Raw genomic sequence first — 144179 nt, forward strand, 5'->3', positions numbered from 1 at the left:
TTCCCTCATGTGAGAAGTTCATTTCAAATACTTTCTCCTGCTGGCCTCAAGTGCAGCAAACACAAGTGTTCTTCTTCCAGATTGAAATCGAGTGTTTAGGACATGTAGTCACGCTTACGGCGACCACCCTTCGCAGTCTCACTGAACTACAATTCGAGACCTCCCAGCACCTAACAACGTAAGTGAACTTGAGGCTGTGCTTGGAAAACTCATTTATTATGTTGGTTCATACCCTATGCAGCACAGACTGCTGCTACAGTACACAGACTACGAGGATAAATATGCGATTTGTATGGTCTTAAGGGTCTCAAATTGATTTTCTGAGTCTGAAAGTACCTTTGAAGAGTGGTTGATGTTTATGTCTTTTGATCCCTCTAAACTAGTCGTGCTATCTTCGACGCTTTGTCATAAGGGACTGGTGCAGTTGGACCTACGGACAGACAGTCTGCTTTTGCAACCAAACTATTGGCCAAGGCTCAGTTCAGTTATTCTCAGCTACAGAAGGAGGCTCTTGCCATTATCTGCAGTATCTCTACGGAAGGAAGTTTTACTTTGTGACAGATCACAAGCAACTAATGCCGTTGTTCAGCCCTTACAAGCCAGTGCTACTACACACAGAGCACAGATTCAATGGTCATCTTCGATTTTGTCCATTTACCAATATGACATCATTTACAGACAGACAGCCAAACTTTCCACTGCAGCTAACAATGATTCAGCGTCCGTCAAATATGGTGACCCTTGATTCCATATTAAAGTTCAGGAACCTGAAAATCTAGAAGGATTCTGTATCTACACCATACTCCGCTGTCCATCTAAAAGCATTTGGAGGAGGGTACTCCTGGTACAGCTAACTGATCCCCACTTCAATGTTCAACTCACAAATTGCGTGTGGAAGGAATAATTGTCAGTAACCATCTGTATTAGCACTAATGTCTCGAGCTTTCTGGCCATGGTCGTTTACTGAGATGTATATGGAGGTAGTAATATGTTGACCACATCTTCCCAGAAAATGCTCACTCGAAAATTCCAACACTTAATTTCTCCATGATGCACAATGCCTCTCTCGTAATGTCTGCCACTGGTATTTGTTGAGCATCTCTGTAACACTATCGCGCCAACTAAACGAACCCCTCAAGAAACGCGCCGCTGTTCTTCTACCTCCTCTATGTTAACGAGGCACGCACAAATGGGACATTGCCACTCTACCCTTTGGCAGAGAACGCAGTGTGGTACCATATTAGGGTGACGGCATTATAATGTAATTTTAACAGCAGTAAAATGTGCTTTAACGACACACACATCACACGCATCTACGACTTTCAGTCCCCCATTACGGCATAAAATACCAAAATTAAGGGTTGAAAGCCTCAGTTGGAACACCACAGTACGGTATAAAGAGCTGTCAATTTTATAAAATGGGACTAAATTCCCTCATTGCCACAGCTCGATTACGCCATTGACACGAGTCGACCAGCAGAAATACTGGGACTTCTGAAGCACGTGCACGATTCTTTTCTATGCTGTTTAGTTTGGTGACAATCTTATGAGTTGAACCGAATCCACGTCGCTGCTGATTTTTTATCCTTTATTGGATTGCAACAGCGTAATATGCCGCTCTGCAACCTACAGAAGAGTTATAAATAAAATTAGGAGAAGTCATAAAAATTAAAACAGGTGATAAAACAGTGACTGATTAAAACTGAAACAACGTGAAAAATTGCGAAGAGAACATAAAAACAAAGGGTCGGTGATGCTGATTAAAACACACAGTAAATAGGTAGGCACAATTAAAACAACACAGCGACGTTCTGGTTTCTGTTCGCAACAGTTTAAAAACAAACCTAGCGACAGTATGGTGTATGTTTGCTACACTGGCAGGGGATTCACAACATGGAACACACACTTAAAACAGCATTATAGAGGAGACATGGTGACAGATGCGGGGGGGGGGGGGGACACCCGGACGTATGAGGGGAAAAAAGAGGGTGTGGAGAGGTGAGGAAAAAAAGGTGGGGATCCGATGGAGGGAGAGGACACAGGAAGAGGGGTGGAGGGGCAGGGTTGCTGCGAGAAGGTGTGGGGAAAGCAGTGGTGGGGAAACAAAAAGGACCCAAGTTGATAGAATGGAAGTCAATGACTGGGTAGGACGAGAAAAAACAGGGCGGAAGGGGGGTAGAGGGAGCCCAGAAAAAGGACAGGGAGGCAAGGAGAGGTTAAGATCATACTTGATAGGAGGAATAAATGGAGGGAGAGAAGGCATCATCCAGGAGGGAGAGTTGATGGAAGCCACCTCGGGAAAGGAAATGAAGGGTGTAGAGGTGGAGGGTAGGGTGCACAGAAGGGTAAAGGTGAGGCAGCGGGTGGGGGTTGGAGAGCAGAGGAGCAATCAGAAAATGAGGGGCATCAAGTCAGCGGGAGGTGTAGAGGATGTGGACATGTATGAGGAAAAGGAGCAGGTGAGGGAAAGGAATCAGGTCATAGAGGATCCGTGTGTGGGACGTGAGGCGTATACAGAAGGCGAGGAAGAGTGCACGGCGCTCGAGGATCTGGAGGGACTTAAAGAGTTGGGGGGAGGTGGCGGATATCCAGGCTAGACTGGCTTAACAGAGTATGGGGTCGCTGCTGTTCGATGTTACGCTGCATAATATTCGTCTCATGACTTCAGCTACGAGAGACCCTCGCGCCTTGCGCTCCACTGCAGTGGAATGCCACTGCTGCCTACATTTCTGCATCTGACGTGAAGAGCTGAGCGTCATCGACCACTATTCCACTGGGAGTCAAACCAGGGTGACCTGCTAGCTACCAGTCACACACACTGTCCGGGAGAGGTGCATTCGTGCTGCCCCTGGCGGTACCTGTAAACAGTTACCGGTATAGCAACGCACCACACTGGCAGCGCCCTGGATGTACTGACCACACCTGTGGACCTATGGATCGACATTCTGCACGACACTGCGCCCGCTGATGGAGTGATTTCTGACCTCCGGCATGTAACGTAGATGAAGAATTTTGATGAGTCTTAGGTTTTTTAGGAAATCAATGATGAAGTCTGTGCGTAGTGTCTATACTTGCAACTCTAGTTATGTTTCCTCTAAGCGGGCGTAGTTCTGGAACAAGGTTCATCGCTTCTAAGCTCGCGTAACTTGTAAAAATACCACTTGCATCCTTTATTCAATTTCAGTTTCGTCGTAGAGAACATCATTAAATAATGTATGTCAGTAAGCATCTGTATTGGCACTAATGTCTCGAATTTTCTCATCGTGGTCATTTCGTGAGATGTATTATTTAGTAATACCCTAGTCATTTTCGCCCTACTAATTTCATTAAGAGATAAATAGCTATAGAAAGCTCTCTTCGCCGGCCGGGGTGGTCGAGCGGTTCTAGGAGCTACTGTCTGGAACCGCGCGACCGCTACGGTCGCAGGTTCGAATCCTGCCTCGGGCATGGATGTGTGTGATATCCTTAGGTGAGTTAGGTTGAAGTATTTTTAAGTTCTAGGGGACTGATGACCACAGACGTTAAGTCTCGGAGTGCTCAGAGTCATTTGAACCATATGTGAGCTACTCAGATAACAGACAGCCCATACTTACATAGCGATATGTGCCCCAGTCTACGAGTCGGCACCGAATGCAAAATAGCTGAGGTGGCAGCCCGGCGTAACTGCCACCTATGTCGGTACAGGTCCAGGCGACACATCCAGGACGAGTCGCGAAACGGAATTCTTGTCTTCACCTAGCCCTCTACCTCTAGAAAAATTCAATCTGAATCGAAGAATCTCCAGCCACTGCCACAGTGATTTGCGAGAATTTCTGTTTCTGCTCCAGAATAGAGGGGAACACTGCACAAATTTACGGTCGCAGGTTCGAATCCTGCCTCGGGCATGGACGCGTGTGATGTCCTTAGGTTAGTTAGGTTGAATTAGTTCCAAGTTCTAGGGGACTGATGACCTCAGAAGTTAAGTCCCATAGTGCTCAGAGCCATTTGAACCAAAGCTCTCTTCTAATATGCATTTGGCCTGTTACAGAATAAATTACGGAATCGTTTTACTCGCCATCGATCGCTGTGCTAAAACAGTACTCTTGGTGGTATCTGTCGTAGAAGCAACCGAAACACAAATTCGTAGAGCACCACACACATTTGATGAAAGCTACTGCCTTGTAGGAACGCGGATTTTTCAGAAACGGTATCCGAAAATACAGTTCGCTTAAATTCAAGAATGTCCTTTTTTGAAGCAAGTTCGATGAGAACCACGCGTATTTAATCATTCCCCTGAAAACAGGTGCACTAAATTTATGCAGAACGGTAACTTAAGTCGGGTCGATTTCTGTGCTACTCTTCAGCAAGTGGGAAGCATTAATGAATTTTTTTCGTGAAACTTTTAACCTCTGTAGAAATCTACTTCACAGGATTGGAGAAATGGTATACATTTAAGTGGGATAATTTTTACGGTGAACGTGCATACTTTTCTTCCATCTACGAAGACCGTAAGGTATCAGTGTAGCGGCAGCCGCCGAGACTGGAGTACACGCAGCAGCAGCAGCAGCAGCAGCAGCAGCACTTGTCTGATAAACAATAAATTTTTGGACAACATTGATTAACTGAAACAGTAAATTAATTTAGTCCTTTTTTTTCACCTGCTTCTGCAAAGAAGTGAACTATACCTGCGTATTTTTGCCCGCATCTCGTGGTCGTGCGGTAGCGTTCTCGCTTCCCACGCCCGGGGTCCCGGGTTCGATTCCCGACGGGGTCAGAGATTTTCTCTGCCTCGTGATGGCTGGGTATTGTGTGATGTCTTTAGGTTAGTTAGGTTTAAGTAGTTCTAAGTTCTAGGGGACTGATGACCATAGATGTTAAGTCCCATAGTGCTCAGAGCCATTTGAACCATTTGAACCTGCGTATTTTACTATGTAGACCGGTGGTTAGAAAATTAATCGTAGTTTTTGTTTTTGCGTAAGTCTTGTGAATATTCTTGTACAGGGCGGCTTCCTAGTGTAAATTTTTCCCGTCGCCAGAAACTCCGTCACCCCACAAAGTTTTAATTTTGTGTTAGTAGACAGCATACAGTTTATAACAGTGCATTCTAGTTTGAACATTTATCTCGTGCAGTAACTTTTCGGTGAACAGGATTTCTAATAACTGGTATCTGTAAATAAATCGACTTCAGTGGAGAAATTTATTTCTGTTTAATAGCTTGTAGTCGCAGAGTACAGTGAGAAATCTCCACAGAAACTTTTAGTGTTTTGTATATTTTGTATACATTTCAAACTCAGTAGCGCCATTTGCGGCCTTATATCTATTTTATACTCAGTACAATATGGCTAGAGACTGTGCTTGTTGTGGGCGGATACAAAGCTGCTGTCCGTAAAGAGGTGGAAGCTGTGTTGGCTACCGTCGACAAGCTTCCAGCCAATGCTCAAAGTTGTGGGGATATCGGAGCGCAAGTGACGAGACCGGCGACACCTTTGGTGCTATCCTCTGGGGACTCGGGCGTCGCTGCGGCTTCTGGCCTCATTCTCGAGTGAGGTACGAGGTGTTACCCAGTGTTGATGACAACTCTGAGCCAGCACGGGATGCCTGTCTGTTGGGCCAGCAGTCGATTTTCCTTCCCAGTTCAGAAAAGTATAGAGAGTGAGTCTGCTTGTCATTGGGAGCTCCCAAGTTAGGCGGGTGACAGAGCCCCTCCGGCAGGTAGCCGGCAAGGCGGGAAAGAATTCCAATGTGCATTCGGTATGTTCGCCAGGGTCTCATCCGCAATGTGGAGGAGGCCCTGCCGGCGGCTAAAGAGAGCACTGGGTGCAACCGGCTGTATGTAGTGGCACACGTCGCCATGAATGACGCCTGCTGCTTGGGTTCCGAGGCCATCATCGGCTCCTTTCGGCGACTGGCTGATTTGGTGAAGGCACGAGGGGTGCAGGCTAAGATGTCTATTTACACCATCGTGTTACTCTGAGATGAAGAGATTGTCACAGGACAGATATTCGTGGCGGGCCGCATCAAATCATTCAAAAAAAAAAACAGGTTTAATCGCGGTCCTCTAGTATGCGGCAGAGTGTAAGATCTAAACCAGAGGCTCAGACGACTCTGCGACGGTATCGGACGCTAATTTCTTGACCTCGCTATCGGGTGCAGAATTGTGGGGTTAACTTTAATAGGTCAGGCTTGCACTACACACAGGGAGCGACTACTAGCGTAGTGAAGTACCTGTGCGGCGCACAGGGCACATTTTTAGGTTAGAAAACCCCTCCCTTGGGACAAAAGACTATTTGCATGTTAAATAAGGCACAGTGGCCTCAGAAAATCTTGGTCCTCGCAGATCAGAGACAGAAAAGGTTAATATGATTTTAGTCAACTGCAGGAGCTTCCAAGGAAAGGTCCCAGAACTAGTATCGCTTATTGAAGGTTATAATGCACAGATAACATTGGGAACAGAAAGTTGGTTGAAACGAGACTTCAGTGACAACGAAATCCTTAAGTTCAGATTGGAATGTTTATCGTAGGGATAGGTTAGTCGCCAATGGTGGCGGCCTGTTTATTGCAGTAAAGAATTTGTAAAATCTGGAGACGTTATCACGGATCCCGAATGTGAATTAATCTGGATGAAATTGAGTATCAAAGAATGCTCAAAAATGGTGATCAGTTGCTTTTATAGATCACGTGTGTCAGGATCTGTAGTTGTAGAGCGCTTCAGATAGAGGTTGCAGTATATCATTAGTAATTTTCCTGATCAAGCCGATGTAACAGGGGGTGGCTTCAAATTGCCAGGTATAAATTCGGGGTGTTATGCCATCAAAACTGTTGTCACAGACAGGGATTCGTTTGGCATTGTTCTCTATGTCTTGATCGAAAACTACCTTGAGCAGATAGTTAGAGAACCAACTCGTGAGGGTAACGTCTAAGACCCCTTGGCAACAAACAGACATGAACTTACCGAATCAGTTAACGTAGAAGAAGGTATCAGTGATCATAAGGCTGTGATAGTATCTATGACGATGGGTGCTACAGGGCATGTTAGGAAAAATAGGAAGATATATTTGCTCAGCAAGGGTGACAGGATACAAATTTCAGAATATCTGAGCAGTCAGCATCAAATACTTGGTGATGAGGATGAAGATGTGGAGGACAATTCAATTGTTCAATTGTGTGTGAAATATTATTGGACTGAACTGCTAAGGTCATCAGTCCCTAAGCTTACACACTACTTAACTTCAATTATCCTACGGACAAATACACACACCCATGCCCCAGGGAGGACTCGAACCTCTGTCACGTCTAGCCGCACAGTCCATGACTGCAACGCCCAAGACCGCTCGGCTAATCCCACTCGGCTGTGGAGAACAAATGTAAAAAATTTAAATGCGTCATTCAATATGCCCTAGACAAATATGTTCCGAGTAAGGTTGTGGCAAGACAGGAAGAATGAATTGATTGTTGGTGTTAATAACGATTATCCTCCTTTACCTCCTCTGCATTACTGCAGATGGCGTGTCACTGAGCGCATTTGTTCTGTGCATGCAGTACATGTATGGCGCCTAGTTGTTTCCACTGCACTGTGTGGAATACGAAGGTTCTGTTCATACCAATTCGTCAGTTTGATATTTCCTTTCTTAACCTGCCAGTTGTATTTGCTTTGCCTTTTATCTGCTTTCTCTTTAATTCTGCATAAAGCTAGGTCCCTTTTTTCAGTAATTGAGAGGTCATCTCTCGGTGGAAAACTACCTGCTGTTCAATAATACTAGGTACTTTCGCTCCTGTCAAACGTTCCTGAGGAGGTATTTCTGTGGTAGAGTGAGGCAACTCATTTATAACCCTCTCAAACTCTTCCACATAATCTACCCACGTGTAATGCTTCTTAGAACAGTAAGCCCTAAACAGCCTGTTTATTTCCCTCATCATCCGTTCACTCATATTTGATTGCGGATGGTATTTGGATATGTAACTAGGCTTTATGTCGAGATCACGCAACATGTTTTTCCAACACCCTGAGGTAAATTGTGAGCTGTTATCACAAATTATCCTACCTGGTTTTCCCACCTTTCCAATAGTGTTGGAAAAACACCTTATAAGTATTATTACATAATATAATAATGCTTGTACAAATTCCTTGATTGTAGTACATGGGTTACTGACCCCTGTTCACCATGATACTACGTCTCCTTGAAATCTGCTTGCCACAGCTTTTAGTTTTTGTTGTTCTGTTAGGTTTTCAGGAAGTATATCCTCGAACTGTTTAATAAAATCAACTGGATGTATGTTACCTCTACCAGAGAAAGGATGGTAAACAGTAGTGGGATTTGTTACGTCACTAACATGCACACACACTTTATCCTTCGTTTTATCTGTAAGTCGATTCACTACTTCCATAATTTCTTTCAATTCACCTTGAATCGCATCTGTGGTACCTTTACAATGAGCACCTATTTGTGAAACCTAACGACTAAGTGCTTGCTGCTCTTCCTTGATGTTTTCTAACTCACTTAACTGCTGGTAATGTTTATCACTACATTCTTTAGCAGCCATGATTTTTCTCCTTTATTACTTGACTAACATTACTATTTATTGTTGATATTACACAATCCTGAGCCTCCATTTCATCACTCAGCTGTTTAACTTTACTGTCAAACTTCTGATTTATTTCAAGCTTACATAATTCTAATTTCTTACCCCATTCCTTTGTTTCCCTACCTATTTTACTGGAACAAGCTTTAGTTTTAGCTTCAAGTTTTGATACCTTTTGTTCTAAAGCCTTGAAATTGCTATTGATTTGAGTTATTCCTGCATATGCTTTCTCTATGTTCTTTCCTAATTCCTCTTTAGTTTCTTTTTGTCCATTACCTATTCTCCTCTCCAATACTTCCTTGGTGCCTTTTAACTCTGATTGCAACTACTTTATTTTCAGTTTCTTTTTGTCCTGATACTATTTCCTCTTTTTGTTCTCTTAAAAGTAATTTTTTCTCTGCTATAAATGATTGTAACATTGACATTATAGATTGATTTTGGTCTTGCTCGACTCCTTCATCCTGACTATTACTCTCAGTTGGCAAGGTTTCAGCAGATTCAGTTCTGTGAATTAATCTACCTGACTCCACTGTGGGATCATTTTTGATGTCGATGTCAGATTCTGTGTCTCTGACATCGTCATCCAAATTTACCACGTCACTGTGGTCAGGAGCGACAGATCTATGTTCTCAGTTCAAACATTGAACATAGAATCAATATTTTCAGAAATATTATTAATCTCATTATTATCTGAACTTTGCAACTGATCTGCTAAATCATCTACAATGTTATTTATTTGCAAGTCTTGTGGCTGATCTGAAGGATCAATGCCTTCAATATTTACTTGATCTCTTTCCCTTCTTCTAACAAGATATCTCTTTTCCCTTTCGTCAGACATTTTAGACTGTATAAAAGTTATGTAGTCAAATATGTTTAAATGAATCAATTTTAGACTACACTTTAAGATTTTACGACTATTGAACTGTCCGAAAATAGATTAAATTGCTGTGCCAGAGTAACACTTACTCTTAGATGCTATTCTGTGTGCTGCCGTCGAGAAGTTCCTTCTCTGCTACCGCTGCTGAAGCTGGCGTGACCTACTGCTTTCCGGACTGCTGAAACAGGCAGTTCAGCAACGCATCTACAGCTGTGTCTCGGCGCTGCTGCTGGCTGCCAAGGCGAGTATCTGCCGCGGTGAGCTGCGCCCGCTCACACTGCTGCTGCAGCCTCCCCGCGTTGCGTTGCGTCGCCTCGTAGTACGACGAAAACTTCTCGATGAAATAATAACGTAATCCCATGGACCGCGCACACTTATTTGATTTTTTGAACTATTGCACGTCAACACACCCGGTTTCACTCTCAACTAACGTTATGTTCTCGTGAATAAAAAAAATTTGTCTGTGGCATCAGTAATCAAAGTTCAACTAATGTTCAAAAGAGAGTTCAAATACAGTTCAAAGACATTTGACACAGTTCCTACACAGTTCTGTCGTAATTTAGTAGCAGATTATTCACTTCCGATGTTATGAATATTTACTAAATTTTTTCACAGTTCACAGTTCTCGCTAATAATCGAGCCTCATATCTCCAAAGCACTCAAACATCGAAGATTTCCCCGCACGGGATGCCATGTACGGCAAGACAGAAAGAATGAATTGATTGTTGGTGTTAATAACGATCATCCTCCTTTACCTCCTCTGCATTACTGCAGATGACGTCTCACTGAAAGCATTTGTTCGGTGCATGTGGTACACGTGAGGCGCCCAGTTGTTTCCACTGCACTGTGTGGAATACGAAGGTTCTGTTATAGTTCACTAGCCTGCTGTCTTCAAGTTGATGTCCCCAGCGCAGAAAACAGCACGCAGGTCGTAGGTTCTGCATCTTGAGGCTGAAACTGACTTTTAGCGAGGTTCTGTTGTGAAATCACTTCTCTGGGATGCCACTCGCGTACTTTAATATAGCCACACGAAAAGACTACATTATCTTAATACACCTTCTGATACAGCAAAGAAATGATCAAACACAATGTTTACGGAAATGTATCTTTACACTACTTGTGGCACGTGTCTGTGCCTCATGACTACCGGACTGAATTTTTAATACTGAATACCGGCGCCCGCATCTCGTGGTTGTGCGGTAGCGTTCTCGCTTCCCACGCCCGGGTTCCCGGGTTAGATTCCCGGCGGGGTCAGGGATTTTCTCTGCCTCGTGATGGCTGGGTGTTGTGTGCTGACCTTAGGTTAGTTAGGTTTAAGTAGTTCTAAGTTCTAGGGGACTTATGACCACAGCAGTTGAGTCCCATAGTGCTCAGAGCCATTTGAACCATTTTTTGAATACCGGCGAACACATCCTGCCACAGACAACATGACTGTACCTAATCCAGAGTGACGAACAGGAACTTAAATAAAAATTGGAAAAACATCCTATGACTGACAACATGTCTGTTCTTCTCCACTGCCTAAACCAGAGTGACGAACATCTCGAAACACTTCGCGCTCCATACCAGAAAAGACACGACCCGAACGCTTCCGAAGTGCTTCGTCTGCAATTTCGTCCGTCTTTTGTTTTTGATTTAAATCGTTTTTAATAATTCTAAAATGACTGATTGATAGTCCGCCGTTGAGAGATATTTATATTAAAAAGTGAACTCATTCCAATGAGTAGTTTAACTAATAATAATAACTATACTTTAAAGTTTTGGCGCCCTTGCTCCGAACACAGCAGCCAATCACAGAACAGTTGCATTATGCAGGCGGTCATACTCACGGGAATGGTACCGAATCCAACATCTGCCACAGGTACTTCACACCACATTTCGTCATCTATATACTTCTTGCATCTCCACTGCTCTGGGAACAGGTTCTTGGAGCCTAATATGATGCCTGACTAAGTCAGAAATATTACAAGGTTTTAAGCGATGGGAAATATACATCAAGGTTTAATACTCGTGTTATAAAAGCACTATGTAAACAAAGAGCACTTATTCTCAGATTAAAGGAAATAAAAACCTAGCTGACAGACAAAACCTGAACGAAGCGAAAATGAGCGTGAGGGGAGCAATGAGAGAAGCGTTCAATGATTTTGAAAATAAGACGTAATCAACCGACCTGGGTAAAAACCCTAAGAGATTTGGGTAGTATATAAAATCAGTAAGTGGTTCAAAGTCATCTGTTATTTCTCTCAGCGGCCATACCGGCACCGAAACGGAAGATAACAGAGAGAAGGCCGAAATACTGAATTCGGTCTTCCGAAGTTGTTTCACCGCGGAAGTTCGTAACACTGTCCCTCCTTCCAATCGTCGTACGAATGTCGAATGGCAGATATAGTGTTAACCGATCGCGGACCTGAAAAGATGCTACAATGGCTTAATAGTGAAAAGGCGTCAGGACCAGATGAGATACGTATAAGTTTCTATAAAGGTTATGGGAAAAAAGTTGCTCCCCTTCTAGCAGTAATTTATCGTAGATCGCTTGAGCAACGAAAGGCTGTAAGACGGACCTACACAATTATAGACCTATACCGTTGACGTCAATCTATTGTAGAACTGTGGAACATGGTTTATGCTCAAGAATTATGACGTTTTTGGAAAATAAACGTTTCCTCTATAAAAATCAACATGGATTCCGCAAACAGAGATCCTGCGAAATTCAGCTCGCTCTGTTCCTCCATGAGATCCACAGCGCAGTGGACAACGGCGCTCACATTGATGCCGTGTTCCTTGATTTCAGTAAGGCATTTGACACCGACCCGCATTGCCTTTTAATGAAAAAAATACGAGGTTACGGTGTACCGGAGCAGACTTACGATTGGTTTCAAGGCTTCCTTCCATACAGAACTCTACACGTCGCTCGTAACGGAATTAAATCGACAGATGTAAAGGTAACATCCGGAGTACCACAGGGAATTGCGATAGGAACGTTGCTGTTTATAATAGATATAAATGATCTAGCAGAAAGCGTCGTATGCTCTTTGCGGCTATTCGCAGATGATGCATTTGTCTATGCCAAAGTAGCAACGCCAGAAGATAGTAAGATTTTGCAGAACGACTGCAGAGAATTGATGAATGGTTCAGGCTCTGGCATTTGATCCTGAACGTAAATAAATGTAAGATACTGCGCATACATAGGAAAAGAAATCCACTACTTTACAGCTACAATACTGATGACAAACAGCTGGAGATAGTGTCTGCCGTAAAATATCTAGGCGTAACTATCCAAAGCGACCTTACGTGGAATGCCCATATAAAACAGGTAGTGGTAAAATCAGACAAAAGACTTAGATTCATCGGAAGAATCTTAAGGTAATGTAACTCATCTACGAAAGATCTATCTGTGATCCCTATAAGGTAGAACTGATATGGGAGGTAGAGAAGATCCAACGAAGAGCGGATCGTTTAGCTGGTGAGATAGCGTTACGGAGATGCTAAACAAACTCCACTGGCAGACGTTACGAAAGAGGTGTTGTGCATCACGGAGAGATTTACTATTAATTTCGGGACAACACTTTTCACAAGGAATCGGAAAACATATTTCTTCCCCCCACATACATCTCGCGTGTTGACCACGAGGAGTAAATTCGATAAATTAGAGCCAATACAGAGGCTTATCGACAATGATTCTTCCCAAGTAGATGTAGATGAGTCTGCTCCCAATACGAATCAATAACGTACAGAAATTTTTCTTGTCCCACATCCCACGTCCTGTCCCAGTTATATTCCCCGGGATCAGATCAAGTGAATATGTTGGCCAATGTTTCGGATACTGATCAGTAAGTTTGGTGCCCAACGCACTACCTGGTTTTACTGGAATACACTAAAAATCACTGGAACGCGGGTCTGGTCATGTGTGTTGGACAATGTGCTTCAGGATACCATCACCGTCTGGGAAAACATCAAAAGTGGAGGGATGTAGGTCGTCTGCAGTAATAGTCACGTAGCCCATAGCCGGCATAGTGTTTTCGGTTATTACCACAGATCCATTGGAAGCCAAGGTGAATGTTCCTCCTACCGTAACCAGCGGGAAAATGCACCTACTGCAGCACAAAAAATACGAGTTCATGTTTACTTAAAAGATTTTGACTGAAAAGTGGAGACCTGTTGCCTCATTCTGCTTTCCTCAGCATCATTACAAATATTTCCAGAAATTTTGGCGTTCCACCATTTTCGCGATTTTTTTCACATGCAACTCCCTTCAAACTCCTGCAATCTCCCCTAACTGTAACTTATTGACACCCACCAGTCCATCACTGTATTTGCTTATAGCTATCCCCCCCCACCCCCCCCCCCCCCAGTTGCCCTGTCTCACTCACTCATCCACTCAGCCCAACTCACTGAGGTTATCCCTTTGTGTCTCTCTATAATTGTCTCCTGTGTCACAGCTACAGTCCCGCTCGTTCTGTCTTACTCCTACAGTCTCCTTTCACTGCCATTGTCTACTTCTTACTCTCTCTTATTCCTAATATCTCATTCTTTCCTTGCTTTTCAGTTTCCTTGTCACCGCCACTGTCTTCTTCTCTCTCAGTATAAAAAATTGCCAATATTTTACCACGCCAAAATTTTTTGATTAGTTTTTGAAGGTGCTGCGGCAGGTAGAATGGAGCAGCTGGTACCCCGTTTTTCAGCCAGAGTCTTTTAAATAAACAGGAACATATTGGCATTTTTGTGCTGTGGTTGGAGCATTTTCCGCCTGGTTCTTTTTTTCCCTGCTGCAGCAGCGCATGTGACTCATATTAAGAGAATTATATTTTTTTATAAATTTTAGATAGTTTTCTCACTTGAAACTGAAAGAACGCAAAACTTATTTTACACCTCAGACCGGATTTTACGTGTAAAATCTTTTGGATATGCTTCAGGACTACAACATGTGGTTACCAGATCATAACGGGGACACTTTATGGCATATTTCTCCGCACTATGTAAATTTTGTGAACTATATTTCTACCTCACAATGGGTTTTACTGGCGTTTTTCATACTCGTACGTAAAAGTAGGGTAACTGTAAATCAGAATCTCGGTAACGGATAAAGATATGAAGAAAAGTCTCAAGGTCATTCGGAATCGCGATCTTAGGAAAATATTGAAAAATGTTAGCCGTTTGTTGTGCGTAGCCGTCTTGGAATGCTCGGATGGGATTTGGCCCTCTGGTGACGGCGCAAATATATTGAAAAATACTTTTTGGGTTTTTTCACCCAGGGAGCCACCCCAGAACTAACGGTGCCTCTAAAAGTCCCAACACAGACCATATCAAAAGCAAAAAGGAACAACCAATTTGCTCCATTTGGCTAAAGAAGCCTCTCCTGTTGTTTAATGACACTAAGACGAGCCCACTGTTGGGTATACAAACTGTCCCTAACCCAAGAGTTATTCAACACAGTTGACCCTACATTTTTATCACCAGTAGACTCCACGGTATGATCACCGGAGGATCTCAATTTAATGAGCCCAATTTGAGAAAATATGGAACACCTTGTTGCCTACTGGTGGTTTCTACGTACCTTAACAACACCTGTGGAGATGGTCACACCAGTAACACCTGAACAGCCGATCAGCTTCGCCATTTCGGATATGTTCGTTCCTGAGCGCTATGTCACTGAGTCGTCTCTTTTACATTCGTTTAGTGCTGTCGCATGCATTCCGATAAGGCGACCACTGACCTGTGTCCTTAGGGCGGTGCTTGTTTGGAGCAGCTGTTCGCCTAGACGAAGGAACGTCTGGACACGGCCATCGACCTAATGTAACACGAAACGTAATTCATGCGAATAGACGATACATTACCACTGATACACAGTCCAATCTCCAGGGTCCCGTAGACCGTGAAATTCTAAGTGAGAATATTGTTGTGTCATGTTGGTCATCAATGTGTGCTGAACGATGAGCCCCGAAAAACTTGTGTCTGTTCCAGCCTTATATCCTGTCGTCAGTTCTGCCATAGATCACAGACTACCTCACTTTGTGGAGCGGGCATACTCTGTGATCGAACTTATACCTCCAACATCTTTTCATTATTCGTGGTTTCTACGCACCTCAATAAACGTCCACAGATGCTCACAACAGCGGCATGCACAGCCGACCAGCTTCGCCGTTTCGGAAATATTCGTTCCTGTGCACTGTGTCACTGAGCCGTCTCTGCTAGATTCGTTTCACATTAACTTGTATTTTGTGTTGTCACAGTCAGTCATTTGTGATTATTTTTGTACTTAGTGTTTGTCCCCATTCAGTGGCACAGAGCAACATTAATGGTTCGATTGTGTATTGTGTCTGGAGAATTAAGTGGATTAAGGACGGAAAAGACCCACCATGGCTTAATATCGAGATCTGGAAAATGCTGAGGACGTAGAAGCTGTTGCAATCTCGATTCAAGTGAAATGCGACAAGCAAAGTTTAGCACAGGTTCGTGTATCTGTGGAAAGATCTGTGCGGGAAGCATACAGCTACTACCACCGTCGTATCTTAGTAAAAGATCTAGCAGAGAAGCCGAGAAAATCTGTTGTAAAATCGCTAAATGTGTCTAAGGCTTACATCCAGTAGCTTGTTGAGCAGTCTGGTGTGGCAGTTGAAGATAGAAAAACGAAAGCCAAGTTTTATATTTCACGTTCAATAAATCGTTCACGCAGGAGAATCGTACTAACATACAATCGTTTAACCATGGAACAGACTCCCATATGGATAACATAGCAATAAGACTCCCTCGCGTAGAGAAACTACTTAAGGGGTTCATGGAATCCCAATTCAGTTTTTCAAAGAACATTCTACGGCATTGGCCCCTTACTAAGCTAGCGTTTACCGCTAATCCCTTGGCCAGCGCAAAGTCCTAAGCGACGGAGAAAAGCACAGGGGACTCATGTGTATAAGACGGGCAAAGAACTCATCCTCAAAATATCAGATTAATATTGCTGACATCAGTTTGCTGCGTAATCTTTGAACATATTCTCAGTTCGAATATAATAAATTTCATGGGGACCGAGAAGCTGATGCCCATGAATCAGTATCATTTTAGAAATCATCGCTTATGCGACACTCAGCTAGCTCTTTCCTCTCATAATATACGGAGAACTATGGATGAAGGGCAACAGGCTGACTACATATTTCTAGAGTTCCTGAATGAGCTTGACGCGGTGCCCCATTGCAGGCTCTTAAAGAAGGTACGAGCGTATGGAACAGGTTCACAGATATGTGAGTAGCTCAAAGACTTCGTAAGTTACATAACGGTACGTTGGCAATCAGACAAGGATGTCGTGAGGAGTGACCCAGGGAATTGTGATAGGACCACTATTATTCTCTATATACAAAAATGATTTGGCGGACAGGATGGGCAGGAATCTGCGGTTATTCGCTGATAATACCGTAGTGTACGGTAAGGTGTTGAAGTTGAGTGGTTGTAGCAGGATACAAGATGATGTAGACAAAATGTTTAGTTTGTATGGCGAATGGCAGATAGCTCTAAATGTGGAAAAATGCAAGTTAGTGCAAAAGATTAGGAAAAATAAACCTGAAACTTCGTGGCAGATTAAAACTGTGTGCCGGACCGAGTCTCGAAATCTGGACCTTTCTCTATCACGGGCAAGTTCTCTACCAATCACGACTCACGACCCGTCCTCACAGCTTTAATTCTGCCAGTACCTCGTCTCCTACCTTCCAAACTTAACAGAAGCCCTACTGCATACCTTGCAGAGCTAGCACTGCTGGAAGAAAGGATATTGCGGAGACACGGCTTAGCCACAGTCTGGGGGATGTTCCCAGGATGAAATTTTCACTCTGGAGTGTGCGCTGGTATGAAACTTCCTGGCAGATTAAAACTGTGTGCAGAGACCGAGACTCGAATTTCATTCTGTAAACATCCCCCAGGCTGTGGCTAAGCTACGTCCCGGCGATATCCTTTCTTTCAGGAGTGCTAGTTCTGCAAGGTATGCAGAAGACCTTGTGTGAAGTTTGGAAGGTAGGAGACGAGGTACTCGCAGAATTGAAGGTGCGAGGACGGGTTTTGAGTAGTGATTGGGTAGCTCAGTTGCTAGAGCACTTGCCCGTGATAGGCAAAGGTCCCGAGTTCGAGTCTTGGTCCGGCACACAGTTTTAATTTTCTAGGTAGTTTCATACCGGCGCACACTCCGCTGCAGAGTGAAGATTTCATTCTGGAAAAATAAACCTGTAACGTTTGGATACGGCATTAGTAATGTTCTGCTTGACAGGGTCACGTTGATTAAATATCTGGACGTAACGTTGCAAAGCGAGATGGAAAGGGACGAGCATCCAAGCGTTATGGCAGGAAAGGCGGATGGTTTACTTCGATTTATTGGGAGAATTCTAGGAAAGCGTGATTCATCTGTAAATGGGAACGCATAAAGGACGCTAGTGCGAACTATATTTGAATACTGTTCTAGTGTCTGGGATCCGTACCAGGTCGGAACAAAGGAAGACATCGATGCATTTCAGAGACGGGCTGCTAGATTTGTTACTGGTAGGCTGTAAAAGCACGGAAGTGTTACGGAGATGCTTCGGGAACTCAAATGGGTATCCATGCATGGAAGATGACATTCCTATCGAGTAAAGCTAATGAGAAAATTAGGAAAAGCGGCAGTTGAAGCTTACTGCAGAATGATTCTGTTGTCTCCGACACATATTGCGCATAAGGAACACGAAGATAAGATAAGAGAAGCCACATTGACAGTTGTCTTCCCCTCGTTATATTTGCAAGTGGAAGCGGAAATGACATAATTAGTAGTAATACGGGTACCTCCCGCCACGTACCGTAAGGTGGATTACGGAGTATCCACGTAGATGTAATTTTTTCCAGTAAGCACCGTATCTTATATTTATTATCTAAATTTCGTGCTTCCAAATTTCCTTTCTCTCTTTATCCTCTGTGTGAATGTGTGGTGAATGAATATGTTCAATTTGTCTCTTCTATGGTGGGAGCACAGCTCCTGGCCGTCTGCTGTAGTAGTAACAGTGTAGCCAATGTAACGTTCTCACTTAAGTGAAAGAGATTTTTATGCTTCCGGTAGTCATCTACAGTAATTAAGTTGGTGGCAGAAAGGACCCCTCTGTTTCTTCCAATTACCTGGGGGAAGTTCTTACAAGGAGAGCGTGCTGTCGTCACTAGGATCTGAACCTTGGTGACAGAAGTAGTTAGTCTTAAAAGCAACTTCTCACTGATGAATATGTAATGTGTGACGGCAAAAGCTATTCTGACTAATGTACGCGTTTGATTTGCTGGTTCAGTTTCAAGTTCTGCAGTCGAATTCTTCTACTTTTTAGAGTTTAGTCACGAGTATATTTTCTGTATTTAGTAATTTTTTAGATCCTTGCGTTGTGTAAACAGAACATGTGATGAATGAGTTACTCCAGAAGAGGTTTAAAATTCAACTATCTGACTTCTATTTTAATTGGAATTTATCTGTGAACTTTTCGAATATATTTGTTTTATTTCTTCTGCTTTTCATTTCGTCTCAATTTTAAAATTGTGTAGCTTTCTTCATAACAACTCGTGGTACTCTCAGTACGATCTTGAATAAGTTTTATTCTTAATTCCACGTGATGTTTTACTGCTCGTTGTGTCTATACGGTTTACATGTTTTGTGTTCTTGAAGTTTTCATGACTTGGTTGTTGAATATTTACGGCATACCTTAGTTTCACGTCAAAGATGATGTAGATGAATTTCATTATCTGAAAGTATCCCGTAGCGTTCGTATTCACAATAATTCAATCGTAGCTGCTGGGATGAGCCTCTGAGCCTTTGACTTATTGCTCTGGGTAAAATTCTTTTGTATATCTATTCTTGTGTGTGTGTGTGTGTGTGTGTGTGAATCATGTATATTTGTGTGAACTTCTGCCAAGTGCGCCTAGGATTTCCTTTTTTATTTATCATCGCAATGTACCTCATCACTCAATTTAGTAATATTGCAATCGGGTTAAGTAATTAAATAACATGAAACGACAAATTCCTCTGTGGATTTTTAATATGAGGTTTCATTTCAATAAAATGTGTTAAACTTCGGTGACTATTTCACAAACAAATGCCTCCCTTTGGAGATTATTTTAATACATTCGACCTGGATGCTCTGAAGCATAAAAGGAAAGCCTCATATTACTAGATTCTAGAGTGATTACCTTATTTTTTTGTTAAGCCTTAAGCTACAGCTTCCTCTGAATTATTTGATTTACCGTGTGTACCTGAACTGTTCCTATAGACTCGCTCCATATACTCGCTTGGGTCATTTACAAACACGTTAGTAATGCTCACCAATTCAGTGATTAATTCATTTTTAATTAAATTTTCCCAGATGGAATTAAAATGGATGACAACCCAGAAAAAGTTTTTGCTAGACGGAACTTATAGGTGGCTGCATAGTTCCACTTCGGCTAACTTCCCTATGCTTTAGTTTGCAAATAACTTGGCATTTAACCATTCACCCACTAACAATCATTTGTCACAGTTGCTTATTTCAGTGAATATCCCCATTTTCAGTCGTATAAATTTAGAATAATCTCCCATTCGTCTATACTCCTCTTATGTATTTTGCCTTCCTGTGTCACATGCCCGCAACGCCACTACACATGACGGATATTCGAAGTAGTCAGTGGCCATCAGTCAGTATTGATAGAAATCTATCAGTGTTATTATCTGGTATTTTAGTAAGTGTTACTGAGAGAGAAATGAAATCGGTAGGTGGACTATGGTGGGTGAGTTCAGTAAATGTCGTCACAGGGCGATTTCGGTCTCTTGTCGATGCAGGACTACATACGCTGCACTTGAGACTCTGCGGCTGGTATCCCCAAAAGGTGACACTTGGTTATTTTGAAGCTGGAGGGGCAGTGACATGTGTTGAACTAGGACATCCGGCTGCCGGCAATGAGTAGCTGACGGTCTTTATGCTCGGAAGCAGTGTAATATATCGGCCACGGGAGACACTCAGTTCGCAACTGAGATACAATAGCCACTTGACACCAAGGCCAGCAAACATCAGCGCTGAGGGACGCCACATGACATTCACCTAACGTGTATTGTGTGCCAGCTTAGGTATTGGACCAGCCGTGCTCGTAGGTCCTGAAGGTAAGACTGGAACGAAAGCAGACTTGCTGGCAGAGGACACGTCCATAGGACCGGGATGCAGACATCTAACAGCTGACAAATAACTTGAAAAGTGATAGGATGGCTTCTAGCAATAACTTTCTTCCCAGACGTCTGTGGCCTTTCGACGGCTCAAGCTGCTGATCAGTCATGCACATGACCACCCCCAGGAGAGACAAGTTCTGCAGAACTCTAGGAGAGAGATCGTCCTGGTGTGAGGGACTTCACTTCGAGACTGCAGAAGAAGCACTGTCTCGTGAAACTCCATAGCAAATGTATCAACTAGAGATAACTGTCTAGGCACTCTGATGAGAGCCTTGGTGAGAATAGTTTTCTGAGGGTCACTACGCTTTACGCAAGACGCTATACTCATCCGTATGAGTACATAACGGTTTGTTTTTTGGTATGTCTTTGTGACACATAAAATAACTTCTTGTGTGAAGAAGGATGTGAAGCAGGAATGGGCCTTATCACCACTGATTTTTAACACTTACTTCGAAGAAGCAATACAGGAAGTGAAAGTAATTTTCAAAAAGGAAGATAAGTGTTTAGCGAAGAACTATCTATGTTAACGTTCGCAGACGAAATAGATGTAAGGAAGTCTTAGGACAGGGTTAGCCCTAGTTGCAGTCGAAGCAGCAGGCTTTGGTCTGCATGTAGACTGCAACTAACACAATATCGTCACACAGCACAGCATTTTCCTCTCATGTGCGTATTAAATCACTGAATTCAAAATATGGGTAGTTGATAGCCCTTGAGCAACAGGTATGAACGTGTACATATCCACAGAGTCTGAAGTGCTGTAGATATAGCTGCTGATCACAGTAGGCGCACATCACGAATGTCTGTTTCAAGCAGGTATCCTAGTCTGTTTCTCAACAACAAAAATGTGTTCGGGTGGTGCTGCTAACCTCTCTGGTATAATCCATCTACAGTCCAGGAGTAAAGAAATCTGTGAAGACTACAGAACATACGTGATTAGGTAGCATACACATCAGCGACGAGACGGAATCCCTCGACGATGATTTAAACTGAGACATTGACGAAAAATTGATCTTAAATGAACTTCAATGCCGCTTCGAATAATTGAAAAAATGGAATACCAAGTGACTGAAGGTTACACGTGCATCTTGGAGCGATGGCCTAGAATGGACGCCTTGAGACCCTACAGCGTCGTTTATCATCATGTGTCCCGAGCGAAAGAACTGGAAGACGGCAACCCCATCTCTAAATGTGTAAAACAAGTCTTGAAAGAATTGTGTCAGGATTTGGTTAGCGATTAGGCAGGACTTTGATGATCCTTTAACCAGGTTTTGTGGGGTGTGAGCATGTGCTGCACTTTCCGCACCCATAACGCACGTGTCGATTCCTGTTAAATTTCCGGCAACTTCAGAAAATCATATCCATTTGCTGACTTCAGTGGTTGGTTGGTGTAAGAATGAGTGGATGCATGGTCATTCAACTTCACACGTCTATCCGACACTTGAGTTCGCAGTGAGTGAATTCTATTAGTACGCCACTTACATCGGTATTATAAATCTGCTTAAGTTCCGTGGTGTTCATTAATGCTATTACGTCATAACACCGAACATCGCACGAACGTCTTTCTACTCACGATTTTTTTCTAAGGTTTAAGTGGTGCCCCTGAGCCAAGATAGCGAACCTATTTTAACCTAGCAACCAACGCATGTGCAGGCCAAATGAATCCGGTGAGGGTCACGTGGCAGTCCTTTCCCAGACATCAAGCACGAATTTCCCTTTCGTCAACATTCTGGCCTAGAAAATTCCTCGTCAGCGTGAACTTACTAGCTTCATACTCTTCACGACCGCTAAGTATTATCATACTCTTTCCCGCATTCTCTACAACGTAACATAAGAATCGTAGGTGACGTACTGTCAAATCCGAAGTCATGCATACAACCTGAATTGCTTTTCGCCTGATCTGCATGCAGCCCACATGACTCAACTGTGTTGCAGGTCCTCTAATCTCTTAGCAGTATAGTCGTTTGACTACATAGAGTGGATACCAAAAGAGGTCACTACAAAAATCTGTTCTTTAAGGTAATCAGTTCAGATCTAAATAGCCTCCACGATCTTGCAAATACCAGGAATTGTGTCATTACAGAGGAGAGCCCTTAACGGCTGTAAACTCAATTTCATTCCAGCGAGTGACAGTTCAACATTGCTATCACACTGATTAGAATTTGTGTTAACTAACTCCGTCACATCAGTCATTCCAGCAATCGTCAGGCAAAATTAAGTATTTTTATGAACAAGATATTTTGAGACAATATCTCGACTCCTAAAAGTACTCTTACATTTCGAAATATTTTTGCTTTTTAACAAGTTTCCCAGACCCGAGAAACGTTGTTCCTGATGCGAGTAGTTTTGTAAGTAGGCTGTTTAGGTTTTTATGTTGGTAACGCCACGTAGCGCTCTATATGAAAATCATTGACTGTGCTGTGTGAAGTCTGTGGCTGGTCTGCATTGTTGCAGTATTGCTATTGTAGTGTTGGGCAGTTAGATGTTAACAGCGCGTAGCGTTGCGCAGTTGGAGGTGAGCCGCCAGCAGTGGTGGATGTGGGGAGAGAGATGGTGGAATTTTGAGAGCGGACGATCTGAACGTGTGTCCATCAGAAAGAGTAAATTTGTAATATTGGATATCATGGACTGATATATATATTATGACTTTTGAACACTATAAAGGTAAATACATTGTTTGTTCTCTATCAAAATCTTTCATTTTCTAACTATGCCTATCATTAGGTAGTGCCTTCAGTAATTTTAATCTTTTATTTAGCTGGCGGTAGTGGCGCTCGCTGTATTGCAGTAGTTCGAGTAACGAAGATTTTTGTGAGGTAAGTGACTTGTGAAACGTATAGGTTAATGTTAGTCAGGGCCATTCTTTTGTAATGATTATTGAAAGCCAGATTGCGTTGCACTAACAATATTGTGTGTCAGTTTAGTGTTGATCAGAACAGGTAAAGAGCGAAATGTCTGAGTACGTTCAGTTCTGCTCAGCTGTTTGAAAAGAAAATAACGTAGGGGTTTATCAGCACAGTAATTCATTAATTTTTCTAAGGGGACGTTTCAGTTTGTCAGAAACTGGATGTTGGAGTAACCAGTTCAAAGCAACAGAATTAACAGTAGCAAGCCTTCTAAGAACACCTCGAGTTTACAATCGTATCACTAGTAATTTATCTGTATTCACGATTGAGCAATCATCAGTCCACAAGTCTGAACTTTAAGTGACATGAAGAACGCCGTAGTTCTGGATCTGGGTTGAAGCGAGTACCTACAGCCATTTTAACCAAGCAAAACTTTCGTGCCTGACTGAGACGCGATCACTGCAACGTTGTCATTAGTGACTAGACATAAAGGTTCTTGAAATATTAAAGTTTTCCCCAGCATTAGTTAGTAAATCTCAACTTGAAAATTTTTGCTGCCCTGCCTGGAATCCTGTCAAGACCCTTACTCCCTGTTACGTAACAACAAAAAACGATTAATATAATTTCAAATATCAAAGCTTTCACGCGTTTAAAAAGAAATGGAACTATGTAAAATTTAGTCACCGGGACTGGGGCCCAGCACTTAGATTCTCATCTAAGTAAAATCGTTACCAGACATGAAGGAGATCTCTTCATGTGTATTTCAAATAATCGACAGAAGTGGAAATCGAACTCATACCTGTCAACTAAAAAGCTAGGATTAATCAACGAGACAACTGAAGCCCACTCTTGCTACAGTTCTGATCGTGTCGTAACGTATCATGCACTTAGATTATGAATTAGACACGATGAAAACAGTTCCCAATTCATGGTGATCTCATCTCAGTGGCATATGAAGGCGCTTTAAGCTATCAGAGCCTCGATTTGGAGTCATTTAGAAATTTTCACTGCTTCAAGAAATTTCTCCAATTGAGAAATATCGTTTCAAAATATTATGTTACCAGGTACTTTGATTATTACTACCATTATCGTTTTTAACTTTCTCTTTCTGCTACTACTACACGCCTGCTTGAAGGAAGCATTTAATGCGTCTTGGTCATTTTTAGAAGCAGTTTCCAAAAAACAGTAAAATATTTAGTTCCCTGCAATTGATTGCGACATTGTAGAGGTGGACTTTAACAAGTAGTTATTTAGTTCTTTCCATGTCTAGGGAAAATTTTTCAACATAATATCGGTTTTCTCCAGTACTTAGTAGATTACCAAATTAGCTGATGAAAGCGATACTTAATAATAGAAATTGCGTTGTGTTACTTCAAGTGCTCGCGCTTAACTATGACGCTCGTAAAATGCTAATACTGACCGTAAACACCACTTTCAGAGCCACAGGAACTTAATGTTTTCTGTTCAATGTCACGATTTTTCGCTCCAGTTGACTTGGTCGACGTCTCCTAATTCAAGAAGTTCAAGAAAGAAAATATTACATAAGATCAAGTGTTTTCGTTGCAATAAACTCCATTTACGTGGTCGAAGGTCTCATTTTCGCGGAGATACTGTGATTGTAGGATTCACTTCAACAATGTAGGTGAATACGAGTATTTCAGTGTTGCAAAACAGACATCCGATTCAGAGACCTTACACTTCATCTACACCTACACCTACATCTACGTGATTACTCTGTTATTCACAATAAAGTGCATGGCAGAAGGTTCAATGAACCACCTTCATGCTGTCTCTCTACTGTTCCACTCCCGAACGGCACTTGGAAAAACGAGCACTTAAATCTTTCCGTGCGAGCCCTTATTTCTCTTATTTTATCGTGATGATCATTTCTCCCTATGTAGGTGGGTGCCAACAGAATGTTTTCGCAATCGGAGGAGAAAACCGGTGATTGAAATTTTATGTGAAGATCCCATATTAGCGAAAAACGCCTTTGTTTTAATGATTGGCAATACAATTCACGTATCATGTCTGTGACACTATCTCCCCTATTTCACGATAATGCTGAACGAGCCGCCCTTCTTTGTACTTTTCTGATGTCATCCGTCAATCCCACTTGATGCGGATCCCACACCGCACAGCATTACTCTAGAATAGGGCGAACAAGCGTAGTGTAAGCAGTCTCTTTGGTAGACCTGTAGCACCTTCTAAGTGTTCTGGCAATGAATCGCAGTCTTTGGTTTGCTCTCCGCACAATATTATCTATGTGATCGTTTCAATTTGGGTTATCTGTAATTGTAATCCCTAAGTATTTAGTTGAATTTACAGCCCTCAGATTTGTGTGACTTATCGTGTAATCGAAGTTCAGCTAATTTCTTTTAGTACTCATGTGAATAACTTCGCACTTTTCTTTATTCGCACCATACAGATATCTTATCTAAATCATTTCGCAAGTCGTTTTGATCATCTGATCACTTTACAAGACGGTAAATGAAAGCATCATCTGCAAACTATCTAAGACGGCTACTCAGATTGTCTCGTATGTCGTTAATACGTAGATCAGGAGGAGTAGAGGGCCTTTAACACTTCCTTGGGGAACGCCGGATATTACTTCTGTTTTACTCGATGACTTTCCGTCTGTTACTACGAACTGTGACCTTTCTGACAGGATATCACGAATCCAGTCACACAACTGAGGCGATACTCCATAGGCAGGCAATTTGATTAGAAGACGCTTGTGAGAAACGGTGTCGAAAGCCTTCTGGAAATCTAAACGTAGTCGCCAACCAGAAGTTCTAAAGCTTTTGGAAGCCCAGTTTCAGTACTGATGCAGCGAGGACTCTTTACCACTGCTCCTTCTCACCGGATAATACGCAATTGACTTCTTGGGCTCTACAAATGTACGGCAACTGTAATGTCGTGTGCGACCAATGTCTACGAATTGCAGCATTAAATAGTGCCGGGCTTCCAGTTCTTTGTATTCCTGACCTAAACCGGCTCGGCACCATTTACGTCCCAGGTACTGCATCATCATACTGACACCAACAGTGTGTTCGTACTGCCAACTTCATTGTTCGTTTCACTTGATTTTGTAATCACTGAAATAAAAGTCAAATTACCTCGAAAGGAGAGAGCTTTCATTTCTTTCCTCCTTTACTTCTGGGGCATTAGATCTCTGGTAACTAAGCTTTTTCCCTTCTGACCAGAGAAACGCGAGAAAATGTGGCTAGTAATCGCTTCAGAAACCTCTATAATGATGTTAAGCACATTTCTTTTAAAACAGTCGTAAGTGAAGGAATTTAGTTTCATCTTAAAGCATCTTAAGCAGCAAGGTTCAAAAATTTACCGAATAAGAAAAGCTTATTGTCCAGGTAGGAAAAGGTTTGAAAACAAACTGTGCACAGTCTGGGACAGGTCGTTCTTTTCGTCTGATAACACTGCGTTATATTTCTCCCAAACGGTGTCACATTTTGTGCTCCTGTGGCTCTGGAAATCATTACTTGACACCGAGTTTAACATCTAAAGGGTATGGTACTGCTAAAAATGCAAAACGATTAACAACCGAAGGTTGATTTCATCCTCAAACTGAGATGCATTTATAACAGGGAAACCAGAGGAGACTGTTTGTCCTTGCATTTCTCCAGTGAGCGTCGGTAGCCACATACTACACATATTTGCTATACTACAGGTTCTATGAACGCTACCATTGATGTTATAACATCAGTGTTTACAACGAATAAAAATTTGTAGAATCGGCAGAATTCGAACCCGATAGTAAGAGATTACAAACTAAAAGCTTTACCTACTCAGCTATTCTCCCACTAGCACTACGCGCTGTTACAGACTTCTGTGGAGTAACGTGTGGGGTAGCACTGTTGACTGAAATACGATAGCCGGAGCAACATGACATGCATCACAATGTGAAACTAAATATTGATGTTTAGAGACACATAACATTTACACGATACTCTAAACAATACTCACAGGCATGTAATCAGGAATAAATTTGACTTCTGAGTCGAAGGAAGTGCTCTCCACCTTGTATCGCACTTAGTTTCCTCCTCCCTCGCCAGTAGGTCCTTAGCTGTGAAATGTCACAGCTGACGGAATTTGATAAACGTCGCATTCTTGCTCTTAAAGAAGATGGATACTACATCAACTCCCGTTCTTGTGTCCTACGACGCAGAAAATCTGCGATACATCTCTAGGTGAAGAAGATGGCGCAAGGAGGCTAGGTCAACTGTCGTTGTCGCCCTGGACGTCCACGGAATACCACGGGGGATAAAGACAAATGTATTCTCTAGTGCAATGATGAGTATCCTTTCAGGACTAGCACAGAAATTAGGAACATCCTCCAGTTAAGTGCGAGCAGGTCGACTATTCGTCGTCCTCTCAACGAGAAAGGAAGGTATGTGCAAAAACCAGCAGTTAATGAAATGTTGAAAGAGCAACGTAAGGCTGCCAGAATAAGCTTTACACTGATTTACTTAAGGAAACTGTTTCCTTTTTAACAAGATATAATTACGGTCGAGAAGGTTCTTTATGTTCCATCAATACTTCAGGCCATGTATATCGACCAAACGGAGCGAAATTCGACAGCAAGTATGTCCATTAGAAGTAAGGGTGAGGCCGAACGTCTGTCACATTTACGCAAGTGTCATAAAATTTCGACACACTGACATCAAAGTTACTCATATAGTAATTGCTCGTGCAGAAAGCGGCTTGAGAATTTTTGACGCATATAGTCTATCGACATGACGGAATGTATCGGATAATGCAGTTGAATTTTACACTTGCCATATATATCCTATAACGAAAATTTGATGCAATGAAAGAAACTGGTTTTTTTTTTCAGTCACAGTTGTGAAATGATTCAGTGATATCACACAGTAATCAAAAAGTATATTTCCATCGAAAATGTGTCTCTTCTGATGCAGATACAGAAAGAAATATATGAAAAATCGTACAGTTCTGCTGTTCAATATACTTTTCCCTCCAGATATACCGCAGTATATCAACCGCTCCTGTAACGTTTGTCTCGAATGATGCTTCCTAAATGGCTAAGCAACAAACAAATTACTGTTATTAATGGTCGGTTTGAGACGTTTCTGAGCCTTCGTTGTGAAGTAACGCAGTATTGCGAAAACAGACGCTTCTGCTCACTACCACAATCTATTAAATTTAGTTTGTGAGATAGCTTATCATGCAGAGCTTGTCTTATGATTCAGTCACTCAGTTTCATTCTGGATATTTGCAGATCGAATAAAGAAAACGAGAGAAAGACTTCCAAACGGCAGCGTTTTTCCAGAGAGATCCAAACCGACTTGTGTACCAACCAGTGCACTGCAAATCGAGTGCGTTACAGATGCACCAATATGATCTTGCTGTGGGTTATTTTTCTCATTACGTCCATGTTTCCTAGTGTAGATTACTGGGAACGTGACATTAGAGAGCAATCGCAGCCTAGGTGCCAAACGTCTAATCTGCGTTCAAACAATGAATTTTACTTCCTCAGTGTCACATCTTAAATCTAAGACATTCAGAAAATTTGATCGAGCTGACAAAAAAGTACAGTACTAGTCATAAAACCTGGTCTCAGGGATGAAGTCCGAGCACTGAAAGCGGCCGATATTCCCGATCACCCCTCAGCCATATGAAGGAATTGGCAACACTTTAGGATGCAGATGTGTATGTTAGATGGTCTGTCAGTCTTCCCTAGCTGTTATGAAGAAGTATCTGCTCGTGACTGAGTGGTAAGTTTTGTGCTCTGTAAACATAAAATCGTGCGTTCGAGTCCACTCCAAGCCCTAGTTTCTTGAATCAGAAATCTGTTTAAGTTACACGTGTGATGGAGCATCAAATTAAATTTGTTTCATTTTCTGATCCACCTGAAATAGCAAAAAGTTCCAGAAACATATCCGCCAAACAACTCGTGGATGTATCATGATCAGAAATGTTATCACTCGAGAGTTTCCTAGCTCCACAACCATACGTCTCCCGCCGCCAAGGTAGACGCCTCCAACCAAATGAACATGGTTTGGCTCTCGGAGTGTATTTACAACGGTCTTTTATTATTTGAAATTCTCTTATTATTTGGCTATTGGATGCCTGAAACTTACAAAATTTTGTTGCAGTGTAATAAAATGTAATCGCGATTGGAAAAAGGTCTAACATTTGCAACATGATGTTCACTTTGAGTTTAGTAGAGGGGTGAAGGCAGCAGAGACAAATCTGAACCTATATATTGTGTGTGGGACATATTCTTTCGGGCAAAACACGACAGAAAAAGATATTTACCTTCAAGAATGATCGTTCTGCTATGAATGATTCTGCACATTCAGGGAGCCACGATAACAAACATGTAATGAAGTACTACCATTTAAACTTTGTGAAACATTTGTATTCAATAGCCAATGTTGGGAAATCGGGAGCAGTAGTACTGAGTGCTCTTTTTTAAAATAATTTAAATCAAAGAGGTGACCATTAACGCAGTTTTGCTTGATCGTCGCCAGTTGGCGCATTAATAATTCCAATGCAATATTCCCACTGGTGACTGGTTATGATGTCTGTATGTCAACTTGTTACGAAGAATTAATGGATGTGCCCTAAAAATGTCATTTACTCGAGCAAAGGGGAGTGTGAATATAATATTTTGTCTCTGGTGAAAAAGGGGATAGTATAAAGCGGGTAGTATTTTATGGCGAAAAGTAAGACACCTGTTACGTGTAGAGTGAGGAGTTTGGTGTTGATGCTGTTCACCTATTGCTGATTAATTCCTTCAGAGGTAGAATTTACGTATGACCTATCTTCTTATGTAATGGCACTCTGAAGTTTTATTCTTTAGCGACTAAGTGTAAAGCCTCTGAATCGGACGTCAGTTTTGCAACCCTTAAATATTTTTCTACATTGCTGAAGTGGATACCACAGTGGAAATAATTCCGAAAAATGCGATTTGCACCAAGTAATATGAGCTTTCTTTACAATGGAAAACAGTTGATCTTCCGTAATAATTTATTCCTTGGAGTACTTGAAATAGGTTACGTCGAATAAGTCATCTGGAAAGACTGATCGTTACAGATAACATAAGAGATTAACATCCTCTGGCATCCAACAGGTGTTTACAGTCAGCTTTAGCATTTTACGAGCGTCGCTCTTAAGAGTAAGTAAATGAAGTAGGATAACGCAATTTGTGTTATGAAGCTCAGTCTTCATAAGTTAATTTAGTTTTAATGTATCTATGAATTATTGCTGATGTCCCATATTTCCTTGAACAGTATTCCATGGATGGGGGAAAACTAAATACCTACTTGTTACGTTCCACTTGCAGAGAACATCGCAACCATTTGCTACGAACTAAATATTTACCTGTTTTTGCAGAACTGCTCCTAAAAATTGCCAAGAGGCATTAAATGCTAACTTCAAGTAGGTGTATAGCAGCAGCACAACGAGGAAGTTAATAGCGATACTGGCAACAGTAACCGAAGTATTTTGTAATTTAATGCTCTGCAAAGTTTTTGAAAGAGTGAAAATTTCAAAATGGCTCCGAATCGAGGATGTGATAGCTAAAAAGCTTCTTTGCATCCCACTGACACGAGACCAGCAGAATTTCCGAGTCAGAAACCTGCCGATAATTAAGCAGATAATAGAGAAATGAAATTTCACTTAGTCTAAATTGTAAGCTAAGCGCAGTATATATTACCACACAGTCATGAATGCAACGAATGTGGTCTTCCTTGGTCCCGTCGATTGATCCTAGACACTCAGTTGCCAGGTGTAGGTTGGATTCGAATCTTGGTCCATCACAAAAATATTCATGGTTTCATTTCAAGTCCTAGCATATGTGCACCACACTGGTAGTGATAAATTATTTTCATTTTCAATGTCTTTTCATGTTCTGGCAGGAATAACGACATGTGCCGTTATTTCATGTGTCACTACTGGTGAGCAAACAATTTATGGATAGAAAACAACGGCGGCAGGTGCCGGACTCTATTCCCGGTCAGGCAAAAAGAAAAAAAGTTCTATTTTTCAAATTCAAACATATTGCTGTTGGTGAAACAATTCGATATCTAGCATCTGATTTTACTCAGTTAACGATTCGATTACTTTTTGATACTTCGTTTTAAATATTGATATTATATTATACGTTTTGTGGTTAGTTAACAGGGAGATAACGGTCTTAACAGGATTCCAGGCAGAGAATAAAAAATATCACGTTCAGTTTTACTAACTAACGTTGGGGAAAACTTAGATACTTCAAGACTCTTTATGTCTAGTCACAAATTACGAATGTTAGTGGGATCACGTTTCGATCATGTACGAGAGCTTTGCTTAGTTACAATGGCTGTAGATTCTCGGTTTCAATCCAGAACCAGAACAATGACGTTCGTCATGTCGTTTAAAGTTCAGACATGCGGACAAACAATTGCCCAATTATGAGTACAAAGAAATTACTGATGATACGATATTAAATTTGAGGTTTCCATAGAAGGCTTGCCACTTTTAAATGTGTCGCTTTCAACATTGCTTTCAAGCTGTTAGTTCAACATTCCGTTTATGACAAACTACTCGCATTAAGAACGTCGTTTCATAGGTGTGGGAAAATTTTTTAACGAGCAAAAATACTTCGAAATATTAGAGAACTTTAGGAGTCTAGCTACTATCTCAAAATATCTTTTTCCTAAGAATATTAATTATGCCTGAAGATTGCTGGAAAGTCTTATGTGACGTAGTTAGTTAAAACAAATCTTAGTGAGTGTGGTGGTGATTTGGTACGACTCTTACTGGAATAAAATTGAGTTTACAATGACACATTTTCTAGTATTTGTAAGATCCTGGAGCCGATTTACTTCTGCACTGATTATCTTAAAGGACAGTGTTCTCTAATGACCTCTTGCCGTATCTACCGTATTTTGTATTGTCAAACGACTGTACAGCAAAGATACTAGAGGACCTGCAAGGCAGCTACATCATGTGGGCTGCATGCAAATCAGGCGAAACAATTCAGGTCGTTCTGATACTTTTGGAAATGAACGTCCATTACGTGTCCTCATTGGTTCTATCAGATTGTGCATATTTAGAAAAACTTCTGGAACAGTATGATCCCCTTGCTAGAGAATATCGTCATTGTGATGCAGGTGAGATACGTCAAGTAGAGGCTGTGGATGTTGCGGAACATCAACTGTTTGTCAACGATGGTTTCTCTGTATCGTTCAATTTGCACAGAAGTGTTGCAGGTCTGTGTCGATGTTTGCAGGAGGAAGCAGCTCGAGCTCTGCTGATTTACATGTGTGTCATGACGACTGCTGTCAATCTGCGTGGAGGGTTGCTACTTAGCAAATCTCGTGTATGTGCTGTTGAGTAGCTTTTGATGTTTCAGAGGCACGGATAATACCAAGCTATATATATAAAAGGCAATGTCCTGACAATCACTCATCATGGCCCAACCGTAAACGCTAAGGATAGAAATTTGTAATGTGTAGAAGGTGTTGGTCTTATACTACAGACGTCGTTTAGGATGAGATTTTTGGTAATTCTACCCCTAAGGGGTAGCATCAAACATTTCATACCCGTATGCGGGTAACTGAGTGGCCTGAAACTGTTGGTTGAAAATAACGCTTTATTAAAGAAACAGTAAAGCATTTTTAAAGAAACAGCTATGAAATCTGATATTTGACTTCCCGATTACAAAATAAAGAAAACCGTGTGTCAGTGTTTATGGAAATTCAACCCCTATTTGGGTGAAATGGGGAATCAAAGTTCTTAAGGAAATATTTCACTATAAGGCATTTCTGATGCAAAATGTATGACAATTTGTATTTGGCATCTCTGTTAGAAATAAAAAGAAGAAGAAAACACACATTCCACTGTTTCAGGAAATCCGATCCCTAAGTGAGTGAAACTGGAGACGAAAATATCTTAGAAAATGTTTCGTTAGACTAAAAAAAATTTAAAGCTAGACACATTAAAATTTGTATTTGACCTCTAGGTTGGATATAAACATATATGTGATGAACTTTCCTATGGAAATATCTCCACAAAACCGCATATTCATGATTAACAAAAACCTTGGATCCTAACTACCAAAATAGCTATTTGGTCTGAAGTAAATTAGGAAAAGACCATGGTTCTACGGCCTTACTTAGCATGAAAAGGTTAGAAGGTGTTACAATTTGTGAACACCATAAAAATTGGATTAAAGGAAAACAAAAAGAATCAGCGTGAGTGAAGCGTTGGGCACTAAGCTAGTAATAACAGTAAAAATTAGCGTTGGGCACTAAGCTAGTAATAACAGTAAAAATTAAAACAGAAGAAGGAGAAACCACTGAAAACGTGTAACTGCTAGTGAAATGACACTGTATACCACACTAATGTTCTGCCTTCATACTGGGTACTCTGTCAAAAGTTGTACTTGCAGGGGCTGTAATGTTTGATGCTGCAACTTCTGTAGGAGCCATAGGAGTGCAAAATCTATTGAGATGTATTTAAAACTTAAGGAATACGTAAATACTTGTGATCAAAGATGTGCCCTAACCTCAAGGCAGTTTTTATACAAGTTGTAAGAACACAAAAAGTTTCCATTGACTGTGGTACTTAAAGTTAAAATTTCCTGCGGGCTGAGTGGAGCGTTTCAGCAGAAGTAGAATCCTACTGCATGTTAAGACGTGCTGCTTTTGCTTTGTCGATTGCCTGTAAATTTCAAACTGTGGTCTTCCAATTATATACATGATGTACGGTAATTAATAGCAAAAACTGACTCCGATGAAAGTATACAACAACGGAAGCAAAAAAACTGCAGTATTCATGGTTCCGCCAACTGCCCGTTGACGAGATAATTGCGTTATTTGTGATTACGACCCGTTACTGACTTCATCGTAAAATATTGTCCTATAATCGAATTCAAATTTCGCCTATGGTTAGTGGTTGGGGAGTGGGGTGTACATTTGATGCGCGCCGGTTCATCTGAGTGGAACCTGTACATTTACCTCCAAGATTACATTACCCCAGTCGTTTGGATTCCTCTGTCAGGAATCACCATCTGAGAAGTCAATGTATAATACCGTTATGGAATAGGTTGAAGAACTTTAATAACGAATTGTACAGTATCGTTGACATTAACAATACATTTATCGTACACTATTGATGCTCCTGAGACATGCTGAGTCTCAACTACTGAGCTGTGGCGCCACTGAGTCACTACAATATTCTGTCTGGCACCACTGGCTCAGGTGAAGTATCGACTATCCCTCTTGCGGCCCCATTGCCAATATCTGTGGGTTGTGTCCTTAGTAGGTCTTTGCTTACCGATTTTTATATATATATATATATATATATATATATATATATATATATATATATATATATATATATATATTCCTGGAAATGGAAAAAAGAACACATTGACACCGGTGTGTCAGACCCACCATACTTGCTCCGGACACTGCGAGAGGGCTGTACAAGCAATGATCACACGCACGGCACAGCGGACACACCAGGAACCGCGGTGTTGGCCGTCGAATGGCGCTAGCTGCGCAGCATTTGTGCACCGCCGCCGTCAGTGTCAGCCAGTTTGCCGTGGCATACGGAGCTCCATCGCAGTCTTTAACACTGGTAGCATGCCGCGACAGCGTGGACGTGAACCGTATGTGCAGTTGACGGACTTTGAGCGAGGGCGTATAGTGGGCATGCGGGAGGCCGGGTGGACGTACCGCCGAATTGCTCAACACGTGGGGCGTGAGGTCTCCACAGTACATCGATGTTGTCGCCAGTGGTCGGCGGAAGGTGCACGTGCCCGTCGACCTGGGACCGGACCGCAGCGACGCACGGGGATCCTACGCAGTGCCGTAGGGGACCGCACCGCCACTTCCCAGCAAATTAGGGACACTGTTGCTCCTGGGGTATCGGTGAGGACCATTCGCAACCGTCTCCATGAAGCTGGGCTACGGTCCCGCACACCGTTAGGCCGTCTTCCGCTCACGCCCCAACATCGTGCAGCCCGCCTCCAGTGGTATCGCGACAGGCGTGAATGGAGGGACGAATGGAGAGGTGTCGTCTTCAGCGATGAGAGTCGCTTCTGCCTTGGTGCCAATGATGGTCGTATGCGTGTTTGGCGCCGTGCAGGTGAGCGCCACAATCAGGACTGCATACGACCGAGGCACACAGGGCCAACACCCGGCATCATGGTGTGGGGAGCGATCTCCTACACTGGCCGTACACCACTAGTGATCGTCGAGGGGACACTGAATAGTGCACGGTACATCCAAACCGTCATCGAACCCATCGTTCTACCATTCCTAGACCGGCAAGGGAACTTGCTGTTCCAACAGGACAATGCACGTCCGCATGTATCCCGTGCCACCCAACGTGCTCTAGAAGGTGCAAGTCAACTACCCTGGCCAGCAAGATCTCCGGATCTGTCCCCCATTGAGCATGTTTGGGACTGGATGAAGCGTCGTCTCACGCGGTCTGCACGTCCAGCACGAACGCTGGACCAACTGAGGCGCCAGGTGGAAATGGCATGGCAAGCCGTTCCACAGGACTACATCCAGCATCTCTACGATCGTCTCCATGGGAGAATAGCAGCCTGCATTGCTGCGAAAGGTGGATATACACTGTACTAGTGCCGACATTGTGCATGCTCTGTTGCCTGTGTCTATGTGCCTGTGGTTCTGTCAGTGTGTTCATGTGATGTATCTGACCCCAGGAATGTGTCAATAAAGTTTCCCCTTCCTGGGACAATGAATTCACGGTGTTCTTATTTCAATTTCCAGGAATATATATATATATATATATATATATATATATATATATATATATATATATATATATATATATATACGGGGTTCGCTTGCCTGAGAGGGAGGCACGAAGTTTACGGATTGGCGGTAGTGTCGTGGCTAGAGGGGCTGACGAGGTCCAAGCGGCCGAAGCCACGAGCTGCGCAAGGAGGGCCTGCGCAGTGCGAAGATACCGGAGCACTTCACCAGGGTCCGCGTCGACTACAAGCAGCAGACCGACATCCCGTCGGTTGGCTGGCAACATTTATGTCGAACGACCGCTCGTGGCCTGTCTGCCCTGTTCTACCTGGCTTTCATCGGCATCACACAGTATCCGCTGCGAGGCACCGTGGATCCATGGAACTGCTTGCTGATAATCCTCGTGGTGATTTGTTACATTGCCTGCCTGCCCTCACTATTATTTTCTGGTTTGTATTCGATCATTAATGTTGTAATTAATCAGCTCTTGGTCGTAAATACAACCGGTACAATTGTACTAAAGCACAGGTTGCCGTTAAGCAAAAGAGGGACCTTGTGGCTAGATTAAACTGTTAACCGGTTCAGTTATTTGATTATAATTACGTTTCTCAGTCATTAGTTATAATCTGAACAACCTGTTGTACTAAGCTGTTCGTTTCAGTGTTCGAAACACCGGGTTATTAATGGTGTTTTAACAAGTAATGTTGTAAGACGTTCCTTCAGAGCGGTCGTCTTAATAACTGACAATCAGTTTAACTTTGAAAATATTAACAGCCAACTGTCACCAGGGCTTTCAAATGGTTCAATTTTCTGTAAGCACTATGGGACTTAACATCTGAGGTCATCAGTCCCCTAGACTTAGAACTACTTAAACCTAACTAACCTAAGGACATCAGACACATCCATGCCCAACGCAGGATTCGAACCTGCGACCGTAGCAGCAGCGCGGTTCCGGGCTGAAGGGCCTGAAACCGCTCGGCCACAGCGGCCTGCACCAGAGCTTTAGTGAAAATAAAATTATCAGGAGGGACGGGCTGGGATCCAGTTGCACCTTCGTTGCCGATTGAAATTAAGAGGTTGGTTGCTTTGAAGTAAGCCTTATCATTGTCATATTGTTAGCTAATTTTTTTAACCTTTAAGCACAGGTGCGCATCTTGACCCTAATCTTTCGTCACACAGTTTTCAAATTAAAATTTAAGTCAGTCGTTTTGAGTAATTGAGTCACTCTTGTCATGAGTGAGGCTTACATCGTATCGTGTGTTGCAGAAGGGCATTTAATAAGATTCAATGTGTCCAGCTCGGTAGTAAACACTGCTGTTTCACCCGATAACTGGAGGACTGCAGGTCCTGCCATCTTCTAATCATTGTCATATTGCTTGCTGTTTTGCAATACAGCACTTAAGATTTCTTTTGAAAAGATTAAAAGCTTATTCAAGTTTAAGGTCAAAAGAATTTTGCATATTTGTGCATTTTGTTAAGGAAAATTTTCTGGTTAAATGATCGATTATTTGTAAAACGCATTTTATATATTGTTAAATAAACAGGTTGTGTGAAAAGAAAGTTGTATTGGTAGATCCATCCCACGTTTTTCTTAATTTCAGTAAGTACCACGTATCACTGGTGGCAGAGCGTGGTTACAATCCACGGATTCCTGGGTTATGGGCCAGAACGCTTCCTGAGTTATTATTATTACGATTATCATATATAAAGATGAGACTTAGTAGGTTTCAGGAACATAACTGTGTATGATTAATATGTCACTTCTGGGTGAGGTATGGGTGGGATCAATTCCATTTCGTTCACTGCTAAATAGCTATTCAAAAGGTGGAGAGCCTCTGGAATACTGATGTGAGTTTCGCATGAGAACAGCAGTGGCCGGGGGCGAGAGTTGGAATTTGTATTGGGGAGGGAGACGCATTAGGATAATCTATGCACGTGCTGTAACTGTAGTGCTAGTGTTGTGCAACTGTTGCAAGATTAAGTAGAAAACCCGGGTTCGAATGCTGGCAGGAACATCAGCTGTATATTACTAATACATCACCTACGACTGAGATTGAGGCAGGATTAACCCCACTTTGCCCACTGTTAAGGTGCTATTTCAATACTGCAGAGCCTTGGCAACAATGACGCGTGCGTAGCAAGGGGACGGCAATGGGCTAAGGAGTGAGCTCGTATTTTTATTGGGGAAGGACACGTATTAGGGCAATCCGTGCAGGGGACTCATTTTCGAATACCGGTGCTGGTACAAAATTTAATTCATTGCTTTGGCGTGTATCATTTACGAGATAATCGAGGGGTGCTAATAAGACAGTTAACTCGCCGTAGAGACGAGTGCAGTACTGAATGTACACTGCTGGCCACCGTAAATGCAACACCCTGAAGGAAGCATCCGAATCAAGTGAAATTTACACCATGTGTTTGCAGCGATGAGATATGCAACTGATTAGAATTTCAGCGCAGACGCACATCACGCGCGCCTGTGGCGCCACCTCATAGCGCCATTTAAGGCTTGGCGATTTCGACGAGTGTACGTTCGGTACGTGTGTTTACCTTGTGGTTGTTTCACAAGACGATCAGTTATGCCTCGTAGACAACAGCGAACATCTTTTGATCAAGTATCCGAGTTCGACAGGGGAAGGATAGTGGCTTACCGAGATTGTGGATTATCATACAGAGAAATCGCTAGTCGTGTTGGACGAAACCAAACAACTGTAATGCGGATATGTGACCGTTGGATGCAGGAGGGTACGACGGACCGACTGGTCGATCACATTCACCTCGGTGCACCACTGCACGTGCTGATAGGCAAATTGTGCGCATGGCAGTGACGGATCGCTCAGTGACATCCCGAACCATAGCACAGCACATTGCGTCTGTAACGCATCATCCAGTGTCTGCGCGTACCATTCGACGCCGTTTACAGCAGAGTGGTCTGTCCGCAAGACGTCCATTGCTTCGTCTACCACTGACGCAGAACCACAGACGTCTCCGTCGCCAATGGTGTGATGACAGACGGATGTGGACGGCAGAATGGAATGACGTTGTCTTTACTGACGAGGCACGCTTCTGTCTGCAGCACCACGATGGTCGGATTCGAGTGTGGAGACACCGTGGAGAGAGGATGCTGGACAGCTGCATTATACACCGCCACACTGGTCTTGCACCGGGTATTATGGTATGAGGCGGTATTGGATATTACTCTCGCACGCCTCTAGTACGCATTGCTGGTACTTTAAATAGCCGGCGCTACATATCCGAGGTGCTGGAGCCAGTTGCCCTTCCTTACCTTCAGGGCTCGGCCACAGCCATATTTCAACAGGATAATGCGCGACCACACGTGGCACGCATTGTCCAAAGGTTGTTCGTCAATAACCAGATTGAATTGTTTCCCTGGCCGGCTCGATCTCCGGATCTTTCGCCGATAGAAAACATGTGGTCCATGGTTGCTCAACGACTGACCCAGATTACATCCCCAGCTGCCACACCAGATGATCTTTGGCAACGTGTGGAAGCTGCTTGGGCTGCTGTACCCCAGGAACACATCCAACGTCCCTTTGACTCAATGTCGAGACGTGTGGCAGCGGTGATCTCCAACAATGGCGGCTACTCTGGCTACTGATTCTGGCAGGAACCACATGTCACAGACGTCTGTAAACGTAATCATTTGATACTTGGTCAACATGTTATCTACAAAATAAATTTTGTTGTCCTACCTCTTGTCTTTCTTGATGTTGCATTTACGGTGGCCAGCAGTGTAGTTGCGAGGACGACGCTTGGAATACCTCCTACAACACGCACAAGTATACGGTGAATGTGTTGATCCATACTTTGCAAATCATGCCAGGTGGAGGGTTCTCCCAATTGTACCAGTTGTTAGGGGGGTTCTTCCCCTCCATTCACATACCGTGCATGGGAGGATTGATCGCATTAACGCGTCTATGCTTGGTGTCCTTAGTTTAGCCTTGCCTTCGCGGTGCCTATGGGAACAGAAGCTAGTAGTATATTCCTTTATTCCGCATTTAAAGCTGGTTTATCTATATAAGCTTTCATGGAATAATTTGCGTCAATCTTCAGGCGTTCACACTTTTGGCATCATCCCAGTGACGTTCTCACATTGGTCAAAAAAACTTGTAAACATTTGCGCTGTCCTTCTACGTATCAGCTACAAATCTGATGTTAGTTGTATATGGTTCGGGTACCACACACGAGCAGTTGTCTGAGTGTGTTACCTGCCCATGAGCCGATGTCTTTCACCTGCTTTATCCTTTATTGGTCCTGTGTGGATCGTTTAATTTCATGTCAGCAAAAACTTGTTACAGCCAGGCATCTCTGTCACTTGTTTCGCTACAGTTTTGTCATCCTGTTATGATAGTGATACTATGCTGTATTTCTGCTTTCAGTCTAAGGCAAAATTTTAGATTTCTGAACATATCAAGTAAGATGCTAATCTTTGTACCACATTGATATTTTATGAAGTTATGTCATTTTCTTACCCCCACAAAAAACCTGACAAATGTGCCTCGGAAGACAATGGAATCCCGTAAGTCGAAAACGGCTAGGTACAATGTTTTACGAGTTGGCACGTGGAATATTAAAAGTCTGTATAAACCTGGTGCTGTTACGACAGTAGTCTCTGAACTAGAAGAGTATAAAATGGACGTTACTGCATTACAAGTAACAAGATGGCTAGGGGAAGGGCTATTACGTGAGAAGAAATCAGTAATCTTCTGGGGAGGTTGTGAAGAAAATGGTAGGGCATGAACATGGAATAGGATTTGTGGTGAGTGAGAGGGTGATAGAGCTAGTGAAGGCCTTCAGTGCAGTCAGCAGCAGGATATCGTGTTTAACTATTAGACATAGGTATGGCAATGTCACCCGTGTTAATGCAAATGCACCAAGAAACGTAAGTGATGAAGAGGAGAGGAGTTAATTCTATGAAGAATTGGGAACAACAGTGGAAAGAATTAGCAACAGAAATCTTAAGATTATTTAGGGAGACTTCAATGCCAAAGTGGGACAAGAAGAGATGAAGAGACCAACAATTAGAAAAGAGACCTCACATGCAAAAACAAATGAAAATGGCCTGCTGTTAATCAGTTTTGCGTTAAGTCAGAATCTTGTGATGAGCTCAAAATCTTTCCCTCATACACAGATCAACAAATGCACCTGGATTTCCCCTGATGGTAGCTCCGTCAATCAGATATATCATCTGCTGATAAATGAGAGGCGCAAGAAGTGTGTGATGAATGTGAGATCATGCAGAGGAGCAGATGCGGACACAGACCACTTCCAAGTCATAGCCAAATTACGGTTACGGTTCTGCTACAAAATAAAAAGGAACAACACGACCAAGAGACAGTTTGATATTGAACATTTTAAGGAACCATAAATATGCCAGCAGTATAACATTAAAGTGTGTAACAAGTTTGAAGTATTGGCATCAGACCACGCTGATGAAATAAGTGATAACAAGCGGTGGGAAGAAATAAGGACCTCTGTAAATGGAGCTGCTGAAGAAATTCCGGGAGAGAAAAAGCTAACAACTAAGAAGAAATGGTTCAATGAGACATGTGAACAAGCTGTGAAGGCCAGGAGCAGAGCAAGGGCAGTGCACATGCTGGGCAGACAATGTGCGGGACAACAGGAAGCACTCAAGACCGTAACAAGAGAAAGAAATAGGATTCTGAGAGTAGAAAAAAGAAAGTTCATGAACAGTATGATTGATTAATTCGTAAAGGCAAATACAATATCAGACCGCAGGAAAATGTATCAGATGTTGAAGCATATGAGGAATGGTCACAGAAGCGAAGTTTTAGTTATTAATGATAAGGATGGAAATATACTAACAGACAAGATAAAAATTCTGAGTGGGTGGAGAGAATATTTTGAAGAGTTATTAAATGCTGAAGATGCAGAGAGTGTCTTTCCACGTGAGAATAATACAGAGGGTGAAAGAGAAGCCGCAAACATTCAAGTGACTCAAAGAGATGTAGAAAGAGCAATGAGGACTGTATAGAATAATAAGACACTAGAAGAAGATAGAATAATGGCAGAGATGTTGAAGGCAGGAGGAGAAAGGTTTCAGAAAGAGTTATACACTGTCATAAAAGAAATATGGGAAAAAGAGGAAATCCCAGAAGAGTGGAAATCAATGTCATTATCCCACTGCATGAACAGCACAGTAACAGGAATTTTTACAACTACAGAGGTATTTCTCTCCTAAGTGTACCTTATAATGTTCTGTCTTTAATAATACTTGAAAAACTTAAGCCATTTTCAAAAGATACTGTAGGAGTGTAACAGGTAGGCTTAGAGGAAGGACGGTCGAGCATCGATCAAATTCTCACCATGAGGCAAATCTGGGAAAAGTGCTGGGAATTCAAACATCCGTTTCTAGTGACCATCGTGAACTTCTCAAAGTCTAATGACAGTAACCACAGTTTAAGTATGTACAACATCCTGAGAGAGCTTGGTATACAAATACCAATACCATTATCCTATCTTCTCGTGGTGCCTTATTATTGTTTAGATTCCTCATTGCTCTTTCTACATCTTGTTGAGTCACTTCAATGTTCCCGTTTAGTCCTTCACCCTCTGTGTCATTCTCATGAGGAAACACACTCTCAGTATCTTGCGCGTATATACATTTAAGACTTGCCTCAATGGAACATCTACCCAATCCGTAGCAATAGCGAAAATATTTTGTGCCACATCAAAATAAAACTGACACGTTAACTGCGATGCAAGCCTTAAATTGCTGAACTAAATTAACTGCTGACTTCCATTTAACATAACGCTAAGATAAGTGTCACACGATTCAGAACTACAGGCAATACTATTAAAATCCTACCGAAACATTGGCAAAAAAACTGTTAGAAGTCTCCTAAAATGCAGTACATCTCACACAATACTTGGTACAGAAAGCTGCTTAAAACAGTAAACCGAAAAGAATAAGATTTTTGGGAAAACTTTAGAGTAAATGGAAAGGATAAGGTAATGAGAGATATAAGTGATGTAATTGTAGCAGTAGACAAGAAGGTCAAATTCACCGAAATTTGTAGCCGCATGCAACATCGTTTGGCTCTGAGCACTATGGGACGTAACATCTATGGTCATCAGTCCCCTAGAACTTAGAACTACTTAAACCTAACTAACCTAAGGACAGCACACAACACCCAGCCATCACGAGGCAGAGAAAATCCCTGACCCCGCCGGGAATCGAACCCGGGAACTCGGGCGTGGGAAGCGAGAACGCTACCGCACGACCACGAGATGCGCAACATCGTTTCGGCAAGACTCAGTATCTGGGAGAGGTATAAATATACCATGGATAATTCTGTCTAACACAAGACTTACTGCCTAATCTAACCAAAAAAAATTTTGAGAAAGGAAACTATGATGTGTACGTTCCCCTATTATACTTAATAATCTGAGAAAGCTTCAGTCATTCAACAATAAATTGGGAAAATTCCAGTTCTGTTAGAGGTGCTCGTGACAAGACTAACTGTAAAACATTACTAAATACCATCTCTGATACTACCAATTACAGACAGTTCTAAACCCCACTGATGATGGGATTATACTGGATTTAATGGCAACGAATAGAGTTTGCCTCTTTGAGGATTTCAGCATTAGAGCTGGTATCTGTGAGTATGAGGCAGTCGTAGCAACAAAGCACGAAAGGCAACGTAAACAAGAAGAAACCGTTATACGATCAGTAAACTACATAAAGAGTCAATAGCGCTATGTCTCAACAAGTAAGCTGCAACTTTTATCGTAGGACAGGAGCATGTAGTGGTAGGCCTACTATGATTCAAGTTTAAAAGAACGGTTGACCAGTCACTCGTTAGGTATGTACTTTCTAGAAGAGCTCATGACGCGATGAACACTACATGGAATACCGTCACTATACAGAAACTTCTAAAGAAATAGAGAGTACTCAGTAATAAATGTAAAAACAGTGTAGGGCTGTAAATAGGGGCGTAGAGAGATACTGAATGAAAAGAGTTTGGCTTTCAAGAGAGCAGGAGGACTTCAACTACTGCACTATAAGGATATTATCGAAAGATCTCTCACGAAACCTGATAAAATTCCGGTCGTATGGTTCAAATGGCTCTGAGCACTATGGGACTCATCTGAGGTCATCAGTCCCCTAGAACGTAGAACTACTTTAACGTAACAAACCTAAGGACATCACACACATCCATGCCCCAGGCAGGATTCGAACCTGCGACTGTAGGGGTCACGCGGTTCCAGACTGAAGCACCTAGAACCGCTCGGCCCAACGGCCGGCTCCGGTCGTATATGTAAAGGCTGTTAGTTGCATGAAAGTAAGTGTCTAATTACTGATGGACGAGGAAGGAACTGATATTGAGTTTAGCAGACTAAAAGCAGAAATGCTTAACTCCATTTCCAAACAGTTCTTCACTAAGGAAAGCTGGGCAGTGTTGATCCATTTTAATTCGCGTACAACTACAAACATGAGTGAAACAGAAATTAGTGTCAGTGATGTTGAGAAACAACTGAGATCGTTAAAATCAGATCATTTGTCCATAACGTACAGAAGATCCCTCGAACAAGAAAATGTGCCAAGTATTACTACACAGGTACGTGTTATACGCCTCGAGAAGAAGGGCAGCACAAGTAAACGACTAAACCACTATCCAGTATCCTTGACAGCATCCCATTATTATACAGTCTTAGAAAATATTCCTCAAATTTAATAGGGTACCTCGAACAGCCGGCACTGATTGCGTAAACAGCGATCGTGTGAGACCCAAGTCGTCCCTATACGACGCACTGAAAGCTATGGAACCATGCTGTCAGATACACACAGCGTTTACCCACTTCCGAAAGGCATTTGGCTCGAATAACACATACGTATCCCTGCACAGCAATCGCAAAGACACGGTTAAACTAATTACACTGCTCAAAGAGGCATTTAAGCAACCATCCTCCCCCACGACAGGTAAGTGGAACGTGAAAACACCCTAATAACCAGTACAATGGGAGGTAATCTCTTCCACGAACTTCGCAGTGGTTTGTAGAGTATAAATGTAGATGTAGAAGTAGATGTATAGTCGGCGAGCATTGATCACCAAATTCACTCCACTGGCGATCTGTTTCTTTCTACGGGGATTTGTTAGTAATACTGCTTTTCCGTTCAGTAAACTTATATTAAGGATGTATTTGTAGTAGGGCAACATCTCGGAAGAGAAATAAAGGGAATAAATGTTTAAAACAAGGACAGATATGGTTAGCTTCAGTCGGTAATCCACAGACCCAAAACGATTTAAGTGTAAAGAACGCGAAACAAGTCGAATATACACGACTGTAACGAAACATTCTGTATCCCTGGCAGCCCCTCTCTTTAGATCGTGTCCGTGTGTTTTCCTCCCGAACTGTCATTTGATCGTGATACTCTAAACAGACTCCGACTCTCAATGAAAGTAATAGATACTGTACGTGTCTTCGTGACGTCGTTGGCAACAATGAGTTCGGGCTCAAAACCAACCGAACCGTTGCTTAGCATCAGTCTCATTGACAAACCTACCGAAGAGAGAGTCGATTTCGAAGTGCGCTTTCTAGGACGTCTATTTCGCATCATTCGGGCTGTGAGATGAAGTGAGGAGGTAGGTGGTCGATTTTCACATTGTACTGCAGTTGCAGATACCTGATCAGAGACTTTTGGACGAGTATTTGCCTTTTGTGTATGAGCGCCAAGTACTATAAGGATGTAAGCAGAGAGGAACAGAAATTAGTTTGCTCTTTCCGCAGTAGTTTCAATTTGTCGTATTGTGGCTCATGGAAATATCTATCTCCTTCTAAATTAGTCCCTTGTTTCAAAAACATGAGTTTTCCTATGGTGAAGGGAAAAAAATTATTTTAATATTTGTCGTGGGGGGTCTAGCTGGAAGAATGTGATTTTCTATTGAGTATTTCCTTAAAAACATAGTTCCTATAGCAAACAAAGTCCTATAGTTCCTACATTTGATCACCTAGTCTGCGATATACAAAAAAAAGCTTCAGAGGAAAAATCTGATTTTGAGCTTGACGTTCAGCACCCAAACCATAATTATAACTTACTACAAATATCAGAAACACATCATCTCAAGTCAGATACTATTGCTCTCAGTGTTCAGCGTGTGAATGAAGACTAACTATAAATTACCTGGTTTCAAACACCTCAATGACATAGTATGTAATTACATAAGACTAATTAAACCGTTTAAAAGTTCGTAAGTGCCAACAAACTGAAATTCAGGTTGTTAACTTCTGTATCGTTTAGCATTCGTTGCCCTTCTGAATGAATTACCAAAAAACAATTTTTTTCGGATGGTGTGTCAATACAGTCAATAATATGAGAGCTCAAAACAGTAATGAAGGATCTTCAAACAGTCAGATGGTAACTAAGATAGCACGCCGAATGATGCAAATTAGTAAAATAAAATTTGTTCATTTTGTTACAAGTTTCTTATGTGGACGATTAGTAAATAGAGTTTCAGATAAAATTTACCTCTGCCGCTCGTGTCAGTGCTAATAACACTAGTTATATTGGTACGACTCGACGAATTTTTGATATCTAAACCATATCTGCCAACTCTGATTGCCAGAAATCGAAAGAGCACGTGAAATGTGGTAAGGTCAGAGCATAACAGAGCTGATATTGACGCACCACAATGTTTCGTTAGCTAGTTTAAAAAAAAAAATACGACAAACTATGTTATGATATGTAGGCAGGCCGGTAATTTCGATAGGTGTTCCGCGTTTTCTGAACTACTGCACGTCTAGAAACTGAAATAATGTTTTCGAAATAATATTTTGTGTAACCTCAGTTCATGGATTTATGGAAGGTTTTAGACAATGTGGAATGGAGAAATTTTCTTTTAGTTTCTACGCAGTGTGGTAACAAATACATAAACGGAGAGAAAATTATCCATTCCATTTGTGCTATGCAGATTGGTGTAGTCGTGTTAGATTGGACGCAGAAAAGGTGTAAAGGAGAGTTTCTTATTGCCACTACTGACACTTAATTTGCGTAATGCGCGTTCACGAAAGGAAGTAGTGGACTACACCGACATGCTAATAAGCACGAACCTGATACTCGACGAAACGGAATTTGTGCTAGATCATGGCTGTAATATGCACACAAACAGAAAGAAAAACAGGCAGCACCTAGACACGTTAGATTAGGTTTGGTCCCATAAGACCTTACCACAATTTATTCCGTTGTTGGTAGTCTAGGAAAGTAGTCTGGGACCACGAGAACAACACACTGAAAAGGTGGGAAACAATTTGTTGTCATAATACTGCGAGGTTTACATAAATTGTTTGCACATAAAAATGAAATTATGTGGCTCAATAATTTCAGTTAACCGAAAAAGTGACCATCACCATTACTTCAATTACTTCAATTACGAATTCTCAACCATTCTACAAAAACCTTGCAGATTAAATTGATTTGATTTGGTGGCAAGTTTTAACGAAAAATAATTGAATGTACAGTGGCCAGTGAAAGTCATTAACATTTTAATGAATAGTTAACCTATTTAGTAATTTCCATAGTTCTCAATAAGTGTTTGCGTGTTTCACATGTTTATTTTTGTTTAATGGTGAATCAATTTTAGTTCCGTTTAGTAACAGTTCAAATCTCAAATAGAACAACCCTTAAAGTTAAAGTTCTTATGATTGTGATTAGTGCTAGAGTATGTTACATATTCTGGTACCGCGCGCCACGCAATTTCAATCCGAGCCACACGGCATGGAGGTCGAAGACCCTTAGAGGTCTCAGCACCATCGCGCCGGAATCCGTGACGGCGAGCGCCTCCTGGCCCACCTTTAGTGTGAGGACGCATCAGTGGAACACGTGGACCCAACGGCCAATGGCGGCGTCCCTGATCACGTATTTAAGCGCCTGCCTCTCGCTCAGCCAGGACCCTCCATCACCGGACAATCCAAACCAAGGCACGCTCCCAACTCCGTCTCCTCAAGCTCCTTTCTGCCCGCACATGGGGTCTGGACCCCTCCATCATCCTCTGCACCTACAAATCCCTCATCCACCCTATCCTCTGCTACGCTCACCCTGCCGGGATCTCTGCCCTCCTACCTTTTACAAATCCCTTTAAATCCTAGAACGTCATGCTCTCCACCTCACCTATCGGATTTGTCTCCCCTCCCCCACAAGGGTCCTGCATGACATTATTCCGTTACCGCCCCTCCTCCTTTTCCTCGAGCGGATACGGATCCTCTACACCTCCCGTAAACTTGATCCCCCTCACCCGCTTGTCTCTCCCACCCTCTCCCGCCCCTGTCTGCTGCCGCGCCTGTACTCCCATGTCCCACCTGCTCTCCATCTCTCCATTCTCCATACCCTCTCCCAAGGTGACTTCACCAACCCCCCCCCCTCCCTGATGATGCCCTCATCCCCTCCATCTACCCCTCCTATGAACTTTGATCCTCCCTATCCTCACCCTGTGTTTCCTTAGGGCAGCCTCTCTCCCTTCTCTCCCTCCTCCCTTCCTCCCTCCCTCCTCCATCTGGGCTTCCCCTACCCCCGTACCTTCTTTCCTCCCCCTCCCATCTCCACTGCCACTGGCATCTACACAATCCCCTCTCCCTCCACCCCCACCTTTTCCCCTTTTGGCAGGTTCCCGGACTCGCACACATCAAGTGAACATTCGCGCGCCGGAGATCATCGCATTCAGTTCTGTGTGTGTGCCGTCGTGTTAGCGCTTTAGTGTTTCCACCGACCACGCTTCATCGTTAACGTGTGTCGTTCCAGTCATCAGTGTCCGTGTACAAGTACTGAACGTTATTTTTTATTATGTTCCGCCTGTGAACGGCTCCGTGTTTTTTTACTCAAGTGTCTACTGTTTTTTTGTCCACCATTATGTTTTGTTTTTCTGTGTCTTCCTTGTGTCTATTTGTTCTATCTATGGCCGAAGAGCGGCGTAATATTGCCGCTGCCGGCGCACCTTTTGTATAAGGTATGAAATAACAATAAAGGAAAAAACAAAAACCTCAGCCAGCCAGTCTAATCTTGCGCGCGCCCCTGACATGTCGCCTTGCCTTAGACAGCTTATTTACGTTCTTGTTTTGTGTACGAGTGGACGTGGTTTTCTTGGGGTTCCGTTCTTCGTTAGTTCCTTCGTTGGTCGTGCCCGCCCTCTCCCGTTTGTGTTGTCGTTCGCGGGCCGCTCCGTGGGTCCCGCCGCGCTTTCCGTCACGTCGGCCCCTCGACCGTTCCGTTCGCAGCTACAACACATATGGTGCCAAGTACGTAGGAGACTGAAATGTTTGTACAGGTCGATCCTCCTTGTCATTAAGCCAGACATCAAATGACTATTTTCACCTCAGCAAGCACTGTACCTACTAAAGAATGCTTGTTTTACGTTTCCAGATGTTTTCGCGAGTGAAGTCGCTGTTCAGCTCGCCAGCTGCCTGCCAAGGGAATCCCAGGCTGGTCGATGAGGTGCCAACATCAGCGCCTCAACGCCGTTTTCGGCCACCTCGACCACGGCCTAGTGAGACGACGGCAGAATCCACCACACTGACAGCGAATAGGTCGCTTCTGATAAACCAAAGCCTCAGGCTATTCATGTAAGCAGCAAAGGCCCCTTTGTACAACATCAAACAATATTTAATGTCAGAGTGTTCCAAGAACAAAGAAATGAATATTATACAGACACGTTTACTGACATGACAATTTCTTTTCATAGATTGGTCCATGACCAAGAATTGTGCATTTTCATTTATCTGATGTCGAAGAGGAGGAAGTCTCTGGCTCGTGCTATCCTCCTGGAGTTTCAATTCCACCCAGTCGGCTGCAGGTCTTTGCCAATAGACCGCGCAAAAAAAAAAGATTGTCCTAGAGCGACCGTCGCAGAAAGAGCAAACTGCGAAGGCACATCTAAGAGCCGAGTTACAAGCATTGGTATGTTACGAATGTACATTATAAACAGAAAAGTAGATTTCTTATTCACTTTATTTACATGAGACACTTGTAAAAAAACGTAAATGTAGGATTCATTTATTCATTCACACATCGTGTTCCCTATACCCTATCAAGGAAGAAACCCTACGTCTACACGTACATACAAACCTAGCAGGACACTGATCATACAATGTAAACTTTCACGGCCGGAATTGTCTTCACTTAAAACTTCCGGGCTGATAGGCCGTGGTCTAAGTATAAAACTGTCTCCTGACGTTTCGTCTCTGACTGCGGGAGACATCCTCGGAGGTAAAGCTTTATCTGATGTCGAAGAAGAGGAAGTCTCTGGTTCGTGCTACCTCCGAGGATGTCTCTCGCAGTCGGAGCCGAAACGTCAGGAGACAATTTTATACTTCGACCACGGCCTATCAGCCCGGAAGTTTTCAGTGATTTGCAGAACACTGTAATGCAATGATGAGGGGTGACAAGCTCATCTTGAAGGCAAATGTCATACATTGTTTGAGAATAGGTGGAGACGAAAACAGATCATCATCAGATTGATCTAAAAAGGAATGCGCATATTTATGAATACGAACATTACGATACGTTGCAACATTGTGTTAATTCATTTGGATTGAATGTTTATGGAGTGGCGAAATTGCCAATACCAAGATTCAGTTAAACAGTTTCCGTATCATATAAATTTTTTTCATTACTTGCAAAAGACATAGTCACCTCATTGTTAGAGAATGTCTGTAGGCCTGAAGTTGTAGATATTGTGCTGCTCAAGCAAGCAGGAGAACCCGCCATCTACATCATGTATTGGGCGTTTAGTGGACAGTTTAGTCGACATGTATCGAAACAAGAGAGATTACCGGTGGAACCATGGTTTGGCAGAGAGACCAGTGTTCGTCATTCGATTGAAGAGATATCATGTGAATGAAGAGATTGTCTTCAAACTAGTTATTCCAAAACTGATCACCGGTACTTGGTACAAAGGTCAGTGGGTACACACTAGATAAAGCTTGATCTGGAAAGGTACTAGACGTTGTAGGCAAGTCACGCTTCAGAAACAAAACTTGCTTTTGGTCACATTTATTGCCACGGGTCCTTTCAAGACACTAACCGTTCCGTTCAGCTGCTCTTACAAGTCCTATGCTGTCTCAGAATTACAATTTTATAGGCAAATCCCAAAGTTTTTGTATCGTCTCCTGAATTTGAATTCATACTCCCGATTTTTCTTTTGGTTTCTTTACTGCTTGCGCAACGTACAGACAGAAAAACATAGCCATTAGACTACAACCCTATCTCACTCCCTTCTCAAGCACTGCGGTCAGGTTATTGAAGAAGTTGTAAATAGCCTTTGCCTCCCTATATTTTACCACCTTCAGAATTTCAAAGAGAACTATTCCACTAAGAATTTTAAAAAACTATCTGTTAGTCTACAAATGGTGTAAACCTAATTCTGCCTTTCCTTAACATATCTTTTAGATAACTCAGAGGGTCAATATTACCTCGCTTGTTCCTACATCCCTCCGGATTCGAAACTGATCCTCCCTGAGGTCAACTTCTACCAGTTATTCCATTCTTCAGTAAAGAATTCGTGTTAGTATTCGTGGGTGAATTGGATTTCGCAGGAGGGCCACCTCAACCGTTACATCACCCTGCACGTTCCGGACTACAACGGAGGAACGAGACAATAGAATGTTCCACTGCATGATCAACACCCTTTGAGGACTAGCACAGTAATTAGGAACATCCTCCAGCTAACTGTGAGCAGGCTGAACATGAGACGTTACCTCAAACATTAAAAAAGGTATGGACGAAACTCGACGGATAAAGAAATGTTGAAAGAGCAATATAAGACTGGCAGAAAAAATTCGCACTGGCTTACAGATGGAAACCACCTTCGTAGTGGGTGCAAGTTATATTTACGGACAGACAGTATTTTCTACTGCATCAAATACTTCAGTCCATGCATGTCGACAAAATGAAGCGAGATTCGACATCATATATGTCCATCATAGATAAAAGTGTGGCCGACCTCCTATCAGAGTTTGCGATGGATGTCAGCGGCATTCTGTGGCTACTGGGCCATCCGTTTCCTCGTCATTACTACAAGGAAACACTATACAACGTAATGGTTGCTCGTATTCGTCAGAAACTTTTGGAAGGCAGAGTAATCTTCCAACGTGACCATTATCCTGTCTAAACAGCGAATTGTGTAAACATTGGTTTGAAATGAACAAAGACGTTGAGATGTTGAACTGGTCTCCTAAAGATGGTCACCAAATTCCTGTAGAGTACGTATTGTCTGAGATGGAGAAAATTATTAGAAGACCAGCACCGACAACGAAGCCAGCAATGTCCGAAGCAATTCATGACAAATAGGTACAGTTACCACAGAACAGATTTATCTGGAAAGTAGTTGCTCTCTTCAAGGGGACTAAATGCAGTTGTTGAGAAGGACGGAAGCTGGACACCGTACGGAATTATTATGTTAGGGAGAAAATTTTGATTACTATCGAACATTTTGCTTCCCCTATAAGAAGAGGAAAATACTTTTGTCTTACCTCTTTTTATTGAAAGAACAAGGGCAGATTATACATGAAAATTAGGTTGTCTACTTCACGCTTTTCATTCAATAGACTCTCGATCTTGAATTATTTTACGGATATTTATCGAAAAGCCTCAGATAAACATAAAACTAATTTCCAGTCACATGGCGCATGACACTTCTACGTCGAGAAAAAACATCACATTAATTTGTGTTCTCTTTATTTACATGCATGCAGGATGCCTGTAGCGACGAAGGCACAAGAGAGATAATTATTTTAATGCCAAGCAGAAATCACAGAACATAAAAAGTGAAAAAGTGGTGGAAGACTGGTGGTATAGACGCAAAGTCGAGCTTTAGAGTTCACTAAATCCCCAGTTAGATACTGATGAATACTTAATAACTCTCGTTGTCCTCATAAACTAATAACTTTTACCACGAAGACCCTTGTCTTATGATTTAGCCACTGAATTTTGTTCTCGCAGACCGCAGATCGAATAAAGGAAACCGGAAAGAAAACTTACTGATCACAGTTTTTCTCCAGCGAGATCCGAACCGACTTGAATACCAACGAACACAGTGGGAATCGAGAGTTTAACCACTAAGTCAACAAGACCATGCTGTGTTGTACCTTTTTCAATAAGTACAAATTACCTAATGTTGATTATTTGGAACGTGACATTAGAGAGTCTTAAAGATATCGGCAGTTGGAGTCTCAAAGACGTGGAAACCGAGGGCCAAGATACAGAAAGTATATGTCAATGAGTATCTGACACTACACTCCTTTTCACATTCGACAGACGTCAGCAAAAACAATCTGTGAGTGAGTTAGCGTCTATAGAATAAATGACTGGGGTTAGGAGTTGACCCTTATTCTATGACAGAGCACATCGGTGTTTAGCTGTACACAATTTGCTTAATTTCGGAATTATTGTCAAAGAAGTACACGAATATATACAGTTTGTGACATGACAATGTCAAGACAGTTTTCAAGATAACGCATTACGTTCTGTTTAGCGGCAATTGCACTGAACACAACAATATCAGATTTAAATAGAAGGATGTCTACAGTTGGAGTTGGCCAATATTACGACAAATCATCCAATTCTAGTTCTAAGATCGTTAATATTTAGGATGACAATCAAGCCTATGGAGGATGGTTAGTTTTTGTGACAATATGAGCAGCAGATTACTCACGGCTGCTCGAGTTCATAGTGGACATAAGCTGGTGAACCAAAAAGTTTATACATCTGATAGTGGCATTTACCTAAACTGTGATGAGCTGTCGGCTGCAGAGCTGCTCTATCCTTCTAAAAATCCTACAAAAAACTTTATCAAAACCTTTACTGACTTTATCAGCAGAAACTGTCATATGTTTCTCGTTGGGCGAGAATATATGAACTCATAAGTAGTCTGGAAATATGGCGATATACACGTGCATAGACGGAGCAGCGTGTGGACTAAAATGCCCTCTCAGTTCTCGCAAGAACAATTAACTACGTGCCTGTTTCGTTACTCTGCTGGTGGAGCTCAACGACTTTTCATCTAATTTCTAGCTGAATGTTAGCTGAAGTGAACACAGTCTTCACACAAAATTCCTCTTTTGGCTTTGTCCAGAGGGTGATGCACCCTGTTCTGCACTTGACGCTGGTTCAGAGGAGAATCCACGAATTTTTGGGCTTGTGCCTTTCTTAGTGAACGGCCTCCACCTCCGTCCTTTCGTGTGTCACGTCCAAGAGCTTACAGACCGATGGCAGCGTTCTTTTCATTTTGTGTAAACTACCTCTACCAATCTCAAAAGTCCTACCTTCAAACTACATCGAAATTTCTCCCCTTTCTAATCTTTCTGAGTTTTTTCCAGCCAATCGGACATTTTGTGCCCGCTCCTGAAGAATAAAAGTTACACACGTACATCAAAAACACGCCTTGGGCATTTCACGTGATCAACTGCGTCGCTGGTCTGTTTGTAACCATCTGAAAGTTCCCCAATGCAGTTTTCTACAGAATTTCTCCGTAGCAAGCAACGGTAGGCCGCTATCTCTTCTACTTGATGTATCGCCCTTGCGTCTCTCCCAAACTAAAATGTTCCCTCCAACAGCTTCTTTCACCCTTTGCTCATTTACATGCAGGATTTGGGTTTGGTGTGTTAATACTGTCAAATCGAGTGTCATCCCACTGCATTACATACTGTACATTTTAATAGGCAAATCTGCTCATTAACGCCGAAGTATTTCAGGAGTACTCATCTACTTCTTAAGACATATAAAATCTCTCATGTAAGGTGCTAAATTGAGATTCATTCAGTCTGCCTCCTTACATATCCTACTCTTTCTGTTGATTGAAGTCTGAGCAAAATTGTTTTGCTGCTGACTGTAGCAATTGTTATATATTTGTATTTCCCAATTCTATATTTTAATATGGCATAATCAAACAGTTGTTCTGTAAGTCTATTTTTTGTTATTTTTCCACCACAGTTTTTCCAAAATTTAACATGTTTTCACTAATTTCTGATTTCATTAAATTATTTAAATGATATGATGTCTTTTCTTTCTATATTATAGTTGTCTGTATTTTAATTTAAAATGTAAAAAATTAGAGATACCCTATAAATTTTTATGACTGAATTTTTAAATTTGAGACTGACTTTTTCTTACATTTAGACTAATGTTAAATGATGATATAGATGTATTGAAAATGAGGAAACCTTCTTTTAAAATAATCCTCCCCTTTTTCAATACTGATTCTCGACCTTAGTTCAGCATGTGAATTACAATTCAAGAATGTTTCATTTCTTACAATACCTTTTTAATTTATATAATACTTAACAGCAAACTTTCTCATTACTTTACAAGCACTATCCCACTCATAAACATATTTATATCCCCCCAAAATCTGAAACATAGGCGTTATAACTTTACAGAAGGTCTAAATTATTCCTTGACTTTTACAAGCATATAAAATTCCTTATCCTACTACGTAGAAGTAGCTTTTTCGCCTACCTGGAAGGAGCCTGGGTGTCATGTGTCCTTCATCATCATTTTCATCATCATTGACTCGCAAGTCGCCGAAATGGCGTCAACTAAAAAGGACTTCCAATTCGGCGGCCGAACTCCTGTGAATAGGGCCTCCCAGCCAACAGTGCCATATGACCATTTCCATTTATCTTGTAAATATTAAATTAACTTCATAAAATTGCAAAACCCTTTTTTCTACATAACCTATATATTAACAAACACATTACATACTAGAATCTTAGTCTCCAAACAAAATATCAATGTTTGGTTTTCTTAAGTTAAATATGTTGTAAAATATGAAATTCAAGAAAGTATTATTGATCTGACAATATTTAAAAAAGTTAAAAGTATTTATGACAGAAATGTGTCTTTTGCACAAAACTCTTCAAAAATTAAATATTTTTAAACAACAACAAACTTCGTATGTTCACACAAATTTTCATTTTCAGTTTACTATGATACCAGTCGGTCACAGACAGTCCTTTCTCATATATCTTCCACATGATACATTGATGTCGTCATTCTACTTTTCATGAACCTCGACGTGTCTCCTCTGAATATGGAATGGTGGTCGGCAGAGAGAAAGATTGCAGAAGATTTGAGGGTATCGTGCATTCTGCATAAACCCATGGCGAAATGATATTAGAGATCTATTATTAGTAGCACAAAATTATATTCTTCGTCAATCCTTGAATCTTTATGCCAATCCATCGTTGGTTAATCTGCCTCCTGTTTTCTATTGACTAGTCACCTCCCATCTCTCAGTGTGACAGTTGAAAGTGTTATAATTTGCCATAAGGAATTTCGGACATTTGTATTGCTAAAAAAGTTAAAATTGGATTCTTTTGTTGGTTGGTAGATGTAATAATGGTCTTGTATGGGAAGGGGTTTAGAAAGGTTTCTTGATTTCTACTGGTTCGGGTCCTCTTTGTTTCTAATCTTCTGCACTGAATACTCTTTTCGTGTTGCATCTTGCTATCTTCTCACTTGTGCCCTCGTTCTCCTCTTGACTGAAAATCGGGATTTCAGACCTGCTTAACCTCGTTACTGTATAATCCGTTCTTGTGGTATTTCCTTTCAAATCGTTGTTTATCCGTTACTGTATTAGGTTGTTCATCAGGATAGATTTTACAGCCTTCTATCGTTCTCTTTCTTACTCCCATGAATGTTAAGGGAACGTTTCGCATTTGCAGGATTCTATGTGGTGTGATGATGGTTTCAGTCATTCTGTATCTTGAGTTACAGAAATGCTCCTCTCTTTCTTCTGGAGAGTTCAAACATTAGATTCCGGTTTGGTGGACATCCATCATATCTCCGTATGCTGCTCTAAACAGTTTATAACAGAGGTGCTAAAGCTCTAGCACTTTGTCAAAACAGTTGTTCTGAAGATCGCATGTAACTTTCACATGAATGTAGATTGTGTTATTGTACATGTTGTCCATATCCAGGATTCGTCATAGATCCTCATAATTTTGCCCATAGGGGTTATTCTTTTGACCTTTTGCTTCCACTAATGCACTTCCTTTCATTATCTCGAAAGCTGACAAACCAGGCACCCAAATTTAACGTTCCTTCCTCTCATGCCTAACAGCTCTATTCAGTTCTGATGTCGATCTGCCGGCAATGATGATGCATCGTCCTTGATGATGCCATGTATAACACAACATTGTGTCCACTTTTATCCATCTTACATCTCCAATTTACATGGTATTACTACCTATCTTATCACAACCCTTTTTGCCGTAAGATACATTACATGCCCTACAAACACTAGACCACTAAGAGACATTACAAAATTCCACATTTAAACTATACAGAGGATTCTCCTTATTATATTCTTCATAACTTTACATCATTTTAATTAGATCAACATCCGTCCCCGTTCTAGTAATACAAAAATGTTTTTTTTTACTGTTAATTTAAAGGCTATAGTGTCCTCATCTTGATGGTGAAGAAGGTTTGGGTACTAGTAGGTCTGTTTTTTTATAACTACAGGTACATCAAATAGTATAAACTCCGCACCTTGACCCCGATTCCAGCATCTTTTTCTCTGCGATCTCTTCTTTTTGGCATAAGCTGTAACACAACTTCAAAATACAAGGTATTTCCTTTTCTTTCAAAACTTTGTCCACTGTCCTTTTGCATTGTTTTCCTGTTATTTTCCCCAGCTGTGGCAATCCCTATCTCCTCCTTCTAAACAGTAAACTTTATATTACCTTATCCCCTATCATATTCTGCCTTATTGAAATCATGTCTGTGTTAAACTCACATCTGTCTGTTGAGATCCTTCCAAGAAATAACATGTTTCTCGCTCTCCTTAATAATTCAATTCCCTCTCGTAATTATTATCGCCTAACAATCTTTCGTATCTATTTCACTCACATCTTTTTATAGAAACTTGAGGTACCATCCACAAATCATAAATGCTTCTCACTTTCCCCCAATCTATCTCCTCAACTAAATGTTCACTGTCTGTGATGGAACAAACCGCAAATGAATATTTCCTTCTTAGTTAATTCTTTACTTCTTCCCTAATTCTTGGCTTCCTATCATCCACATCTCCTACTGTTTCGTCAACCTATCCACTTCCTAATCTCTATCTTTTTCCTTCATTTTTACTCACTCCCCATAGCACATTTTCTCTGCAGAAGAGTTACTTTAGATCTTACTTTATTGTTCTTCCTGCAGAAATATCCTTTTGATGTAGTGAGAAAGTTAACTAGCTCACTTTATTGTGATAATTACAGATTAAAATTTTTTATTTGTGTTCGTTTTCTTAGATTCCCTACCCTTTGACTTCTAGACTTTGCTCTTATCGGAATCTGGATATTTGATAAAACTAATTTTTCTTGTGAAGTTAATATTTGCTGTTTTACACTTTATACAATTCAAGTGACTCACATGGTGCAAGCTCAATGAAGTTCTTGTTTTTGGGTTATCCAATTCGACTGCATTATCATAAACCCATTTCACTTACTTCCATAGGACTCTTATATACTAGAAAGAATTTACTTTGACGCCGAAGCCTTCATATTGCTCAGTGCTAATTTTTCTAGATGTTGATGTTGTACTCTGGGTACTGGAGGGAATTTAATTATTTTCCTGGTATGTTCCGGTCCTGTATACATCATCTGACTTGTGTATCAACACTAATGTAGCCAATGGCGCATTATCCTCTTGGCATACCATTTCTCTCTTGGTTTCGTATATCCTCCACAATTTAGTCATCATCAGTTTTTGTACAGCTGCCTACATTAACTGTTGACAACTGTTGTTCCTCTTCGTCGGACGATTCCCAGTCAATTGTCTCCCAGCATGCTGGTATTTGTACCTCATCACCCGCTAAACCTACTTCAGATTCTTGTTGGTTCAAATGGCTCTAAGCACTATGGAACTTAACATATGAACTCATCAGTCTCCTAGACTTAGAACTACTTAAACCCAACTATCCTAAGAACATCACACACATCCACCCCCAAGGTAGGATTCGAACCTACGACCTAATCAGCAGCGCAGTTCCGGACTGAAGCGCCTAGAACCGCTCGACCACAGCGGCCAGCAGAATCTTCTTGATCAAGGCGAAGTCTGTTTACATATTTAATCATAAAATCATTTGGCGATTGAATCTCTTGTGTCTGGTCTTCGTACCGTTCATCTCTTCAATTCTGTTTTTACCAAGGTTTGGTGACCTCAACTCGACTTCCTGTACCGGTTCATCTCGCTTGTGTTGTCCTGCTAAAGTCTGATTCTCCTAACCTTCCTGGGTTCTAGGCGTTCTAGTTCCACCCAAAGAATTTCGGTTTTGTGGTGGAAAATCTCTAAACCACCCTGCTTCGTTTGTGTGGTGATCATGTCGCGAATTATAGTTACCACGATAGTTTCTGGAAACAAAGCCGTTATTGTAAGCGCGCAGGGTTGCCCTGTGGTCTGAGGGGTTATATCACTGTTCGCGGCAAGGTGCGAAACTGACATACATTCAATCTGCCACCTTACAAGCATTATTTGCTTGTCTGTAAATGGGTCTACGGACTAAACAGTTGTCACTAACACTACTCAGATGCGCTGACTGCAAGCTAATCAACACGAATTATTAACTGTCATAATTATTTTTGTTTTTGTGTCTTAAGCGTAGTGAAACTAAACGTTCATGGCCAGACATCTCTTACATTTTTAGAACAGCTCTGGTAGCTATACTGTAGATTGCATGAGTAGGCAACACATTTTTTATAATAGTAAATTAGGAAAATATTTGTCTTGAGATCGATCTTGAACGACAGGCACACAAATGAAAAGGCAACAACACAGCATTAACTGTAAAACGTTACATCCACAGGGAGTCTTTGTAAGCTACAGATAACATGAACCACCGGATCAAGGAAGGCTTCTATGCAGGAAACTATTAGATACGACAGAAAATGCAGCCTCAAAATTCCGTTGAAATTTAAACTAGCGGATGTCTGCAACGAAACGTCGATTCTTGCTTCTGCTAGTGCGAAAGGAAGTGGAAAAAGGACACAATAATCTGACAGTGTATGTCCAGAATAAGTCATGCTTGAGTAAACCTGTCATTCAGTCAATTACTACCTAAAGAAAGATACGTATCATTTACTCGTTACGATTCAAATGTATCGGTTGCAGATGCTTTGTAAGTAAAAGTGAAAAGTAGATACGTTGACAAACTTTTCAGCGTGTAGTACGCTTAAGACAGGGATAACCCGAAATAACACCAGGTTCACCAAGCGAAAGTGGTGTTGAGATGCCGCGCGGGATTAGCCGAGAGGTCTCAGGCGCTGCAGTTATAGACTGTGCGGCTGGTCCCGGCGGAGGTTCGAGTCCTCCCTCGGGCATGGGTGTGTGTGTTTTCCTTAGGATAATTTAGGTTAAGTAGTGTGTAAGCTTAGGGACTGATGACCTTAGCAGCTAAGTCCGATAAGATTTCACACACATTTGAGCATTTTTGGTGCTGAGATCTTATTTATTTAGCCCCTAATGTTTCAATATTGACGACACCTCTAAGCTAGCACAGTATTCATTTGAGAGTTATCGAGTTCTTTTTCGGAGGTCCAGATGAGCAGACGGTTGTAGAGTTTGCGAGAATATCCATATGCCGCCGAATCATAGCGCGAAATTACCACTACATAAGATGAAAGGCCATGCTTAATGTCTACCAATTAAGGAAACTGCTCGGCAGTGAGTGAACAGCATCAACACCCCTAATGCTCACCGTGCACACGACACAGTCCCAGTATATGCCACTTAATCGCTGCAAAATGCTCTATATTCACATCTCCCTGCCAACGACTTAATTTCTTTCGCAGGAGTGTCATCCCGTTACCGAGGCGATAAACAAGTGTTATGATCTACCTCAGCACCGTTTACGCCCACCTCTATCCCCAACCCGCCTCTCTCACTACGGATGGCCCGTAAATTCTGACACGGAAGACAGATTTGTACCTAAGTTAACCAAATTCTTATCAACTTTTCTGACTGGGTGTTCTGCCGGTCTGCTGAAGAGAAATACTCAAGGAAAATACGAATATTCTGTACGGCGATCATACAACGTTTCCATTTTTCCAGGTCCATTATTAGAAAAATTATGAAAATAAGCGACAGAGAAGTACTTGTTAATTAATAAATAACAATCAGTGAAATGTGGCACACTCTATCAGACACCTGACGATTAGGGAAAACTACTTTTTGTCCTACACTCCACTGCAGTAGAAACTTACGGGTTTCGCAGGAAACTATTACATAACTTCGTTGTGGTCTTTTATCAATTAAGATAAAGGTGAAGGGAAAAGCCTGACTTTATTGTCCTGCTACAACGGCATTTGAGCCTATGGCTACAGTTTCATGAATGTGAAAATGTCCTTATTGGCGTAACACAGGCAAAGGCAGGGAGAAGTAGTTTAATTATTTATTTCATGTTCAATGTAACATATGGCAGCGCATTTGAAGTATGTTTTTTTTCATCATCTTGCTCTTCCGCATACAAAAACTATTACACATAGGCAAATTTTCATAATCCAACTTCACGTAGAACCGTTTTGTTCACTGTTTGCTGCTGAAATGACTTTTGGAGTATTTGAGGTAGTGGGTGTTGATGGGTGACCAGGAATCAACGTCGAGGGGTGCCCTCTCACTGCATGGAGGTGTGTCTCGTGATCGACAAAAAGACATAGTTATGTAACAGTTACTGCGGTACTGTATCGTGTAATATACTTTTTGTATGTCATCTGTTCACCTACAGTTTAGGTTTCCCACACTTCATTAGCTATTTTGGTACTCTGGAGGAGCTATGTTGTAAAATTATACTGTTCCACTGCTTAATCTCATGCTGAATTTGACGTATTTGTTCTACAGAATTCTGTTTTCAAAACGTAGAAAGCGTTCGGTGGTTAGTGGGGGAGGCGACCAGACAGCGAGGTCATCTGTCCCATCGGATTAGGGAAGGATGGGGAAGGAAGTCGGTCGTGTCCTTTCAATGAAACCATCGCGGCATTTGCCGGGGGCGATTTAGGGAAATCACGGCCGGAAATCATGGCCAGACACGTGTTTGAACAGTCGTCCTCCCTAATGCGAGTCCATTGCGCTAACCACTGCGCCACCTCGCTCGGTGTAGCCAGCCTGGCAACAATTTATGAAGAAAGAAGCAGGTTTCGATAAAGCAATTGACGAGAGACATTGTAACTTCCTGTTAAATAACCTTCTTATCGTCCAAAACTTAGTTTCCAAGCAATGTTACATATTATACACGAATTGTTCAGAAAATTTCATCAAATTACGAGCGAATGTTTAGTGAATTGAGTAGCATCATTTAGTTCTAGTCCTGGCACTTCGTCGTGTGTCACTGAGTTGCCAAATATTTTTCGGATGGCATTTTGTATATAACGGTTATCTGAGAATATACAAGTGACTACAAAACATTTGTTTTGTTATTTTTGTAATGCGGCTTTAACGGCATCCCTTCCTTAGCCATTGTCATGTGATAGCGTTGAAACATACAAAATTCTTATGATCTAGTATGTAGCGATTATTTAGTCAAATAACTAATGGTCGGTATATTTCAGAACAGTAAAACAAACACTGCAGCTAGCTGATTCTTTAACGAACTTTAACGAACGAAGTGACTGTAAGTGAAGTTCCATAGCAGCCGCTAATTTGCTAAACAAATGCATCCAGAATGAATGTATTTTCCACCAGAATGAACTCTGTGGCTGCTTGATGCTAATGAGACAGCTGTTACATATGTTAGATTAAGCAGACTGACGGATGTTTCCCTTCTAGCTTCAGGAGTTTTTGGTGCCATTAATTGCTTGTTCTTGAGGGTAAAATGAGGCAGAATATCAGGGCAGATGTTCATTGTCACACATCAGTGCATAATGTAGGCTACTTTACAGAGCAAAAGGATAGAGGTAGACCTTAATCAGTGGTATTGGTGTTAAGAAGCGACAACGCCGTCACACCATCATTACTCATGTATGCAACGTTGGATTAAGTGCACAACAACAAATGTCATTCAGAAGAGGTGGACTGCATACCACGAACATATTCTCTGAGCGACCATTCCGTTCTGATCATACAGTTGTTACTATTATTTACTCGTGAAGATTCCAAAATAATTGCTGCTGAATCTTTGCCAAAAAAAGAGGCAAAAAGCGCCTTTCCAATGAGACCTTCCATTGGCAGTATGCCTCGAGTTTTTGCAGTTTGATGTTAATTATGACCTAATTGTTTCAGACACTAACCGGTCCTTTAGGCCATCAGAATGTTCGTATGGGAATTATCAAAGCGTCATTGCTGGAACACGTGACTACTAAGTGAAGGGTTGAAAATGACTCGGAAAGCGATGTTAATTTTATTTTCAGCTTAACTCCTGACGACTAGCTGAAAGATGTTTGGAAATCTCTGATTATGGTATTCCCTACCGCTTCGATTCTGTAAAGGATGCTAGCATCTGTCAGTCAGTGCTGTTTGCGGACATACACAAAGATCTTCGCTGCTGTGTGGGCTACTCCACTTTCGTACATGTTCCTCACACCGTGATTAGTGACATAAGATAAAGCTGACTCTGCTGCAAAAGTTCGTGTCTGCTAGCCCTTCAATAAGAATATGAGAGCAGTAGTAGTGCATGAAAGGAACGAAACTTTTGACTTTTGTGACACTTCTGATAGGGACTACGATAACGATGTGGTCGTATTAAGCTGCGTAAGACTAAAATGTTCTCACTTCGCATTAACAAATGTGCTATGACGAAGGAATGAATTATGTGCTTCTCAGTGTACTACTAGCAAGTGCAGAAAACCTCCTTCGATCTTTTTCAGTATTGCCTAGATTTGGGTGTTGTCTCGTCTCACTTTGAGAGAATGTTCTTTTATTCTTGAGACCAAAAGAGACTGAACATCATCAGTGCTTAATTTTCTAATCACTATGACATGATACTCGCTCCCTTGCTCCTACGAATATGTGAAGAGGGTTTCACATTGGCTATTCGAAGATCTTGCAGATAGTGATGTCAGAATACTACATAAAAGGCCATGGTGATGTTCTGTTTATGTCTTATTTCTATTCATTAATTTTTACTCAACCTGTAAATAAGCGGTTTCCCTCTGTATACTAGTCCGAATTTCATCTGGCAGCTTTATGTTGCTCTTTCATCATTTCCTTAACAAACTATTTTCGTCAATAACTTCCTTGTAGACGACCGCGAATGGTTGACCCGCTAACATTTAGTAGGAGGATTTTCCAAATTAAAGTGCTAATCCTGTAAGGATCTTCATCAGCGCAGTGGAGTGTACTATTGTCTCGATCCTCCGCCGTAATCTGTAGACGTTTAGCGCGACGACGACCGTTCACGTCGCATTCCTCCACCATTCTCTTCACCCAGGGATGATAGCAGATTTTCTGTATCCTACGGGATGGGAATGGCGCTAATACAGAATCGGTCTTCGTAAAGCGCAAGAATGCGACCTTTAACAAATTCCTAGAGATGTGACATTTCGCAATTAAGTACCTACAGAGAAAGTTTGAACAAACGAATTGCGTTACAAGATGGTGGGCACTTCCTTGGCCTCAGAAGTCAAATCCATTCCCGATTACTCGCTTAAATTAGTTCCTTGTGCCAGCCGGTGTGGCCGAGCGGTTCTAGGCACTTCAGTCTGGAATCTCGCGACCACTACGGTCACAAGTTCGAATCCTGCCTAGGGCATGAATGTGTGTGATGTCCTTAGGTTAGTTACGTTTAAGTAGTTGTAAGTTCTAGGGGGCTTGGGCAAGTACAGAAAGGGCAACAGCCTCAACGGGTGCGGGGCAAAGTCAGGACATGCGGGGACCAAGCAGCAATCGGTATTGTAATTGTCAACTGTCGAAGCTGCGTTGGTAAAGTACCGGAACTTCAAGCGCTGATAGAAAGCACCGAAGCTGAAATCGTTATAGGTACAGAAAGCTGGCTGAAGCCAGAGATAAATTCTGCCGAAATTTTTACAAAGGTACAGACGGTGTTTAGAAAGGATAGATTGCATGGAACCGGCGGTCGAGTGTTCGTCGCTGTTAGTAGTAGTTTATCCTGTAGTGAAGTAGAAGTGGATAGTTCCTGTGAATTATTATGGGTGGAGGTTACAGTCAACAACCGAGCTAGGTTAATAATTGGCTCCATTTACCGACCTCCCGACTCAGCAGCATTAGTGGCAGAACCACTGAGAGATAACTTGGAATACATTTCACATAAATTTTCTCAGCATATTATAGTCTTAGGTGGAGATTTCAATTTACCAGGTATAGACTGGGACACTCAGATGTTTAGGACGCGTGGTAGGGACAGAGCATCGAGTGACATTATACTGAGTGCACTATCCGAAAATTACCTCGAGCAATTAAACAGAGAACCGACTCGTGGAGATAACATCTTGGACCTACTGATAACAAACAGACCCGAACTTTTCGACTCTGTATGTGCAGAACAGGGAATCGGTGATCATAAGGCCGTTGCAGCATCCCTGAATATGGAAGTTAATAGGAATATAAAAAAGGGGAGGAAGGTTTATCTGTTTAGCAAGAGTAATAGAAGGCAGATTTCAGACTACCTAACAGATCAAAACGAAAATTTCTGTTCCGACTCTGACAATGTTGAGTGTTTATGGAAAAAGTTCAAGGCAATCGTAAAATGCGTTTTAGACAGGTACGTGCCGAGTAAAACTGTGAGGGACGGGAAAAACCCACCGTGGTACAACAACAAAGTTAGGAAACTACTGCGAAAGCAAAGAGAGCTTCACTCCAAGTTTAAACGCAGCCAAAACCTCTCAGACAAACAGAAGCTAAACGATGTCAAAGTTAGCGTAAGGAGGGCTATGCGTCAAGCGTTCAGTGAATTCGAAAATAAACTTGTATGTACCTACTTGACAGAAAATTCTAGGAAGTTCTGGCCTTACGTTAAATCAGTAAGTGGCTCGAAACAGTATATCCAGACACTCCGGGATGATGATGGCATTGAAACAGAGGATGACGCGCGTAAAGCTGAAATACTAAACATCTTTTTCCAAAGCTGTTTCACAGAGGAAGACCGCACTGCAGTTCCTTTTCTAAATCCTCGCACAAACGAAAAAATGGCTGACATCGAAATAAGTGTCCAAGGAATAGAAAAGCAACTGGAATCACTCAACAGAGGAAAGTCCACTGCACCTGACGGGATACCAATTCGATTCTACACAGAGTACGCGAAAGAACTTGCCCCCCCTTCTAACAGCCGTGTACCGCAAGTCTCTAGAGGAACGGAGGGTTCCAAATGATTGGAAAAGAGCACAGGTAGTCCCAGTCTTCAAGAAGAGTCGTCGAGCAGATGCGCTAAACTATAGACCTATATCTCCGACGTCGATCTGTTGTAGAATTTTAGAACATGTTTTTTGCTCGAGTATCATGTCGTTTTTGGAAACCCAGAATCTACTATGTAGGAATCAACATGGATTCCGGAAACAGCGATCGTGTGAGACCCAACTCGCTTTATTTCTTCATGAGACCCAGAAAATATTAGATACAGGCTCCCAGGTAGATGCTATTTTCTTGACTTCCGGAAGGCGTTCAATAGAGTTCCGCACTGTCGCCTGATAAACAAAGTAAGAGCCTACGGAACATCAGACCAGCTGTGTGGCTGGATTGAAGAGTTTTTAGCAAACAGAACACAGCATGTTGTTATCAATAGAGAGACGTCTACAGACGTTAAAGTAGCCTCTGGCGTGCCACAGGGGAGTGTTATGGGACCATTGCTTTTCACAATATATATAAATGACCTAGTAGATAGTGTCGGAAGTTCCATGCGGCTTTTCGCGGATGATGCTGTAGTATACAGAGAAGTTGTAGCATTAGAAAATTGTAGCGAAATGCAGGAAGATCTGCAGCGGATAGGCACTTGGTGCAGGGAGTGGCAACTGTCCCTTAACATAGACAAATGTAATGTATTGCGAATACATAGAAAGAAGGCTCCTTTATTGTATGATTATATGATAGCGGAATAAACACTGGTAGCAGTTACTTCTGTAAAATATCTGGGAGTATGCGTGCGGAACGATTTGAAGTGGAATGATCATATTAAATTAATTGTTGGTAAGGCGGGTACCAGGTTGAGATTCATTGGGAGAGTGCTTAGAAAATGTAGTCCATCAACAAAGGAGGTGGCTTACAAAACACTCGTTCGACCTATACTTGAGTATTGCTCATCAGTGTGGGATCCGTACCAGATCGGGTTGACGGAGGAGATAGAGAAGATCCACAGAAGAGCGGCGCGTTTCGTCACAGGGTTATTTGGTAACCGTGATAGCGTTACGGAGATGTTTAATAAACTCAAGTGGCAGAATCTGCAAAGGAGCCGCTCTGCATCGCGGTGTAGCTTGCTCGCCAGGTTTCGAGATGGTGCGTTTCTGGATGAGGTATCGAATATATTGCTTCCCCCTACTTATACCTCCCGAGGAGATCACGAATGTAAAATTAGAGAGATTAGAACGCGCACGGAGGCTTTCAGACAGTTGTTTTTCCCGCGAACCATACGCGACTGGAACAGGAAAGGGAGGTAATGACAGTGGCACGTAAAGTGCCCTCCGCCACACACCGTTGGGTGGCTTGCGGAGTATAAATGTAGATGTAGATGTAGAAATAACTTGTTCCAATAACCTGAAAGTGTACTTAGGTAGCACTTTGGATTCATACCACAGGCCATCGAAGTTTCTCTCCTTACTTGTCTGTGTGGGCGCTCAACCCCCAGTAGCTGACGCAAAAGCGACACTATTAAATTCTGCCATCGTATGCGTTGCTTGTACACGAAATTATTGCTGCGGTGTACTTATGGAGCCCAATGTGTCAAATACATATTTTCCGGGGAAGAAGAGCAGTGGTAAATGGTCTCCGCTTTCTGGTTGGCAACTAACTGTAAGGCCTCTGAGTCGAATTTGAGTTTAGCAGTGGTGAAGTATTTTTCTACATTGTTCTAGTGGATATTCCAGCTAGAGTAATTCCACGAAAATTTGAGCTCGCACCACGCAGAATGAGTTTATTGAAACGGAAAGCAGTTGATCTTCCTTTTAGTACGTGACATACACTCCTGGAAATTGAAATAAGAACACCGTGAATTCATTGTCCCAGGAAGGGGAAACTTTATTGACACATTCCTGGGGTCAGATACATCACATGATCACACTGACAGAACCACAGGCACATAGACACAGGCAACAGAGCATGCACAATGTCGGCACTAGTACAGTGTATATCCACCTTTCGCAGCAATGCAGGCTGCTATTCTCCCATGGAGACGATCGTAGAGATGCTGAATGTAGTCCTGTGGAACGGCTTGCCATGCCATTTCCACCTGGCGCCTCAGTTGGACCAGCGTTCGTGCTGGACGTGCAGACCGCGTGAGACGACGCTTCATCCAGTCCCAAACATGCTCAATGGGGGACAGATCCGGAGATCTTGCTGGCCAGGGTAGTTGACTTACACCTTCTAGAGCACGTTGGGTGGCACGGGATACATGCGGACGTGCATTGTCCTGTTGGAACAGCAAGTTCCCTTGCCGGTCTAGGAATGGTAGAACGATGGGTTCGATGACGGTTTGGATGTACCGTGCACTATTCAGTGTCCCCTCGACGATCACCAGTGGTGTACGGCCAGTGTAGGAGATCGCTCCCCACACCATGATGCCGGGTGTTGGCCCTGTGTGCCTCGGTCGTATGCAGTCCTGATTGTGGCGCTCACCTGCACGGCGCCAAACACGCATACGGCCATCATTGGCACCAAGGCAGAAGCGACTCTCATCGCTGAAGACGACACGTCTCCATTCGTCCCTCCATTCACGCCTGTCGCGACACCACTGGAGGCGGGCTGCACGATGTTGGGGCGTGAGCGGAAGACGGCCTAACGGTGTGCGGGACCGTAGCCCAGCTTCATGGAGACGGTTGCGAATGGTCCTCGCCGATACCCCAGGAGCAACAGTGTCCCTAATTTGCTGGGAAGTGGCGGTGCGGTCCCCTACGGCACTGCGTAGGATCCTACGGTCTTGGCGTGCATCCGTGCGTCGCTGCGGTCCGGTTCCAGGTCGACGGGCACGTGCACCTTCCGCCGACCACTGGCGACAACATCGATGTACTGTGGAGACCTCACGCCCCACGTGTTGAGCAATTCGGCGGTACGTCCACCCGGCCTCCCGCATGCCCACTATACGCCCTCGCTCAAAGTCCGTCAACTGCACATACGGTTCACGTCCACGCTGTCGCGGCATGCTACCAGTGTTAAAGACTGCGATGGCAAACTGGCTGACACTGACGGCGGCGGTGCACAAATGCTGCGCAGCTAGCGCCATTCGACAGCCAACACCGCGGTTCCTGGTGTGTCCGCTGTGCCGTGCGTGTGATCATTGCTTGTACAGCCCTCTCGCAGTGTCCGGAGCAAGTATGGTGGGTCTGACACACCGGTGTCAATGTGTTCTTTTTTCCATTTCCAGGAGTGTAGTTGACGTCGACCAAGTCATCTGGAGAGAATGATAGTGACATTTAACAGAAGACATTAAGATCCTATGAAGTGGAGTGAAAGTGGAGTTTACCACCAGTCTTGCATTTTAAGAGCGAAAGTAAATGAAGTTGCACAACGCAGTTTCTGTTGTGAAGTAACATCTTCATAAGACAATTTAGTTTTAGTGTAATCTATGAATAACTGGAGATACATTAACTTGAAAAGTAATCTCTAGACATGGAAAGAACTAAATAACTGCTTGTTACAGCGCAGTTACCAAAGAGCATCTCAAACATTTGGGCAACTGCTTATAAAAATCCACTAGGGGCCGAACCGCGCGATGACCCTGGGTTCGGTGTGGGGCGGCGGTGTTGTGGGTGGACTGCTGTGGCCTGTTGTGCGGTTGTGAACCACTGAGGGCTACGGCGGGACGGAGCCCTTCCGTCATTTCTGGTTCCCCGGTTTAATACACTGGACTGGGACCCGAATCCAGGTCTCCTCTTACGTGGTGTCTAACTCACGATACAGTTCGATCATTTAGTTGTTTTTCACAATATTGCGCAGTATTGTATGTCTTCACGAGAGGCACGCATTATGTGGTTTAGAATCCTGGTCCAACATGAAAATTTTCATGGTTTCATTTCAAGCCCTAGCACATGCACACCGAACTGCTTATGATAAATAATTTTCATTTTTAGCGTCTCTTCATTTGTTGTCAGCAATAACGATGGTTGCCGTTGTTTTTTATGAAACATGACAAATCTCACTACTGGCGAGCAAACAATTCATAGATAAAAAGCTGCGGCTGTAATTGCAGGATTCCATTCCCGGTCAGGGAAAAGTTGTTTCTCACTTCAAATTCAGTCATCTCGCTGCTGGTGGAAAAAAAAAACGATCTCTAACATCTGATTTCACTTAGTTAATAATTTGATTATGTGCTGAGTTAGAGTCCCCCTCACAAAACATTACGTTATGGTGCTTAATTTTAAACAAATACAGACTTTATCACTTGAAATTATATTAAACGTTTTCGTGGTTAGTTCTTAAGGAGATAAGGGTCTTGACAAGGCTCCAGATAGAGCACAAAAACTTTGAAGTACACATTTGCTAAATTACATTGGAGAAATCATCGAGGTTTCACGACGGAAACTGCTGCAATTTAGTCTCGGTCAGGCATGGAAGCTTCTCCTAGTTGCAGTGGCTGTAGGTGTTTGGTTTCAGTCCAGATCCAGAGAAAAAAGTTTGTCATGTCGAGCGCAAAATCGTAATTGCTTACTCATGAGTATAGAGAAATTATTGGTGCTATGATGTTCAATTTCCATAGAACGCTTGCCGCTGATAACTGTGATGGTTTGAACTGGGTTAGTTCAAACACTTTTGTGACAAAAGACTCGCATCAGAAACGACGTCACACAGGTGTGGGAAATCTTTATAATGGACAAAAATACTTCGAATTCTCATAGAACTTCAGAAGTTCAAGTATTAAGCCGAAACCACTTCTTCATAAAAATATGTAATGGTCTCTAAAGATTGCTGGAATGACTTGCGTGACGGAATTAGCTAACTCTAACTCTTATGAGTGTGGTAGTGATTTTGAAATTTTACTTACTGTTATAAAATGGAGTTTCTAAGAGTTAAGGACTCTCTTATCACTAACGACGCGTTTCCTAGAATAATCGATGTCGTAGTGGTGATTTACATGTAGACTGATTACCTTAAAGAACAGTGTTCTCTAGTGAGCTTTGTGGTATCCGTTTTACAGAGTCTAACGAGTGCACTGTAAACATGTTAGATTATGATGTTTCATTTTTGGGGCGCTCAACTGCGCGGTCATCAGTACCCGTACTAATTCCCAATTTTTACACAGTCCAATTTAGCCACTGTCATGAATGATGATGTTGAAATGATGAGAACAGTGCAGACGCCCAGTCCCCGGGCAGAGAAAATCCCCAACCTGGCCGAGAATCGAAATCGGGACATCGTGATCCAGAGGCAGCAACCCTAGACACTACATCACGAGCTGCGAAGAAACAGGTCAGAGGACCTGCAAGAGAGCTATGTTATGGAGGCTGCATGCAAATCAAGCGGAGCTGTACCTTTCCGTTTTCCCAGAATTATAGAATGCAGTGACTTCGTTTCCCATTTCAAGAGAAAAATAACCTGATTCTTTTTCTTTATTGAGCCTCATTGTGGTGAGATGACGATGATAAGATGATGATTGTGGTGATGGTGATTAGTAGTTTGACGTGTGATAGTCATCAGACAGTAAACCAAGTGAAACCTCAGACTGCCAGCCTAATTTGAAGCAGTCGAAACACTGATAGCTACACGCATGAGTGTGACGTGCGTGTTCATAACAAAATTGTATCGTGAGGTCGTTAGCACAGTTTTATGACGCCTCCATTGTTTTTCAATCTTCTTTGCGTTTCCAACATACTAAGAAGCGTATTGACGTTTTTCTAGGCTGATTTTGTCTGCTGTTGGTATCATACTGATATGAAAGAGCGACCGAATACTTCGCGGCTATCTTGATGAGAAATGAAAGTTGTCGCGGCAGCAGCCAAATTCGAAACGAATAGCCTCGGAATGACTCGAAGGGACGGGGCCACCGCGGCGGAAGAGCAATGCTGAAACGATTGCCCGTTTTGAGGACATTTTAAACGCGCATTACCGGTTTAGGTTGCAAACGAGGGCGGCAGTCGCACAGTGTCGGCGCCCGCTAGCCGGCGCAACGGCGAATATTAATTTCCGGCAATAACGGCGTGCACAATGCGCCGTGAAACTCGTTCCCAGCGAGAGCGCGCGCGGCTGCGGCGCCGACTGCGGCGTCGCGCGTAGCCTACCCCCGTCCCAGCCGGCAGAAATGGAGCGCGCCGCGGAAAGATTTCCTTTTTTCATTGGTAATTATATCTGCTCGGCTGTTCGCACCCGGAGAGCGAAGCGTCGGGCTTTAAAAATGCAGCCAGGCGGTACGGGCGCGAGAGACATTGTGAGGTGTGAAAATTTTCGTTCCTCACTCGTTTTCGTATTTTTTCCTGCTGTGGCGGCATTAGGTGAGAGAGACGGCACTGCGATTACTCCCCTTATTTCCCTTTTCGTCATAATCCCCCGTGAAGTACGTAATAACTTCTTTCAGCTATGGTCTGCGTGCTGCTAAATCGGATACGACGTACGCGCTTAACTTTACCTGAACGTGTGGACATTTACTGGTAGTAACGATCACAGACCTCTATTTTCCTCATTTATCAATTCTCTCATCGTTATAGAAATACATCCATTCGAAACTAGCTCGTCTAAAGTGATTCAAACATTCAAGCTGCCCTCAGTCATTATTTACCTGGTAGAGGTTCAAATGGTTCAAATGGCTCTGAGCACTATGGGACTCAACATCTGTGGTCATAAGTCCCCTAGAACTTAGAACTACTTAAACCTAACTAACCTAAGGACATCACACACATCCATGCCCGCGGCAGGATTCGAACCTGCGACCGTAGCAGTCGCGCGGTTCCTGACTGAGCGCCTAGAACCGCTAGACCACCGCGGCCGGCCCTGGTAGAGGATACGCAAATACTCAGCTACAGAGAGTTCGTTATTTTAAAGTCATCAGGACTTTTCTGCTGCTCTACTAATCTTTTTCCAAACTGTACTAAACTTTTTATCTCTAAGCAATTACTATATCAAAGATTCTCTTCAATCCTCTTTAGTATTCAAGTCTTCCTGTACTACGGTTTTGACATTCTTCTATACCACCTGTTCTATTCACCAAATAGATTGTAGTGCCCAACATAAATGTTAGCAGGAAATTATTTGCTCTATATACGTCTCACCATTACACGAATGTGAGTAACTCGTCACGGGGCATCCAATACTAGAACACAGATAACTTTGGCAACGCCGTCGACAGTAAATAACAATAACTTTTTAAAGTAGTGCACGTCTCATATTTAGTTTTATGATAAACAGGCGCGGTCTCAGTGATGATTAACAGGTGTAATAGTTAAATTGGGACCACTGATAGATAGTTTATAATTCAGTCAGTAGTAAATGACTTTGACAGTTTTGTTGACTGTTGTAAGATTCCCTTGTGGCATCAAACCTCCAAGAGCGTAGCAAGTTGTGTAGGTGACGTACGGTGTAAGTTTTATAGTTTGTCACCCACGACTGCCCTACTGAAGCTAACCGTTTCCTGCATTATCTTAATGAAACGGCACATACGGATTGCTTCTACCCGTTGTCTCTTAATCTCTCATTAGCGTTGTTCTTCGAAGCAGTTCTGGTAGCAGAATGAATTCTTTAGAAGATGCAAGCAGGCGATCTGTAATTATAAGTGGGTTTGTAGGAACCGAATTTACTTGACGTAAGTATTGGGATGCCTTTACGATGCATCTATTAGAGAACACCGTAGAACAGTTACAGTTACATACTCCGAAACGGGCCCTCTTAAATAATTAATGAAATCCGAGAGCGTGGTAAAACCGACTATCACAGAAGGGTAAGGTACGCTCTATCGCTGACTAGCGAGACTGGTGTGCAGCTGAAATCTCTAGGTTACTACTTTAAACTTCGTAGCTATTCGTACATCGTTGGTAGCTTAACGATATTCATTTGTCTGCTAATACAACTGGAGATGTTCTATTAAATCTATGATGATACTTAGGATTTTTCTAGCGTTTGGTATACCGAAGGTGGACTTTAATATATAAGGTTTACTAAAGAAACTTCTGTATTTTGCACCGGAAAGCCTATGGTTCCACTATGTATCGATAGTCAAACGAGATCTCATCTCATGGCTCGCGTAGCCCTGCCGATCCAGTGACTCGCTACTGGCCCTAAGATCCATTCCTCTCTAACGCCTACGTGAGAACGGCATAACCACTCTGTATCGTCGCGCTCTACAGCGCTGCTTCAGGCAGAGAATTACTTCAGTTAGCTACAGCGTCTCAGTAAAACGGAGGAATTATGAAATAAAATGGTATCAAAAATTAGAGGTACCTCACATTGTCCAGTAATCGCTCGTTGATAGCTCTTGGTCATAACTGTGGCAACTGTTCCGCAACTAATCGGTAACTGGAACTAGTTGGCTACTGATCTACTGATGTGAGTTAAGGTGCGGCCACTGTTATCAGTTAGGGGAGAAATTTGCATTTGCGATCTATTTGGCACATGAAGGAAATAGCCCCTGGATTCAGTGCTCTCTCTGTCGTAAGAGATAAATACGAGCGGATTGGTAGGACGATTTTAATGTCTAGGTCTGGAAGCATAATAAGGTTTCTGTTGTGTGCACCAACTATGCGCGACAGTTTGCAGCTATGTGGCTCTAATCCTGTGAATGAGCATTCTGTTGTTGTAGCTGTGTACCATGTGTGACAGTCTAGTCCGCAGCTCGTGGTCGTGCGGTAGCGTTCTCGCTTCCCGCGCCCGGGTTCCCGGGTTCGATTCCCGGCGGGGTCAGGGATTTTCTCTGCCTCGTGATGACTGGGTGTTATGTGATGTCCTTAGGTTAGTTAGGTTTAAGTAGTTCTAAGTTCTAGGGGACTGATGACCATAGATGTTAAGTCCCATAGTGCTCAGAGCCATTTGAACCAATTTTTTTGACAGTCTATACAGTAGCACAATATTTCACATGTTTTGACAGTGTCATGACTGTAATGCTGGCTTGTATTATATTTTATTTACCAGCTGGTTTCAGTCCAAGACCATGCTCATGATAGTCAACATGTCGGTCAATAAAGCACAAGTCAGCATTAGTGCCACGCATTTCTTAAAGTATTTTGTGGTGTCACCGCTAGACACCACACTTGCTAGGTGGTAACTTAAATCGGCCGCGGTCCTGTAGTACATGTCGGACCCGCGTGTCGCCACTGTGTATTCGCAAACGTAGCGCCACCACAGGGCAGGTCACAAGACACGGACTTGACCTCGCCCCAGTTGTACGGACGACATAGCTTGCGACTAGACCTACCAAGTATTCCTCTCATTTGCCGAGAGACAGATTAAATAGCCTTCAGCTAGTCCATCGCTACTACCTAGCAAGGCGCCATGTGTATCATTGCTAATTGCTTACTACTATGCAAGAGATGTATTTCAACAAGAACAAGACTACATTAAAGTTAAGTATATTAAAATCTCTCTTCTTTTCTTTATAGTTTTCATCCAGTCTCCTGTTTCAGAATTTACGCCCGTCTGCGTTAGTTTCGCGTGCACCTAGCCACTCATTGTGTCGAGACCTTAGGGAATCGACACAACAATATTTTGGCGACGAGGTGTGGTGCCGCGCCCACGTTGCAGTCTTTGTGTTATACTTGCTCTAATTTGCTTGTGTCATGGCTTCGCCGCATTCTCCAGATGTACTGTCCGAATTTTTTCGCTTGCAGAATCAGCAGACGCAGGCGTTATTGGAAGCCCTTGGACAGCTCGTCCAGGGTCAACGTGCGCTGCAAACCGATGCGGCGGCAGCCGCTTCATCGCTACCGCAGCCACACAACGCTGTCGCACCGCCATTTAGGCCCTTTGAGGCCCATAACGAAAGTTGGACTGAGTGGGCCGATCAGTTCAACTTCCACCTCACTGCTTATGGAATTCAAGGTAAAGAGCGGCAGCCGTTTTTGCTTTCTTGTGTCGGTGTGTCTACCTACCGTGTGATAGTGAAATTGTTTCCCCGACGCGACGTAGCAACTCTGACCTACGAAGAAATTTTGTCTGCTTTGGATGCCTATTTCAAAGAAACAGTAAATGTAGTTGCCAAACGGTATACGTTTTTTCGTACAAAACGTACGGCCGGTCAGACTAATAGGGAGTGGGTAGCAACTTTGCAAGGCCTTACTAGAGACTGCGCGTTTGCCTGTGAATGTGGCCTCCCATATTCAGATACTATGGTGCGTGATGCAATTGCACAGAACGTTTCTGATGTTCGCATAAGGGAACAGATTTTGAAACTAGTTAATCCCTCCCTGCAACAAGTGATAGACATATTGGACAGGCAAGACACACTTGACTTTGCTCAGGAATCATTTGAAACTTCGCCAGCAGTGTGTCACATTAATCGGCCCGCCCGGCCCGCTGCACGGGACGCTAAGCGGCCCTCGCGCCCGACTTCGCTGCGGCCGCCTAGCTTGCAACCACGTGCGCCGCGTAAGCAAGCAACTGCAGTGAAATCTTGCCCGCGGTGTGCCACTAGACATTCGCGTGAAAATTGCCCGTCACGCCAAGCTATTTGCTTTTACTGTCACAAGAAAGGACATGTACAAAGTGTTTGCCAGAAAAAGTTCAGATCAGACAATCACACAAATTCCAGGCCCTTTGCTTCGCGCCGGAATCGAACCCAGGACAATCAGGCTCGTGGACCTTCGCCCATGGACATTCATGTAGTTCATTCCCACCCGTCCAGTGACACTTTAGCTGACAGTGACTGTGTTCGTCCCACCCAAAGTGTGCGTCGACGTCGCCGGAAATCCCGTAAAGTTGCAAGTGCTTCTGGACCTGTATCAGTTCAAATAGCACGAGACAGTCGCTCTTGTCGTCAACAAGACAATAAACTTTTTGTGGACTTAGACTTTGCAGGAAAAGTGATCCCATTCCAGCTCGATACCGGAGCTGCTGTTTCATTGCTCAATCACGACACGTACAAACAACTGGGCGCCCCGCCATTGCGTGCCGCAAATGTTACGTTAACTAGTTACTCAGGACAGCATATACCTGTGTTAGGACAGTGCAGCCTTCTTGCAACATACAAGGGACAGACAAAACTTGTGTCATTTTATGTTCTTCGTTCCTCTAGTGCAGTGAACTTGTTTGGCTTAGATTTGTTTCAATTGTTTAATTTGTCTATAGTAAATCAGGTCCTATCAGTGAATCAGACTGTGCCTTCCGCCAGTGTTTCTAGTCTTTGTGAAGAATTTGCAGACATTTTTGCACCGGGCCTTGGTTGCGCTAAGAACTATGAAGCGCATTTGGAACTGAAAGATAACGCGCAACCGAAATTTTTCAGAGCGCGCAATGTTCCCCACGCATTGCGTGATGAGGTCGCAAGAACATTGCACGATTTAGAATCTCAAGGTGTAATTGAACGTGTGCAGGCTTCTCTCTGGGCCTCACCCTTAGTCATTTTGCCAAAACCTTCCGGAAAATTGAGACTTTGCGTGGACTTCAAGGCCACTGTGAATCCACAACTTGTGACTGCTACTTTTCCTTTGCCCCGCCCGGAAGATCTTTTTGACAAACTGTGCCCGGGAAAATATTTTTCACAATTGGACCTAGCAGATGCGTACTTGCAAATACCTGTGGACGAAGAATCCCAGCGCGTCTTAGTGGTTAACACGCATCTTGGCTTGTATCGCTTCAAAAGACTGCCATTCGGGTGTGCATCCGCCCCTGCTTTATTTCAGCAATATTTACAAACTATTTGTGCGTCGGTCCCTACGGCTGCGAACTATCTGGACGATATTGTAATCTCAGGAAAGACAGAAGCAGAACATTTGCAAAATCTCCGAACATTATTTCAGGTATTGCGACAAAATGGTCTTCGCTTGAGGAAGGACAAATGTGTGTTTTTTGCTCGTGACTTACCGTACCTGGGGCATGTCATAAATGCCCAAGGAATACATCCGAGTCCAGAGCACCTTCGTGCCATTCAGGACTTGCCGTCACCGCAGAACTTAAAACAGCTACAGAGTGTGCTGGGTAAGGTAAATTATTATCATCGGTTTGTGCGCAATGCTTCTTCCATTTCAGCTCCGCTTCATCGCTTACGCCGTAAAGGTGTTCCGTTCGTCTGGACGACGGAATGCGAACGCGCCTTTCGCCAGTTGAAATCGGCGTTACTTTCAAATACTTGCCTTACGCCATTCGATCCCCGAAAACCCCTTTTGTTGATGGTCGATGCATCGGATTTCGGGATCGGTGCTGTGCTTGCGCACAAGGATGGCTCGCATGATCGCCCTATTGCCTTTGCGTCCAAATTGCTCTCATCTGCGCAAAGAAATTATTCACAAATAGAGAAAGAAGCTTTAGCTCTCGTGTTTGGTGTTACCAAGTTCCATGACTTCTTGTATGGTCGTCACTTTACAATCATCACGGACCACAAGCCTTTGACATCGCTTTTTCATCCGAACAAGCCTGTACCTCCACGTACAGCGCAGAAATTCATTCGCTGGTCACTTTTTCTCTCGCAGTACCGCTACGATATCTTGTATCGGTCCACTGCTAAGCACGGCAACGCTGATGCGTTGTCCCGTTTGCCTGTTGCTGAGGATAAGGCATTCGATTCTTCCGAACTTGCTTGCATGTTCATTGATTCGGAAGCCGATGACGTGGTCGCATCGTTTCCGATTGATTTTCGTCGTGTAGCTACAGCCACAGCTGCTGACCCTGTCCTTGCTCCCGTTTTGCGTTTTGTTGCTACGCAATGGCCCTTGTCAAAGTCACGGATCGAGGATCCTTTGGTTCGCCGTTTTTTTGCTCACAAGGAGAGACTTTTTGTACGACGTGGTGTTTTGTTGTTGCGTTCCGATAATGATCAATCCCGAGTCGTAGTCCCACGTTCGTTACAGTCCTCTGTCTTACGGCTTCTTCACCAAGGACATTGGGGTATAGTGCGAACGAAACAACTTGCTCGACAGCACTGTACTTGGTTCGGAATCGATGCTGCGATTGCGAATATGTGCTCCTCTTGCGTGGCGTGTGCCGAACAACAATCCGCACCGCCGCGGAAATTCTTTGCATGGCCGAAAGCCACTTCCCCTTGGCAACGCTTGCACATCGATTTTGCTGGTCCATTCTGGAATGCTCGATGGTTGGTTGTGGTCGATGCTTTCAGTAATTTTCCTTTTGTTGTCCGGATGTCTTCCACGACGTCTTCTGCCACCATCCAAGCCTTGTCTGCTATCTTTTGCATTGAAGGTCTTCCGCAGACTCTTGTTTCCGACAATGGCCCGCAATTCCTGTCCGCAGAATTTCAGTCGTTCTGCAAGGCCAATGGTATTCAACATCTGACATCCGCGCCGTTTTCGCCTCAGTCAAACGGTGCCGCTGAACGATTGGTCCGGACTTTCAAGTCGCAGATGTTGAAGTTGAAAGAGTCGCATTCTCGGGAGGACGCTTTGTTGCTCTTTTTGTCCTCATATCGCTCTCAGCCCCGCGATGGTCGCTCGCCGGCTGAATTGCTCCATGGTCGTCCTCATCGAACTCTGATGTCTTTGCTGCATCCGCCACATCAGGTTCCTGTGCAGCGGCAGACTCCTGCTTTTGCTCCTGGCGACGTTGTCTATTATCGCAACTATCGCGGTTCACAGCGTTGGCTCGCAGGGCGCATTCTTCGCTGCCTCGGCCGCGCGATGTATTTGGTTTTGGGGGCCTCTGGTGAGGTGCGTCGGCATCTCAATCAGCTGCGCCTCTGTCGTCGCCTGGGTTCTGCCGCTCCCCGTCTGCTTTCAGCGACGGAGCCGTCAGGTCAGCGCCCTGGGGACCCATCTACTGGCTCGCCTCATCCCCAGGTGTTACCGACGATGCCGTCCATTTTGCCTCATGGCGTCGCGCCGCCGCAGCCGCCGCCGGCGCCGCCCGCAGCGGACGCTTCGCTGCAGCCGCCGCGCGCCTCCCTGGGTCACGCGCCGCCGCTTGCTTCCCGTGACCAGCCGTCCTCCGCCATGGACCTCTTGCCCGCTCCGGACCGGATGTCGTCTTCGCCCGTCGGGTGCTCCGACCACATGGAGGTCGACCCTTCTGTCTCATTACGTGCGCATACACCTCATGTTGACGTGCACCCTGGACTAGGTTTGCAGGCGTTTCCTAGCTCCCCTCGGACCGAATGGCCGGGTGCGGGTGGCACAGCCTCGCCTGTTGTTAGGCTCCCCACCTCATCGCATACGTCAACATGGGGTCCTCCCCACGGCGGGCGGAAGCCTTATCTCACGACCGTTCGCCGATTTGCGGGGGAGGAATGTGGTGTCACCGCTAGACACCACACTTGCTAGGTGGTAACTTAAATCGGCCGCGGTCCTGTAGTACATGTCGGACCCGCGTGTCGCCACTGTGTATTCGCAAACGTAGCGCCACCACAGGGCAGGTCACAAGACACGGACTTGACCTCGCCCCAGTTGTACGGACGACATAGCTTGCGACTAGACCTACCAAGTATTCCTCTCATTTGCCGAGAGACAGATTAAATAGCCTTCAGCTAGTCCATCGCTACTACCTAGCAAGGCGCCATGTGTATCATTGCTAATTGCTTACTACTATGCAAGAGATGTATTTCAACAAGAACAAGACTACATTAAAGTTAAGTATATTAAAATCTCTCTTCTTTTCTTTATAGTTTTCATCCAGTCTCCTGTTTCAGAATTTACGCCCGTCTGCGTTAGTTTCGCGTGCACCTAGCCACTCATTGTGTCGAGACCTTAGGGAATCGACACAACATATTTCCTATGCTTCCATTGCATCTTCTGATTTACAATTAGCTTAGATATCGTTTCATAGAATACTATGCTGCAGACACACGTTTTTAACACGTCTTTCTTTTTATATCAGCATCTGACATCAGTAGACCAAAAGGTTTGGTTTCTGTGAACATGTTTGTGGCGCAGATTACAAAAAGGTTGCAAACTGTTATCGTCCGTTACAATGTGAGCTATGTTGGTGTTGTGGATGGGGTCTTCAGTCCAAATACTGGTTTAATGTAGCTCTCTACGGTACCAACACTGTGTAACCCTCCTGATCTCCTAAAACCTACTGCAAACTACATCTATATAAACATGCTTATTGTCTTCATCTCTTACTTCCCTCTACAATTTTTACCCCCCACTTTACCTCCAATATAAATCTGATGTTTTCTTGACGTTGAAAGTGGTTTGTTGCTAAGAAATAAAAACCTGGCAGGGTTTTATTTCAATAAACCCTGACTTGCTTATCCCTTGCTCAGTTGAGAGGAATATCGAATATTCTTCCTAGATTCTTTCAACCTAAAACGTGCTGTGATACAGTAGTTGTACGAGAAATGTGACACGTATAAACTGGCCAACGTAGTGCAACAGAATGTTAAATTTATCAGGTTTCGACACCGACTATGTTGTCTTCATTAGAAAATCCACACCTGCCAAAAAAATATTTGAAATAACCATGAACGTATAGAAACATTAGGAATAGACAGCTATTATATCGAACAGATTTGTATGAAAACTGTACTCATATGTAGTAACCGACGAACAAATTTTAGAGCAATGGTGCTCTTGTCACCTAAAATACTTCGTCAAGATGTTAATATGAAAACCATAAAAAATTAAAGATATTAAACTGATATTTGGAATGATCCGCCGCAATTGCGAAAACCTTCTGGTCATTACCGAGGGTTCGGCTCGATTCATCTAGCCTTCTTCAGAAACGTAAAATTACTATAACATGCCAGAGTAAGGTACAGACGACATTAAAAATTAAAACCTGTAGTACCGTGGTACGAAGTTGAATTAAACTACATAACTGAAGTCCAGCCCCCGCATCACTTCACCACGCTGTCGGTTGGCAGCGACAACTGCCTTGGCACTGACCGTTGCACGCGGAATTGCACTGAGCCTAAGCAGTTTTAATTCGACATGGTACCACGGTACTACAGGTTTCAATTTGTAATGTTGACTGTGCCTTATTCTGCCATGTTATAGCAATTTTATGCTTCTGAAGAAGGCTAGAGTAATCTAGCCGAAACCTGCATAGAGACCAGAAAATTTTCGCAACTCAGGTGGATTTTTCACTGTATTAGTCTATCACAATTGCTGACGGGGCTGCAATATGCTAAAAATTATTATATTAAACTGACATAAAGGTGGTAACTGCTAATAAAATTATTAGGAACTACATTGTCCCAGAGACGTTTCCAAGTCTCGGACATCTATGATGGATATATGCAGAGTGAAGCGACGAATGAAAACTTATACCAAAGTTCGAATCCAGGCCTTGGTACAGTTTTCCATTCGTTGCTTCAGTCTGAATACACTATTGACCATTAAAATTGCTATACCAAGAAGAAATGTGGATGATAAACGGGTATTCATTGGACAAGTATATTTTACTAGAACTGACATGCGATTACATTTTCACGCAAATTTGGGTGCATAGATCCTGAGAAATCAGTACCCACAACAACCACCTCTGGCCGTAATAACGGCCTTAATACGCCTGGGCATTGAGTCAAACAGAGTTTGGATGGCGTATACGGGTACAGCTGCCCATGCAGCTTCAATACGATATCGAAGTTCATCAAGAGCAGTGACTAGTGTATTGTGACGAGCCAGTTGCTCGGCCACCATTGACCAGACGTTTTCAATTGATGAGAGATCTGGAGAATGTGCTGGCCAGGGCAGCAGTCGAACATTTTCTGTATCCAGAAAAGCCCGTACAGGACCTGCAACATGCGGTCGTGCATTATCCTGCTGAAATGTAGAGTTTCGCAGGGTTCGAATGAAGGGTAGAGCCACGGGTCGTAAGATTTCTGAAATATAACGTCCACTGTTCAAAGTGCCGTCAATCCGAACAAGAGGTGACCGAGACGTGTAACCAATGGCACCCCATGCCATCAGGCCGGGTAATACGCCAGTATGGCGATGACGAATACACGCTTCCAATGCGCGTTCACCGCGATGTCGCCAAAAACTTATGCTACCATCATGATGCTGTAAACAGAACGTGGATTCATCCAAAAAATGTCTTTTTGCCATTCGAGCACCTGGTTCGTCGTTGAGTACACCATCGCAGCTGCTCCTGTCTGTGATGCAGCGTCAAGGGTAACCGCAGCCATGGTCTCCGAGCTGATAGTCCATGCTCCTGCAGACGTCGTCGAACTGTTCGTGCAGATGGCTGTTGTCTTGCAAACGTCCCTATCTGTTGACTCAGGGATCGAGACGTGGCTGCACGATCCGTTACAGCCATGCGGATAGGCTGTCATCTCGACTGCTAGTGATTCCAAATTCTGTTAACAGTCATTGGATCTCGACCAACGCGAGCAGCAATGTCGCGATACGATAAACCGCAACCGCAATCGCGAAAGTCGGAAACATGATGGTATGCATTTCTCCTCCTTACACGAGGCATCCAACAACGTTTCACCAGGCAACGCCGGTCAACTGCTGCTTGTGTACGAGAAATCGGTTGGAAACATTCCTCATGTCAGCACGTTGTAGGTGTTGCCACCGGCGCCAACCTTGTGTGAATGCTCTGAAAAGCTAGTCATTTGCATATCACAGCATCTTCTTCCTGTCGGTTACATTTAGCGTCTGTAGCACGTCATATTCGTTGTGTAGCAATTTTAATGTCCAGTAGTGTATATACAGCAAAATTATAGCTGTAAGGCCGTTTATGGAAACAATCACTAGAGGTGGCATAAAGACTAACAAGGGGAGGGTTCGACGTTGGGATTAGAGATTTGCTTCAACCTTTGTACACCTTCAGTAGGCCATCGAAAAAACGTATTGTGCAATTAGTAAGGTGAACTACCATGGAAATTCCGAGAAAATCACAAGAGAAGTTTTACTCGTCTATAATGTGGCGTACGCACGTGTGCGTTGGTGCCGGAGGTTGGAGTTCGTCGTGGTCAGGTGATTAACGTTCGAGTTTGCTCGCAGGAATGTGTATGAGGCTACGGTTCGACTCCCCCTAAGATTTAATCGTTAACAATCACTAGAGGTGGCATAAAGACTAACAAGGGGAGGGTTCGACGTTGGGATTAGAGATTTGCTTCAACCTTTGTACACCTTCAGTAGGCCATCGAAGAAACGTATTGTGCAATTAGTAAGGTGAACTACCATGGAAATTCCGAGAAAATCACAAGAGAAGTTTTACTCGTCTATAATGTGGCGTACGCACGTGTGCGTTGGTGCCGGAGGTTGGAGTTCGTCGTGGTCAGGTGATTAGCGTTCGAGTTTGCTCGCAGGAATGTGTATGAGGCTACGGTTCGACTCCCCCTAAGATTTAATCGTTAACCTTTTATTTTTCATCACTGATCATTCTATTTAATTTATATGACATTTAAGAGGTAATACAATTAATAAAAAGCACGTGTATTTGCATGAAGTTAACCAGTTAATTTCATGTAACTTGACTACTTACTATTTTTAATTAAATTTAATTATTAGAAAGAACATATTTATAACTGTCCATAAGTAATCGAATAAACGCCTAGAGTTTTCCTCAAAATGTGTGCCCGTTGTGAATTTCGAAATCCATTATACATGAAATAGGGAAAGGTACCTGCAACTACTTTGCGGCTAGACACTTCAAGCTGCAGACGTAGATGCAGGCAGGCCCCATGTGACAGTTAACCTGTACAGAGGTGAGACGATGCTAATGTAGCAAGAACGAACAGCGTAGCTGCAGTTTCTTAGAATGTCACAGAATTTGAACATGTACTACAAAAATGAAGGCGAAGTGCACTTCGGCTTCGGCAGATAATGAATGTCACGACGGTTCAATGCGTAACGCAGTTAGAAAACATCTGTTAAAATGTACGTTCTTTACTGTGAAAGTCTTCTTCAAGAAGCGGACCTTACTGATCACCGACAATTTCTGCAGAGGCAATGGCAATTGGAGAAGTACACCATCACTCTAGTGTCGAAATGTTAGGAGAAAAGAGACTTGTTACTGACGAAGTAGGTTTTTGTAAACGCTCGTCGCCAGTTTTCTAAAGGCTTCGTCGCTACTAATGTGGAGGCCGAGTTACCACTGTTGTTACAGTAGGCCGAGTTCGTGAGTTAGTGAAACGTCTATTTCGTGAAGTTTACAATATTTCCGACAGTGAGGATTTTGAAACATCCAAAAGTAGGCAAAAGCCGAATGCATTCCGCTAGAGACGAAAATAAAAATAGCCGGCCGAAGTGGCCGAGCGGTTCTAGGCGCTGCAGTCTGGAACCGAGCGACCGCTACGGTCGCAGGTTCGAATCCTGCCTCGGGCATGGATGTGTGTGATGTCCTTAGGTCAGTTAGGTTTAAGTAGTTCTAAGTTCTAGGGGACTGATGACCTCAGATGTTAAGTCCCATAGTGCTCAGAGCCATTTGAACCATTTGAAAATAAAAATAGTAACACCAGCTAAAGAACACCGGACATGGAAACTACAAACTCTTCAGAGAAAAGGATCTCGAAGTTTAGAGAGAAGGGAATATTTGAAGAGATGGGAGGAGAAGATAAAAAATGGAGGATCAGCGATCAATAAGTAAGTACTAATTGATTCAGGAGCAATGACAGCTTCATGGAGGCTCGATAAAATCATTAGCAACTAAGTTACTTTCTAGTCGACTTTCACCTTATTTTTTATCTTCAACAACCGTATTTTAAGAACAGATTTTGACAATGACAGGACATTTCTATTTTACCTTTCAGATAACAACAAGAGTTATACAGCTGTGGGCTTTGGCTGCTGCCGGCCAATTTCAATCCGAGGACTCCATCTTCAAGGAATCACTTTCGTGAGCCGAAAAATTCAAACAACGGCACATATTTCGCCAGAGGAAGATCACGACATATATGAGTAGCAGGGAACCTGTGACTTTGGAAGAAACACTGGAAGCCGCAAGAAACTCCATACGAAGGCATTTATCCCAAATTTATACAGAACTTAGGGTTAATACAGACCACACAGATTGCCAGTACCAGTCACTGAAGACAGGACTCTCGCTGAAAGAAATTCAAAAATTCTCTGTGTTGAAAGGCGCGATATGAACAAGGATACGCGCTCCACTCAGCGCAATATGCGATAACCATACCTGGTGAATTATTACCGCAAGTGTTTTTGTGTTTACAAAAAAACTGGAGAACGTTTATGTCAAAAGTTTAACATCTTCATCTATCTACATCTACGTGATTACTCTGCTGTTCACAATAACGTGCCTGGCAGAGGGTTCAATGAACCTACCGCTCCACTCTCGAACGGCGTGCGGGAAAAACGAGCACATAAACTTTTCTATGCGAGTCCTGACTTCTATTATTTTGTTGTGATGATCATTTCTCTCTATGTAGGTGGGTGCTAACACAATGTTTTCGCAGTCGGAGGAGAAAACTTGTGATTGAAATTTCATGAGACGATCTCGTCGCAACGAAAACTGCCTTTGTTTTAATGATTGCCACTCCAAATCACGTATCATGTCTGTGGAACTATCTAACCCATTTGGGGATAGTACAAAACGAGCCGCCCATCTTTGAACCTTTCCGATGTCATCCGTCAGTTCCACCTGATGCGGATCCCAAAATGCACAGCAAAAGTGTTCTGGCAATTAATCGCACACTTTGGTTTGCTCTACCCACAACATAATGCGTATGATCGTTACAATTTAAGTTATTTGTAAATGTAATCCCTAATCATTTAGTTGAATTCACAGCCTTAAGTTTTGTGTGACTTATCGCGTAATCGAAATTTAGCGGATTTCTTATAGTACTCATGTGAATAACTTCACACATTTCTTTATTCAGGGTCAACTGCCACTTTTCGCACGATACAGATATCTTATCTAAATCATTGTGCAATTCGTTTTGGTCATCTGATGAATTTACAAGACGGTAGATGACAGCATCATCTTCAAAAAATCTAATATGGCTACTCAGATTGTTTCCTATGTCGTTAATGTAGATCAGGAACAATAGAAGGCCTATAACACTTCCTTGGGGAACGCCGGATATTACTTCTGTTTTACTCGATGGCTTTCCACTTGTTACTACGAACCGTGAACTTTCTGATAGGAAATCAAGGATCCAGTCGCACAACTGAGGCGATAATCCATAGGCACGCAGTTTGGTTAGAAAACGCTTGTCAGGAACGGAAATCTAAAAATATTGAATGAATTTCACATCCCCTGTCGATAGCACTCATTACTTCATGAGCATAAAGAGATATTTCTGTTTCACAAGAGCGATGTTTCCTAAATCCGTGCTAACTATGTGTCAATAAATCGTTTTCATCGAAGTAATTCATAATGTTCGAACACAGTATATGTTATAAAACCCTACTGCAAATCGGCGTTAGTGATATGGGCCTGTAATTCAGCTGATTACTCCTATTTCCCTTTTTCGGTATTGGTGTGACTTCAGCAACGGTCCCGTCTTTAGGTACGGAACTTTCTACGAGCGAGCGGTTGTATGTAACTGCTAAATATGGTGCTAAAAAACAAAGCGTTGAGAGACTAACGACAAACTTAACAATTGTAGTTGTCACTTGTTTGAAGTATGGGAAACTTACCAATAGATCTACAGATCGTCTTCAACCAGCGTCATGTTTCCTTACGCAGGGAAAGAATCATTCCTCTTAAGAAGAGATCCTTCAGGGAAGGGAGGGGGGGGAGGGGGGGAGATGTCAAACGAATCCCGATTTATACATTGACATCTTTAACGATGACGCAGGTCTTCCAATTTGCATAGTTGAAGCCATAACGCCAAAATGTAGCCAGATTAGCCAGCCATGCCACGTTTATTTCTATGTGTTAGTAAAAACATTTGTCAACTGTCTTCAGAGCTGTTCAGTTCTGAATGGGAACGAACGAGAAATTGCTTCTCGTGAAGCAAAATTCTGCCGTCTCTCTCCCCACATCCACCTATATTTGCCAAATGTTGCGTTGTGCGTGGTTTGTATCCAAACTATCGGAAGATAGACAAGTTTTTCAAAATGTCAGTGAGGTGTGATTACCCTTAGAAACACTGAACATTCCCTGTAAATACGGAAACACTACATTCATTCGATGTAGTAGGTGCCGTTTAAATTTATGTTTTCCATGTCTGTTTAACAAATACCATCCTCCAATGTGTGATATCGAGTGCAAATCCGACAAATAATTGTACATTACTCTTACGGTCTGCCACATTGTTACTTACTAAATTACAGATCGTGAATAACCTCGCTTACATCATTATTTGTCGAAGTTTGACTTGGGCCTTCCATGCCAGTCCCTCGTCCTTGAAAATTTAATTAAAAATAATAAATAATCAAGAAAAATATGAAATTCACTACAGCTTAATGAAAATTCAAGTGGAATTTTCTCATTATATTACCTCTCAGTGTCATACACATTAAATAATGTGACCAGTAATGAAAGTGAAACACCCCCTTAGAAAAATTAATGAATTACTGTGCTGATAAACCTCTTACCTCATTTGATTTTCAAACAGCTGAGCAGAACTGAACGTACTCAGATATTTCTCTCTTTACTTATTCTGGTCAACACTAAACTGACACTTTTTTTTTTTAGCGCAACGCAATCTGACTTTCAATATTCCCTACAAAAGAATGGCCCTGACTAACAATAACCTATACCTTTCATGAATCACTTACCTCACAAAAATCTTCGTTACTCAGACTACTACAATACAGCATGCGCTAATACTGCCAGCTGAATAAAAGATTCTAACTACTGAAGGCACTAAGTACTGATAGTTAGCAAATGAAAGATTATGATAGAGAGCAAACAATGTATTTACGTTAATAATGTTCGAAAGTCACCATATATATATTAGTTCATGATATCCAATATTACAAATTTACTCTTTCTGATGGACACACGTCCAGATCGTCCGCTCTCAAAATTTTGCCGTCTCTCTCCCCACATACACCACTGCTGGCGGCTCACCTCCAACTGCGCAACGCTACGTGCTGTTCACATCCAACTGCCCTACACTACAATAGCATAAATTCCAACAACGCAAACCAGCCACAGACTGCACACAGCACAGTCAATGATTTTCATACAGAGCGCTACGTGGCGTTACCAACATAAAAACCTAAACAGCCTACTTATATAGCAAACACCCTACTTAGATAGCCGCAACTGCCCAACACTACAACAGCAAAAATTCCAACAATACAAACCAGCCACAGACTGCACACAGCACAGTTAGTGATTTTCATACAGAGCGCTACGTGGCGTTACCAACATAAAAACCTAAACAGCCTACTTACATAGCAAACAGCCGCCTTACAAAAGTATATAGATTAAAAAGTGTTATTGGGATTCAAACAGTCGCCTCGTGACCAACTGTAGAACGCGAATGCTAATCACTTTTCTTTCAGCGGTGGCGAATGAAAATGTGTACCGACCGCAATTCGAACCCGGGGTCGCCTCTTCACTAGGCAGTTGTGGTAACCACTGCACGACAAAGTCTGAAGTAAATCCGTGAACCCAACGTCGTAGCCTCCCGTTGTAAGTGACTCGCACGCTGAAGTTTCCACGACATGTACACTAAACAAGTCACGCCTTTCATTAAAAATCGAAGATACCAGATCCTTAATTTACGAAAAATATTTAAATAGCATGTAAGTGTTCATCTTACATATCAACAGCAAGAATTATGGAAAATGAAAATTATATAGGCTAAAGCTGTCTCTACTCCTTTGCCCGGCGAAAATCCCGAAGTTGAAGTTAATTTGAATAACATTATTTGGGTCAGTAATGAATGCGACCCAACGATAGTGAATAATATTTTCAAGAAGAAAACCAATAACGGAATTACCACTCTTGGCACTTCTAATAAGGAACGTGCCGAAACGAAAAAAATTTTCTTTACATATCGTTTTTAAGGCCTATATCTTACAGGATTCAGGGCCCCATTCTATTCTGAACTAATGTGCATTTCCTAGTAACAACACCTTAAAAAATTAAGTTTTTCATCATTTGAAACCAGCACATTTTCCCTCACAATTATCCGATGTCTATACAATTAGCTGTGACACATACCGAGCCTATTATGCAGGACACACAGGACGACCAACTTCTCATGCATACAAAGAACATGTATTACGAAGGAAAGGTTCAAACATATATAATTTGTCCTTAACCGATTATTTATTAATTACAGGCCATAAGCCTGAAGAAGTTCCTGACTTTTGTGTCCTGCATACAGAGAGGAATGGCTTCAGACTTAAAATTCTTGAAGAGACTGAAATTTTCCAGCACCTCTAATTTAATGACAGTTTTAATTTTTATGAACAGTTGCATTTACCTACTAAATTTTTTGATGGCATAAAACCGTTTCTTAGTAATGCCTGAAGTTGACTCCACTTTTTCGTCAGAGTAGACTCTAAATATCGTTTTCCTCTCTCTCTCTTTCATTTACTACATTGCAGTCGTTTCACACAAAAATGTCCTAACATTCGCTGTTGCTTCGGCCTAAATAATTTTCTTTTTTCGTAGAGCTGGCTACTAGTAAGTGAGATGGAACTTATATACAGATTAAAATTTTTTTGTAAATGAGGTAGCTGGAGCGTCTTGTTTCGTGTCCACATTGTGGTAACTTCAGCATGCTATCCTCATTCTGACGCCATCTACAGTGACTGTTATCTCTTGCAGCGTTCAGCCAGCTTACTTTGCCATGTAACTATAGTTTTACTGGATGTTGCAAGTTTTATGTCAGTTTCAGTGGCTTCAGTTTTATGTGGTTTCAATATCAAATTCTTAATGATGTATTTTATGTGAAGAGAGCATTATTGCTCTTAAATTTGTCCATCGGCTACTACATGTGAGTACACTCTTCTTATCAATATGCTCTGAATAAAAAATGTCTGTTCCTTAGTTTTTTTCTGTGTTAATGTTATTTGAAATATTTGTAGATAACTGTCTCTTTTCTGATGAAGGCATCCATAGTCGGTGCAAAATCTGATGAAAGTACAATTTTGTTCCAACCAGTTGTCAGTATTATACTTGTTATATGAAGATATTTTTTAATAAGAGCTAATTACAGTGGTGACTCTAATAGCATGCTTTCTGCCTACGCTCATATACTGGTGGAAACCACTTTTAATTGAATTTTAATTCCAGCAGCCATGTCTCTCAGTCAAACTGCATGTAGTAAGACACATGCCAGCAACTTCGTATGTTCCTTTCATTGATCTTTGTCGTCCGTTGTCGGACTAGATTTTCACATTAACTGAATTAGGGAAGGAGTTAGAAGGGCGGACTTGGATTATCTTATCAAACAAGCAAACATAAAGAATGGAATGGCACACTGCTTTCTGAGAGCTTGGTTATATCTGCAAGCACTGAGCAGGTGAAGGTTGCCAATGAACAGTCTCTAACATTCTGCGTGGTGTCTGTTTGAACTGTGCGGTGACACGTTTCTGCTCGAGTTCCTTGTACTCTGTGGTGAGGAAGCTCTGATTACTTGCACTAAGGGTTCTACGTATTGAAGACGCAAGTTAGAATCCTCATCGACTGTCTCTCTACTTTCTTGCTCCTCTGTCGTATGCTGACTTACGTTTTCTATGCCTTGACGTACATTATCCTCGTTATAGTGCGTTATATGTCCTATTTCTCGCGATACTGCATCGTCTGTTGTACTGTCCTCTATTCTCTGTCAATTTTCATGCTGGGTCTCTACCTCAATTCGGTCAAGGTCTCGATCTGCCATTGCTAAACCTTCCGAATCCCTTATTTTCCGTTTTAAAAGCAATTCACGCGCCCTACTTCGAGTCAACATGCGCTCATACGATCTCACGCGTTTCATAAACTTTTTGTTCACACGACTTGACAAACCATTCACTTACTTTTTGGGTCAGAACTAACTTGTCAACGATGTATCCGCCACCTGTGCGCTTGCATTGGGGAGAAAACTTAATTCTAACAATATTAAAATTCATAACTTAATTATGCTATTGTCTCTGACAGACTTTCTCACTTTTATTGAATACTTTCTTACTATCTATCGCTGCAGCTACTGTTTTCGACTGTTTATAACGTCAAAAAAAATTTTTTGTTACGAAAATTTTTCAACAGGATATTTTTCTGACCTAGTTAGGCATGTGGTCGACCTTCAATCATGGTATTTTACCATCCTGGCAGGGTCGTCATTTTCTAACATTCTGCGTGGTGTCTGTTTGTTCTACATCGTATCTCCCTACCACTTTCACGCAAAGACGCCCTGAGTGTGTTTTTTAGGGAATTGACTAGTTTCAACCTGGGACCTGTTGCTGGTAAGGAGACGCCAGACCACACATGACATGTAGAATTCAGAAGAGTTCAGTGAGACTATCGATGATATAACCAAATACTTAATGATTTCAGCGTCAGCTCCACTGCACTCCCTGTAAAAGAATCTTAATACTAACTAAATTTAGTGGAAGTGGTTCAAGGCTTTCCTATTTTTAGTTAGCTGGCAAAATAACGTCGAAAAAGCAGTTAAGTTTACCATTGGAAATTTTATTCTACTCACAAAACATTGTTTATAAATTGCACTATTGATAAAAGGAAATGTTTTAATACAGGATGGTAAAAAGCAACTGTGTTCAACAAAAATGTGAACGAATATTCCCTGAATGGATTTCCAAGTTCTACAATGGATCGAAGGATGACCTATGCCATATCACATCTATAATCTAGGTTTAAATTAAGTTTCACAAAAGAGAAAACTATCAAAATGGTCTACAGTGACCCTCAATTATCTTTAATTACTTATCTAACTTGTCGTAAATTACAGTGGCTGATGTGGCTTCTCAATAACTATATAACAGAAAAATCATCGCGTTTCAGATTTTTATTTCAAGTGGCAAATGTGAACACCATGAGCTTTAATTGACGATCGACACTAGAATTACGCAAAAAAGGGGGTATAACAGATGAGAGTTCTGCAGTTCTGAGTGAAGCATTATGCGCTGTTATGCGGCATCGGGTTCGTTCATTACCTTGTCGGTGTTCGTCAGGGGGCGGCGGGCAGCACAGCTCAGCTCACCTCGCTGTCTCGGAAGCAACTCTCTCCTAAATTCTCCTTACTACAATTTACCGAAGTTGGTTTAAGAAAAACTATCTGGCTGTGATTTCATCTGACCAATCAGGGTCTCAATGTTCACCTTAAGCTCCGCCTACAAAAATTCTGTCTATCCAATGAGAAACGTTATACTTTTCGTGGTGGGGCAATGTTTTTAAAGTTTGCAACGTAACAGAGACGCGAAAAAGTCTCACGCTAAAACTTGCGGGTGGTGTAGCCCTTTTTGTGTTATCGTAAGTTCTATACTGTTCTTGTGGAGGGCTCCAGCTTTTAACATTGGCTGGGGAGTGGTCCTGACGTAACAGAGACGCGAAAAAGTCTCACGCTAAAACTTTCGGGTGGTGTGGTCCTAGCGGTTAGCTGGCGACGTGGGTGTCCGTCCATCCCTTATCGTAGGGCCTTCCAGCTTAACACGGTTCTCCTCTCGGCTTCTGTTCTCGTTTCTCCCCTCGGAACTGCGTCTGTCTCACGGTGGGAAGGTATGACATGGATTTAGGCATTCTTGTGTTAGTCTGTGGTATTCCATTTGCTCACTCGTTACTCGTATTACTTTGGTTAATTTAATGTCACGATTTATTCGGAGCTATGTGACATACTACTGGATTTGCTTATCATGTCAGGGTTTTCATGGAAGGTGTTGGATTTGCCTGACACCTTAGAAGTCTAGGAAATCAAAATGGTGTGAGAGGGATGTGACAGATTATTTTCAATGTCTCAGAATGTAATTCATTAGTATGACCATCACCATCGTCATCTCATCGTCATCATCATTACTATTATTATCATCGTCATCATCATCATCATCATCATTAACATCATCATCTTTATCATCATCGTCTTCATCATCATCATCCATATGACATCCACTGGATACATGCCTTGTAGCAAAATAACTTCTTATACAAACTTTTTCTCATTACTGACATTTAGCTTACACCATACAGTAAGCTTATTCTTACGTAAAGTAGTAAAGTATTGATAGATATTTACTGCTGAAATAGTTGCCTATATGTGCACAAACACACACACACACACACACACACACACACACACACACACACACACACACATACGGGTGCTCATACACACATACACGTTGTACAGGATAGACGAAATATTACTGGTGGGAAAACATACCACAGACTTTGAGAAGGGCTACCTAGTTTATATCAGTTGCCCAATTTAGTGCTCATGACGGGCTAAATTTCCAGTGCAGTGTAATGGAAGTACACTCAAATTCGCGAACATATATCAGGGAAGTCATTCGTCAAATACCGATTAGCACACAGTAGCGGTCATTGACCTCAACGTTTGTATCGGGAGAGATTTCCAGAACGACGGTGCTCTGTCAAGAATAAAACCAGTTACTTCTCATACTAAGTATTTAAAAGCAAACATAATTTTGCGATAAGAGATTCACTTTCTGTTTTAAATTCAAACATAGATCGCTGTGTTTCCAATAATGCAATTAAGAAGCCTGGAAATGAAGCGTTTCCGTACCCGTGTCTATGTAACACAATATTCCATATAACATAATATTTTCTACTCTGTATGGAGAGGCATGTTTCCTGAAACTTCGGCCAAAAACTTTTGTTATACCCTATCTAGAAGCAATATAAATACCTACAGAAACACCAAAATAGAATAACCATTGTACATTAGAATATTAGAGAACCCTTTTGTACAGTCTGTTAGCAGTGATACTTTGGTTTTAGAGCCGGCCCGTGTGACCGTGTGGTTCTAGGCGCTTCAGTGTGAACAGCGTGACCGCTGCGGTCGCAGGTTCGAATCCTGTGTCGGGCATGGATGTGTGTGATGTGCTTAGGTTAGTTAGGTTTAAGTAGTTCTAAGTTCTAGGGGACTTATGACCACATATGTTAAGTCCCATAGTGCTCAGAGCCATTTGAACATTTTGTTTTGTTTTGTTTTAGATGAAGGACCTGCGAAAACAATCAACTTGTAAATCGCGCTGCAAGTCTGACATCGTGTGTTGCTAATAAAGCCGTCATGAAGGTGGCAACTTACACAACTACATTGTAAAACTTTTCCTTAAAATGATTATTTTCAGGTCGCACATCGGAAGGACGACCGTGCTAACGTCACGCTAAAATGCCTTAATTGGAGAGATCACTAGCTGTTTCTGCCACTTGCGTATCAAAAACTTAGTACACTGCAGTGGCGCGACACATTTTTGGGTCCATATCCTTCTGATGTTCCGCGCACTTAACTATTACTAGGTCTGTTGGTGACTTTTACAACCACTTTTACGTATCACACAAAAGGACTTACAGTACATAAATTTATCTCTTCCAAAATTTTCGTGCAAAAACATGAAAGCATAAAACAAAAAAGGTAAATTTATTGGCGCACTATCTCATGAATAATATTTCAATGAACGCATGTATTTGTTTACAATACCGATTCGCCCATGACTCAGTGATATAAAACCAATAGAAACATAGCAATTACGACGAAACAGAGAAACAGATTCATTGGTGCGTCCGCGTCAGCATAAAGCGTCCTTCATTCACAAGCTCGCAATTAAACAACACTGAACACATAGAACGGTAATCAGGAGAAAAACGTTATTTGGATAAAAGACATCTTTATATTCAACCTTAAGCAGCCAGCTACAACGCAGCATGATTCTGGTTAATATTTTGAGTCATCACATGCGCATACAGGTTTTAATGGCTCACTGCATAGGCAAGCTCTGAAGCTATGAGTACAATAATGACACATGTTTTCTGCTGTTATTCATTACAGAGGAACAGATTTCAACCAGAGAGAAAGTAATTCACACAGAAGTGATGTAATCATTGTATTATGAGCGTGTATAAAACACTGAATTGTGAATTTCTAAACAGAGCAGACTCTTAACTGAACTGCAACAGTCCGCCGACGTACCACCGTGACTGTTGCGTCACAGGGCATGTCACCGACTCTTTCTGTTTCATCAGTTACCGAATTCACGCTCGCTTAATTGTCTACGGTGTTCTACAGTAGTGGTATGAGCTTCTTCTTTCCAGTATTGTTCATTAATGAATACCCACCACTCAGTATACATGTCCAGTGACATTCAAAGCTAGAGTGGACCCTCTCCCTGCTTCGGCATGCATGCCTCACCTGCAACTAACAGTAATTTAAAAGTACGACAGTGCCTGATTGACCAATGGCCAAAATGCGTGATGTTCACAAGGAAATTTTACACAAAGGCTTACATATTAGTGCCATATTTCCACGATAATCCAGTTGTATTTATCAAACAAAATTTAAACATCATTGTCTGAAACAGAGTAAATTCACGCGAATGACATAGTTACACTTCTAAGTGTGACGTGTGTGCTCTGTCTCCCCTTTTGTTCATCATAAGAATGTACACCGTCACCTGCTTAGTATCTTGGACAATGCTAATGGCTTTCTATTGGCTGCTGAAGACAAGAACGATCTTCAACAACAATTCCAAGCATGGAAGAACTGCCTTGAAGAGTCCGGAATACCGGTCAACCTGCCAGTACCTGTCAATAGAAGAATGTATCACAGACACCATCATGATCGACGGTATAAAAATGGTTCAAATGGCTCTGAGCACTATGGGACTTAACATCTATGGTCATCAGTCCCCTAGAACTTAGAAGTACTTAAACCTAACTAACCTAAGGACATCAAACAACACCCAGCCATCACGAGGCAGAGAAAATCCCTGACCCCGCCGGGAATCGAACCCGGGAACCCGGGCGTGGGAAGCGAGAACGCTACCGCACGACCACGAGATGCTGGCGATTGACGGTATAGATCTACAAAAAAACAAAAATCTTCGAGTATCTTCGCCAAAAGGTCGCTGCTGGCGGCTCGTCCCTGAAGTTACAAACAGTGTTAGTACTGCATGACTTAATACGTGGAAAACGACTGATGTGCTTTATGAAGATAAAATCTCAGAACGGCTCAAGTCGAAAGTATACCGCTCCCGAACCCCTTCCAGATGCCTCCTACACTGCAGAACGTTGGTCTGTAACAAAAGAAGTAAACTATCGACTTCCTGTAATGCAAACCAATATGACTCGATGGACAACTGGGTAGGAACCTCACGATCATGAGACGTTCTTCTTCTTCTTCTTCTTCTTCTTCATCTCTTCACGTATCAGACGAAATTGATTGTTACGGCACACGTCGTCGCCGGGTTTCCCTTGGCATTTATAATTTCTAGCCTTTCATGGAGTCTGTCGCTCTCCATTCCTTCTAGCTGCTCTTTCCATTTTATCCCGTACCCTAGAATTTTATCATTTAGATTAAATTGTTTTAGTTCTCCTCTAATATCTTGATTCCTTAGTCAGTCTCCTATTACGCAACCTTTGACTATTCTCAGGGGTTTCATTTCTTGCGCCTGAATACGGCTTTTCGCTAATCATTCTTTCCATGTTTCCACAGAGCGGTGTAGGGTCTGCAGTGGTTTTGTAAAATTAAATTTAAATACTTTCCCTAGTATTGTTTTTAAGGTTTCTGTTAATTGTTTCGCATACCCGGCTAACTGTGCTAAGCTTCATTTCCATATCTTTGCTGTAGCCATATGTGTATGTCACTTCACATCCTAGTTTACTGGTACTTACTGTACTATCTTTTGGTACAACACTGAATTGGTTCTAATTTTTTCTTTACCGATGATTTTTATTTTCTTAGTTTTCTTGTTGAGATCTCCATGTAAAATGGCGCAGTTATTCAGTAAGTAAATTCCTTTCTGAAGATCCTATTCTTTATCCGCTATGATCATTGCAGGGTAAGTATACAGTAAGTTATGTAAAAGAGTCCTCCTGCCTACGTACATATCTTTCTGAAATTCTGTTATCCATATATGCATTATTTCATGTATGTAAATGTTGCACAAAGTAAGGAAGACACAATAGCCTTGTCATACTCCTTTGTTACTCGGTATCTCATTAGTCATTTCTCCGTTGAGATCTAGGGTGATTACATTCTCTGCGTTTTTGCATTGATGGATGTGAAATAAAACTTGCAACTATCGTAGAGCGTCCTTTCACAGAACCCATTTATTGCTCATGCAGTATTACTTCCGTTACGTCTTGTGTTTAAAATCTTGGCAAGTATCTTGTATGCCGAGTTTAGTAGACTTCTTCCTGTGTAGTTACTGCGTAGGCTGTGGTCTTCCTTTTTAAAAATTGATCTAGCTCTAGCAATTCTCCAGTCTGTGGATTGCATTTTCTCTTCCAACATTCGTTTAAGATATGTAGCAGCCGTAGATGTAGCATCACTTCTCCATTTTTAACAGTTCAGCATTAATACCACCTCTTCCTGTCGCTTTTCTGTTCTTACGTGATGTTAAGGTAGATTTTGTTTCGTCGGACTGTATTTCATTTAATTCCTTGACGTCTGTTATTCGATCTCAGTTTTTTTGTGCTGTATGGTCATACCATAAGCGTTTGTAATAATTTACACATTGTTCCTCTTCAGTACTGTTTATTTGTATCTTACATTTTTCTTTCGTTTTCAAAGTTTTTGAAACCTTATGTGTCGTTTTCTGTGTCCCGTGAACATTATTCCCGATATCAGAAATAAAACTGTCCCAGTGTTCTGGCTGGTTTTAGCTTAGTATAAATTCAGCAGTATTTCTTCTCTCCTTATAACATTGTATCTTTTCAGCTCTGGGGTCGCTTAAGTATTTCATACACTCACCCTGCTTTTCTTTAACAGCTTTTCTTACATCCATATTCCAAACTTTTAGGCCCTTTCTATTCCTTTTTTTTTTTTTTTTTTTTTACCAACAGCTTTACCTGCTACTCGATGTACAACATTCTTCCTCTTCATCATCTTCTTCTTTTATATTATCTTTGGTTTGCAAGTTTACTATTTCTTTATTAAATCTTATTTTGTAGAGATGGTTGATGCTGCCCTCTTCAAGCCAGCGTAGTTTATAAACGCTTTGATCTTGTTGGTCACGTATTTGTTCTTTCTTCCTCCTACATTTCGCAAAAAGACCTATTTTGGAGATTAGTAGAAAATGATCTGGTCCTATAAGTTGTCCTTTGTAAACTGTCATATCCCTTACGTAACACGCTAACTTATTATTTACTAAACGTTAGTCAGTTATTGATCTAAGACCTCTGCTGTCCCAAGAATGCTTCTGTATATCTTTTTTCTTAAAAAGTTTGTTATTTTTAGATTATTGTAAGTGGCCAATTCTCCTAGTATTTCTCCATTTTATTTACATACATCCTATTTTGGCATTGAAATCACCCAAAATAATAATCTGATCAGTAGCAATGTATTTGTTTAGTCGTCAGTAGTACTTCACACAAGGTTCTAGAACCATCACTTTTACCTTCCCCCATTGCATGCACTCCTATAATGGTGACCTTGCCTCTTCTCAGTTTGAGTCTGGCTATATTATTTCGCTTATGTATGTGCAATCTTTGATCTCTTTCTCTCATCTCATATGCAGATGTGATGCCACACGTTTGTTTTCTCTTTCGTTCTGTTCGACTCCACTATAGAACATATTGTTATCACCTACATATTCGTTACCTCTAAATTTTCATTGATGGAATTCACAGACGGTACGGAGTGGCAGCTATCGTTGAGAGGATGAAGGAAGACCGAATTGCTAAGTACACTGGTCTGATGTCTTAAAATACGCTCCATCATCCTGTCACTTCTTCTTGGCTCGCTTTCCATATCTTTCTTTTTTCGCCGACTTTTCGGTGAATCTCCTCATCCCTACGTTATCAGTACACCTGATATTCTGCATTATTCGGTATCTCCATATCTTAAATGCTCTGATTCTCTTCTGTTCCTGTTTTTCCACGGTCCATGATTCAACACCGCACAATGCTGCGCCTCAAACCTACGTTCTTAGAAAATTACTTGGACTTTTCATGGTGCGAAGCCAGTTCATTAGTTCATTGGGACTTTGACTGCAGTTTTGTTATTTCAGTGATGAGTTTCGCTTCTGCTTGTAGCAGGGTGATCAACGACAATATTCAAGCAAACGACACGGTGGATGGTTAGAAGAAGTAGCGATTTTCATGACCCATATCTCTCTCATTTCTCGAAATGTGTCGTGGGAAGCTATTGGAAACGGCAACAGGAAATATTTGGTAGTTGCTTTTATACTATGACGAGCACAGAACTGTGCTCTTGGCCTGAAGGGAGAATGTTTACAGCTCTTATTGAAGTTGACGGCGGAAATCAGTTTCGATATCCGTGAAGAAATGAAAATCTCCAAATGCTTCGTTCGTCTCCGCAAGCTTTTCTGATTTCCTTTAATCGAATCTTAATGTTTTTTCACAAATTGCTACACCTTCTAAATTTCTCGGGCTAATTAACTTGAAAGAAGCATGATATTTCCGAACTTACTTCTAAGCAAAAAGCGATTGTGGTAACTGGAATAGGAGGTCTCTGTGAATCCTGCCTTCTGAATTCTGTGGTCATATTTCCACCGCAATTGTCACATGCATATCTTTTAGAAGCCAAATACCAGTTTTCATAGGTTTAGCTTAAAAAAATTTTAATATAACGTATAACGAAATTTCCATAACATTTTCATACGCTGATTCAACCCCATGGGGGTTGAAATTCCAAGAAACACTGAAATAATTTTTTTTTATTTTTTCAACCGAGAAGCCAAAAACAAATTTTCAGAGATTTAGGTTTTTTGTATGGAAATATTTTCACTAAACTTTTCATCCTATATTATCCCCCCCTCCCCCCCCCCCCGTCTTTGGGGTAAGTATGCAAACCCACTGACACACGTATTACATTTTCAAATTTCTAACTGAGAAGTTAAATACCAATTTTTACAGACTAGCTTGAAAAATACATTGGTTGTATTATCTTAATGATTTATTTTCAAAATAAATTTTCGTTCACTATTTTAACCATTTATTGGCTGACTTTCCAAAGAAGCTGAAGCATATATTTTTGCCTTTGACCGAGAAACTAAGTACCAATTTTCGTGGTTCTAGGCTCAAAATTGCTTTAACAGTGACATACTTTAAAAAGAAATGAGTCCTCTCCGACTTCATCACAGGTTGAACTGCGAGCATGCCATTGCTAACGATGCTTACTACATAAGAGCAACGCCTTCTTCCAATTTCAAATTTCTATCCTAAGCGGCTCGGGCTGGGCAATGATCAGTCAGTGAAACAGTCAGGCCCTATTTCCTCCCGTTAATGGCTGAATTTCCAAAAACTCTGAAGCACACAATTTTTTATTTGTAACCAAGGAGGCAAATTCAAATTGCAATAGGTTTAGCTTTAAAAGGCAGACATGCTGAATTATTTTCATAAAACTTTTCTTCAGCTATTTCATCGCCTTAGGAGTTGAATTTCAAAAACCACTGAGGAAAGATTTTATTTGTAACCGAGAAGTCAAATAACAAATTAAGTTGGTTGGTTTATTCAGGGACGGGATCAAACAGCGATGTCATCAGTCCCACCGGATTAGGGAAGGATGGGGAAGAAAGCCGGTCTTGCCCTTTCAAAGGATCCATGCCGGCATGTGTCTGGAGCGATTTAGGGAAATCTCGGAAAACATAAATCAGATGGACGGATGCGGGTTTGAACTAAAAATGTCTTTCCGAATGAGAGCCCACTGGGCTAACCACTGCGCCACTTCGCTCGGTAAGTAACAGTTTTCGTAGATCCAACATTAAAATGATTCCGTAGTTATTTAATAATGATTTATTTTTTAAAAAAGCTTTTGCCGACTCCTTCCTGCGATAGAGGTTCAATTCCAAACAACGCTTAAAAATTTATTGCGTTAGATCGGAACAGGGGGTCTATAGCGTCCCCAGTGCTATATTACGAAAAGACTTAAAAAACAGTATTTATATAGAAGATACATTAAAAATTGAATAGTATATTTTTATCATGTAGCCGTAAAACAATAATTTCTGTGTCTAAGTTTCGAATGCAAAGAAATATAACAAAGTGATCTAAAGAGACGACAAGATACGCTGTTTTGTTAATTTTTTAGTCGTATTCACTTCTTCACTTGTCTTGATTGCGTGTAGACGGACATCTTGCGAGGGCTGGCAAATGTAAGCATATTTGTATGAGTTAAGCAGATAATATATTGATTTAATATTATTGTGCACTTTTAATTTGTAAGAGGTGATCCCGATTTCATGTCCGCCTTCCTTGAATTAACCTGCATTCAAGTAATTTACAGTTCAACAATCGCAAAGGCCGATGCAGCCAACGACGCCATTACGTGGCGATATTAACTTATGAAAAATTAGCGGAAGCGAAAAACTTGCCCGCTATTAACATAATATTAATTTTTCTCCACAGCTGCCCGACGTTGCAGAAAATACGTAGCTTTAAGATTCTTATTTTCAGTACCGTAGCCGAGAGCCAGAGCCAGGACTCCGACTACAGTACTATGGTTAACGGAGGTAAGAAAAAATACTCTCGCGCTTGTGTGGGCCGCAATTGTACTTAATAACTAAAGATCTTTTGCTTTAAAGTGAACTGACTAGCCGAGGAAATTAATATGAAAAGTTTATTCCAGTGTTCAACTTGTATGCTCATGTTTTAAGATTCAGCGAGTCTAACATTCATTAACGTAACAAATAATTTAAGATTAAGGAGAACTTCACAAAAGCATTTAACCGTAAATCAAAATTGAATGAAATATCATTTTTATTAAGGCCCACCACGTAAGTCGGCAACAACCAAAAAATCAAAATAACAATAATAATATATTAAATTACGACGGCCGACGGACGCGAGAGGTCGCAGTTGTAGCAACAAACTGCCTTAATAGCGACATATTTCCAAAATAGCTTTCATTCCATGTTTGACCTCCCCTAGGTGTGGAATTTCTTAAAACCAGTTCTTAAACGATGCCTGCAGTATAAAATCAACACCTTCTCCAAATAACAATTTTATTTCCTTTTCTGCTTGGTCTGGGCGATGATAAATCTATCAGTCAATTACGACGTTTTGTTTTATACAGGCTACTTTACAATTTGTGTTACACACTTCTAGATGTTGTAGAGAGAAATTAGTAGTTCAAGTTTTACATAGGAGTCGATATCCGGTTACGTCATCCACCGACGCTGCAGAACGTCAAAGTTATAGGCGCTGTCGCCTGTAAATGTATGTAGCCTACATTCCGTGGTAATGTTATTAATGATGATGGAAAAGGATCCATGTATCAGTTTGAAGTAAGGGTCGAAAGTTACCATTGAAAATCATTCTCATATCTCTGGCAGTGGTATACATATTGCTAAGGGTGTAGGGTATGCAGCTGTCAGAGGAGGCATTATGGACCAAGACAAAGAGAAAATGTCCATCGAACATAGGCTGTAAAATGCATACATGATGAGTTGTAACCACTTGTTCATCTTCACTGGTGTGAAGCTCGTCTCCTTTATTGAACAATTGTTCCCAGCTCTTACTATATGCTTTGTAGAGATGACTTTTTTTCCTTTTTCTGGCCCATGCTAGCTCTTCTGAAACTTGCCTACCCTACAATCTTAGCAACAACAGTACCAGTAAGTGTATTCCACTGTCCGAGATATCAGAACGGTTTTCGCTTATGACTTTCGAATCATTCATCTCCAGTACAGGGACCTGTACTTTAGGTTGAGAGCCGGCCAGGGTGGCCGAGTGGTTCTAGGCGCTACAGTCCGGAACCACGCCATGGCTACGGTCGCAGGTTCGAATCCTGCCTCGGGCATTGATATGTGTGATTTCCTTAGGTTAGTTAGGTGTCAGTAGTTCTAAGTTCTAGGGGACTGATGACCTCAGAAGTTAAGTCCCATAGTGCTCAGAGCCATTTGAACCAGTTTAGGTTGACACATTTGTCCGTCTCAATCATCCTTAAAAGACTGTAACATAATCACGGAATCACCCTATCTGCACATTTGTTTATAGGCGTCGAAGCCTATAACTTTGACGCTCTGTAGTGTCATTGGATGACTTTTCCGGATATGGGTTGCAATGTAAAACTTGATCTACTAAGTCCAGTCTACAACCTCTGGAGGAGTGTAACTTAGATTGTAAAACACCCTATATACAGACATTGGACTTGTGCTTCACAGTGTAGCGCTTTCCCTTTCCAACACTGCATCACATTTATTCCGCTGCTCTTAAGTATTCGAAGAAATGCGGACAAGGGTGGTCCGGCACGGCGAGAAAACTTCGGTGTAATAGCGGCGTGTCGTAACAGCACGCACAGCCACGCCGTAAGGTTTTTCCGGCGTAGTGTTTTTCTTCTCGCGAAGGCGTTCCTTGTAATGGTGGGAGGTGAATATCCTTCCTGGCCGGGTGTCGGAGAGCGGCTTTCATTAGTACAAGGCCGGCGGGGAGGGTCGCGCGCGTTGACGCCGGAGCGGCGCGTAATGAATGCTAAACAGAGCGTAAAGCAGATAAGGCCGCGGCGCAGTCTTTAAATATTCATTTCTTCTGTGCGAATGTCGGTAGCGTGTAGGAGAGGGCAGGCCGCGCCAAGTAGGGCGTGACCCCAAGTGGGTGAGCGGGGTCGTTGTAAGGGGGGGGGGGGGGGGCGAAAGTGTTGCCGTGGGGTGCGCGCCCTGCCGGAAACTTGGGCAAGCTGCTTACGACAAGTTCCACGGCCTCCAAGATCAGACGGCCTCTTGTAAGGCCGCCGTGCACCAGCGTAAAAACGAGCCAAGGCTAGTAACAACAAACTACAAGTCAGGTTTCCAAGTAAAGCTGTGGAGTACTGTACTCGTCGTTGTTCATCAGCCCGAAGGCTGGAAGGTAGTAGTTGCCGCCTTGCTGTGGGAAGTGGACATAATATTTAGTATCAACAGTGTTTGTTACATAATAGTTCATGAAGTTGATGTCATTGAGATAGGTTTGTACTTCAGCATATAGCTCTTTTAAACTGGAACAATTCTAGACACTTTGTGGTCACACGCTACTCTCCAGAGTTCCGGCCACCTTCGTAAAACTTGCTAGGCATTTGACCAGCTATTCGAGTAATTTAAAATAGCAACTGAATTTCTGGAAGTTCGTAACACCCAAGTGTTGTTCCAATACCAATTCAATGGGATGTCCGACCTTCCACTGATGTCTCTGAGCCGTGCGGGCTCGGCCTTCTATCGATTTCCTCCCTCCTTGGCGATCTTTGTCTGGATAACTTTGGAGGTACGCTGTTGGTGCCATCGTCGGGACAAAAGCCGTGAAGCGGTGAGTATGTGATGTGTGGACCCGAGTCGGGTTGTGGGCGCGACGGGTTTGGAGTTCTGGATGCCACACGGAAGAACGAATCGGCTCCTGTGAAGACGCCAAGGATGGTTTTGACTGTCTGTTATCATCTACCCTGCGAAACTGTTTCTGTGAGTGATCATGAAATTTTGGAAAAGACGCCAGCGACTTGGAGGTTATCTGGATAGTTCGACTCTGTCCAACTTAAGTAACTTCCGTGTATGTCGTTTCCTCTCGTTCTTCGCTTTCTCTCCATCCCCCGGTGATGTTTATGCATTCACCACTCATAGTTCATAGCAGCTCCTTAAAAACCATTTTCTACATTCCGCTCAGTCAATAACTGTGATTATTTTTAAAACTCGTTTTATTTTATTAAAGGCAAGTTTTGTATTAAAGATGATGAGCGCTGAAGCAGTTATGTGGGGACCGCCGTCATTCCGTTAAGGTAAACCGATCCCAAATCCTGTCACCCAAATTTATAATTATCAACTTTATCTGGAAAGATCCAGAGGTGGGGAGAGCCATCCTTTCTCTTCTTGGAACACCGTTGTCTGTTACTACCTTACTCGTGTTAACTGTAAACTTTGTTCAATTACGTACTGTTTTCCACGTACCAGTCGTCAGTATGGAAGCCAGGCCACGCCCAGGAAGACCATCTTCTGTTGGAATTAAAAATTAGGCAGCAATCTGGCAAGGGCGCAGCGCCTGAATCGGCTGCTGGTTTTCGCAGCACCAAGGGGAAAGCCTTGGCTCCATTGCTGAGATAACGTCCCCTTTGAATAATTATATAAGTGACTGGGCTTAAACTGACACACAATATTTTGTTAGCGCAACGCAATCTGACTTTCAATAATCCCTACAAAAGAATGGGCCCTGACTAACATTAAACTTTACCTTTCACAAATCACTTACCTCACAAAAATCTTCGCTACTCAAGCTACTGCAATACAGCGAGCGTCACTACTGCCAGCTAAATAAAAGATTCAAAGTACTGAAGGCACTAACTACTGATAGGCATAGTTAGCAAATGAAAGATTTTGATAGAGAACAACCAATGTATTTACCTCAATAGTCATAATATATATAGCCGTTCATGACAAATTTCAAAACTCCGCCATCTCTCTCCCCACATCCACCACTGCTGGCGGCTCACCTCCAACTGCGCAACGCTACGCGCTGTTCACATCCAGCTGCCGCTGCCCAACACTACAATGGCAGACAACAATGCAAACTACCCACAGACTGCACACAGCACAGCCAGTGATTTTTCATATAGAGCGCTACGTGGCGTTACCAATAAGAAAACATAAACAGCCTACTTACATAGCCCCCATGCTCCCCACAAAAATTTTACAAATTGATTTGGGCAGTGGCCAATAATTATTTGATAAAATTTTTCATAATTACAATAACAAAGAAATCAAATGCACACACTTATCGATACAATGTTGGTCAAAAGCTAAAATTTTCTCACAGTCCATAAAGACAGTCCTGATCGTTTATCACAGTAAAATAGTAGTGTTTTTCTCAAAGTCTGAGCAGTAAAAGAAAATGCACAAGGAAGTAGTGGATTTCCATGCAGTCTTGAAGAAGTAACGTTGTCCTTCCAACGGAAAGACAGTGCTGACTCTCGACATGCAGACAGGTCATGGGCCACAACAGAGCAAACCCACAGCAGAGTCAGTCGAAAGTTTGAAGAGTATTGGTAGGTAGGTCATCAGAGAGCAGACCCACTGTAGTCCTGGTAGAGATTACGGTATTGGTGGGCCACCAGAGGTGCAGACCCACTGCAGTCCTTGTAGAAATAATGGTATTGATGGATCATCAAAGATGTAGACCCACTGTAGTCCTTGTAGAGATAATGGTACTGGTGGGTCATCAAAGATGCAGACCCACCGTAGTCCTTGTAGAGATGATGGTACTGGTGGGTCATCAAAGATGCAGACCAACTGTAGTCCTTGTAGAGATGGCCAGCAGCCATCTGTTGTGACTGTGCAGGTGCACAATCACCATTGAAGAGTCTTGCGGATAATATAGCAAGTCCATAACCCACCACTTGTCCACTCACAAAGTTTTTGGAACTGTCCTTAGAACCAGCAATGCTGCTATCCAGTCCCTTTCTGAAGTATCAACACACGTGCAAACACTAACAGTCCCAATTTCTCACATACTGTGCATATATTATTACCAACAGAAACGTGTGCAGTGAAATGCAACTTACAAGTTACTTAATTTGATGAACTGGTGTCAATTTCAATTTTATAACATAAGAATACAATAACAAAGGTACAAAATACATCATTAAAGAACATAACAATACAGATAACATTTGTAGTACAGGCTTTACAACAGAATAGAAATAAACATATACATCAATGTTACAGGAATTATGAGATAAGTAGATACATAAAAGATCAGAATAAATTTTGAAACATCAACTTCACACATGAGCATTAAAACAAAACAGAATAAATAATGTCTAATCATATTTACAAGGTAAATAACATATTATTAATGCCAATTATATTTGAGGATAACAGTATTCCTCATCATAGTGAATGTAGCTTAGTATTAGAAAAATTCTACAACATAAGTCTTATCAGATAAACACATAAATACAGGAAAAACATAATTACCCAAGGGTACACAAACATATAGCGGAATAGTACAAGGAAAGGACAGGATTTGTTTCACTGCAGTACTTTGCAAACAAAACTTTCTTTACTTCTCGGAGATCTCCCTTCGTTCTTCATTATTTCCAAAAGTCCTATCTATACCTGTTTTCTGTACTTTTCTCGTATAGCCTCTCAATGCATTTCTTCAAATTCATCGCAACTCATTCTCTTATAGGCTATCCCCTCTTAAGCTAACTTAAATCTACTGAGCTCAGATGCTAAACTAAGGGACGAGGCAATGCAGCAGCACATAAAACGATTAATACAAACAGCAAAGAAAAAAAAATATGGAAATTGTCAAAGCAAGCTGCAGTAAATCTAAATTACCAAGCGAAGCAACATTACAACTAATATGGGCCAATGTGCAGCAACAAGAAAAATAAATCAGTAGCATAACTAGATTAACAGAGTAATGGAAAGTGAAATTTAATAGCACTATACCTGGCAAGCAGAAGCAGAAAATGAAATATCTTATACCTAAACATGACATAGCTCAAGCAGAAAAAATAGTACACTAAAGATAACAACGCAGACAAGGTAAATGTCTGTTCACATCTTAATGTCTAAGTAATTAAAGTGGTGCACCACAAAAACTAATTCTACAAAAATTACCAAGTACTCGAAAAGAAAATTATATATGCAGTACCTGTTATTAGTCCCTTCTTATTGTTCTTTCCATTCCAAGAGCTCCTTTTTTTAAGAATGTGGATTACAAAATTATTATTTAATAGATCTGTTGACAGAAAGTGTTCACATTAGCAAATGCATTTCATTTTATAAAAGCAATGCTGCAACACAGCTGGAAACTAGATATCAAATGAAATAAGCAACTATGAAAAACAAAGCATAAAAATATCATTCAATAGTCATGTGACATTTCATAATTTAGTAGAAATTATCTCAACTCTCGTAGAAAGACACTTGTCCTAATCAGGTGTGCAGTCGTATGAATATTTCTCATCAATTCATAAGCATTTCAGTAAGTAGCACAAAATACGAGTAATCATATGTTTCCAAGTAATGAGCGTGTCGTATTTGCGATGCTTTCTACAAAGGAATGTCAATAGCGAGGTTAATGGCCTCTTTTTTTTCACCTAATGGCTGTTTCTCCAGGTGGCTGGCACAGGTGGCCGCTCAAGACGCATTACGTCAGGGTCACTTACCATTCTTACCGAAATATTTAGGACAACAGTTTCCGCTACAGTGGCAGTCTCGTATAAAAATATTTCACAGGTCAAGAATTTGCGTTAAAAATCTGTAGAAACAAAATCCTATTGATATAACAGTGTCCAAAATGTTTTCGTCGGCATTGTAATACATTCACGCATTTACATACATTTCATAACTCTTAAAGTACGATTCTTGGTTTCCAACAACCTGTTTCACAAACCAGAGTGAGTCCCTAACCACTACTCATTATTCCTTACCTTATTCGTCAACACTTCTTCAATATTTTATAACAGATACGTAGCATACTCAAATAACTCATATAGCATCAGCTTATTGATCATAAACATACCGCAACAGCATAATACACATAGTCATCATAATAATATCATAACACCTCAGTCAACTCTCAAAATCGTCGTAGCTTCCTCCAATAATTTCAAAACCTAAAAAAAATTCTCTGCTCATGTCAAAAGTGTCATCTGCCTCAAACGTACTTTAAAAATCGTGATCCCATACCAAATATATCATTCAAAGCTCTCATAGTATCACAATGGTTCCAAAAAAATATGAACAGTTCACAAAGTACAAACAACATAAAATTTCGTAAGTGTGAAGTTATCCAACTGTGTAATTTCATAAACATCTGTCACTGACGTAGTAAAAAAAAATGTTTCTTTCTCTGTTAAATGATCAGGTAGCTGTGTAATTTATGTGTTAGAGAAATATGGTATGGATGTGTAAAGTTGTATAAGCAAATACCATATTAGCTAGGGCTCCTTGTGCTTGCCAAACACATGGTACACAAAGTAAGCGTGTACCCCCCTGAGGATTAATGTAATTATACCCTCAGGTGTTACAGATTACACCAATAGAATGAAATGTATCACAGAAAACTTTCTTTGTAATTAAAAAATCTTTAAAAATAAATGTTTTAAGTATAAAATTAATCACTCAAATACGTGTACTGTAGCGCTAAACTGTGCGTCTTGTAACTTAATCTCTGTGGAAGTGTCGTAGTTATTGTCCTCCGAAAGCTAAGTTCTGTAGAAGTCAATGTACTTATCTCATGATAAACAAAAGTGAAATGCTTTGCGTATAGATATCGTAGTTATTATGCTTATTGGCGTGATGAAGAAAGTACTGTACAGTAACGTATTGTTGTGCCACGAAAAAGGCTGTCTCATTGTTGCTATACTACAAAAGTTACTACTAAAACATGTTTTTTTTCCAGAAGAATTCAGAAAACTGTGCAGATATAAAACAGATACACCGCAAAAGCAACATTGTAAATTGTCACTCATTAGTAGCGTCGTGATAAAAATCGTGTAGCTGTCACATAAACTAACCTCTGTGTCATCTGGTATCTCTCAGAAAGCACTTTAAATTCAGAATGTATTTTCAAATAAACCAAAATGTTGCATTAAAATATCATTAGCAGTACTGGTATATGTTCTAAGTATGTGAGCCTTATAGTCGTTACGTAATCGTGCAACAAACAAGCAAGAATGCACACACACAATAACACTGTGTCGTCTGTTCACAATAACAATGCATTCGTAATTTCTGTTTAAATAAGTTCTCTTGGTTCTTGACTGGATATTTAACAACATTGTTGCATGTTAACAGTTTCTTAAGTCTTACAAAGCATACTAGTAATGTAAAGTGAAAAGTTATATGGCAAAGACAAAGTTAAAAAGCAGATTATTTTTCAATAAACGGTTTTACATGTGAAATGTGGTGTAAACCTTTACTCTTCCTAGTACGCAGAGTTTCAACTTCAACGCAATTATCATGTGGTATACGTCGGATTCTGTAAGGTCCATTGTAAACTAGAAAGAATTTGTGACTCAAGTGTTTCTTCTTATGTGACAATGATTGAGCTTTAATGAGAACTTTCTGACCAATACATAATTTCTTTGCATTTGCTTTACCATATAGTTTTCTCCTTTTGTCTGCTGCAGATTTTATATTTTTAATAGCCAAATCAATTATGTCTTTGTGTCGAAGTTTACGTGTATTCGGGAAAGGTACAAGCTCTCTGATTGTGTTCGGTGGTTTTTCATTCTTCAGTACAAGAGTAGGTGGTAAAGCAGTGGAGTCATGAGGCATTTCATTCAGCACGTTTTGAAATAAGTGTAAATATCTGTCCCAATGCTGATGCTTTCTGTGACAATAAAGTCTGCAAAGCTTATTGATTTCTTTCATAATCTGTTCAGATGGGTTACAATGTGGTGAGTTCCATGAAATAAAAACAGGTTTGATTTTATGATTGCGAAGCATGCGTGACCAAACAGCAGATCTGAATTGCGGTCCGTTATCTGAAATGACTTTACTAACGTGTCCAACTTCACGTAAGAAGTTTTTAACAAAGGCGTTGGATACAGACCGTCCAGTGGCTTTACGTAACGGTGTGAAAGAAACAAATTTTGAAGTAAGTTCAACAGCGACTAGAACGTACGAAAATCCATTCGATGTTCTGATAAGGGGTCCCAATAGATCAACTGCAGCAAATTCTTTTAATTTAGAAGGAATGATAGGAAACAACGGAGCACGATGTGAGATAGTAGATGGTTTCGCCTTTTGACAAAGTTTACAAATAGACAGGACTCTTCGAATTCTCTTTTCCATATTGTTAAAATAACAAGTCGTTCGAAGAATATGATAACATTTTCGTGGACCAAAATGTGCGTAGCTGAAATGAATGTACCAAATGAGCTTATTAACAAAATCGTCAGGAATGCAAAGTACCCATAGCTTGTCATCAACAGTGCAGCGTTTGAACAGTATGTTGTTTCTAACCAGATAATAATGCCGAATCTGTGTGTGTGTCTTTTCATGCCATTTGCTTTTGATGTCTTTCCAAATCGGATCTTTATCTTGTTCATGAGCAATGTCCTTTAAAGATGTGGTGATGAAGTTTTCAAAGGCGGCTTTCTGAATGTAAAGAATACTGAAATTTTTCTCGAGGTTACCTTCTGTGTTACTTTTCTCAAGCCCAGCTGGTGCGCGTGACAGTGCGTCCGCAACAATGTTCTCCTTGCCGGGAATGTAGACTATTGTGAAGCGGAATTCTTGCAGAAACAATGCCCAACGTTTTAACCTGTCATGATTTAATTTTGAAGATATAAGAAATTGTAATGCACGATGATCACTGTATACTTTTACGTGCTTACCAGAAACAAAGAAACGGAATTTGTTAAATGCCCAAACGATAGCTAAAGCTTCTAATTCAGTAACGGAATAATTTTTTTCAGATTTTGTTAGCACTCGGCTAGCAAAAGCAATGGTTTTCTGAACAGTAGTGTCATTTTCTATGGCTTCTTGAAATAAATGGGCACCAAGTCCGACTTTAGAAGAATCCGTGCTAAGGCAAAAATCTTGTGACAGATCTGGATGAGCTAGTATGGGCGCGTTAAGTAGCGATTCTTTCAAAGAATTGAATTCCAACTGTGCTTGTTCGTCCCAGTTCCAAATAGTGTTTTTTCCAGTGAGAGAACAAAGTTTTGGTGTAACAAGGATTTGCATATTCAGAAAACGACGGTAAAAATTTACGAGACCCAGAAAACTGCGGACTTGTCTTTTTGTGGATGGAACTGGAATGGCTCTGATTGCTTCTAACTTTTCAGGGTCCGACTGAATCCCTTCAGAAGAAACAATATGTCCCAAAAACCTCACCTTTGACCTACCGAATTCAGACTTTTCCAAGTTAACTGTAATTCCAGATTCTGCAAAAATACGTAACAAACTGTTGAGGATGCGAATATGTTGTTCCCATGAAGCTTCTGCTATTAGAATATCGTCCACATATAAGGTGATGTGACGTTTTAAGAACTCAGGTAATATGGAATTTAGCCCGCGAATGAATGCTGCTGAAGAAATGTTCAAACCAAAGGGAAGTTTCCGAAACTGATAACAAACGCCGAAACAAAGGAAAGCTGTGTATTTTCTACATTCTGGATGAAGTTCGATCTGATAAAAGCTGGATCTGAGATCAATGGAAGACAACACTTTTACACCATTAAAATTTTGAAGAAGTTCTTCCAACGTTTGCGGCCTGTCTGTTTCAGGAATAATGATAGTATTGATTTGTCTCGAATCTAAGACAAGTCTGACCGATCAATTTTTCTTCTCAACAACATGTAATGGATTGTTGTATGAGCTTACTGCAGGCTCAATAATGCCCTCGTCAAGCATAGATTGTACTTCTGTTCTAACACGGTCCCTATAATGCGCCGGAATTACGTATGGTCTAACACAAAATTTAGTATGCTCACGAACACGAAATTGGTGTTGAAATCCCTTGATTGTTCCTGTTTTGTGAGTAAAAACTGTGGAATGTTCTTGTAAAATCTCAAAAAGGTCTTACCTATCATTGTCATTACAATTCTCAATTGTTTGAATTTTATTTTGAATTAACTCATTAGTATCAAATGCGCCGTCGATATCACCCCTGTCGGTACCTGCAGAGTGATTGTTAGTGTCAAGTTCCGTCGAAAATTCCGAACTGTTGTCTAACAGGAGGTAAAGCCGATTAATTTCTTCGTCATGGTTTGAGAGCCAATCTTCAAATTTCAAAGCTACTGACTTACCTTCTTTTTCTAAACTTATTTCAGCATCGTGAAAGCTTAAGATTGCTTTGTATTCATTCAAAAAGTCTACTCCCAGTATAGTTTCCGTCGACAATAATGGAACAATAAGAAAGTTCATAGAGAAGCTGTGGCTTTGACAAAAGAATTCTAAATTGGTTTGTTGGCGTACATCTACACTTTTTCCAAAGATTGCACCTTGTAATTTAATCTTACGTAACGGAAGTGTGGGGCAATCGTTCGATTTGTTACATTTGCTAAAGGCTGTTTCACTAATTACTGAAATGGGACTGCCAGAGTCAAGTACTGTCGTAAATTTTACGTCATTTACAGTAATGTGAATCACAGGATATGCAATGCTGTTATGTTTTACGTCGTGTTCCTGGAGTAAGATGTCCCTAATTTCTTCCATTTTTACGTAATTATTAGCTACGGCAGTTGCGTCGTCAGTTTCATAAGTACGTTTTGTGGCTGCCAGCGGTGTGAGTCATTGCCTATTGTCTCTTTGTTGGCGCGCTTCGTTATTGGGATTTGGAGACCTAACTCCTACAAATTCACCTCCTCGAGAGGGCCCTGCTCTGTTTGAATCCCGCCAGTTCTGATGCAATTCAGGTCTGTCGTTACGATCATATCGTCTGTCGTCATGTCGGTAGATGCCATAGTTTCTTTCTTGTCGGTCACGTGGTGGAGAATTTCTCCCTGAATCGTAACTGCGCGCTGGACCGTTGCGTCTAAAGTTAGTCTGTCTCCCTTGATAATAATTATTTTGGTTCCCAAATTGTCTGTTTCTCTGATTGTCTCTGTGATAGTCACTACCGCGGAGAGGTGATCTTTCCCTGTAATTATTACTACTCTACCAACGGTTGTCATACGGGTGGTGTCTGTTTTGGTCACGATATGTGTTGTGAGATTAGCCTTGTCGTGTCCAGTTATTATTTCTTTCATCGCGGAATTGTGACAGATGTGACCTGTAATTGTTGTGCTCCTGTTTCCGCGTTCCCCGATTGTCAGTGTCAATTTCCAGTTCTTGTAACAGTCCCTGAAAAGCCTCAATGTCGTCTTTGCAACGTCCTGCCAAAATAATGTGTCGTAAATGTTCAGGCAATTTGATCAAGCAAATGCGGATAAGTTCTGAGGGGCTGTATGGGTTTGACAGGTACTGATTCTTGTGCAACATGTCTTCAAAATATTTCATAAGACTGGAAAATTCAGATTGTTCGAAACGTTTCATCATTATGATGCTATGTTTTACTCGGTCTTGTGTGGTTTGAGACCAATATGCTGAGAGGAAGGCATGGTAAAACTCTCCTTCACTGTGGCAATCGTGAATGACCGACCGCATTCTTACAGCTGGTTCATTCTCTAAGTAGCCACACATAAATTCTAATCTGTGCTCTAATGACAGTTGGGAGGAAAACAATGAGAGAATTGATGAAGCCACGCTTGTGGATGAATGTTGTTGCCGGAATTCTTAAATGTTTTGAATTTACGTGTAGTAATGAACAGCTTATAGTCAAAATCATCATGTCGGCGAGTCGCATATCGGTCATTGTTAGGTCGTGTCGGCCGTTCCATCTCAAAATTCGGTACACATTGCCAATTGCCTTCATAACTTCCGAAATGCCCTGTGTTATTATTTTGCGGCTTTTCCGTATTTCTAAGTCCCTCTTCCCGTGTTGGAGCGCGAGTGTTCTCTGAAATACGTAATTCTTGTATTACCTGTGTCAGCTGATCTTGTACTTCCCGGATTTCTCTTTGGTGTTGCGTATTAATTTGATTCAGATTTTTTTTTCAGTTTCCTAATTTGTTCGCTCTCTTCTGTGTCATTAAAGACTATCGGTTTTGTGTCATTCAGATTATCATCTACCTTCGTAGATAAATTAGTGAAAAGATCCGAAAGTTCGGCTACTTTCTCCGATAGTGAACACATTTCCTCAGTGTGTTTTTCTGAACCAAGTTTCAGAGTGTCCATTTGTGTTGAAATCGAATCTACTGTGTCCTTTAAGTTTTCCTGAGTTTTTGCAAGTTGCATAACCGAATCGGTAGATGCAACTGAGTCAATTTTAGCCGACAAAGTCTCATGATTTTCATGAACAATGGTTTGCAATTCTTTTATGGCTGCTTCGTGATTCTGTAATGCATTTTCATGCCGCGAAAAAATAGGTTGAAAATCCTCACAAATTTGTTTTTTTACGTCATTACAGACTTTTTGACATTTCGATTCAATGTTATGTAACTCAGTAGTTAAATCTTCACGTGTTTTTTCAAGTGTGGTGTCTAACTTTTGAAGCTTTTGCTGTGTTTGTCTCTGAGTTTGTTCCATTGTGTCTAACTTTTGAAGATTTTGTCCCATTTGTTTCTGATTTTGTTCAAGCGTTGTGTCTATCTTTTGAAGAATTTGTTCCATTGTGTCTAACTTTTGTAGCCTTTGTCCCATTTGTCGCATTAATTGTAATAACAATGCACTGGTGTCTGAAACATGTTCCTCAGTGCTTTTAGGCAGTGAAGTTGCACCGGCAACATTCACATTTTGACAAGCAGAAAATGTGTCTTGACTCATTTGAGAAAACGGTGAGAGCCCAAAACCTGAGTCTACAGTATTTGCAATATTGTGCTCTGTCATTCCCGATTCCTGAGGCGAGCTGTTGCCGACCGATCGATCGATAATGCTTCCCTGTTCACTACCTGTTTCACTGTCTACACCATTATTTGACGCCCGCTCCATTTCCCTATGCACAGTTACCAAATTACTACTTTGAATATTAGTTAATTCATTACATGGTGGCGCTAACACACTGCTTTCGTCTTCACTGTCATTTCTCAGTTTACTTTGGAGCCTAGTATTACGTTTTTCACACGCCATTATTGTCACAATATTTCACACGACAACACAGAAAAGCACAATTTGAAGAGCAAAAATAAGAGAACACATTAATATAGCACTGAAAATAATATGTAGTTAATTGCAGCAGCGAAATACTTGGTGCAAATCTACATGCGTGCCACACCTGTTTTACTGTACAACAATGAAAGACTGCAACTACAAAGGAGATTCTCTCTACAATTACGCGCTAGCAATAAACAAAATCTACACTAATTACACAAACTACAAGAAAAAATCAGAAGATTCCAGTGAGGTATCCTCGGCTAAGGGTCGACATATGAAACGTCCCCTTTGAATAATTATATACGTGACTGGGCTTAAACTGACACACAATATTTTGTTAGCGCAACGCAATCTGACTTTCAATAACCGCTACAAAAGAATGGGCCCTGACTAACATTAAACTATACCTTTCACAAATCACTTACCTCACAAAAATCTTCGCTACTCAAGCTACTGCAATACAGCGAGCGCCACTACTGCCAGCTAAATAAAAGATTCAAAGTACTGAAGGCACTAACTACTGATAGGCATAGCTAGCAAATGAAAGATTTTGATAGAGAACAACCAATGTATTTACCTCAATAGTCATAATATATATATATAGCAGTTCATGACAAATTTCAAAACTCCGCCATCTCTCCCCCCTCATCCACCACTGCTGGCGGCTCACCTCCAACTGCGCAACGCTACGCGCTGTTCACATCCAGCTGCCGCTCCCCAACACTACAAAGGCAGACAACAGTGCAAACTACCCACAGACTGCACACAGCACAGCCAGTGATTTTTCATATAGAGCGCTACGTGGCGTTACCAATAAGAAAACATAAACAGCCTACTTACATGCTGTGCTCAGTGTCGGCTCGGCGACTCTGGCAGGACTTTGGGAAAACGCAAACTTCTTACGGGACAGTCAGCTTGTGCGATCACGAGGATTCAAGCGCAGGCCACGCATTGGACGAATCGTCTTGGTGATTTAAAACAAGCACACCTGAAGCCCGACGAAAATGCTGCTGCTTGCTAGCTTAATGAGTCCATTTACGTTATCGCTTGCCCTGCAAAGCGGTTTCCGTGAGTCGACATGACATTTTGTAAAAAGAACCAGTGACTTGGAAGTTGTTTGGCTGCTTCGACGCTAGCGAAGGTGGTCCAGTCTCTTGCAGGCTTAAGGAGTGGCAGGACGGTAGAGGACGGTAGCCATCGTTTCTCAGTTAAGTAACTTCCGTGTATGTCCTTATCTCTCGTCCTTCTCCTCCTCCCCCTACCCCCTGCCCTCTGCGGGTTGGTTTTTACAACCACCACTCATAATCAATAGCAGCTGCTTCAAAGTCATTTTTCTAAGGTTTGCTCAGTCAGTTATAATGTTGAATATCTTTAAAACTCGAAACTTCCTGGCAGATTAAAACTGTGTGCCCGACCGAGACTTGAACTCGGGACCTTTGCCTTTCGCGGGAAAGTGCTCTACCATCTGAGCTACCGAAGCACGACTCACGCCCGGTACTCACAGCTTTCCTTCTGCCAGTATCTCGTCTCCTACCTTCCAAACTTTACAGAAGCTCTCCTGCGAACCTTGCAGAACTAGCACTCCTGAAAGAAAGGATATAGCGGAGACATGGCTTAGCCACAGCCTGGGGAATGTTTCCAGAATGAGATTTTCACTCTGCAGCGGAGTGTGCGCTGATATGAAACTTCCTGGCAGATTAAAACTGTGAGCCCCACCGAGACTCGAACTCGGGACCTTTGTCTTTCGCGGGCAAGTGCTCTACCATCTGAGCTACCGAAGCACAACTCACGCCCGTCCTCACAGCTTTACTTCTGCAGTTTTCTTGTGACTGCCTTCTAATTTTGTGGTATTCACACAGCATGTGTACCTTGAATTCTATGGTGCTCTCGGATCCTGGTTTGTTGATGATGTAATTAACAAAATTTCCCAGCAACCAGTACACAGCGTTAATTTTTCCTTTGCGAAATAGCGTGCTTCAGGTCTGTGTATCAATGACAGCGATATATACTCAGGGGATGTACATGTAATCAGAGCTGTTTGCTCTCGGATCCACTTCCAACTATTCATGTGACCGTTGCACGTGTGTCTATCAATTACTGTGTCAACTAGATGGCAGTGTTGGCATAAATTTGTTTCATAGAGTCCGATTACGTACAGTCTCTCATAGGTGCTAACTATGTTGTACCATGACGTTTATATACTAGACGTGAGCACATTTTTTCTAAATCTCGGTCCAAACAATGTTTGGAAACTCTCGTTCTATTTTGTTCCTTCCTTCGCTTTTCTTTCGCTCCCGCATTATGGATTTTGATGTTAAGTGTCGTGACTGTCTGATTTCATCACCTACATAACACAGATCAACATAGAAAACCCTCACATGCTGTAAACGGCTATTGATATTCTACACGTCAATCGGGGGAAGCAGGCTTCGAGGTTTAATAATCCAAAAGTGGGCTGGTTATGCTATCTCGCGAGCCCCTTATTAAATTAACTTGGCTTTTGATAAAAAGTGCAGGGGCTTTATCCGTTATATCTGTTAATCCTAGTCCACCATTTTTAGGATCTAAAGTGGCTACTGTAGTAGGTACTCTGAACACTTCACCTTTACACAAAAAGTTTGTGATTTAGGACATTATTCTCCTCGGTATCATTCTCGGTAAAGGAAACAGCTGGGCAGTATAATAGGCTTTAGCAAGGATGCATGAGTTTATATACTTTGTTCTTTAAACTTCGTTCATATATCGAGTTAAAATTTTTATACTGGTTCCTTGCACTTTGTCTGCTGCAACTTACCAATTTAAAGCCGTCATTTTCATGGGGCATGCTGTCAGGATGACCCCAAGTGTTTTGTTGTCGGACTAATGGTGCTCAATCGACGCTGATAGTATAAAAATTTCTGAAATTTAACATCTTACTTTTTTCCGTTTGCATTGGCTCCAGATGCTCTACAGTACGTAACAATCACTGTTGCTGGCGTGGTGACCTCTTCATTATTCCCTATAATGACCCCTATATCGTCAGCATAGACTCTTATAACTGGTTTATATCCCGATAATGTTAAGTTTTTTAGTCTGGCATGTATATGTTGGAGGAAAGGTTCCAGTGAAATGTCAAAGAGCGACATGGACAGAGCACTTCCTTGAGGAACATATCGTTTTATTTGTATCAGCCTGGATTGTTGACAATTCACCGCTATTTTTGCATTTATTCCAGTTGCTACGTTCTTTATCAACTGTATGACCCTACCATTGAAATCTATTTTCTTCATTGTCTGTAGAAGATATTCATGATTTACTGCATCGAAGGCTTTATAAAAATCTAAAAAAAAAGCACACTTTGTGTTTGTTACACAAGTTATTGCAATGATATCCCTGAATTCTGCTAAATTTTGAAAAATGATTCTGCCTTGCACGCAGTTCCGCTGTTTACTAATAATTTTATCTGTAAGGCATGAAATTCTCATGTTTACTATTTTAGCTATTAATTTATAATCAGTATTCCGCAGTGAAATTGTACGAAAATTATTTAAATCATTGTTTGCATCATTTTTTGGCACAAGAACACTTTTATTCTTCTTAAATTCAGCCGGAATCATAGACCAAAGCTCCTGCAAGGAACCTTTAGCAGAATTGAAACCTTCAGTCTCCGTAACAGTTATGTGTGAGCTACAGACACTGTACGTGGTCAGAAGAACTTGCATTCGTCAGATCCATCAACTGTGGCAACGAAGCATTTCCGGAGACCTTTTTTCCTCCATTCTCCGTCAGGAATCCGTCCCTGCATTTTGTCCATTTTCTTGATGTTCACTGTGAATATTAATAATATAAAACTGAATTGAATAATACAAAATTGTTGAGGCTTTCGTGGCCACTTGTTGACAAACTGCCTATTGGCTTCTGTCTCGGGTTCTTCGGCCGACGTTCATCTAATGATTTTTCTGACGTTTCGCCAGCACGAGTGGCTGGCATTGTCAAAGCTTCACCCTCCATTGCCGGTGGTGAACCACCGGCAATGGAGGGTGAAGCTTTGACAATGCCAGCCACTCGTGCTGGCGAAACGTCAGAAAAATCATTAGATGAACGTCGGCCGAAGAACCCGAGACAGAAGCCAATAGGCAGTTTGTGAATTGAATAACATAGTAATAATAATCATCTGAAAAGTAATAGGAAGTATGGTTCATAAATGAAAGTCGATATCACAGTACTAATAATTTATTCAAATTCAGAACCAACATGGAATTTTGCAGCAATGTAACTCTTCAAAAAGAAAAAAAAAAGAAAAAGAAAGCTATCATGAAATAGTGAAGTTAATTGTTGGGGACTTTGGGCGACATCATTAGGAAGACTGAAAGAAGAACAAAGTCAGAGTTTCTCATCCGCACATCTCGCATTTTCAGGCAAAAAGGAGAAATGACCCAATGCACGTCTCATTCACGATGCAGAGGGAATCAATTAAATTCAATAATTTGGAATAACACCCCATTGTTTAGCAAAAAGCGTCGTTAACATCTTCCAACTGCACAATCAAGCATGGGATGATAACGAAGAATGAATTATAGTTGTCACGGGACGACCCCCAGAAACGAATGATACGAATACAACCTGAGCTCCCTTTGCAAGGGGCAGTCCTTCTTGCTTCCAATGTAACGAACGTGAACGTGCCTGGGAGCATCAATATAGAGGGAAACGCTGTAAAAATACCATTGATATGGCTTACAAATACGCTTAAACGGTATAGTGTGGTACTACTGATTTTTGAAAGATCTTCCACCATTGGAGGATATTGTACACATAGTGCACGGTAGGCGTGGAGGCGGTTGGGCAATATAGAGGACTGGCAGAACAGAAATACTGTTAAGATGGCGCTAAATTTCTCATGTTTCACTTGAATGAAAAGGCAAAATATCTTTTGACGTCCACGGTAAATATAGACTTACTACATTTCACGTAGGCACTTGGGGGCTCGGGCACCATTGCGGCCATGGGTTTGGGATTCGCACCAGCAAACCGCAACTTCATTGTACGCTGAGTAGGCCCTTGGACCACCCCAAGATACCACCTAATTTGAGCAAAATCCTCTTACTGCATTTCCACAGGATATGAGGGATGCCTGGGAATCCTCAGATTCGTGTGAAGATCATTCAGTCACCACCAAACAGCCAGTACCCCCTCTTTCTGCATGAAATAAAAAGTAACTGAAGTGATACTGGATCACGAAGCGATCTGCACCATTTCATGTTACACACGTCTTGTTGCGTTCTTCAGTCCGAAGAGTCTTTTGGTGCAGCTCTTCATGTTATCCTATCCCGTGCAAGCCTCATTATCTGCGAATGGTGACCGATGATCTCTGCAGTTTGGCCCTTTGGAATTCACACTCACCTGCGAATAAACTACTGTAACCTACATCCCTTCGAATCTTCTTACTGTATTTACGTTTTATGTGACTGTCATAAGCGGGTTCAGCAGTATTAAGTCATCCACATGTCTGAAACTAAAAGAAAGGACTTAAGCTACCACTAGATACATATGGTGAGCATCTTCACCTGACGCCGGTGGCAGAAACAGTCCATTCTTTCAATTTTTAATCTAAGGGTGGTTTCTTCGACCCAAATCGGTCTTGACACTTACATAAAACGTGACGTAGATCGTTTCGACTGTAAGTAATAAAAGTATGTTGTTTTATATGGATATTAACACAATAGTGGATACGTCCTTATATAGGGTGAACCACTAAAAACTGGCACAACAAATACTGCTAAAAAGGAAAGTGCAATTGATGTGAGGTTTTCACAGAATGGTTTGGTAGTAAGGATCTCATATTGTTAGCCAATAAACAGATTGTAATAGAACTTAGAAACTTTATTTTTTGGCTGACATAGACTTTTTTAAATAGAACGATGCTTATTGACACTAACAGCTAAATTATAACGTCAGTGATGTTTGTTGCTGGACTGCTGTGCTAGTTGTTTACGACATACAAGATTTTGAAAAGTTTCCACACCGACATTTGCTTGTACCATTGAACCCGCATAATTGCGACGATGTTGTTACGTTTGCTTAGAGGGTGCTTGAAAGTTCCCTGAGTTCTTGCTGCTGTTGCAGTTGATCTGCACGTTAGCTCCAGCGCAATCACACGAGAAAGTGGCAAGAGTCAGGCAGGTGTCCTACTCATTCTTCATCGACACAGGTTCCAGCCCTGTTACATCTATCTCTCCGTTAAGAGCTGCAGGGAAACGATTATGAGAATCATCTTAACTTCCGTAGATAAGAATTAAGACAGGATACTCCAGATGTAGTTGACGTAGTTTTAGTTTAAAATTTTTCAATTTTTTTTTCTATAGCACCTTCCGCCTATGTGATCGATGCTGCAGATAATGGAATCCCTTGGCTATTAATTAATGCTGGATATGCAAGAAAAATATTTACTAAAACGTTGCATCTATGCCAATTTACCCCACATGTGGAGCAAGTTGTCACACGTGCTGTGGCAAGTTGGCATAATTAACGGGTTCTGAGGAATTAACACAAGTTAGCTACTGAAACACTTTTACTTCAATACAATATGAAGGACAAATGGTGTTGACACTTTCTTACTTTTAGATCTTTCCATGGCTAGTACACTTTGTAATAGTCTGTCAAAATGTTAACCATATTGAAATATTTTTAAGTCAGTAAATGAACACAGAAAAGTGACATGATAATAAAATGAAAACTAGCAACGAAGTTATAGAATCACAGCTTCATGTCGAACAAGACAGTAGCTCTATCGCTCACTTGAACTCTTGGTTTTAGTTTTCGGACAATTTTGTTTCTGTTATACCAAATCGAGTCAGGAACGTCCGGCTATCTCCAAAATTTCTTTTCTTTCATCATTTTGTAAGAAAAAGTATTTCATCACCATCAATTTCCAATATCTTTCCAGGATACAAACGTGCACTATATTACGACATCACGAAGTCTTCCACGTGATACTGCTCCGAATTGACTACTTAAACTACATTCATGATGTTGTCTTTAATAATCGATGTTGGTGGGCATTATCGAGATGATGGAGACTTGGGCTCATATTCCTCTTCAGTGTCTGTACTCAGTGGGAAATAGAGGCCATCCTCAGAATCTGTATAGGTTATTATATCTGACGTTTCGTCTTCAGATTCCGTCATTTCTGAATCATTTCCCCGAGAGCGTTTCCCCTTCCCGTTTTTTTAAGTTGCAGCCGTTTTGCTTGTCTTCTTTAAAACAGGCCTCCTGACTGACACTTCCTTACTTTTTGCCAGAACATTTTTTGATAGGAGAGCCTCTCAAGATAGCAGTGCGTCTCCTTTTCCTGCCACGGTTAGACAGTTTTCGTCGTCCTACTTTTGGAAAAGGGCGAATTTCTTCTGGTATTACAATTCGGGACGATGATGGTGTGCTTGGAGTAGGTGCATCAGTAGAAGACGAGATGGAAGGACTCTATTGAGGAGGCGGATCAGTTACAACATCGGCAATCGCAGTCTGGACACCCTGAGGAGGCGGGCGATCAGTGACAGATGATGGCAGAAAGTCGAATTCATGAAAGACGTCAAGATTCAAAGGGCAAATCCCGCTTACTCTAAACCCTGCGGTGACAATGGATGCGGTTATTGCAAGCGAAACAGCTATGTTCACGATGCTAGTGTGTCATAAATTGAAATCGTTCAGCTAGGATGATTCCTCATCCAAGCATTGCAAGCAGTATTGATCTATTTTTTAAGCATCCTAAACACACTCCGGTAGAGAGGATAGAATTTATGACTGCAACGTGGGGGAAATGGTAGCACAACCACACCACTTTCATTCAATAAATCAAGTGCTTCAAAGACAAATGAGAGTCGTGGCTGTCAAGCTGTACAAGTGTTGGGCTATCCTTCGAACTTCTAGGATAACATCACCGTCAGAGCCAGCTGAAGGGTCTCGAACAAAATGTGGTTTGTATTTTGCTCTAGGGTATATGAAGAATGGAGAGATAACATTACTTCCAGCTGATACGCACGTTGCTAGGCTTGCGAGACTGTCTCTATCAGCAGAGGTTATCCTTCCAGTTTGTTTCAAACCTCTCCGTGCTACCACCCTGTATGGTTTCTCTACAGTTGTGATCCCCCTTTCATCCGTATTCCGCAGCGCGGGATTAGCCGAGCGGCCTGAGGCGCTGCAGTCATGCACTGTGCGGCTGGTCCCAGCGGAGGGTCGAGTCTTCCCTCGGGCATGGGTGTGTGTGTTTGTCCTTAGGATAATTTAGGTTAAGCAGTGTGTAAGCTTAGGGACTGATGACCTTAGCGGTTAAGTCCCGTAAGGTTTCACACACATTTGAACATCTTTTTTGAACATTCGTATTCCATATATCTTGAGCTTGTAACTTCAGTCAATCCAATATCTTTTTAAGCAAACTGAAGAAATTCTTCAAATTTACTTCAGTAAAACTGGTGGCCCTGGCTAGGCTTGTGGCTTCAGGTATTCGGATGGATAAACTCTGATGCCCTTTCATAACATACGTGTACCAGTCAGATACCTCCGTTTTCTTTTCCTTCATTTTTGGTGGCGTATAGAAAAGCAAATTTTCTAGTCTCCTTCGGCTTAAGCCGAAATAAATATCTCAGGCTTTCTTTAGGTATTCACTTAACAGATACTCCTGTTCAAGAGAGAAAACTTGTAACACAAAATACGAATTATGTCATCAGTTGCGAACCTGCTATTATGACAGGCATGTGTAGTAGCTAAACATATGGCATTTGAGTTCAGTAGGGAAAAGCTTACATAATTTTTTTTTTAAGTTTTGTCATTTGGTGATACATAACTTCCTGGGAGTTTTATATCCACTTAGAACATCAACGCCTTGATCAGTGGAAGCATCACATTCTCTCGCTTTTTGGCAATACCTAGCTAAGCTCAGTACAGAGGTGTTGAATTCTCTGCTGTGACGGCTAGGCTTCTTTTGGCGATAATGAGAGCACGTTTGGCATTTTTTACGTTCTGAACAGAATGCTTTACTCTTTCCGTCTCTCTCTTGTAATCTCTGTCGGAAAATGGTCAACGAAATGTACCAGAAGGCAGCTAAAAAAAGTCAGCAGATACCTACGTGGAAAAACAAAAAAAAACTTGAGTGAGGGGTAAATTAGCATTCGCCACGTGGTCTGTGCCAACATGCTCCTATTCCAAGATGCCAAATTGTCCCAACAACACATTTTACAGAAGATATATGCCTGACAGCTACGCAAAAAGTTTTAAGAAGCAGTTCAGTACTTCAGTACAATTATTATTGTCTCATCTACCCATCACAGCTGCTTAAAATTCCCAGACATATTCTAGAGCTTCACGGAATAACAAAAACTTAGAATGAAAAAAATACTCATCAGTCTGGAAAACAAGAAACATAAAGGCCCTCTTCTCTGGGAGTTTTCATCAGACTTGAACTACAATAGAAGGTACAACGTCTTTTGTGAATTTGACTGTTGCTATCCTAGGGCTCAGTCCCTATAGTGGTAGAAAAAACAAAGTACTATGCAACTTACCCCATATGCCAACTAGCCTCCGTCTTCCCTATCATGTATCTTCTTTTGTGATGAAGCCACATTGATCAGTCATGGTCAGGTAAACCACCGAAGCATACACCACTGATCTGTTGACAATCCTCGTTTGCCGTCAGGTGGAACGTTAGCGTCCGTGGAGTGCAAACGTGTTGTGTGGGATAGTGGATCATCAGCTCATATGCCTGTGTTTCATAGACGTAACACTAAACGCGCAAATGTATCGCAACCTCCTAACACACCAACTTCCACAGGTGCTAGAAGACGTTTCTCTGAAGAGTAGGAGGAACCTGTGGTACCACCATGATGGTTGTCCATCTCTTAGAGCACGAAGTAGACTGTCTTCACGAATTGTTACCGGAGCGGTGGATAGGAAGCAGAGGACCTGTATCTCGGAAGGCCCGTTCCCCGGATTTGACGCCTGTATCTTTTTTTTCCGTGGGAAGAATTGAAAGACCCTGTCTACAAGGATGTACCAGGATGTGCACCGACGTATTACTGCAGCCTGCACAGACAGATGTGCAGATATGCTAACATGTATGTGTCTGTCGTTCCGTACCAGACTGGAAGCTTGTACTGCCACTGCCGGAGGTAATTTTGAACACTACCTGTGATGGTCAATTGTTTCGTTACTTGGCAGAATAAACATAACTAGCATAAACGGGTGTTGCTCTTAGTGAGTGTGGTGTCACCGCCAGACACCAAACTTGCTAGATGGTTGCCTTTAAATCGGCCGCAGTCCATTAGTATACGTCGGACCCGCGTGTCACCACTATCAGTGATTGCAGCCCGAGCGCCGCCACACGGCAGGTGTGGCACTCACCCCAGTTGTACAGCCTACTTTGCTAGCGATGGTTCACTGATAAATTACGCTCTCAACTGCCGAGACGATAGTTAGCATAGCCTTCAGCTACGTCATTTGCTACGACCTAGCAAGGCGCCATTACCAGTCACTATTGATGCTGTAAAACATGTACCGTCAAGAGTGATGTTCACCAAATATGGGTTAAAGTTAAGTATTCCAGCAGCTACGTTCGTTTTTTGGCTATTCTCATTTCCGTGTCCTTTTCCAGACCTCACGCCAGCCTGCGTGAGCTTAAACGCGTGCCTTTCGGCTTCCTCCTAGTGGATTGGCTGTCTTGCCAATCCACATCAAGTGGCGACGAAGCCACACTGCGTTCGTAACTATACTGCCCTGATTTACTTGTGTAATGGCTTCGCCACAATCTCCAGATGTACTGTCCGAGTTTTATCGCTTACAGAATCAGCAGACGCAGGCCTTACTGGATGCCCTTGGACAGCTCGTCCAGGGTCAACGTGCAATGCAAAACGATGCGGCAGCCGCCACTCCACCGCTTATGCAGCCACAACACGCAGTTGCACTACCTTTTCGTCCTTTTGATGCAGCACTGGAAAGCTGGATGCAGTGGTTACGCCAATTTGGATTCCATCTCGCCACCTACAAAATTCAAGGAAATGAGGGGCAGCCTTATCTCCTTTCGTCCGTCGGCGTCCACACGTACCGTGTGATAGTCAAATTATTTCCCCGACACGACGTAGCAACTCTGTCCTACGACGAAATTTTGTCTGCATTAGATGCATTTTTCAAAGAATCAGTCAATGTAGTTGCCAAACGGTATACGTTCTTTCATACAAAACGTACGGCAGGTCGCACTAATCGGGAGTGGGTTGCAACCTTGTAAGGCCTTACTAGGAATTGTGCATTTGGGTGTGAATGTGGACTCCCTTATTCAGATACTATGGTATGTGATGCAATTGCACAGAACGTTTCTGATGTTCGTATACGCGAACATATTTTGAAACTAGTCAATCCCTCCCTTCAACAAGTGATGGACATATTGGATTGGCAGGACACGCTTGACTTTGCTCAGGAATCATTTGAAATTTCGCCACCCGTGTGTCAGGTTAACCGGCCCGCCGGGCGAACTGCACGGAACAGTAAACAGTCCTCGCGCCCGGCCGCACCAAAGCCACCTGGCTCTCAGCCACGTGTACCGCGCCAGCAAGCAAATGCAGTGAAATCATGCCCACGGTGTGCTACTAGACATTCGCGTGAGAATTGCCCGTCCCGCCAGGCTATTTGCTTTTTCTGTAATAAAAAAAGGACATGTTCAAAGTGTTTGCAAGAAAAAGCTCCGATCAGAAGCTCAAAACCATTCCAGGCCCTTTGCTTCGCGCCGAATTCGAACCAAGAATACTCAGGCACGTGAACCTTCGCCCATGGAAATTCATGTAGTTCATGCCTCTCCACCCAGTGCCACTCTCTCTAACAGTGACTGTGTTCGTCCTACAAATAGTGTGCGTCGACATCGAAGGAAATCCCGTCATGTCACAAGTGATTTGGTACCAGTGTCAGTTCACGTTGCACGAGACAGTCGCTCTTGTCGTCAGCGGGACAATAAACTTTTTGTAGACTTGGACATTCACGGCAAAGTGATACCATTCCAGCTCGATACCTGAGCTGCAGTTTCACTGATCAATCAAGACACGTACGAACAGCTGGGCACACCTCCGTTGCGTGCCGCAAATGTTAAGCTAACTACATATTCAGGTCACGGACTCCCTGTGTTAGGACAGTGCAGCCTTCTTGCAACATACAAGGGACAAACAAAACTTGTGTCACTGTACATCCTTCGTTCTTCTTCTGCAGTGAACTTGTTTGGTTTCGATTTATTTCAGTTGTTTAACTTGTCTATAGTCAATCAGGTCCTATCAGTGAACCAGACTGTGCCTTCAGACAGTGTTTCTCGTCTATGTGAAGGATTTGCAGACATCTTTGCACCGGGCCTTGGTTGCACTAAGAACTATAAAGTACATTTGGAACTGAAAGTAAACGCGCAATGTTCCCCATGCATTGCGTGATGCGGTCGCAAAAACATTACATGAATTGGAATCACAAGGTGTGATTGAACGTGTGCAGGCTTCTCTCTGGGCATCACCCTTAGTAATTTTGCAAAAACCTTCCAGAAAATTGAGACTTTGTGTGGACTTCAAGGCAACAGTGAATCCCCAACTACTGACTGCAACTTTTCCTTTACCCTGCCTGGAAGATCTTTTTGAAAAACTGTGCCCGGGTAAATATTTTTCGAAGTTGGACCTAGCAGATGCGTACTTGCAAATACCGGTGGACGAAGAATCCCAGCGCGTTTTGGTGGTTAACACGCATATTTTGGTTTGTATCGATTCAAACGACTGCCATTCGGGTGTGCATCCGCCCCTGCATTGTTTCAGCAATATTTACAAACTGTTTGTGCGTCGGTCCCTACTGCAGCAAACTATCTGGACGTTATTGTGATCTCCGGAAAGATGGAAGACGAACATTTAGCCAATCTCAGAACATTATTTCAGGTCTTGCGACAAAATGGTCTTCGCTTGCGGAAGGACAAATGTGTGTTTTTTGCTCGTGACTTACCCTATCTGGGACATGTACTCAATGCCCAAGACATACATCCCAGTCCAGAGCACTTCTGTGCCATACAAGACTTGCCTTCGCCGCAGAATTTGAAGCAGCTACAGAGTGTGCTGGGAAAAATCAATTACTATCATAAATATGTGCCACATGCCTCTTCCATTTCAGCTCCACTTCTTCGCTTACGTCGTAAAGGTGTTCCGTTCGTCTGGACGACGGAATGCGAACGCGCCTTTCGCCAGTTGAAATCGGCGTTGCTTTCCAATACTTGCCTTACGCCATTCGATCCCTGGAAGCCCCTTTTGTTGATGGTGGATGCATCGGATTTCGGGATCGGTGCTGTGCTTGCGCACACAGATGGATCGCACGATCGCCCTATTGCCTTTGCGTCCAAATTGCTCTCGTCTGCGCAAAGACATTATTCACAGATCGAGAAAGGAGCATTGGCTCTCGTATTTGGTGTTACAAAGTGTCATGATTTCTTGTATGGTCGTCACTTTACCATAATCACAGACCAAAAAATTTGACATCGCTTTTTCATCCGACCAAGCCTGTACCTCCACATACAGGCCAGAAATTCATTCGCTGGTCTATTTCCTATCGCAGTACCGCTACGATATCTTGTATCGGTCCAATGCTCAGCACGGAAACGCCGATGCGTTGTCCCGTTTGCCTGTTGCTGAGGATAGAGCATTCGATTCTTCCGAACTTGCTTGCATGTTCATTGATGCAGAAACTGATGCCGTGGTCCACTCGTTTCCGATTGATTTTCGTCGTGTAGCTACAGCCACAGCTGCTGACCCTGTCCTTGCTACCGTTCTGCGTTTTGTGGCCACGCAATGGCCCTTGTCAAAGTCACGAATCGGGGATCCGTTGGTTCGCCGATTTTTTGCTCACAAGGACAGACTTTTTGTACGACGTGGTGTTTTGCTGTTGCGTTCTGATAATGATCAGTCCAGGGTCGTGGTACCACGTTCGTTACAGTCCTCTGTCTTACAGCTTCTCCACCAAGGACATTGGGGTATAGTGCGAATGAAACAACTTGCTCGTCAGCACTGTACTTGGTTCGGAATCGATGCTGCGATTACACAAATGTGCTCTTCTTGCATGGTGTGTGTCGAACAACAATCAGCACCACCGCGGCAATTCTTTGTATGGCCAAAAGCCGGTTCCCCTTGGCAACGCTTACACATCGATTTTGCTGGTCCATTCTGGAATGCTCGATGGTTGGTTCAGGTTGATTCATTCAGTAATTTTCCTTTTGTTGTCTGGATGTCTTCCACGACGTCTTCTGCCACCATCCAAGCGGTATCTGCTATCTTTTGCATTGAAGGTCTTCCGCAGACTATTGTTTCCGACAATGGCCCACAATTCATGTCCGCAGAATTTGAGTCATTCTGCAAGGCCAATGGTATTCAACATCTGACAACCGCGCCGTTTTCGTCACAGTCAAACGGTGGCGCTGAACGATTGTTCCGGACTTTCAACTCACAGATGTTGAAGTTGAAAGAGTCGCATTCTCGGGACGACGCATTATTGCTCTTTTTGTCCTCGTATCGCTCTCAGCCCCGAGATGGTCGCTCGCCGGCTGAGTTGCTCCACGGTCGCCCTCATCGAACCTTGATGTCTTTGTTACATCCGCCGCATCAGGTTCCTGTGCAGCGGCAGACATCTGCTTTTGCTCCAGGCGACGTTGTCTACTATCGCAACTATCGAGGTTCACGGCGTTGGCTCGAAGGGCGCATTCTTCGCTGCCTCGGCCGCGCTATGTATCTGGTTTTGGGGGCCTCTGGTGAGGTGCGCCGGCATCTCAATCAGCTGCGCCTCTGTCGTCGCACGGGTTCTCCCGCTCCACGTCTGCTTTCAGCGACGGTGCTGTCCGGTCAGCGCCCTGGGGACCCATCTACTGGCTCGCCTCAGCCCCAGGTGTTACCGACGATGCCTTCCATTTTGCCCCATGGCGACGCGCCGCCGCCGCCGGCGCCTGTTCTCCCGCCGGCGACGCCCGCAGTGGACGCTTCGCTGCAGCCGCCGGGCGCCTCCCTGGGTCACGCGCCGCCGATTGCTTCCCGTGACCAGTTGTCCTCCACCATGGAACTCTTGCCCGCTCCGGACCATATGTCGTCTTCGCCCGTCGGGTGCCCCGGCCCGATGGAGGTCGACCCTTCGGCCCCTCCTGTCTCTCTACGGGCGCATACACCGCATGTTGGCGTGCACCCTGGAGCTGGTTTTCCGGCGTTTCCTAGCTCCCCTCGGTCCGAATGGCAGGGTGCGGGTGGCACAGCATCGCCTGTTGTTAGGCTCCCCATCTCGTCGCATACATCAACATGGGGTCCTCCCCACGGCGGGCGGAAGCCTTATGCCACAACCGTCCGCCGATTTGCGGGGGAGGAATGTGGTGTCACCGCCAGACACCACACTTGCTAGGTGGTTGCCTTTAAATCGGCCGCGGTCCGTTAGTATATGTCGGACCCGCGTGTCGACAATATCAGTGATTGCAGACCGAGCGCCGCCACACGGCAGGTCTAGAGAGACTTCCTAGCACTCGCCCCAGTTGTACAGCCTACTTTGCTAGCGATGGTTCACTGACAAATTACGCTCTCAATTGCCGAGACGATAGCATAGCCTTCAGCTACGTCATTTGCTACGACCTAGCAAGGCGCCATTACCAGTCACTATTGATGCTGTAAAACATGTACCGTCAAGAGCGATGTTCACCAATTGTGGATTAAAGTTAAGTATTCCAGCAGCTACGTACGTTTTTGGCTATTCTCATTTCCGTGTCCTGTTCCAGACCTCACGCCAGCCTGCGTGACCTTAAACGCGTGCCTTTCGGCTTCCTCCTAGTGGACTGGCTGTCTTGCCAATCCACAACAGTGAGGGTTACCAAAGGTATTGTACTAGTGTCGGTGTGGGAACTTTTCAAAATACGATATCTCGTAAGCAACTCGCACTAGAATCCTCCAACAAACACCACTGGCATTCTAAACTGCCCTACTTTTAGTCTGTTACTTCAATAGGCATTGTTCCCTTTAAGAGAGTGTATGTTTGCACTAAAAATACATTTTCTAAGAGTTATTACAGTCTGTCGATTGGCGAACAATACGAGCCCCTGACTACCACTCTGTTATGTGAAAGCACAGCAATAGCACTTTCTATTTCCATATACTTGCGGTGCAAGTTTTAGGTGATTCACCCTTTGTCAGTAATCGTCGCAAAAATGACAGTTGTCATCAAAGTCGTAAAACTGAAAACGGGGAATGTCTGTGTGAAATCTCATGGGACTTAACTGCTTAGGTCATCAGTCCCTAAGCTTACACACTACTTAACATAGATTATCCTAAGGACAAACACACACACTCATGCCCGAGGGAGGACTCGAACCTGCTGCGCCTTAAAGCGCTCGGCTAATCCCGCGCGGCGGAAACGGAGAATGATAATAGCTGCAGTGTCCCTTTTACTATGCTGAAATAATGCTTCGCCATGAAATCAAACGACTGCTGACAAGCATACGTATGCTGGAAGGGCATCCGGCCACCCTCAACCGCTAAAACTACCAAATCCGAAAATTAAAATGCTCACCTCTTAAAGATACCAAATAAAGGACAGAAGAAAAGACGAAAGAAGATTACTGTATAACTGCGAAAGACTAACGAGTTATATTCTCGACCAATTCTTCTACCGTAAGACGTTCGGATGTAAGAAAGCTACGTAGTATGAGCTATATTTCCACAGCCAATTAATCGTGAATATGGGGAACAGAAACAGTTAAAGAACGTCATGGTGTGTGTCTCCTTCGTACTGATTGTCGAAATAAGAATGTGTGCAAGACAGGATCCCAACCCACATCTTAACCTTTCCCTCGGAGGCTGCTACCAGATACATTAAGCTTCCGTCACAAAGGTTCAATTTGTGCTCTAATTTTTCCTTTTGTTCAGAAATTCCTTTCAGCAACTACTGCTAGCGCTGCAAAGCAATTCTGGTTGAATGTAAGGTTATCTCCGCATACAACACAACTGAAAGAAAAAAGTGCTTGCAAGTCAGTGAGTACGGTAGTTTGAATTGTGTCGATTTTGCCTTCTCAATGAAGAAGAAAGTCACGTGAATGCCGACAACGACATAAAATGAATTACACGACGTACTAATGACGGAGATTTGGTTCTTTGTGTGTGCATGCGCCTGAGTGTCTGTCTGTGAGAGAGAATGTGTGCGTGTATGTGTACGTGTGTTTTTCTCTCTTTCAACTGTCTGAGCTGGTTTTTCGATATAATTACTTCAGTGCGTAGAATGAACTACAGGATGGTATGATATGCCTGAGTTGAGAAATCAGGAAGAACTTCCTTTTATTTTTCTAAATCAGATGAACAGAATCCTGTAATTATTTCTGCAAAAAATTAAATACTACATTTTCAGATACGTCCAGCAACTAAAATAAATTATTTCTTGTGCTGTGTGGTGTCAGATGTTGAACGCTCTATTCTTGAAGAGACAACAGTGTAGAGCACCTCAAGTGATAATGTAATTCAGGAAGAGGAGACGCGACGGTTTGAGAGCTTGTTGTATAGTTTCTTTCTGCCTCAGAGGCAGTGTTGATTACTACGTCGTCTGTGCTGTTGTGATTCCTTCCAGTGATGCATAAAATGTGAGTTACCTGGCTCCTGGGATGAATAAGAGATGTCGGTAAAGTTGTCATCGATTCTTCCGAGTCCTTAAAAGAAATCCTTTTTTTCATGTGTTAGCCGTAGGATTCGGCAGGTGTGGCACAGTGTGGGTGACTAGATAGAACTATAAAATACATTATGATTCAAATTTTGTTTCTCTTATACGAATTAGCAAAGCACAACTCCATATTTCATCATCTGATGTTGATGTGTTCCTATTGACTAGCAATACACTTAATACACTAGCAACACACATTGCAGTACTTCGTATACATCATCAAATGCATGCGGATACCGACATGAAATGTGGAATTGGTCAGTAAAAGTCACGAGAGGTGGACCCGCCATTCAGAGGAAGCCGTGGAGTATTGTGTTGTCAGTAGAGAGGCAGTAATTGCAGACTGGATCAGTCCTCAGAGTTCAGAGCTTTTTCAGCGCGGGCTAGTTATTGGATCTCACCTAAGTAACAAACCCATTACGGACATTTCAGACCTTCTGAGGCTGCCTAAGTCGACTGTTGGCAGTGGTATTACGAAGTGGAAACGGGAAGTACTAGCCACGGTTAAACCAAGATCAAGCAGATCTGTGGTACTGACGGAAAGGGACAGTCGAGCATTGGTAAGGGTGGCTGTAAAAAATCTGATGAGAACAGCGGAAGGGATCTCTCATGGGTTCCTAAGTGCTGCAGGCAGTCAAGATAGCACAATGACTGTGCATATGGAGTTGAAAGAATGGTATACCGTGATTGTTCAGCTCCTTATGAACAATGCGTACCTATAGTGAGTTTTAGGCAAAGCTTGAGGTGGCTTAAAGAGCGTCGCCACGGGACAGCAGGTGAATGGAAACAGGTGATTTGTGGTGATAAAACACCCTATAACCTGTCTCGATCCAATGGAAGGGTTTTAGGTTTGGAAACTGCTTGCAGAACGTTACTTGCTTTTGTTCTGGCGTAACTACAAGCCCCGAAACGAAGATGAAGAACGCAAGAGAAGAGAAAGCGGTGAAGCGACGTCGACCAATGGTGCGCTGGTAAGGACCGCACCATGACAGGAGCGACACCTGCAAGAGGAGAATATAAGCGCTACTGCGCCAGCCTCGGCCTTCAGTATCGGCTCAGCATCGCGACAGTATACGGACAGGCCTAGCAGAGAAACTGTGTGTCATACTTGCATGAATGTTATATATAGCAAAGGATTCGGAGTTTAGTAACATGTCCCCCATCACTTGCGACACGACTGTTATTTGAAAGTACTGTCAACCTGCTTTATTGAAATAACACTACTAATGTTATTTCCGTGAATAGTTGTATAGCATTCTGAGAACGCAGAATCCTTTAGGCACCCTATACGAGAGGAGTGGGCAAGACCCCATAACTATCATGTTTACCGTCAACAGTGGAGTACGGAGGAGCTGGTGTTAGGTACGACAGTGTTCTCTGTGGTTAGGTTGTCATCTCCTTACAGCGATTAATAAAGCACTAAGTGCGAAAGGATATGAGAACGGTTTACAGCTTTCTTTGTTCTTCGGGGCCCGCAGTACATAATAGGTCTTTTAGTGACATGATTGCGATAAAGATCTACCAGTTCTACTGCTCTCTGTTTGATTGTTATTGTGTTAATCACAATGAGGTCATTTCGGCATACTGCCACCGTCAAATGTCCTGTAAATAAATTAGTAGATGATAGTCTTGATGTATAGCTGCAACTACCATTGGAAATGTAAAACCACCATCATCATCAGTGTTCACATGACAGTTCTCCAGCGTGTCCGGTCTTCTGCCATCCTCTTCAGGTCTGCACGATTTCCTCTTCCCTTTATGCCGTCTATCATCTTGTATCTCCTTCCTCTCAGTCTTCTCCCACAAACCCATCCTTTCAAAGCATCTGCTAGCAAGCACTACCTTCTCAATGAATGTCCCAACCAGTTCTTTTCCTTTCTTTTACAACCTTCAGCAGACATCTTCTCGCGCCAAACCTTTCCAATACTCTTTCATTACTCTTTCCATCCAGCTTATTCTCTCCAGTCTTCTCCACATCCACATCTCAAATGCTTCTAACCTTTTTTTCTTCCTCTCGTCTCAGCGTCCATGTTTCTGCCCCATATAGTGCCACACTGCAGACAAACCATTTGCCAAGCCTTTTCCTTAGACCTTTACCCAATTTGCGACGTAAGAGTCTCCTCTTTCTGTTGAATGCATCCTTCGCTATGGAAATTCGAGTTTTCACCTCCTGGTGACATTTCAAGTCTTCATTTATTGTGCTTCCAAGATATTTAAATTTGCTGCGTTTATTTGCATCCAATATTCCACATAAGCTTCATTCAGATCTTTCAGCATGTTATTCACTGTCCGCCCACTTTCTGCCACTAATACCATGTCATCAGCAAATCTTATACATTCTATTCTCTTTCCACCAATACATATTCCTATTTTCCCATCTAAACTTTTCGCAATAATCTCTTCAAGGTATACGTTAAACAACAGCGGGCAAAGGCAACAAACTTTTCAAACACATCGTCCGATGCTGCTTCCTTCTGACATTTCTTTTCCAGTCCTGATCCTTACTTTCTGGTGCAAATATAAATTCTGTAGCAATCGAATATATAACACGTTTCCAATCATAGTTACATTTACAGTATCAAGAATATCACCTAACAATGTATTTAGAACACCTGACGATGACATTATGTCAATATGAGCTCATTGTCATTTACATAATAAAAATCACATAGAGAGCAGAGTAACTCGAATATCTTTATCGCAACAGTTGACATCATTGTATATTGCGTACAGTAGAGGAAGAATTCGGACACGCTGATTATATCAGAGTGAAAATGTACCTTGTCATAAAGCAGCATCTGTGAGCCAATGGTCTGTGCTCAGTAAGATCTCTAAAATGGATTGGCCTGCCTAGAGCCCCGACGTGAATCCAATGCCACACTTTGGGATGAGTCTGAACGTCTCCCTCGCTCCATATTGCAATGTCCAACATCACCAGCTTGTCTGGTTTCGGTACTTGGGATATACAGGGCAGCTATGCCGTGACAGCCTTTCAGAGATCTTATTGAAAGCATCCTCTGGCTAGCTCTCTTAAGATAAGGGATGGACACAACATTTAAAGTTTTCCACTGATAGATGTCTGGATATAGGTACCGTTGATCAGATAGTATACAGGCTGTTCAGGAATTGCTGTTGCAAACTTCTAGGACTTATAGACGGGACTAGGTAGATGATACTTTAATTGGAACCCATGTCCGAAAACGTACCGTTTCCGTACTACAACCACTTCAAACCATATTGGTAACGCGACCACTTTGAATTTTAATTTATTAGGCGATAGCCAGAACGTCTTTTGTTTTACAGTTGTACCCATTAATATCGAAAGAAACAAAAAGGAAACATAATGCAGTGTGGCCTCTTCCGATTCGAATGTGCGGCGTCTCCTTGGAACTCAAGCCTGCTGACGGTGAAGGGACTCATTTCTCTATGCCGTTGCTTAAATGTGGAGAAAAGTGTATTCGATGTGGTCGGACGTTGTGGATAACGATCTTGATCGAGGGAACGGGCGGCTCTTCCATTACCATGAGCTTCATCATACAGAGGCATCATGTCGGTGTATACCGCAAACGTGTGCTCAACAATATTGCTGTGACATTCACTGGCGCGTGAGTGAGGTTCGATCCAGATCGGAGAGGTACGACAGACGTCAAACTGCATCAGCTTGTGCGACGTAAACATCCACCACGATGACTACCCTATTACATACCTATTTAGTAAACATGTTTTCAAACGCGTGTAGCACGGAAACGGCCTGTTTCAATTTGTGGAATCCTTTTAAAATTATTATGTACTCACTCCCCTCATGCCCAAGAATTTTGTAACGAGAATTTTCGAACACCCTATATAACACTCCATGATTGAGGTATAGCGTCAATGGACGAGCATGACAACAACGTCATCTACTGCCAATATTGTAGGCATATTTAAAAATGATTAGGAAATGTAGGAAAGAAGTGTCTTTCTGCGCATTGTTTCACAGCCGGCCGGAGTGGCCGAGCGGTTAAAGGCGCTACAGTCTGGAACCGCACGACCGCTACGGTCGCAGGTTCGAATCCTGCCTCGGGCATGGATGTGTGTGATGTCCTTAGGTTAGTTAGGTTTAAGTAGTTCTAAGTTCTAGGGGACTTATGACCACAGCAGTTGGGTCCCATAGTGCTCAGAGCCATTTGAACCATTTGAACCATTGTTTCACAGATATGGGAATTCCTAATGAATTCGTTGTGTACTTTAATGGTTCTTTTTGTATTTAGCAGTGGAAAAAGGCATATTTATATGCCTACCGTGATTTATAATGCTGGATACGTCATATGAGGCTATAGGGGCACAGAAACATGCCTTAGACCCTAACCTAATGCCCATGAAATAGGATCATGAAGAATATAAACACCGGATGTGAATAGGTGCATTGTGTTAGAGCAATGTTTTCGAGGAAAGATACTACCTTCTGCACAGCCTCGCATATGTAGTGTTCCTCACAATTCTCTTATTTGGTCACATTCTCACCACCACGCAGTATCACGGGAGAGGTTCGTCAGACATGACACAGCATGACGTACCCGGGAAGGTACAACTGTCATAAACAATGTTTGCTTGTAAATAAAGGCAGTAAAGAATGCGTCGCCGATCAGTTATGAATTCTTGAGGAAAATACCGCCTACATTGCTTAATTTTTATTTTTGAGACATGTTTCGACTATTGCCGTCAACAAGTTTTATCGTCACGTTTCGACGTAGATTCTACCGCAACTGAACTTTGTTCCACGAGTTCTATACTCTCTACGAATACACAAATGCAGCTCTCATATATCTGAATGGAAAGGGACCAATGCGCACGGAAAAGGAACACCGTGTGTGACAAGCGGTTGAAGCCACCCCGTGGCATATCCCAACCGGCATTTACATTTACATTCTAAAAGTGGCAACAACGCGATTCGTTCGAACTTACTGAAGCTACTGACTGACCAGTTTCTGTGGTGACTTCCCTGCTGAAGACGTGTAGCTTTATTAGTCGCTCACAAAATGGCTTTCAGTCAGGTACGTGATTTCTTACGTCCATTGGATGCACTTCCCCAAGGGTCTTCTGGGAACAGTGCTCTTAGGCCATGTTACTTGGCTATGAGCGGTGCACTCTTCCTGGTACGCACGTTGGACAATGCTGTTGTTACACCAACAAATCGGGAAACTTCATTGATGTTTTCGTCATGGTCACGTTGAAAAGCCAGAGTTCCATTATAATATTCTGTCACGCCTTACTATCACCCAAGATGCTGCGTTAAGCCCATACAACGAACTAACTCATGTACACCAATTCACTGCCATGACATTCGCCAGCATTGGAGAGTAACATTATTGCCTGGTACCAGTTCTACCCATCTGCTACGCTCCGAGCATTGTGCATTTTTAAGCGTTTGACAAATACTTCGTCTGGTGCACTCACATTGAGCGGTCTAGACAGCGTTTTGCGCAAAAATAGTTTTATGTAATTTATTATGAAACAAAATAAATAGTCACATGTACACTCCTGGAAATGGAAAAAAGAACACATTGACACCGGTGTGTCAGACCCACCATACTTGCTCCGGACACTGCGAGAGGGCTGTACAAGCAATGATCACACGCACGGCACAGCGGACACACCAGGAACCGCGGTGTTGGCCGTCGAATGGCGCTAGCTGCGCAGCATTTGTGCACCGCCGCCGTCAGTGTCAGCCAGTTTGCCGTGGCATACGGAGCTCCATCGCAGTCTTTAACACTGGTAGCATGCCGCGACAGCGTGGACGTGAACCGTATGTGCAGTTGACGGACTTTGAGCGAGGGCGTATAGTGGGCATGCGGGAGGCCGGGTGGACGTACCGCCGAATTGCTCAACACGTGGGGCGTGAGGTCTCCACAGTACATCGATGTTGTCGCCAGTGGTCGGCGGAAGGTGCACGTGCCCGTCGACCTGGGACCGGACCGCAGCGACGCACGGATGCACGCCAAGACCGTAGGATCCTACGCAGTGCCGTAGGGGACCGCACCGCCACTTCCCAGCAAATTAGGGACACGGTTGCTCCTGGGGTATGGGCGAGGACCATTCGCAACCGTCTCCATGAAGCTGGGCTACGGTCCCGCACACCGTTAGGCCGTCTTCCGCTCACGCCCCAACATCGTGCAGCCCGCCTCCAGTGGTGTCGCGACAGGCGTGAATGCAGGGACGAATGGAGACGTGTCGTCTTCAGCGATGAGAGTCGCTTCTGCCTTGGTGCCAATGATGGTCGTATGCGTGTTTGGCGCCATGCAGGTGAGCGCCACAATCAGGACTGCATACGACCGAGGCACACAGGGCCAACACCCGGCATCATGGTGTGGGGAGCGATCTCCTACACTGGCCGTTCACCACTGGTGATCGTCGAGGGGACACTGAATAGTGCACGGTACATCCAAACCGTCATCGAACCCATCGTTCTACCATTCCTAGACCGGCAAGGGAACTTGCTGTTCCAACAGGACAATGCACGTCCGCATGTATCCCGTGCCACCCAACGTGCTCTAGAAGGTGTAAGTCAACTCCCCTGGCCAGCAAGATCTCCGGATCTGTCCCCCATTGAGCATGTTTGGGACTGGATGAAGCGTCGTCTCACGCGGTCTGCACGTCCAGCACGAACGCTGGTCCAACTGAGGCGCCAGGTGGAAATGGCATGGCAAGCCGTTCCACAGGACTACATCCAGCATCTCTACGATCGTCTCCATGGGAGAATAGCAGGCTGCATTGCTGCGAAAGGTGGATATACACTGTTCTAGTGCCGACATTGTGCATGCTCTGTTGCCTGTGTCTATGTGCCTGTGGTTCTGTCAGTGTGATCATGTGATGTATCTGACCCCAGGAATGTGTCAATAAAGTTTCCCCTTCCTGGGACAATGAATTCACGGTGTTCTTATTTCAATTTCCAGGAGTGTATACATAGGGATTAGTTTCGCTGCGTGAAATCGCCACACCCTTTGTTGTGAAGACATACACTGCTGGCCACGGTAAATGCAACACCCTGAATGAAGCATCCGAATCAAGTGAAATTTACACCAGGGGTTTGCAGCGATGAGATATGCAACTGATTAGAATTTCAGCGCAGACGCACATCACGCGCGCCTGTGGCGCCACCTCATAGCGCCGTTTAAGGCTTGGCGATTTCGACGAGTGTACGTTCGCACGTGTGTTTACCTTGTGGTTGTTTCACAAGACGATCAGTTATGCCTCGTAGACAACAGCGAACATCTTTTGATCAAGTATCCGAGTTCGACAGAGGAAGGATAGTGGCTTACCGAGATTGTGGATTATCATACAGAGAAATCGCTAGTCGTGTTGGACGAAACCAAACAACTGTAATGCGGATATGTGACCGTTGGATGCAGGAGGGTACGACGGACCGACGTGGTCGATCGCATTCACCTCGGTGCACCACTGCACGTGCTGATAGGCAAAATGTGCGCATGGCTGTGACGGATCGCTCAGTGACATCCCGAACCATAGCACAGCACATTGCGTCTGTAACGCATCATCCAGTGTCTGCGCGTACCATTCGACGCCGTTTACAGCAGAGTGGTCTGTCCGCAAGACGTCCATTGCTTCGTCTACCATTGACGCAGAACCACAGACGTCTCCGTCGCCAATGGTGTGATGACAGACGAATGTGGACGGCAGAATGGAATGACGTTGTCTTTACTGACGAGGCACGCTTCTGTCTGCAGCACCACGATGGTCGGATTCGAGTGTGGAGACACCGTGTAGAGAGGATGCTGGACAGCTGCATTATGCACGGCCACACTGGTCTTGCACTGGGTATTATGGTATGGGGCGGTATTGGATATTACTCTCGCACGCCTCTAGTACGCATTGCCGGTACTTTAAATAGCCGGCGCTACATATCCGAGGTGCTGGAGCCATTTGTCCTTCCTTACCTTCAGGGCTCGGCCACAGCCATATTTCAACAGGATAATGCGCGACCACACGTGGCACGCATTGTCCAAAGATTCTTCGTCAATAACCATATTGAATTGCTTCCCTGGCCGGCTCGCTCTCCGGATCTTTCACCGATAGAAAACATGTGGTCCATGGTTGCTCAACGAGTGACCCAGATTACATCCCCAGCTGCCACACCAGATGATCTTTGGCAACGTGTGGAAGCTGCTTGGGCTGCTGTACCCCAGGAACACATCCAACGTCTCTTCGACTCAATGCCGAGACGTGTGGCAGCGGTGATCTCCAACAATGGCGGCTACTCTGGCTACTGATTCTGGCAGGAACCACATGTCACAGACGTCTGTAAACGTAATCATTTGATACTTGGACAACATGTTATCTACAAAATAAATCTTGTTGTGCTACCTCTTGTCTTTCTTGGTGTTACATTTACGGTGGCCAGCAGTGTACATAAAATGAACGATTAATAGCTTCCCCTTAATTTAATCGAAAGTAATACAGTACTGGTAAACATTCGAAAAATAGCCTGTAAGTATCGGTCTTCTCTGCACTATATTTTGAATCCCCTTACAGACAGTCATATCATAGACAGTTTCAGGCAGTACCTATACATTTCCATACGCAATGTCCCTTACTAACAATTATCTTGAGTTTCAATGGTGGAACAATGTTATGCAGCGTTTTGGGTGAGAAGTGGATGCAAGGCTTCGGTTTGGACAATGTCATTTACCCAAGTCAGCGATTCGTGTCACCTTTCTATTGCACTTAATTTGGAAACCTGTGGAATCGATGCACATGGGCAGGTATACTTTCTACATGTAAGGGAAGGGTGCAGTCAGTGATCCACCTAAAGTTCAAATAGTTCAAATGGCTCTAAGCACTATGGGACTTAACATCTGAGGTCATCAGTCACCTAGACTTAGAACTACTTAAACCTCACTAACATAAGGACATCACTCACATATATGACCGAGGCAGGATTCGAACCTGCGACCGTAGCAGCAGCGCGGCTCCAGACTAAAGCGCCTAGAACCGCTCGGCCACAGCGGCATGCTCCATCTAAAGAAAATGTTTCATAAAACCCTCGGGTATAGTAACGAATATTTTATTTCCAGTGCAGCTTAACCTCATCTTTTGGATTTCTCTGTAGTAGAGACAGAAGCAATAAACATTTACTGTTATTGAAATATTTCAACAATAAAAACATGTGTTATCGATCCAGTCAGGGCGATTGGTTTCCTTCATGGGGCCAGACAGTTTCCTCGAATGAAACTTAGTGTATAACAGCTGTTAAATACTACACACCTCTAAATAGGTGCCAATGCCTTTCACATTATTTATTTTAGCAGGAGTTTTGGCATCTAAAACGTATATTCGAAATCAACGTAGCTAATAGGATAAATGTCGCCTTCGAAGATAAAAAAATAACACAACTATTATCAGAACCCTTACTAACTATTAGAAAACACGTGTAACGGAAACCATTATTCTTCCATAATAGCCTTCTTAGGCCTAAGATAAGACACAATTTGAAGTGACTCATTCAACTCAAGTCGCACCACATCGCTTAACAATATCTAGTCTCCGTCTACACTACATAACTTTATATT

The sequence above is a fragment of the Schistocerca nitens genome, chromosome 7, assembly GCF_023898315.1.
Source record: "Schistocerca nitens isolate TAMUIC-IGC-003100 chromosome 7, iqSchNite1.1, whole genome shotgun sequence".
NCBI classification, from domain to species: Eukaryota; Metazoa; Arthropoda; class Insecta; order Orthoptera; family Acrididae; genus Schistocerca; species Schistocerca nitens.